The sequence below is a fragment of the Nicotiana tomentosiformis genome, chromosome 6 (assembly GCF_000390325.3).
Source record: "Nicotiana tomentosiformis chromosome 6, ASM39032v3, whole genome shotgun sequence".
Lineage (NCBI taxonomy): Eukaryota > Viridiplantae > Streptophyta > Magnoliopsida > Solanales > Solanaceae > Nicotiana > Nicotiana tomentosiformis.
The window spans coordinates 98,577,790-98,721,968 of NC_090817.1; the positions used below are offsets into that span (position 1 = coordinate 98,577,790).

The following is a 144,179-nucleotide window of genomic DNA, read 5'->3' on the forward strand; positions in this document are numbered from 1 at the left end:
ATACATCAAGGTCAACTCTCAGTCGACATTTTTCTTAAAATCTTTCATTTTCCAACTTTCGCCAAAATGCGTTGAATTCTCCTACGGACTTCCAAATCCAAATCCGGACATACGCCTAAGTCTGAAATCTCCATACGAAGCTATTGACACTATAAAAATCCCATTCCGGAGTCGTTCTGCTCAAAAGTCAAACTCCGGTCAACTCTTTTCAACTTAAGGCTTCTAACATGGAATTTATTCTTTCGAACTAATCCCGAAACACTTGAAAATCAAAACCGACCATTCACACACGTCATAATACATCATATGAAGCTATTCAAGACTTCAAATAGTTGGAAGGAGCGTAAATGTTCAAAATAACAAGTCGGGTCATTACATTCTCCACCTCTTAAACAAACGTTCGTCCTCGAACATGCTAAGACTTATTCGAAGGTTACTAATTATATGATTTTACTTTTACACATATATTCGCGGTTGATCCCACGTTACCGCATTCAAGATAAGCCCGACAACACCATCTCAATTGAGATTATTCATTTTGTCCATATTTGTAAACTGAAAGATCAATTTCTTACACTCCAACATTACAAAAGGTCTGATTTTTCACAACAACGCACGGTATTAGTCTCAACTGGCTATAGCAACTCGTGCCTACGCACACTTCAATTTTCTTGATAGTGTTGAAGTACTTCAAAAATTTCCTAGGATGTTACATTCTCCCCCGCTTAGGATCATTCGCCCTCAAACACATAACACAACTTATCTCTTCCTTTGCGAATCTCAATCCTCCAAATTTTTACTAACTCCCAAATTTTTCAGAAATTTCGGTAGAGTCTCCCATGTAATTGGGCATATCCACCTGCCAGAGTAACACCAAAACAACTCCTAACAACACATCTACAACCCAACAAAATACCATAAGGTATATATCAATAACACCAATCTCAGCATCACAAGCACTGCATTATCATAATGATATCAGGACATGAAGCACATCATATGTTTGCTCACCACCACATCTCTGGTCTTAAAAGTTGTTCATAATTAATTCCAGCATCATCAATTAATCTCATATTAACCACCACCTCATTTCGAATTTTCACAACACTGACAACAGAATGTGAGGCATGAAGACCTAATGATTAGTTACTCGGATTAATGAGTCACATTTAACGCCACATGGGCACTGATCTCATAGGTTAAAACTCAACGTTTACAGCACAAAAATGGCTGAATATGCACATAAAATATACAAGAACTATCAGATAAGCCTAACAGGTATGACTCCCTATTAATATTATGGTACAAATTAAATTTCCCATGTGTACTGCCTTGCCCCAAAGTCTGGGACAAAATCTCTTCATGTGGCCAAGATCCCCCCACTCGTAATAACCCCTCGGAACATTGGACTGCTGACCTAAAGCCTGACATTGATGGCCTGAATACTCACTAGAGGAACCCTAAATAACTGGTAGGCGGTAGGCGGTAGGAGCTCTTTGGCATTAAACTGATATAGGGTCGCACTGGAGCACCCCGAGAAGGCGACGGTGCTAGATATGTGGGCCTGATAGACTGACCCCTCCGAAACTGACCTCTACCCTCAGACGGAGAACCAATGAACCCTCCAAAATAACGGAATCGCTTGTCCCTCGGCACCTGCTCTCGGCTCCACTGACGAACACCATCGATCCTCCGAGCTATCTCTCCAACTAGCTCATAAGAAGTCCCCATCTCAACCTCTCGGGCCATAGTGGCCTGGATACCAGAGTGCAAACCTGCAGCAAACCTCCACACTCTCTCTGCATTAGTAGGGACTATCATAAGTGTGTGGCGAGACAACTATGAAAATCTCGCCTCATAGTCGGTCACCGACTGCTAGAGCTGCTCGAACTGAAATCGTAACTCTTCCCTCTAAGAGGGAGGAATATACCTATATATACAGATACGTGTAAACTGGTCCCAAGTCAAGGGAGGAGAACCTGCTAGTATGTCGAGAAGATAGGACTGCCACCATCTACGGGCCTTGTCCTCCAGCTGGAAGGTGGTAAAGTCCACTCTGTGGGACTCCAATATCCTCATATTGTCAGTCTGTCCCTGGAATGATCAAAATATTCATGGGGGTCCTCATGTCGCTCACCTCCAAAGACAGGAGGATGTAGCATGGTCCATATATCCAATAGCTTCTGCGGCTCGCCGACCGCAACTGGTCTGGGCTCAGGTATAGCTACTGCAACCGGCTGGGCTCCTCCCACGGGTAGTGCACCCAGGGTCTGATATATGGCAGTTGCATGTCTAGGAGCCTAAGAGTTAGGGGTTTGTGCTCCCTCTCCCACCTGGGATGTGGCTGGGTCTACTAGAAATAAACATGTCTGAGTCATAGAATCCATGAACTGCAGCATACGGCCCATGACCTCCTGGAATCCTGGTGCGGACATAAAATCCGTTAGGGCTGGCTCCGCTACAGGCACCTCGCCCTGCTTCTCAGTAGCAGGATCCTCCACAGGATCCACTAGTGGCACAACTGGAGAAACTTTGGGACGTCCACGTCCTCTACCATGAGATGGAGCCCTCCCTCGGCCTCTAGCAACATGGGGAGCAACTCCTCAATGGTAGGGTACATCCACCGCGCACGTTCTCACCATCTGTGAGAGAATAAGAGAAAGATACTTAGCACAACATCAATTGCACGATAGGAGATGAAAAAAGAGTAGTTTCCTAACACCCTATAGCCTCTCAAAGATAAGTACGTACGTCTCCGCAAGACTCTATTAGGCCTGCTCATAACTTGTGAGACCTACGTGAACCTAGTTCTCTGATACCATGTTTTCACGACCCAATTTTTCCTATAGGCAGTGATGGCGCCCAACGTCACCGCTAGGCAAGCCAATGGTGAACTAGCTATGTGTTTATTCATTTTAACAATTTTGAAATAGTTGACTTTTATTTATCAAATAAATAAGAGGTGAAAAATTTAATAAAGTAAAGCGTAAACAAATGTAAGAGCAAGTGTGGTGTAATAAATACTCAAAAGCCATCAAATGTCTACTAGCATGTTTCCAAGACCTAGTGTCACATGTGTATGAGCTACTAGTAGAATATATAAAACACTAAACTACTATCTGATATAGAGTAGACAAAAAGTAATGCTAAAAAGAGACTCTGGGTGCTGCAGAACGGACTCGGAAAGCAGCTCACCACTAGGACTCGGGGTTTCAGGAGTGTGCGCCGGGATGACTGCGAGATGCACCTGCCTCAAATCCTGCACGATTAGTACATAAGTGTAGCGTGAGTACATAAGCAATATGTACCCAGTAAGTATTCAGTCTAACCTTGAAGAAGCAGTGACGAGGGGTCGACATCGACACTTACTATGGGCCAATAATAAAATGCAGGAATTCTAAACAGGTATGGAATATGTAAATAATAATAATAATAACACAATAACAAGCAATGAATAAATGATTCCTTAACTGATAATAAATTCCAAAATCTCCATCTAACACATACTAGTTCCAAATCATTTTCAGTCATTAAATAAATTATACCTCTCAAGCCATAACATAATATCAACTATAATCGGGTTCCAAGTATTATCACGCACGATTTATGTCGAGGTCGTACGGCCCGATCCAAAATATTGTGTGCACTGCCGAGGGTCGAATGGCTCGAATCATAGATGCATCTATTATACTGCGGAGGCGAACGGCTCGCTCCCATGAGAATAGAGAAGTTTACCTCGCTCGCAGAAGTACTTGCGGTGCGAGAGGACATGAATTTCTCAAAGTTATTAAGTATTCTTCAATTCTTTTACCCAAAATAAGAAATCTAACTTGGAAGTTTTCAACTCTAAAGTCTTTAGTCTCAACTCTATTTAAGATAATTAATATGCATAGCAAACATGATAGTAAAATTAAGGCATGATGTAAATCTAATACTACCCGGACATCTTATGGAATATATCTACGCACGGACTCTCGTCACGTAGCTCCCCACACAAGTAATGTACAACAAAAATACACCTAAGGGGATTAGTTCCCTCTTACAAGGTTAGACAAGAGACTTACCTCGTTCTCAAGCTCACTTCCGGTCTACAAATCCACTCTAAATCCTCAACATGGTGTCAAAACACTTGAAACTAGACAAATATTATATAAATAAATCAATATATACTCAAAAATGCATAATTTAACTATTGGGGTGATTACCCAACCCAAATTGGAAGATTCCTAAAATTCTCCTTCAGGCCCACGTGCCCGGATTCCGAAAATTTTCGAAGATAATTGTTACCCATAACCTCACGAACTCAAATATATACTTTTCACCCAATTCCATAATCATTTTCGTGGTTAAATCTCATTTTTATTAAAAAAAAAAAAAAAAAACTAGGTTTTTCAACTAAACCCTTAATTTTCATAATTTTACTTGTTAAAATCTACCCATAATCTATGTATTTAACTAACATTGGATAGAAATTACTTACCTCCAATAACTAGGTGAAAACCCCTCTTCAAAGAGCTCAAAAATCACCCAAGAGATGAAAGAACATGAGCCAAAATAGCCTAAGTCCTCGACTTAAATGAACCGCACTGCCCAGCGGTTTTCGCACCTGCGATGCCACTGTCGCACCTGCGGTTCCGCTTCTGCGGACAAAATACCACAAGTGCGGACCATGCCCGGACCTTCCGCCATCGCTTCTGCGGCTTACACGTCGCTCATGTGACCCTCCATGCTCTTGCGATCGACTGCTTCGCACATGCGCCTTCGTAGGTGCGGTCGCTGACTCGCTTCTGCGACCACTGGTCAGCCCTCACCAGGCCACTTCTGTGGTCAAATGCTCGCACCTGCGCCAAAAACCTTGCAGGTGCGGACGCACCAGAACTGGTGCACCGACAGTTCTTTAAAGTCCAAACTTGATTCGCGCATCGTCTGAATAGCACCCAAGGCCCACGGGTCCTCGCCCAAACATACCAATAAGTTCGTAAACATAAAATAAACTCGCTCGAACCCTCGGAACGCGTAAAACAACATCAAAATGAAGGATCGCACCCCAAAACTAATCGAATCAACTTATAAATTTCAAGTTCTTTCAACTCACTCCGAACGCGCCGAATCATACTTAAACTACTCGGAATGACACCAAATTTGCGTGCAAGTCACAAATCGCCATATGGAACTATTACCATGCTCGGAATTCTAATCGGACCTCGATAACACCAAATCATACTTCAAACCAAATCTAAAGAACTTTAAAACCTTCAATGCGTCAACTTTATGCGCCGAAACACTCCCGGGTCATCCAAAACCCGATCCGAATATACGTCCAAGTCCAAAATTATCATACGAACCTATTGAGATCATCAGATCTCGGTTCTGAGGTCGTTTACTATAAATGTTGACCCAAGTCAAACGTAACCCTTTTAAGCCAATATTAAGGAACTAAGTGTTCCGATTTCAACCTGAACCCTTCCATACCTGAACTAACCATCCCCGCAAGTCATAAAATAGTAAAAGCACATATGGGAAGCCTTATTTAGTGGAATGGGGATCTAGAAAGCAAAACGATTGGTCGGGTCGTTACAATAAGTTTAACAAAAAAAAAAAATACATCATAGTTTATTATTACTATAATATAGGTATAATTATTTTGAAAATTGTATTCCTGTATTTTGTAAACTTATTTATAGATATTTTTTTACTCGTCATGTTAGGTTTATAGGTTTGATTTACGATGTATAGAAAATTTCAATAGTCTTTTAGTTAAAATTAAGTCGATTCTTTTATTGGTAAATTTTAATGCGCATGTACCCTTTAATTATTTTAAGTTAGTTGTTGTAAAGTTGTGGATAGTGAATAACCTTTGGAATATTTACACTAAAAGAGTAACATTTTGTATTTAAGAAAAAAGGAATAAGGAACTCTAACGACAGGAGATTTTATTTGCTTTCTACTTATTCCCTTTCAATTAATTTACTTTATTTTTACTAAAATAGTAAAATTCTAAAAAATTAACAAAGAGAATAATTCTATAACAATGACAACACCCCTAAGCCTTAAAGGAGTCCCACTTTTAAGTGCACGCTAGTTTCCTACTTTGACTTTGCTAGTATTTCTTTTACATATATGGTATATTATATAATTTAAATAAGGAAAAGATAATATAAAAAATTTAGGTGATTTTGAAGTCCTAAATATTAGAAAAATAGTTAAATGACTATTTTGTATAGTGTGTACTCTATTTTTAAAGGATAAAAAAGACGAATAATATTTTGCTAAGGGCATTCGTGCTTTTACTATAGTACTAGTTTTTAGGTACGTGTTTTGCACGTATATCTCTTACTAATTGTTAAAAGATAAGGTGAAAAGAAATTTCTTCATATAACTTCATATAAAAAAAATTGTTATGTCAAGACGATATCACCTTACCCATCTAATTATTAAGTCGCTTTCTTATGTCCAAAAAATAAATTGTGATATGTTTTTGTCTTTTTGGAAGAAATAGGTATATGTTTGTAAATATTCTCGACCTAAAAAACTTTAATCTCATAAAGAAACACCGTACCTCTTTTTAGCCAATTCATAATAGATTTTCAATATTAATGTTGATTACATATTACCCCACATAGAAATATATCTGCTAATCCAATCCTACAATTCTTTACTAATTTAGCTTGTTTATTCTAAATATATCTTCCTTTTCAACATCTTACCTTTTTCTAAATTTGGTCCACATCGAACACTACACCGTTCCAACACAACTCGTATATATATATAGGAAGATAGAAAGTTCAATTTTATACGATTTTGTAGCGATTGGAATTGCACTAACAAAACTCAGATAACCAACAACTTATACACTGATGAAAATTAAGCTTAGAAGTATTACAATTTGGTAGTCTAAAAATCATGAAAATGCAGACAAGTGCCTCAACAGAAAAGATCATTCAAGGAACTAAAGAAAAAACATCCAACACAACAAAAAAAAAAAAAAAATTCACGTACAATACCGCCTAGCACCACCATAATCATAGTTCAAATTCCTCCTTATTTTTAACTTCTTATAAGTCGTATGAAGTAGGTCGAAATTGAGAAATCCGCTTCTCTAGAGAATAAATATATGGATGGGTTGTAATGTGTCACCTTTAATAACAAAAACCTTAGATTAATCGATTCCTAAGTAAATTGAGACTCTTTTAGCAAGAAATTTTCAAACCAAAATACTCAATCATATACTATTACACGTTTGTGGCAAGACCAGAAAATTGAAATTGAGATTAATTCAAAATCATTCAAGTAACCAGTGTTGTCTTGACCAAGTTAAATTGCTATGGCATTTGAACTTCCATTAACTTACGACTTAAAAAAATTCTATTATAACTTGACTTCAAACTCCTGTAAAGTAGACAGTAAACATTACAATTTTATCCAACATGCTAGTACTTTCTTGAAGAAATAATTTTAAGTTATGAAGGGTATAAACGTCGGTTAATAATTTAGGGATATTTTTGTCGTTCAACATTTAGCGTGGAGCATTCGTACTTTTATAATAATATACTAGTATCTATGAACGTGCGTTGCACGTTAATAATAACACATGATAATTTAAATATTTATTTATATGAAGGAACAATAAAATTTAATTAATGAGAGAAATTTTATGTATAATAATACAACAATCGTCTAAATGCCGAAAATTATTATTACATTAGCATAATACATGAATTTAAAATAAAAGGACATCATCAAAATTTACACAAATGATCAAATTTGTCATGTTAGTTGGATAATTATGTATTATAGTTTAAAAGTATTTAATGTGATGGTATCGTAACGAATACTTCTTTGTAGATAATTTTTTTTTGTGTATGTTTCCTCCTAATGCTTTGGTTGCTCTGCCTTAACCAAAACTCTCGTTGTCGATCTTGATATCTCTCTTGAAAGTGCAACATGCAGTTGTTCGTGCAAGAAAATATATTGCGATAAATATAGTCCAATATTTAAGATGTTTGTCCTTGTGCTTTATTTATTATATTTGCAAAACATAAACATACTAAAAATTATTTTCACACAAATTTAAAAGGATATTTCTTAGTTTCGGATGACGAAAGTTGAATTCAGGGATAAGAATATACTTAGAATCACATTGATTAGTATCTTAATTTTTGCATGTATGACATTATTGTCAAAACTTCTATATACCATATGTGTGCTATTATATAAGTTATTCGGCATATCTAAGTTTTTTAATAGCATGACGAGCATATTTTTCTTCAAAATCAACTTATATACAATGGAAGATCAATTTTAGTTTAGTCTATTATATAAACGGTGACACTAACATTCGTATGAAATAATAAAGTTGACAACAAACATTTAGCACTATTGCTCTGCTTTGATATATTTGTGATGGTTATTTAAGTTGTTTGAAAAGGTATATCAAATCTAAAGTGGGTGGTCTCACAATAAAATTGTTGTTAGCACACCACTTGCTATTATTACTAACCGTGTCATGCCTCTTGATATGATATTTACAAGTGATGCATGACATAGAAATATTATTTCGATTCCGCCGGAGGCATCTACAAAGAATAACCCCGTTATAGCAGAGTCGACTATTTATAATATAGTCTTGAAAGCTTGTTCTTGTTTAGGATTTAGCTTTGATTGTGCTTCCCAGACACTTGTATGGCATTTTGATTCTTAATAATATACTAACCCTTTCACTTTGTGTTCTAACCCTCTTTTTATGGAATAAATTTATGTACCCTAAGATTATTTTTTAAATTGAATAAGAATTTTACTCATATAATAAATTTAAAAAATAATTGAATTGGATTCTCTTGCTAAATAATTAATTCAAAGATTTATTATTTAGTTTTAACATAAAAAATAATTTATTTTATGTTGATTCAGATCTTAATATTAGTTCATCTCTTGTTTTGAATATTTAATATTAATTATAATTTTATCCACCATAAATTTTATTTTCAAAGAGTAAAAGATTGATATGACATTTCACTTTTAGATCTTTATATTTGTAGAATCATTAGTGGTATAGACTCTTACTAACAATTTTTTTCTCTTTCTCACACATTTATATTCTTAAATATTTTCTTAGTTGTTATTTAATAATTGAGTATTTTTTAATATTACAGGAAAAATTAATTAAAAAATATTTTTTGAGTAGGAAAATAGTTCAAATATAATATAAAAAAATATTATCGTGGGGGTATTTTTTATTTTTAATTTTAACTTTTTATGCGGTCCATTTAATATTACTTTTATTTTTTCTTGGTATTGGACATTATGGAGTGATAATGTATTGCCAATACGGAGGATTCTTATGAAATTAATTTTATTAAACCTTCCTACATATTTTTAATAAGAATTTAATAGACAAAATTTTATTAATTTTAAAATCGTAAATATTAAAAATTAGCATAGAAGGTATTGTAATCCAAAAAATAGGTTATTGCAGTTATGTCCTCTTTCTATGAGTTCTTCGTTTAATAATTTAGGGCTATTTTGGTATATTAATATTGTATTTATACTTTTATAATAATACAAGCTCTTCTTTCTCTAAATGAATTTGGACAATATAATACATTCTCAAATTAAATTAGTAATAGGACATTATAGTACGTTTTCAAATTAAATTAGTAATAGGAATTTTAAGAAGTATATCCTGAAAGTAATAGGATTACATGACTAAAGATATTTACTTGTTCAATTTTATATGAATTAGTCAGCCCGAAAGTAATTATACTAATAGGATTTCTAAAGGTAATCATGTAGGATTCCTAAATTCTAACGTGTAATGTTATGTCCTAAAACTAATAAGATTATAAGGCTAATATTTAGAATTTTGGTTATGTCCTTTTATTATGAGTTATTATACTTAATATTATAAGGTTATTTTTGTAAACCGACATTGTATTCATATTTTTATAATAATATAGATAGATAAATAAGTGCTAATAAGAGGGTAATTCTGTGTCGCGATATATAATTGGAAGCTTTTATCCATTAACAGTTTTTTTGTGTTAAATGACTTGATGTATGCAAATCAAAAGATTTCCATTTTAAAAATCATAAAATTGCAAAAAAAATATATGATATATCAAAGCAATTCTAATTTGATTTTGTATAATCCTGGGATAACGTCTCTTGTAGAACAAGTAATGAGGATAAATGAATTAACGGTCAATTTAGCACACTCATTCTACTTTTATTATATAGCTAGTGCCTCTTTTTGTTTAACAAACAGTTACAACTTTCTCTAAATAGAGTAACCTATACTCCTTTAGTCTTTACTTTTCTAAAGCTAGATTTTATAATAATGTTTGCTAGTGGATATTTTTATTGGTCCATATAGTTTGATTAAAAACTTATCAAAGCTAAGCCCCCTCACCTATATATGTTATTACCATCACTCGATTTCATATGTTTGGTTGAAGAAAATGACTGGAAAGCCAAGAGGAAACATGATAATGATAACACATATAGCAAAAATCAGAAAAGGAAAACAAAAAATGAAAGATCATAAGAACTAGTCCAAGATTTGGTGGTCCAGTCCTTAACTTGACTTGGCCAAAAAACTAAAAGATAACCTGAAATCCTGCATACATGTGGGATCTTACATTAATTGGTAGTTTTCACTTTTTCCGTCACATTTTTTTCTCTTTTTGGAATCGAACTTTATGTTAATATTGAAAAGAGAATATAAATTAAATACTACGTTGATATCTTTGAAATATAGGACCCATGTTCCCATTTCACACTTGTTATATAGTAATTTTAGTAAACTCTAATAACATAATTGGTAACTGGTAAAGTTATTGTCATGTGACCAAAAGGTCACATGTTTGAACCGTGTAAATAACCTCTTGCAAAAATGCAGGATAAGACTACGTATGATAAACCCTTATGTTCCGTCTTTTTTCTGGACCCCACGCATAGCATGACCTTAGTGCTCTGGGCTGCCTCTTTTTTAATAACATATTGTATGCAACTAAACGGCGAATGCCATGGTCCAATATGGAACTGTACCGTGTAACATTATTTTCTCAAGCGAAAATGAAAAGGAAGAAGAGAAAAAAAAGGACAAGAAGGATATCATTTCCTTTAATTTTTTATGGCCTGTGATTTGCAAACATATAGAATTTCTCTGTGAAATTCTTATTCTGCAATTAATCATGATATAAAAGGGGAAATTCCTTTTTATCTTAGATAATTTCCCTTCTGGTCTCCAAACAAACCAACCAACAAACAAAGAAATTATAATTGCACTATGGAAGCTTTCTTGTTGTTAGAAGTTAGAGCCTCCTTAATTACGAAGTCTGCAATTAATCTCATTGTTAGTGCTTAAGTACGGTTTCAAAAAGTAAAAATAGAAAAGAAAGTACTTATGTCTAACTTCTTCTTCTTTTTGTGTTTTGGTAGAAAAGGGTTTCAATTCTTCCTTGTTTTAAATAGCTATGAGCCTATGACACTATAAGAAGATTTGCCATTTCTTTTTACATTTTTATTCTCTTTATGATTTGTTTAAAATTTTCTGATAAGTGATCTTACTTAGACTTTTTTAATGGTACTTTAGACCTAATGGCAATACCTAATAAAAGTACGTGTAATCATGTTGTCTTTTGACATCTGCAGCAGCTTTTGGGTTCATTGATTTAACACCACCAACGAAAAGGAATCATAATGTCATCCATTTGGCATACTTAATTTATGCATAATGTACAAATTCATGCCTCTTTCTACTCTTGACACCTCCCCCCCCCCCCCCAAAAAAAAAAAAAAACCCTCCCAAGACCCCAAAAGAGATTGAAGAAATACTTACATAATATATTCGGTGTTTAGGGACGTCCATTAAAAAAAATTCTTTTTTTACAAAAAAAAAAAGAATTAAAAATGTGTTTGTCCGTCAAATTTTACAAGTTTTTGAAAAATTTTCGAAAGTGAGTTTTTCAAAAATCAAAAAGTGATTCAAAAATTTTCAGAAAACTTTTTTTCCTCACTCACAATATTTTTTTAAGTGAAATGCATGTCCAATAATTTCAAATTCCAAATATCATTTTTCAACTTAACTCCAAATACTACTTTTTTCAAACGCCTACTAAATCTAATCAAACAATTCAAATTTCGCATTAATAACAAATTAAAATGAAAATATATCAATTAATCATGATTGAATGGTAAAAATGTTTATATACAAGATATATGTCTTGCGTTTATTTGTTTGATGCAAATGTTAAGTGCTCGTAATTTATTTCTTATACTACGCGTTTGGGGCTAAGATTGGCATATTTAGCTAGCGTTTGGCCATAGATTCTTAAATTTGTTCTGAAAAATCTGATTTGAGTGGAATTTGGTTTTAAGATGAAAATGTGTTTGGACATCAGTTTTCAAAACATATTTCTCAAATTTATTTTGGAAAAACGTGAAACATGACTTATACCCACAAGTTCTAAAAACTATCACAAATACTCAATAGTACCATTATCAATAACATTCATTATATTATCGCAAACCATAGTCTTGAACATAAATAAATTTGATACAAGATTATCATTTTCATAATGAACACAATGATACACTATCAGGTGACCGAGAAGACGAAGTAATATTGTTACAAAATAATAAATAGTGGGCTCTTTTATAAAATATAAAAGTTTAGGGTAATTTTAAAAAATATAATAGTGATATTTTGGCTCAAAACCAGCTCTTACCAAAATGTAGGCAAAATCTATGACCAAACATGTGTTTGCCAAATAAAACCCACATTTAATTTGGCAAAATCTATGCACAAACGGTGCTTAGAATTCCAAACAATTAGGAAGCAAAGCGTGAAATCCAACTGATTTGATCTAACCTCTCAAACATATATTACCCAGCAGGAAAAGTAAAAGGGGCAAAGCTTGAGATAGTACTCAATGATTGTTCTAAAGTAATAAGAAGAAGCACAGACACATAAGGCTTTAAGTACATGCTCCCAATCATAGCATATAATAGGAAATTACATGATTATAAACAGCGTTTTGGTGCAGTCGAAACAGATAAATTACTAGTACTAAGGATCATAATATGAACTCAACTTTTTGAATATTCTGGTAATGGGAATAAGGACGAACTAATACATATGAAGCTATAGCCTGAGAGTGAAGGGCGAGGTTCAAATGAACCAATGAAATCATGTCTAAGATAATGGATTTAGAGTTAAAATTTACTCATATCCGGTGTTTACACTAAACTAAATAGCTTAACCAAGAGGGTTAAAAATTAAAGTACGAATGCATATTACTCAACCAAGCACCATTCTTTTACTTGGTTGTAAATATTTTGTGCAGATAAATTTTTGTCATAGATTTGATACTTCTATTCCATAATGGGAAGATGCTAAATTACTGATTAATTATCAGGGGACTGGAAATGAAGTTGTAGGGCTCAATTTTTCATTACATATTTACAGAATACCTACGATTTTTTTTTTGTATCTAACACATACCTCTCTTATTATTTAGTTAGATATTGCACAGGCTCTTTGTGATATTTCATGTAACAAAACTATACTATATAAGGACAAGTTTACCCTTTATGTGATAATTTTACATTTTTCACTAATAGTTTATTTTCTCTACACTCTCTCACTGCCTTACCTTGGACAGTTCACAAACCAAAATGGTTAGACTCGATGCTTGCCCCTGAACATTGCTTTACTAATTACTGATTCTCAAGCTAAATCGGTCTTATCTCCTCGAGCTCCTACCTGTTTTTTTTACCATCTTTTTTTTTTTCGAACCCTCCACTCTGTTCGAGATGGATTTTAACTTTACCAACAAGTGAATTACATAATAATTATACCTAAACGATAATATGGGTTGCTCTGATAGTTCCAACAAAGGGAAGGGGAATAATTATACCTAAACAAGTTGGGATTTTTATATGATTTTCCCTCAAATCAATATTATACAAAATAATTCTTTTTAAAAAATAGAATTTCTCTACATTTCCTACTAGTATAATTAAGAATCTCTACTAGAACTAAAAGACTTATATAACATATATAAGGCCTCACGTTAAGGTATTAATATGACTAAAAAACATATTCCTAATTAAGTGTATCGCTAATATAATAAATTCTTTCAACGTCCCTCTTTTTTGGGTTATTTTTTCATTGATTTTAAGAGATTGTAGGTCTATTATCTTAAACATGAAAGACAATAACTCTAAGCACTAAATTTGTCATATCATTTGAGGTACCCGTTTGAGAACTTCATTTCTTTCTTATGCAATTTGCTCTCTCTCGTTCCCCCATGTAAGAATTTTGAAAAAAGTTGTGCTTTAAATTATATTTTTCACTTAAGTGGTCCCTTTTAAGTGGTTGATCTGATAATGGGGTCCTAAAAATAACCAATGGTCTAAATGATAATTTTCAAGGGTTAAAAAAAAACAAAAAACAAATAATAATCTCACTCTCACTTTGCACTTTTGAAATTTGAATGTCAGCAAGAATCATTTGCCTGCTAAAGCAAAAAAGGAAGAGCCTTATAAAAAAGAAAAGAATTATTAGAAAAAGAAAAAGAGAGCTCTAATTAAATTAAGTTGCCAACCCATATTTCAGAAACTGTGTGTGTGTAGTTGATTATCATTAGTCTTTTCTTTGTTTCTTTTATAGTAAGTGTACTAGCTAGTATAATCCCAGATGAGAAGAACTTTCTTCCTCATCCTCTTCTTCTTTTCTCTGAAAGATCTCCATATCATCTTTGATCTTCTTTGTTAATGCAAGATCCAAAGAACTCTTCACAAGCAAGGTAATTTCTCTCCTTCATCTTCTTCCTTTCTTTTTCATTCAATTTTTCTTTCTTTAAAGTTACATGCTGTCAAATTTGGATGAAGAATCGTGAATTATAAACAAATGGTTTATCTTATACAAACTCACAACGTAAAGATTTTTACACTGTCAATATAATTTAGTGTCAATTAATAAATATGTTGTAACAGAAGAAGAATTGTGATATGTGTCTTCATTGGTTATTCGATATCACAAAATGCTTTGATATCATTATAAAAAGAAAATATGTTTCTATGAATATTGCTTGATTTTTAAATCAACTCGATTTTCATGACAAAACCAAGAAAACCTCCGGTCGTCAATAAGAAGAACCTGATTAAGTGATCCTCTTGTGTTCCTCTTGTAAGTAACGAGGATCTTTCCCTTGAATTGAGAAATGTTAATATGCCTCAAGATGAGTTGTATTATAGTTCCCCAAATCAAACTAGTCCAATTTAATCCGACACCTCCATACAATTTCAAGTTATTATTTTATCATATAGTAGGGAGGTATTTTGGATTTGAATACGTAAAGTGATACAAGACGAAGTTGTAATTGTAGAATGCAATTCCAATCCCAAGTTGAATTTTTTTCCCCCAAAATTTAATTAAAAATTGTTGTTTATAACTTAAAATAGAATTCACTGCCTGTTAGTTGGGCTTTTTTACCTCAGTAAATGGCCCAATTTTCAATATAGGCTGGTCTAAGTGCATAATTAGCCACTAATTAGAGATGTCTTTACTCTTTAGCCACTGTTTAAAATATATTTACTGTTTAGCCAGACATGGGTGCTGTGTAAATATTAAGGACATGGTATCCTTAATTTCATGAATGCTATATAAATATTAAGGATAAAGTGTCATGTATTTGCACCTTCCGTTGTTAAACTTTAGGACATCATGTCCTTAACTTCATATGTGCAGTGTAAATATTAAGGACACGACGTTAAATAATATTTATACAGCACTCATGAAGAAAGGGTAACAACGTCTTTTCATATTAATTATAATAGAATAGTGAATATTTTTGCTCAGCATTTAAAATATTGGATTAAAATTAAATATCATGTTAAAAAATGGCTATCCTACGCCATTTCTACTCCATGTGTCAAAGTACATTTAGGCCCATATTAAAAGCCTTAACATGTAATGGGTTTCATGTCCACCAGGTAGCCACTCTAAAGGGGTGCTCTTTAGAAATTAGTCAGTGCGTCCTGAATTTCAGCTTTTCAGTTTAATTTTGCAGGACAAAATATCCTGAATTGTCAAGAGTTAAGATTTTTAGTTTAGAATTTCAAGACAAAATAAGTAATGGCTAATCTTTAAATAGTATCCCTGAGAATGGCTATATCTGCACTTGCCCCTCTAAGATCAATGATTTCAACTCTTTGCTAAAGACTGAATCAAACTTTGACCTATCCTAAAGGACTTGTTCAACAGAACTGTCTATTCGTCCATCAATTAGAAGTCTAGCCCTTTTCGAGAGTTTGACTCGGTCTAGAGAATTTCAATTGACCTGATTTAACAAAGTTCATGGCGTTTTTTTTGGTCTTTTTCATGACTTTCAAATGTTATATCCACCTTTTATAAAATCAATCTTGGTATTTCAACTGTTTAGTCAGTGAACAAGCTGAAAATTTGAAGTCCCCCCTATTTGATACTTTTTATGTGTCTCTGTGTGTACTTCTTTTAATTTAATTTTTATACTCGAAGAGGACAACCACATTAAAATACTCATATGAATTAAACTTGTACAGACGAACAATGTAAAAGATTAATCCGTTTTAGCATGTTATTTGCATACTTCTTTTAGTTACGCTAGTTCATACTTACTATTGACAGTTACAGTACATAATTAAATTTCGGAATTGTGTAAATAATTTTTATTATCATATATAAAAGCTAAACTCAATAGATATGCATGTGGTTTTGTAGGAAGGCTTGGTACCAAAAAGCAATGGAAATGGCCTCTTTATGGAAAACCTTTGCCAAGCCAAGTGAAATTCCCACAAGAAATCCTACATTATGGAGAAGCATTTCAAAATCAACAGAGATTTCAACAACTACAAATAATTCCAATAGACAAAAACTAAGAAGATGCACCTCCTTAAGGGTAGCAACTTCTTTTACTAGAGTTTGTCTATGTGCACCAATTTCTTCCTATACAGAAGTATTTCAAGTAGATCATGTTCCACCTAGAAAAAGTAATAGTTATCCTCCAATTAGATCAAAGCAAATGATTCACTCTACCATTTCACAAGAAAGAATTCCAAGTGGAAGAATGAGTTTGGAAGGAAGGAAAATATTTAGAGGAAAATCTTTGACTGATGATGTATTAATGAGAAGATTTGTGGTTGAAGAAGAAGCAATGATGCAAGTTAGGAGAAGGAATCAAATGGAAGTTATTAGGAGAAGAAATTCTCTTAGAAGAAGAAAAAAGCTTGGCCCAAGTCCTTTAAGTAGAATGGTTTTGGCTGAGGAAAATTGAAGTTTTAGTTTCCAAATCACTACTTAATTTGCCATTGCCATTTGAGTTTGTCTAAGTTTTTTCTTAAATGGTGTTTGCCTCATGGTTTGTCTCTCTTGATGACACTTTTTTTGCCATTTTCTACCACAAAAATAGTGATAACGAAAAATCTAAGATTGTTCTTAAAGCATCAATAAAAATTACTTAGGTCTATGACAATTTAAATTTTTTTCGAGTTACATAAATTAATTTCTTGAGCCGAAGGTCTATCTGTAATAGTTTCTCTATCTTCATAAGGTAGGGCTAAGGTACTCCTCAAACTCCACTTGTTGGACCGCACTAGATATGTTGTTATTGTTGTTGATTAATTAATATATCTCGCGAAAACTCTATTATCATATAAGCAATTTGATGATTTCCAATGAAGAGAAAAAAAGTAGGAAGTCAATCTTAGATAATAATTCCTTATTTTATTTAATTATATTCTCTTAATTAAATTTTAGTCCTTTTCACATAGCTCATCAATCTAACATCAGAACTCACCATATTTTATGAATTTATTGTACCTTCTTAAAAGGGTCATAACTCAAACCAAATGACAACAAAATTCTTGGATTCTTTTGTATAAGATGAGGATGAAGTTGACCTGTATCTTAGTTAGGTATTGCAACTACTATAACTTTGATTTAACATGACATGCATTGAGCAAATTAATAAAAGAATATTGGTGATGCAAATGGAAGAGTATATATCAAGTAATGAACGGCAGCAACCAACGATCTCTAGCCCATGTTGTGACTTGTGAGCATGAATTGCACGTCGCTTTCTAATAAAATGAAAAGAGAAGTGTCATTTTCATTTTATTAAAGTTCTAACCTGGAAATGTTATAAATGAAGGTCAACCAGCTCTAATTTTGAGTTGAATTCATTTGTATTAATAGTTTGGCTTATAATTTGTAAATGGTTATTTCATTTATTATCGTTAACATTGTAAGAGTAAATTTCATGAGTGGTCGGTCAACTTTGTGTTCATTACTCAAAAGTCATTTTTCTTTCTTTTGTTACATAAAAGTCATTCAATTTTGTGTTCATTACCCAAAAGTCATTTTTCTTTTTTTTTTTTACACAAAAATCATTTTGCTATGCTCTAATTATCACAATAGTCATGTTGACCAGATTTTACAAACCTTTCATCTGAAAAGTCTATTATACCCTTGACACTATAAATCCTCTCATTAATGCAAAACCTTCTATATTATATGTTATATAATATACTTTTACCCAGGTATTTACTTATAATTAAAATGACTTAATATTATTTTATTTATTATTTTTATAACATTTCCGTACATTTAATTTTTTCTTAACATTAATTTTCAAGATATATAAGTAGTATTATTAAATTTGTCGGTAACATTACCGTGAACAAATTTCAAGTCTACGTTCTTAACCATGCTTAATGAAATACTTTTAATGAAAATTATAAAATCAAACTTCATTCATTTATCAGCCAAGTCATACTCATTAATCCAATAAATAAAATACTTACATTTAGCCAATGACACATCAGATTAATACTTTCAAATAAATAATGTTAACACACAAAGTTTTAAAAAACTTAATATTAAACACAGATATCTTTGAAAATATTTTTATTGTTTTTATATATAAAATATGTTCATGTTTGAGTATGATTAAACAAATTGAGGGCCATGGAAAAATTAAATGTATGTATATACTATAAAAATAATAATTAAAATAATATAAAGTTATTTTAATTATAAGTAAAATACCTAGGTAAAATTATATTATATAGTATATAATATAGAAGGTGTTACATAAATGAGAGAATTTTTAATATTTTTCAAGTAAAAGTATTAGAAAATCTGGCCAATGTGACTTTTGTGATAAATAGAGCAAAGTAAAATAATTTTTGTGTAACAAAAGAAAAAAAAATGACTTTTGAGTAATGAACACAAAGCTGAATGATTTTTACGTAACAAAAAAAAGAAAAATGACTTTTGTATAACGAACACAAAATTGAATGATCATCCATAAAAATTATTTACATTGTAATTAATTACGTAATATGGTGATTTTACTTAAACTCAACACCTCCTATTTCGACCGCCTAAATACATTGTAATATCAAGATATCAAATTTGTTCTGGTAACATTTTTGCATTAAAATGAGTCATGTGAATATATAGGTCATTTGGAGGCGATTTAGAACCACTAAGAACAGTGCTAATTTGATTCTGTCTTACATTTAGGGGAAAAATGTCACGATCCGAAATTCTCAACTTCGGACCGTGATGGCGCCTAACATTTTACTTGCTAGGCAAGCCAACGTTAGAATAATATTATCTATTTTAAAACAATTTTTAAATTTATTAACAACAAAGAAACAAATGCGGAAGTAAAGTCTGAAATATAGTAAATAATCCATAAAAATAACGGTGTCTAAATATCATCCCAGAATTGGTGTCACAAGTGCACGAGCTTCTAGAATGATACAAATAAAGGTTTGAATAAAATAAAGTTATCTGAAAACAAACACAAAGCTAAAGTAAAGTAGACGGGGACTTCAGAACTGCGGACGCCGTGCAGTTATACCTCAAGTCTCCTCTGGCAGCTGAAATCCGAGCAAGTCTATGGTACGCCGCTGGGACCAACTCCGAAATCTGCACAAGAAGTGCAGAGTGCAGTATCAGTACAACCGATCTCATGTACTGGTAAGTGCCGACCCTAACCTCGACGAATTAGTGACGAGGCTAAGGCAGGTCACTTACATTAACCTGTACGCAATAATAGTAATAACCACAATAATAGAATTAAATCAGGTAACTCATTTTTAATAGTTGAAGCCAACTCGGCAGTCATAACCAATTATTATTTCAATCAATTTCCGTTGCAGCATGCAACCCGCTTCCACAACATATTCATTTTCAATCCTCCCATATATTTATTTTAATCAAGTATATATAGACTTTTAAATAAGTCTGTTGCGGCGAGTAACCCGATCCCCCAATATGAACTTTTAAACAAGTCTGTTGCGGTGTGCAAACCGATCCCCCAATATGGACTTTTAATAAGTCTGTTGCGGCGTACAACCCGATCCCCCAATATGGACTTTTAATAAGTTTGTTGTGGCGTGCAACCCAATCCTCCAACATGGACTTTTAAACAAGTCAGTTGCGGCGTGCAACCCGATCCTCCAATATATCCATTTACCAATTCTTATAGAAGAAATTGCCCCAATAAATGCAACAATTAATATAAATTTTTAAGACAACAAGCATACAATAATTATGATTTAATTATGAAACAAACAATGACAAATAGCAATTTATTATGGAAATCATGGAGAAAATAGGCAGTTTACTATTTAGTATGCTAAATGTCAAGTAGCAATTAAGCACATAAATCAAATCAGCATGTAGCAATTATTGTAGGAATTCAAGAATTAATATTTGACAAAGAATAGGAGAGAAACAATTATCATAACAATTAATTTGTATAATAAAACAAATTTAGGATTTTCAAATAATTATGCAAACAATTAATTTGACGACGTATAGACACTCGTCACCTCGCCTATACGTCGTTCATATGCATTTCACATAATAAATAATTTAAGCGTTCTATTCCCTCAAGTCAAGGTTAACCATGACACTTACCTCGCTTTGCAATTTCAATCAATTACTCGACTACAGCTTTTCCTTTTAAATTTGTCTCCAAAAGTTTCAAATCTATTCACAAACAATTCGATATACTCAATACGAATCATAGGAATTAATTCCATATGAATTTACTAATTTTTCGGATAAAATTTAAAATTCACTTTAAAATTTGACAGTGGGGCCCATGTGACGAATCTCGAAAAAACTTACTAAATCCGAACACCCATTCCGAGACGAATCCAACCATATAAAAATTATCAAATTATGATGTCAAATGGACCTTCAAATCTTGAATTTTCATTTATGGAAGATTTTATAAAAATCTGATTTTTCTCCCAAAATTTTACGGATTCATGATATGACAGAGTATGGAATCATAAAATATAATCAATATAGGATAAGGAACACTTACTCCAATATTTTTTCGTGAAAATCACCCAAGAATCGCCTTACCCGAGCTCAAAAATAAAAAATGGTTGAAAATGGAACGAATCCCATTTTCCAAAACTTATGTTCTTTTTTTCCGATTTTACCCTTCGCGAACGCGGTTAGTGCCTCGCATTCGCGAAGCATAAATTTGTGTTGTCCAATTTTTACTCTTCGCGAATGCGAGGGCTACCTCGCGAACGCGAAGCTTGCCTAGCTTGGCCTTCGCGAACGCGAAGGCAAATTTCTCTCCGGTCATTTCCCATTCGCGAACGCGAAGCTTTGCATCTCGACCCTTCGCGAACGCGTTCCCTCTGTCATGAATGCGAAGCATAAAAATGTGCCAGTCCAGTTTGCTCTTCGCGTTCGCGAGAGTTCCTTCGCGAACGCGAAGAAGAACACACCAGAAGCCTGAAGTTTGCAGAAACAAGATTTTTCAAAGTTCGAAATCATCCTGTGGCTTGTCCGAAACTCACCCGAGCCCTCGGGGCTCCAAACCAAATATGGGCCTAAGTCCTAAAATATCATACAAACTTGCTCGCGCGATCTATTCGCCAAAATAACACTTAGAACGACGAATCGGACACCAAATCAAAGGAAATTTTTAAGAAAATTTTAAAACTTATATTTTCACAACCGGACGTCTGAATCACGTCAAATCAACTCCGTTTCTCACCAAATTCGGCAAACAAATCATAAATATTAAAGTGGACCTATACCGGACTCCAAAACCAAAATACGAACCCGGTGTCAATAAACCAACATCAGTAAATTCTTAAAAATTATTAAACTTTCAAACTTTTAATTTTTCATCAAAATTCCATATCTTGGGTTAGGGACCTCGGAATTCGATTCTGGCCATACGCCTAAGTCCCAAATCATGATACGGACCTACCGGAACTGTCAAAATACTGATCCGAGTCCATTTACTCAAAACGTTGACCAAATTCAACTCAGTTGAGTTTTAAATCTCTATTTCACATTTTAATCCATTTTTCACATAAAAACTTTTCGGAGAATTGTACAGATTGTGCACGCAAGTCGAAGAATGATAAATAGTACTTTTCGAGATCTTAGGACACAGAATTAATTATTAAATTTAAATATGATACTTTGGGTCATCACATTCTCCACCTCTAAAACAAACGTTAGTCCTCGAACGGAGTTAGAAAAAGTACCTGAGCTGGTAAAAAGGTGTGAATATTTACTCTGCATGTACGACTCGGACTCTCAGGTAGATGCCTCTACTGGCTGACCTCTCCATTGCACCCGAACTGAAGGATAACTCTTAGACCTCAACTGCCGGACCTACCGGGCTAGAATAGCCACCGGCTCCTCCTCGTAAGTCAAATCTTTGTCCAATTGGACTGAGTTGAAATTTAACACATGGGACGGATCACCATGATATTTTCGGAGCATATACACATAGAACACCGGATGAACCATTGATAAACTAGGTGGTAATGCAAGCCTGTAGGCTACTTCACCCACCCTTTCAAGAAAACTCTGAATGCTCATATGGAGTCAACTGGCGAACGACACTGCCTTCCATATAATGCCTCATATGGAGTCATCTGAATGCTCGACTGGTAGCTATTATTATTATAAGCAAACTCTGCAAGTGGCAAGAACTGATCCCAAGAACCTCCAAAGTCTATAACACAAGCGCGAAGCATATCTTCCAATATATGAATGGTGCGCTCTGACTGTCCATCTGTCTATGGATGAAATATTGTACTCAACTCAACCCGCGTGCCTAACTCACGCTGTACAGCCCTCCAGAAGTGTGAGGTAAATTGCATACCTCGATCTGAAATAATAGGCACGGGCACACCGTGAAGGCGGACAATCTCACGAATGTAAATTTCAGCTAACCTTTCTGAAGAATAGGTAACTGCCACTAGAATGAAATGTGTTGACTTGGTCAACCTGTCCACAATGACCCAAACTGCGTCAAATTTTCTCTGAGTCCGTGGGAGTCCAATAACAAAATTCATAGTGATACGCTCCCATTTCCACTCAGGAATTTCTAACTTCTGAAGCAAGCCACCAGGTCTCTAATGCTCGTACTTAACTTGTTGACAATTCAGACACCGAGCTACATATGCAACTATATCTTTCTTCATTCTCCTCCACCAGTAATGTTATTGTAAATCTTGATACATTTTGGTGCTACCTGGATGAATAGAATACCTGGAACTGTGTGCCTCTTCAAGAATTAATTCACGAAGCCCGTCAACATTAGGCACACAAATACGACCCTGCATTCGCAGAACTCCATCTTTCCCTACAGCAACCTGTTTGGCATCACCGTGTCGCACCGTGTCCTTAAGGACAAGTAAATGAGGATCATCATACTACCGCTCACTAATGCCCTCATATAAAAAAGACCGAGCGACTGTGTAAGCTAGAACCCGACTGGGTTCTGAAACATCTAACCTCGCGAACTAATTAGCCAAGGTCTGAACATCTGCAGCTAACAGCCTCTCACTAACCGGAATATACGCAAGACTGCCCATACTCACAGCCTTTCTACTCAAAGCATCGGCCACCATATTGGCCTTTCCGGGGTGATACAAAATGGTGATATCATAGTCTTTCAACAATCCCAACCATCGTCTCTGCCTCAAATTAAGATCTTTTTGTTTGAACAGATACTGAAGGCTACGATGATCAGTAAATACCTCACACGAGACACCGTAGATATAATGCCTCCAAATCTTCAGCGCATGAACAATGGCTTCCAATTCTAAGTCATGAACAGGATAATTCTTCTCGTGAACTCTCAACTATCGTGACGCATATGCAATCACCCTGCCATCTTGCATTAATACTGTACCAAGCCCAACGTGAGATGCGTCACAATATACCGTATACGATCTTGAACTTGTAGGTAATACCAACACTGGCGCCGTAGTCAAAGCAGTCTTGATCTTCTGAAAGCTCAACTCACACTCATCTGGCCATCTGAATGGGACACCTTTTTGGGTCAGTCTGGTCAATGGGCTTGCTATAGATGAAAACCCTTCCACGAACCGACGATAGTAACCTACTAAACCCAATAAACTCCGGATCTCTGTAATTGAGGTAGGTCTAGGCCAATTCTGAACAGCCTCAATCTTCTTAGGATCCATCTTTATGCTTTCTGCCGATACAACATGCCCCCAAAAGGCAACTGAGCTTAACCAAAACTCGCATTTTGAAAGTTTAGCATATAACTGATTATTTTTCAAAGTCTGAAGCACACTCCGAAGATGCTGCTCATGCTCATCTCGATTGTTAGAGTAAATCAAGATATCATCAATGAATACAACCACAAAAGAATCCAAATAGGGCTTGAACACCCGATTCATCAAATCCATAAATGTTGTTGGGGCATTTGTCAACCCAAATGACATCACTAGGAATTCGTAATGCCCATACCGAGTCCGAAAAGCTGTCTTAGGGACATAAGATGCCCTAATCTTTAACTGATGGTAACCAGACCTCAAATCGATCTTCGAAAATACCTTAGCACTCTGAAGCTGATCAAATAAGTCATCAATTCTTGACAGCGGATATTTGTTTTTGATAGTGGCCTTGTTCAACTGTCGATAATCTATACACATATGTATAGAGCCATCTTTATTCTTTATAAATAGTACTGTGCACCCTAGGACGAGACACTGGGTCTAATGAATCCTTGATCAAGAAAGTATTGTAACTGCTCATTCAATTCTTTCAACTCCGTCGGGGCCATACAATATGGTGGGATAGAAATGGGATGAGTGTCCGGAGCCAAATCAATACAGAAGTCAATATCTCTATCGGGTGGCATTCCTGGCAAATCTGTAGGAAATATTTCTGAAAATTCATGAACTGCTGATACTGAGTCCATAGAAGGAACATCCGCATTGGGATCGTGAATATAAGCCAAATATGCTAGACACCCTTTCTCGACCATACGCCGAGCTTTCATATAAGAAATAACCTTACTGGCAGAATGGCCAGAAGTTCCTTTCCACTCTAACCGAGGTAACCCCGACATAGCTAGGGTCACTATCTTGGCATGACAATTTAATATATCATGATAAGGTGCCAACCAATCCATACCCAAGATGACACCAAAATCTATCATATCAAGAAGTAGAAGATCCACACTAGTCTCAAGACTATCAATAGTAACCACACACGAAAGATAGACATGATCTACTACAACAGAGTCTCACACCGGTGTAGATACACACACAGAAACACTCAGAGAATCACAAGCACAACCAAATATGAAGCAAAATAGGAGGACACATAGGAATAAGTAGATCCCGGATCAAATAGAACCGAAGCATCTCTATGGCAAACTGGAATAATACCTGTGATCACAGCATCAGATGACTCGGCCTCAGGCCTAGCTGGAAAAGCATAAAATCGGGGCTGAGCCCCACCACTCTGAACTGCGTCCCTAGGACGACCTCTAGCTGGCCTCCACCTCTAATGGCCTGACCTCCACCTCTAGCTGCCTGACCCCTACCTCTAGCTGGCTGAGCAGTCAGTGAAGCAACCGGTGCCGGTATGATGGCACGAGAATCCTGCTGAGATCTGTTACTCGCCAACCTAGGTCAATACCTCCTGATGTGACCAATGTTCCTACACTAATAACACCCATCCTGATATCGTGGCTGCTGAAGCTGAAGATGACCCGAATGGGCCGGATAACTACTGTAGTGACTCTGGAGTGGTGGTGCACTGATAGGAGCTGAATGTGCACTAAATACTAGCTGTCCAGAGTAAGGCATAATAGGACCGTGGCTCCCTGAAGCACCGTGAGATTCCCGCAATGCTGAATGAAACGGGATGGGAGGATGACCCCTACCAAAATTACCCCTGCCTCCAGACGATGCACCACTGAAATCACCGAACTGACGAGGCCTCTTACCAGACCTCTGCCTCCTCTCCTGTGCAAGAACCATCTCGATCCTCCTCGCGACATTAGCAGTCGCATGAAAAGAAATCTCACTTTTGGTCTCCTTTGCCATCTGAATCCTGATAGGGTGAGTGGGTACCTCAATAAACCTCCTCACTCTCTCTCCCTTAGTGGGTAGTAAAAGGAGAGCATGACGGGATAAATCCACAAAACGGGACTCATACTGAGTAACAGTCATACTGCCCTGCTGTAACCGCTCAAATTACTTGCGGTAATCCTCTCTCAGTGTGATAGGAAGGAACTTCTCCAGAAATAGCCGAGAGAACTGCTCCCAGGTAAGTGCAACCCGTCATCTGAAATACAGCAAAACCAACCCCATTGGTCTCAACTATACCCATGTTCCACAGCACCTCATGGCAGCGATCAAGATAATCCTGTGGGTCCTCAAAAGGGGTACAACTGAAGTGAACTAGAAAGAGCTTAGTGAACTTATCTAGTCTCAATAAGGCCTCAAAAGACATGACAGATCTATCACCGATCTGTGCCGCAATAACTGGCTGAACTACCCCAACTGGCGGGGCTGCTGGAGCCTGATTCTGGGGAGCCATCTGCTCCGGAGCGGGAATAGTAGGAGTTTGTGCTCCTCCCCCAGCCTGTGAGACGGCTGGTACCACTGAAAATGTACCATTCTGGGTCACGCTCTCCATAAGACTCACCAAACGGACTAGAGCGTCCTGAAGCACTGGAGTAGATATGAATCCTTCCGGGACCTGAACTGGTCCAACTGGTACATTCTGAATTAGAACCTCCTCCTGAAGGTCCACCCGAGGTTCTATAACATGAGTTGCTACTCAAGCTCTTGACTGAGCTCTACCTCTGCCTCTGCCTCTGCCTCTGCCTCTACCTCGGCCTCTAGCACGACCTCGGCCTCGACCTCTACCCCTGGCCATAGTTGCCACCGGGGGATCTGGTCCTTGTCCATCGGTAGATGCATTACGTGTTCTCACCATCTGCGAGAGAATAAGAGTAGAATGGCTCAATCATCGTTAATAGAATAAAATCGCACGACAGAACAAGAAAGAAGTGATATTTTTCCTAAACTTCATAGCCGCTGAGAGATAAGTACAAACGTCTCCGTACCAATCCTTCAGACTCTACTAAGCTTGCTCGTGACTCGTGAGACCTATGTAACCTAGTGCTCTGATACCAACCGTCGCGACCCGAAATTCACACCTTCGGACCGTGATGGCGCCTAATATTTCACTTTCTAGGCAAGCCAACGTTAGAATAATATTATCCATTTAAAATAATTTTTAAATTTATTAACAACAAAGAAATAAATGCGGAAGTAAAGTCTGAAATGTATTGAATAATCCATAAAAATAACGGTGTCTAAATACCATCCCAGAATTGGTGCCACAAGTGCACGAGCTTCTAGAATGATACAAATAAAGGTCTGAATAAAATAAAGCTGTCTGAAAGCAAACATACAGCTAAAGTAAAGTAGACGGGGACTTTAGAACTGCGGACGTCGTGCAGTTATATCTCAAGTCTCCTTTGGTAGCTGAAATCCGAGCAAGTCTATGGTACGCCGCTGGGACCAAATCCAAAATCTGCACAAGAAGTGCAGAGTGTAGTATCAGTACAACCGACCCCATGTACTGGTAAGTGCCGAGCCTAACCTCGACGAAGTAGTGACGAGGCTAAGGCAGGTCACTTACATTAACCTGTACGCAATAATAGTAATAACCACAATAATAGAATTAAATCAGGTAACTCATTTCTAATAGTTGAAGCCAACTCAGCAGTCATAACCAATTATTATTTCAATCAATTTCCGTTGCAGCATGCAACCCGCTCCCACAACATATTCATTTTCAATACTCCCATATATTTATTTTAATCAAGTATATATAGACTTTTAAATAAGTCTTTTGCGGCAAGCAACCCGATCCCCCAATATGGACTTTTAAACAAGTCTCTTGCGGCGTGCAACCCGATCCCCCAATATGAATTTTTAATAAGTCTGTTGCGGCGTACAACCCGATCCCTCAATATGGACTTTTAATAAGTCTGTTGCGGCGTACAACCCGATCCCCCAATATGGACTTTTAAACAAGTCTGTTGCGGCGTGCAACTCGATCCTCCAATATATCCATTTATCAATTCTTATAGAAGAAATTGCCCTAATAAATGCAACAATTAATATAAAAAATTTAAAACAACAAGCATACAATAATTATAATTTAATTATGAAATAAATAATGACAAATAACAATTTATTATGAAAATTAGATAGGCAGTTTACTATTTAATATGCTAAATGTCAAGTAAAAATTAATGCACATAAATCAAATTAGTATGTAGCAATTATTGCAGAAATTCAAAAATTAATATTTGACAAAGAATATGAGAGAAACAATTATCATAATAATTAATTTGTATATTAAAATAAATTTAGGATTTCAAATAATTATGCAAACAATTAATTTGACGACGTATAGACACTCGTCACCTCACCTATACGTCGTTCACATGTATTTCACATAATAAATAATTTAAGGGTTCTATTCCCTCAAGTCAAGGTTAACCATGACACTTATCTCGCTTTGTAATTTCAATCAATTACTCGACCACAGCTTTTTCTTTTAAATTTATCTCCAAAAGCTTCAAATCTATTCACAAACAATTTGATATACTCAATACGAATCATAGGAATTAATTCCATATGAATTTACTATTTTTCCGGATAAAATCCAAAATTCACTTTAAAAATTGACAGTGGGGCCCATGTCTCGAATCTCGAAAAAACTTATGAAATTCAAACACTCATTCCGAGACGATTCCAACCATATAAAAATTATCAAATTCCGATATCAAATGGACCTTCAAATCTTAAATTTTCGTTTTTGGAAGATTTTATAGAAAACTGATTTTTCTCCCAAAATTTCACGGATTTATGATATAACTGAGTATGAAATCATTAAATATAATCAATATAGGATAAGAAATACTTATCCCAATATTTTTCCGTAAAAATCGCCCAAGAATCGCCTTACCCGAGCTCAAAAATGGAAAATAGTTGAAAATGGGACCCTCGCGTTGGCGAAGCACAAATTTGTGCTGTCCAAATTTTACTCTTCGCGAATGCGAGGGCTTCCTCGCAAACGCGAAGCTTGCCTGGCTTGGCCTTCGCGAAGGCAAATTTCTCTCCGGTCATTTTTCCTTCGCGAACGCGAAGCTTTGCATCTTGACCCTTCGCGAACGCGTTCCCTCTGTCGCGAACTCGAAGCACAAAAATATGCCGGTCCAATTTGCTCTTCGCGTTCGCGAGAGTTCCTTCGCGAACGCGAAGAAGAACACACCAGAAGCCTGAAGTTTGCAGAAACCAGATTTTTCAAAGTTCGAAATTATCCCGTGGCCTATCCGAAACTCACCCGAGCCCCCGGGGCTCCAAACCAAATATGAGCCTAAGTCCTAAAACATCATACGAACTTTCTCACGCGATCAAATCACCAAAATAACACCTAGAACGACGAATCGGACACCAAATCAAAGAAAATTTTCAAGAAAACTTTAAAACTTATATTTTCACAACCGGACGTCCGAATCACGTCAATTCAACTCCGTTTCTCACCAAATTCGGCAGACAAGTCATAAATATTATAGTGGACCTATAGCGGCCTCCGAAACCAAAATACGGATCCGGTGTCAATAAATCCAACATTAGTAAATTCTTAAAAATCATTAAACTTTCAAACTTTTAATTTTTCACTAAAATTTCATATCTCGGACTAGGGATCTCGAAATTCGATTTCGGGCATACGCCTAAGTCCCAAATTATGATACGGACTTATCGGAACTGTCAAAATACTGATTCGAGTCCGTTTGCTCAAAATATTGACCAAAGTCAACTCAGTTGAGTTTTAAAGCTCTATTTCATATTTTAATCTATTTTTCACATAAAAACTTTTCGGGGAACTATACGGACTGCGCACGTAAGTCGAGGAATGATAAATAGTACTTTTTGAGGTCTTAGGACACAGAATTAATTATTAAATTTAAAGATGACACTTTGGGCCATCATAAAAAAAACAAAAACAAAAAGTGAATGATAAAAAGTTTATTTATATCTATATTATATTAAAAGCATGAAGACACTTAGCGAACTATAGTTTATCTTTTTTACCCTTTTAAAAATAGCTTTCATACTGGACAAAATCGTCAGTTAATTATTTTCCTTGTAATTAGGAATAGTCATTTAATTATTTTTCTAATATTTAGGATTTCAAAATCAACTAAATTTATGTATTGAATCCTTCCTTATTTAAATTATATAATATAAACATATTTGCAAAGGAAAAATAATAATAATCAAAAAATTTCTTATTAAATCATTCCGTGTAGGAAGGCTTAATATTTAAAACATCAACTAAGACTTTTCCTAAAATTGTCCGCTATCTTTTTGCTTAACTTGGGCAACAATCTGCACGTGCATTTCTCATAATTTATATGCAGTTATTATTTACTTTACATAGAAAGAATAAAATAAGAGTTTTTTTTTCAACAAGGAAACTTTAGAACTTTGAAATTAATAAAAGATTTGTCATTTAATTATTTTTTTAATGTTAAGACTTTGAAATCTAAAATTTTTTAATAAATATTTTTATTTAAACTATGTAAGAACTTCTAATATTTAAAATTTTAAAATTGAGTAAAAATATATTTGTAAAATTTATTTCGTTATTTACAATGCACAAAGTAATTATAGTTTGCCAATCTATAAAGTAGGATTAAAATAGAATCATCTCATTAATCTTGTTGGGAGTGGAATAACTTGTCCAACACTTTACATTTCAGAATTGAGATAAAGTAGGAAATTTTTACTTCGGGTCTTTTTGAAAAGCCATCGGATAATTAAAATTGGTGTAATTTTTATGGTAGTAATTACACAGTATTGTAATTACGAGACTAATTTATTTGTCATAATATAAATACAGTATAATTATAAGTGTATTGTTTGGTTGCACAAGCGTAATTACACAGTTAGATTAAATTTTAAATATAAAGTTAATTATCAAAAATTAAAAGCTATAATTTAACAAATATATCCCTTTAAAAATAATATTAAATTTGATATTTAAAATAAATATTATTTCTTGAAAATATATTAATTACTAATCATATTTTGTAACTAATATTGTAAAAATAATTGATATATATATTTAGATTAATAATATTTTATTTTAATCAATTATAAAAACTAAAATTACATATTTTGTTAGAACGTCATGGATTACATGCTTGATAAAATGATTAATATTTATAAATATAATGTCGTAACATTACTCATTATTTTATGAAAAAATAATTTATCAATTCTAACTGAAAATTGAATGGCATGCAATCTGAATTAATAAAAGGAATACTATTAAAGCAAATAAAATGTAAGCGAAAACATAACATAAATTCAAAATCCAAAGAAAAAAAAATTGACATAATACTCTTATGTAAAATTACAACATAACATAAAATAAGTTTCAATATAATTTAAGTAAATATAATTCAAAATAAAAGAAAAACATAAGTCTATAACCTCATTCAACGATGAATCTACTTTAATGACATCACTCATTATATGCTAAGTTTATTAATGATTCATTATTTTTAATAGTAGGAGGAGTAGTTGCAAAACTAGAATAATAGGACAATTATGTTAAACGAAGAAAATAAAATAAAAAATAAAAAATATGAGTGACTACATGGAATCACAGAAAATAAAGATTAGAAAATGAGAATATTATTTAAATATTTAAAAAGTAATCTATCATTTTAACATAGTTAAGTTTGTATATAACCTGGTCCAATAATAAAGTTCAACTTTAATGACATCACTCATTATAAGTTAAGTTTGTGGATGACTTATTTTTTACAAGATTACGATGTATAATTTTTTAGAAAAATAGAATAATAACATAGCTAAGTGTAATAAACAAATAAAGAAAAATATTTAAGAAAGAAATAAAATATGAGAAATTATGTAGACAAAATTTTGTAAGATTATATACTCATTGGTACAGGGTACACGCGCAAAGCGCTTACCCTAAGACTAGTTTGTTAAAAGGAGCAACACAATTAAAATTAGTATTTAAAAAAGAAGAAGCAAGAGGACAAGAATGTCCATTATTGCTTGAGATAAGGAGATCGAAGTTCTCTAAACTGCTTAAGAATACAATGCCATCCATAAATTGTGATTAGTAGAATTTAGATGCTCTAAGATTTTACAAATATGGGCTATCATGATGGCCAATTTTAGAAAGTATCATATGCAGGAAATTCAGTTGGTTAATTAAGCTTCAAGAGAAAAATAAAAATAAAAATCAATAACAATAAAATCGTTGGAGGAAGAAGATAAGGAGATGCCTTGCTTACGTTAAAAGGGCAACCCGATGTACGAAGTATTCTGCGTTCACGTAAAGCTCGGGACGGGCCGCATTTCAAGAGGTATAATGTAGTTAGCATACCCTGATATAACCATCGGTGGCTGATTCCACTGCATGAACCAGTGACTTATAGATATCACGGAAACAACTTTACCGTTGTTCCAAGACCCTATGATGCGTTGCTTATGTTATGCAGCAAAATTTATTTAGATTTTTCCAAACATAAAATTATTGAACTCGAAAGACTGAATATTAGTAGCTGCAAATTTAAACATAGTGATTAATTTGTCGACAGTTTAAAAAATATCTCATGCTAGTGTTTCTTTTTACCACAAAAGAGCTTGAAGTATTGTGGTAGTGGTGGTAGTGAAAACTAAACTTTGTATCACGTTTGTACTATATTTGTTTCCTTTTAATTTTCAAAATAACCCAAGATATCACTGTCATTGTCACCCCAATGTTGTCAAGATAAAACATAATCCAAACGGAAATACAGATAAAGAACCAAACCTAATAGCAGAGGCTGTCCAATTATTGAGTGACAAAGTGGCCAAACTCCCCTACCTCCAACCCCTGCCAAAGATACTTTTATTATTAAGTTTTAATTAAGCTGTTCGGGTCAGCTTCCATTTCGACTAATTAATTTGTTATTTGTTATGTATCCGTTACTTTTATTAATTAAATTTTTAGATAGAATAAGTTGGAGTATTCACCAGGTAGGAGGGGAAAAAAGAAGTCAAAAAACGACAAAAAGAAAGGGGAAATCCAGCAAGCAACAAAGAACCAGATTCTGAGGTAGTTGGCTAATTCAGAATCGAAAAGTCTAAAAGGAGCACCATCTTATTGTATATAGAGCAAAGTGGAGCTGCGCTAGAGAGATTCTAGAGAGAGAGAGAGAGGAGAGAGAGAGAGAGAGCTAAAGGTGGAGGTAGCTCATCTTTTCTTCTTTGCAGTTGCCTTTTGAGCTTTCATTTCAGCTTTCTGAAAGGTTTTTATGGAACTAAACTATCACTTGAGGTATACATACATGAGTTCTTTCTTTTTGAATTAATTTACTTTTCTGGGTCGATTTCTTAGGATTAATCCTGCATACTCTTCATGCTAATTTTAGGGATAAAAATGTCACCTTTTTAATCTTTTTTCAAAGGTTCTTTATGGGAATTTCAAATCTTTCTTCTCCCTTTCTGGTTAAGGATATTTCTTCTTGAAAAATCCCTTCCCCTTGTTTTTTCAACTCACTGTGTGTATGCGTGTTTCTGTATGCTTTGAGACTTGGGAGTGAAAGTTGTGGGTCTGTAGATCTTTTTTTTTTTTTTTTTTTTTTGTGTGTGAATGGTTGTTTATTTTTTAATTTTTTTGGGGTTCTTCTATAATTTCTGAGATATTCTTTGTCCGTTACATTCTTCGTAACTGTCAAGGATATAAGGACAAATTAACATACTTCATCCTAAAACCCTGTAATTTTAGCGTTACTGTGTCGTCTTCCTTGTTAAAACTAGAAATCAAGCAGAAAAATGGACATCAAGGGTGAATAATTCTAATTATCTTGGTAGCTTGCAAAGCAGCTAAAGGAATTAAAAAAGAAAAAAGAAAAAGAAAGAGTATTATGAAATCATTTGGATGATAGATAACCTGAACTTCTGGCTGTTATGTTTCATTGCTAGTGAAAAATTTACCCTTTAGTTTGGTTCCTTCTAGTTCTTGAAGGTTGAATTTGAAAATCAACTCAGATAATGGAATATCAACAAAAGTAATTAAAGGGACCATAACAAATCATTTCCGTGTTTGTCTTTCCCTTTTTATATAGCAGCTGACTGTGCAAAGTGCAAATTTAAACTTACTGCTTGTTTGGATGGTTGTTACCTGTTCTCTAACTGATATCATTTTACTTAAAATGCTTATGGATAAACAAACAACTAAGTAGATTAGACTTGCAAATTTCTTGTGTATTTTGTGTTAGGTGTCACTGCCTTCTCATTGACATGCATCAAAATGCCTCCATCTGGATTTTGTTCTAGAATATTTCTGTTCTGTATAATAAGAAATCATGCAAAGTTCATATGCGCTGATGTGCACTTCTAGTACTATCAGATGTTGCTTTGACACTGGATGTACTCAATTAAGTTTATTTTCCTTTTCTTCAGGTTGACAGAGTAATGCTAGAAACATGGGTAAAAAAGGTAGTTGGTTTTACGCCCTCAAAAGGATATTTGCATGCAACTCCAGGAAGAAGCTTACCCATGTAAGTTTATAAAAATCTGAGTCCTTTGAACTTGATATTGTTATATCATTGATGTTAGCTCATAAAGAAATAAACTACTTCAACAATTGATTCAGTTGTCCTTTTTTTTTTACCTAACTTCTAAAACTAGTTGAGATCCTGTTTTATAAAATGGACCATGATTGCCTTAAATATTACTGAATAGATCATATCAGGACTGGGGGAAGAACTTGCAGGATATCTATGGTTCAAACATTGTAATACAACCCTTACCTTAATTGGATGATTGTTACAGGGATCAGCGAAGAAAAATGCTAAGGAAAAGAAGAAGGCTCGTAGAATACTGAGGCATGGAGAGTTCAAATCATTCCTCTTCAGAGAACCAAGCAGTATTGAGAAAATACTGGGGGAAGTTGATGATCAGAAACTACTTGTTAGGCCTCCTGCTTCTGAACAATCTGGCATTCCATCTGCATTCCCTGTGAAGCCAACTTCTCCGAGAATCAGTTCACCCGGAGCTGCATCTCCTAGGAGTTCTTATACGGCTGCATCTCCTAGTGCTACTTCTCCAAGGATCCCATCTCTGAGGGTTGCTTCTTCAAGCGTCATCTCTCCTAGGGCAGCTTCTCCAAAGGCTACCTCTCATAGGGCAGCTTCTCCAAAGGCTACCTCTCCTAGGGCAGCTTCTCCAAAGGCTACCTCTCCTAGGGCAGCTTCTCCAAAGGCTACCTCTCATAGGGCAGCTTCTCCAAACGCTACCTCTCTTAGGGCAGCTTCTCCAAAGGCTATCTCTCCTAGGGCAGCTTCTCCAAAGTCTCTTTCTCCTAGGGCAGCTTCTCTAAAGGCTATCTCTCCTAGAGCTACTTATCCCGAGGTGAGTGAGAAACACAAAGAGATTAGCTATGCTAACAAACCAGAACCAACTTTGACGCTCCATCTTGCAGCAACCAAGATACAGGCAGCCTACAGACGGCACGTGGTAAGGTTCAAGATAACTCCCTCATGCAATGTTTGGCTGAAAATAGCCTTTAACAATATAGCTCGATTTTTGCGAGCTAGCTAGATCTTGAGTGATAAGTTTAAGTCATGTTATTGCAAACTCATAATTAGCCTGCCAAGTAATCATTTCTATGTCTACTGCAACTATTTATTTCTGACAAAGACAAGCATCAAACAGAAATAATAAATAATTATGTGATAAGCTTTGTGCTCTGTTAAATATTTGTGGCTCTCTTATTAGTCTAAGATTTGGGTGCTTTTTCTGTGGAGAAATTCCCTACTGTATGTTACAGAACCTGGGAACAGGTAAACAAATTTTTATCCCTCTGATCAAAGCATGTTTGAGTTTCATCCAGTGGTTTCAGGGCGCATTTCTACATAAGAAGTTAGTTTCTACCACGGTCGGTCTTATTACTGCAGTTCCACTTGATCTGTATAAATCCTTTGATCTTCTATAATTTTTTCTTTATGATAGTTTGACTTGACCATTGAAGCTTCACGATTCATTCTTACATTCTCAGCTTCTGGAGATCTTATACCTTTGACTATTTCTTTTAGTAGATTGACTGTGAAACAGATAAAATTTAACTGATCGTGAAAAGGCCACTTTCCTCGGCCGAGAACTCCTTTCTTTTTGAAATTTTGACAAAGACAAAGTAACTTGCAGATTATCTGAAATAGGGTATAAAACAAGAGAGATTAAAATTCTTGTAAAAGTAATCAAGACCCCTAATCTTTTTAAATCGTTTTCAAGAAACTAGTGAGTTATCCCCCATTTCCGGTTCTAATAACTTTACTGCTAAAAAATAGTTTTCCTCAATGTCTGAATCATGCTCGTGAAGCATGGAAAATTCAGAGTCTGCAATCATCTGTCACAAGCTTCTTGAAAATTCGAGTAATTTAGTTCTTATCAACTTGTGAGAAAACTTTATATGTCAAATTAAACAATATAGAGTTGTGTGTCCTAATTGTTACTCGTCTTGATCTAAGTAGGGGGTGAATAGAAATTCATTGTTCATAAAAAGATTAAAAAGAAAAACATTAGAGTCCTTTCCCATTTTCTCCCTTTCCCGGAGCAGTTCATATTGGTGGGACAAGAATGTATTTGCTTCCAAAGAGAGTATATCAATTGCTAATAATAAAGTGTGGAAACACTATAGATCCTCCTAATTTGGGAGGGAATTAAAAAAAAATAAAAAAAATTGCTATTAATAATTGTTGTATGTCCTTTGTGAATGTGCTCTGCATCACAGGGAAGGAGGAGTTTCAAGTCTTTGAGGGGTTTAGCAAGACTTCAAGGAGTGGTCAGAAACAGAAATGCAAAGCGGCAGACAGTAAATGCCATGAAACAAATGCAGCTTCTAGTTAGGGTTCAAATGCAAATTCAGTCAAGGAGAACTCAGATGTTCCAGGCACTCCAAAGTCAAGCTTACACGAATGATAAAGAAGCTGAGAGCACCCTAAGCAAATGGACTAAGTTGGTAAGTTCAAACTGCTAAATATCTTGAGGTGCTCACCTATTTAGTGGTGGTGATTTAGGCTGATGCCATATCTTGGAGTCACTGTTTGCCTACATTCTTGAGTTGATTTAATTTTATTCAATTAAATTGTGTGTTTTTCCTCATTGTTGGTGCTTTTACTCCTTGATTATCTTGTGAAAGAATTGATATGTTCTTCCGATGGTCAAAGATGGTATGCAACTTCTTCAACAATGCCAATTTAGATTCTAGGATTCGCTTTGTACATATACTGTGGTGTAAAGGATTGTACTCAGTTGAACATATGTACCTAATTCTCGTTGTACTGCCCTCTAAAACTGTGATGTAAACTGCGTGCTAAGAGTTGTTCCTAAACCTTCGAATCACTTTTCAAACTTACTACGCACATACCCGGAGGTGATCCCACGTTATCATATTCTATATAGGACTGACAACACAACATAATAGAAAATAATTAATTTAACCTTAGCCCAAAAACCTTGGAGCCTCATTTCTAACATCCAGAATTCTTTTCAAGACCCGAATCTCACATCCACACACTGTATAAGTCCGAACAAAGAGTATCAAGCCATATCCATAACTCACGATGAGAGTTATCGAATTGAAGTTCTTTTCTTTTTCAAACATATTTTGAATTACCTCTGATGTTGAAAAGGAAATTTTGGTTTAGACCGAGGCAGGTAACCATGATGATTGGGATAATAGTGTGCTAACTAAAGAAGAGGTAGAAGCAAGGCGTCGGGAAAAAGTGGAGGCTGTAATCAAGAGGGAGAGAGCAATGACCTATGCATATTCTCACCAGGTACGAGCTTATGTCCTTTAGCAAGTTAAGAATCTGTGGTGGGAAAGAGGTAACCATTGGTGTAAATTTGCTTTTATCATGCCAGAAATTCATCGTTCTATTTCGTGCAACCTGTGGAAATGCCAAGTTACTGAGATATTTTTTCTTAGTGTTTCTCTTGCTTACCACTTCTTTTCTATACAAATCACAGTACTAAGTTCACCATTACAATTTCTCGCCATCTGTTTCGCCAAGTTATTTAGATATTTTCTCTTAACAGTTCTCTTCTTACCAAGTCTTTTATATAATATAAATCCTGGTACTAAGTGCATTACAATAATTCTCGCTGTTTGTTGCTCTTGTTGTTTTTGGCTAATTTTAAGTCAGCGCCTTTGCACTTGAAAGACTTCCAAAACAAAATTCACTTGTGCAAATTACCACAAACGTCAGAACTTTCAATTATGTTGTTTCAGCTTCCTATTAGTGATTCTGGCAATAAGAGCAAGGTAGAACACCTAATATCACATTTTGTTCAAAGTACTTGATCATTGTGTGTTATTCTTGGTTTAGACTTGTTGACAAAATACACTCTGTTACTCTATGATGGTTTACCGTGTCTGCAATACCTCTTTTTTCAGTTATGGAAAAGCAACCCCAAATCAATTGTGGACATCCGAGCTAGTGGAATTCCTTGGTGGTGGAACTGGTTGGATAACCAGCTACCTCCAGGAAATGATTCCGAGAGCCAATCTGCTGTGAAAGACGTCCATCTAACGCCACCAAGGACAATTTCAGAGCACAAACCAAGTCCGTGGCGTCTAAGTCATAACTTCAGACACCTCCATTTGGATAATGACAGTCATGAATCGGTTACACCGAGGTCAACTAAGTCCGCAGTTCCACTAAGGGGCAAACTAATGCATACTCCCAGAAGAACATCATCACCAATGAGCAGTACGAGCATATCAAATTACTCAAGACGCCGAGCTAGTGCTGCTAATTCCCCTTTCAGTCACTCCTTCAAGGATGATGACAGCCTCACGAGCTGTCCTCCTTTTTCAGGTCCCAGTTACATGTCACCAACCCTCTCAGCCAGAGCTAAATTCAGAGGAAAAAGCATTCCTGAGGAGAGAAACGCAGGTACTACCCCATCAAACAGTTCAAGGAGGAGGTTATCATTCCCTTTGACTCCAAGATCTGGCAAAGATGCTACTTCTCTAAGGGATCACGACCCTACGGGAGATCATATGAGCGTGGGTTCTACTGCCTCGACGTCCTCTGTAGTTGGAAGGAAACCATTTAACAGATTTGTGTGATTATATATCTTGTATGACTTCTTTTGACATCTGTATTTAGCTCTGAACGTGGTGATTTTTCTTTTTTTCTTTTGATGTGTATTTATTGGTGTATGATGTTCACAGAATACTGATGTAAAATAATGAAGTATGTCAATCTAGACGGTTTTGCAAAGATTCAGTGTATTCTCTTTATTAAGGGAAAGAAATTAGGTGTTTCAATGTTCATATGTTTGAACACAGATGTTTATATTTTTTGGCTGTAAGATGTTAGAATGTTATGACACAATTTGCTAGTACTACTAATCTCGGGTGGGAGAGAGGGGGGGGGGGGGGGTGTGGTGGTGGTGGTATTTTTCCTAAAATGAATAGGGGTGTCATTTGTGTTGAAGACTATTTAAAGTTGAAGTCGAAAATTTAAATTATTTAGGATTTGATATGTGCTAGTTTTTTAGATTAATGTTTAAATGGGTTTTATGGAAATAGGTCTTCTAATTTTTACTCGAAATAAGTTTTGTACTATTGTAAAAATGGTTGCTACTTCTTCAATTTGGGGTTACTTGTGGTTCCAATTTTATTTTGTTCATAACCTGAAATTCTCTTTCGATAATACAAAACATAATTTGAGAGGTTTTTTCTCCTTACTTTCCATAATCTGCTATTATTCTGAACATCACTAATATTTTTCTAATTGTTTGAGTTTCATTTTCTTCTAAGTTAATCGACATTAGTTTCATTTTCGGAAATAATTAAGTGTGCGAAACCTCTTTGGATAAGAAACTTTTTGAATGTTTTTAATAAAAAAGTAAAAAATTTTGTTTAACCAATCAACATTTGTTTTAAAAAATATAAATGAAAATATTCCAAAAATATAAATATCTTAAAGGTAAATTTTGATATAAAAAAAACTAAGCAAATGATCTCTAAAAATATTGAGGGAACTACACAAAATACCTACTTGGGCCTATTATATTACCCCGTTTCTACCCATCTTTAAAATAATTACATAAAATACCTATACGACCAAAATAAATTACCCGCCCACCCAAACCCCACTTAAGCCGCGAGATCCATTTGTTGAGATTCTTTCTGTTTTGGTAATCATTACATGTAAGCACGAGATATGAATTTAGCAAACTTCTTCTTCTTTATGGCAGATTATATCCACCTATAGGTCGTACGACAATTGACCTCTATTTTAGCATTGATGAGTTTTTCTTTCAAATAAATAATATTCAATTAACATACAAATCTCTCAAATATGATTTTCTCTTTTATTGTCTTCTCAAATATAAATAAACGTTTTTCTTCTATCTTTCTCATTTCATAATAGGATCTATGTGTCCATTGAATATTTTTTATTAATTTATTCTCCATTTCAAAATAGTATATAGTATATTATTATAACATATCTAAGTTTTAGTATAATCGATGACGCACAAAATTGAGTTAATTAGATTATGTGACAACTGATATTAATTCAGTTTAATAATTAAATTAAAAAAATATTTTTTAAACTCTTTGCGTACAACTGTATGCCCTGTTGGTATATCTATATACTATACTGGTATCATATGTTAGTTGGAACCTTTTTTGGTTGTATTAGCTACATTTAATTGGTACACTATTTGATTTTTCTTTAGTAATAGTAAAATAGTACAATATCTTGATTTTTTTAATTTTCATTTATACATATGTATTATGTAATTATTTTGATTTTTTCTTTATGCGTTTGTTTTATATAATAGTATTATAGTATAATATCTTGAAATATATTATTATATTAATATGTGGTACACTATTTTTTGATTTCTCATTATGCATGTGTATTATGTAATTGTAGTATAGTCATATATAGTTGCCTGGAATTAATTGGTAGAACCGTATACCCTATTGGTATAATTCTATGTCATAGTGGTATTATATGGTAGTTAGAATATTTTTTGATTGTTTTGGCTGTATTTTTAAGTGAATTCTATTCTGAAATGGTTTATATGATCATGTTTTGTTGTGTTGAATTTTCTTGTACATATGGATATAGATTTTGTGTATTATGTAATAGTTTTTATAGTTATATGCAGTTGTTGGAACGACCCCTTAAAACTATATACCCTATTAGTATAGCTATATACTATATTGGTATCATATGCTAGTTGAATTCTTTTTTTGGTTGTATTAGCTGCATTTAATTGGTACACTATTTGATTTTCTTTTAATAATAGTAATATAGTACAATAGCTTGAAATACTTTATTATATTAATATGTGGTACACTATTTTTTATTTTTCTCTATATGCATATGTGTTATGTAATAATAGTATAGTCATATAGTTGCCGAGAATTAACAGGTAAAATTGTATACCATGTTGATATAGTTATATGCCATATTGGTATCATATGGTAGTTTGAACATTTTTTTGGTTATTTTAACTGCATTTTTAAGTGGATTCTATTCTGAAAAATTATTTATATGAACATGATTTGCAGTGCTGGAATTTTTTTGTACCGATGGACATAGATTATGTGTATTATATAATAATTTTTATAGCTATAGGCAATTGTTGGAACGATCATATACTACTATATACCCTATTAGTATACGGAATGAGCAAGTTGCTTTGCGAATATTTAGCTTGCAATGTGAGCGTCTAATTTTCTCATACTTTTATTGCATCCTTTAATATTTTGGTACAGTAGTATAGTCGCAGATAGTTGTAGCAATATTCAAGAGCAATCATATACTCTGTTGGTATACATGTATACCATATTGGTATCATATAGTACTAGAAGTCTTTTTTGCTACTTATATTTTTATTGCATTTTCTAATATTTTATTATCATTTCTATTCTAACTAGTATATATGGAGACTTAGCGGCCGTAGATTATGTTTTCTTGATCCATAATTGACTGTGTTAATGCTAATGATAAAGTGTGTAATGATCTTTATAGGGAAGGAGATCAAGGTTTGCATGGCAATCACGTGTAATTAGAAAAGGAACAAGAAATAAAGAAAAAAAATAAAGGAGTCAAATTTGAGTGTGAAATAAGTTATGGTAAAAATAACAATAATACGCTCTGGGCAAAAATAAATGAATAAAAGAGAAAAATGTAAAAAATAAGAAGAAAACGAGAAAAAAGAAAAGGAGAAAAGAAAGAAAAAAAAGAAAAAAGAAAAAAGAAAAGAAGCATAGAAATAAAAAAAAATTGGAGAAAAAAGAGAAAATTCTCCACAAAAATTACTATGGGTAGAAAATATAATTAGTTTGATAGGTATAAAAATAAATGGATAGGTAATGGTAAATAGTTTTGTTTTTGTAGGTAACTGTATTTTCCGCCAAAAAATATTTTCCTCTTGTAAATGGGCTGTCCGGACTATATGTAAAAGCGGCCCACTCCTTACAGCAAAGTTTTTCTCAAAACCCAAAATTAACCTTCCTTCCACGCGCCCCAAAAGCTTGTGAACACCAAACAGCTCCTTTGTAGATTCCTCTATTTTCTTCGACAATTCGAAGTACGCCCTATTTTTTTTCTCCTTCTTTTTACCTTGTTCTAATTTTCCCACTGTTCTCAGTTTGTAAATCAGGAAATTAGCATTATTTCGGGTAAGTCATCTTTTACTTGTTTTTTATCTTTGAAATTGCTATGTGATTATGTGTTTATAGTCATGTAAAAACATCCGATGATTTATTTGTCTTTTTTTTTCCCCTAGTATCTAACTGTTGTGTTTTATAAAGTTTCAAACTTGGTGAGTGTTGCAAAATTTCTTTATTTTGCTTCCCCTGGTTGATTTTTTCTGGATTTATTACTGGCTTTTGGGTTAGGTTATATATATATACACACACATACACACACTAGATTATTTGCTTTTGAATTTCTCTGATACTTGATTTGATGGGCATTAATATTTATTGATTTAAGGACGAGTACTTTGGATTTGGCGATAATAATAAAAATTCATTGTAATTTGTTGGTACTGAAATGTCACTTGTTTTGGGGTTATATGGAAGTTAAATTACTAAGTTACTCGCACCTATTAATGCATTGAGCATTGAAACTTTATCCTCACTGGATGAAGTTAGGGGAAAACAATTCCTGTTTGATAATGCTATAGCAGCATAATCTTGAAAAAGAGAGACTTTTACGGGAGAAAATGAGGTAGAGCTGGTAAGACAAATCCGAACATATTGTAACTTCACCTCTTTTTTTTTCTGGATATATGATTACGATATTCCAGTTAAAAAGCATAACAACGTAGATTGGCTCCCTAGCAAAAGATCCTTGGTTTTGGTTGGTTAGCTGTCTGCGTTAGCTTTTGATAACTACAGGGTGCATGAAACTTCAGATGTAAACTCATCTTAAGCTGTTTTCAGGGGCAGATCTAGGACCTTTGGCCAGTTGGACAATTAATGTGTAACTCTTTATGTTTTTATTTTGCAACTTTGTATCAAGATATTACTGATTAAGCATGTCTAAAGAGAAATTACTGAATATGAAATCTTAAAATTGCTTTGATTCTTACCAAATAAGCTTTTTCAAGTAGTTCCGTATAGCTCACTTTATGTCTTTCTTTCCTTCATTTTCTCAAGTGTTGACCGCTAGTCTTCAATTTTGAGGGGTAAACGTTTCAAATTGACATGGGAACAAATAGTTCTTTCCAAAACTTGTTAAGGTGTAATTGCCCACCCTCAATCATACGTAGAGTCCATCTCTTGCTGAGTTTTCTATACTCGGCCTCAGCTATGCCTAAATGGCATTAGATGACTTTATTTGGGGTTCCTATTGGAATTCAAGGCCTGTACTGGATATATCCCGCTGCAATGAGAAAGTGACAGTGATGAGATTGTTTGTCTTAACTAAACTTTGTTCCTGTTGTCGGGATAGAAGGTTGAGATTCTTATAGCGGGTTGTGAGTATGATCATGAATTTGCGTAATCATTCTGGTCTTAAAATCTTTGTCCTAGTTTTTAATAACTCAAATTTGCAATCTCTAGTTTGTGCATCCTTGGGCTCAAGAAAAGGCATTATCCTTGACAGGGTAAACCAAACTCGAACAATATATTATCATATAAGCCATTTTATGCAACATTGGTGTTTAGTCACTTGATGATATAGCCGCCTTTATTTGGGAGATACACTTAAATCTTATGCAAGGATGGTAAGAGTGCTCCGGAGAAAAAAAATTGTTCTCCCCCTGAGTACCTTTTCTTCTTTGCTTCCTTGCAATTCTAAGCCCGGAGAAGTCGTAACTTCAGTTTCCTATCCAGGCCAATATTTTCATATATGTTTGTACAAGTGTTTGGTTTGATTCTTGAATCAATAACATGGACTCTGCTGCCCCTTTGGTTTCTCTTTTGCACTAGTCACTTGAGAGAAATTACCTCTGCCTTGATACAGCAGCGATATTTGATTATTTCAAGTGCTCTTACATCACCACGGTTTCTGACTTTGATCAATATAAAGTGGTTGAAGCAGCTGAGTCTGGATATGATGTTTGACATAGTGTCTTTTTTTTTTTTTTTTTTGTGTCAGTGCTATGGCTGCCAGAGCTGAAGAACCAATCAATGAGCAAGCAGTTGCTAACATATATGGTTCCATGAGGGCTGAGATCAACCAGATTTACTCTAAAATTACGGAACTAGAGATGGAAGTTAGTGAACACTCACTTGTGATCAATGCTATAGAACCACTTGACCCTTCAAGGCGGTGTTATAGGATGATTGGAGGTGTTCTTGTAGAGAGAACTATCAAGGAAGTCCTGCCTGCTGTTCAGCGCAACAAGGAGGGAATTGAGGAAGTAATAGCTCGACTGAATGAAGCTCTTGAGAAAAAGAAAAAGGAAATATCTGACTTTGAAACCAAGTATAAAATTAGAATGAGAAAGCCTGATGCAGAAGTAAAGGAGGAGAGTAGTCGAAAGGAAGGCTCCGCGCAAGGAGTCCTTGTTGGTCCTGCAGGTTCAAATGAGTAGACCAGTCTGTTTGCAAAATCCATTTTGAGATACTTTGTTAAATATGGTCAAGGAACTATAACATTTTAGCATAGCTATTCTGGATATTAGCGTGTGATTTATCGTGTTCATTTAGCTTACTCAGCGTGAATGCGAGGTTTTTGGTTTCTTATGATGAGAAAGTTTATATGATCAGATCAGAGGTCTGGAACCATGCTTCATGCCCTGTATGGCTTTTCACCAGATGATGGTGACCTCTGGCAATCTTGATTTCACCTCCTTGAACATTAGCCAAGTGCTTCTACATGTTGAGACTTGTGGCATTTTTTTGCTCTGCTATGGATTGTAGTTTAGATTTTGAATACTGTTGTAGATGGTTGAATTCAGTTGCTTTTCCAGCCTGCTTTTCGTATAAATTCCAAAATGATTAGCAGCGTTAAGTATTTGATCTGGCAAAACTTAGTCTGGCCTCACCTGACCTTTTCGCTGTCAATGATGGGACGTTCGGTTTAAATGGATTGCAAAAGAAACCGAACAATTTATGGCTTAGCATTCACATTGCAGAGGATTTACATTTCGCTTAGCCTTGCTCGAAGATAGAATACGAGCGAACAAAGTTTAAGACTGGCACTGCCTAATTGGTTGAGAAGTAATGAACTTAGAGAGAACTAGAGCTACAAAATGGTTGTCACATTTCTTACGGTCTAACTTAGCTATGGCTAATAAGTCTAATAACTACCCTTTGAGGCCCATTCATCGGAAAAGAAACTGCAAGTGTGTGAAAATTGTAAAGCAATTGGTCTATTAATTCTGAGAGTTATCAATTTCAGTTTTGCAAGGGCCAGATCAAATACGGTATGACGGTACAATTGAAACTCCTGATATTACCCCATCATTGTGAAAGAGAAACATCAATGCTTAGCTATCATAGTAAAAGAAAACGTTTCTTGTTTCACTAGTCAATTTTGTCTTCTATTTCAAAAACCTCAAAAGTAGCTGATTGTTCTGGTTATACTGGGAATAACTAAGTGACCTACTGATGCGCCGAGAAAATTAGTCAGAACCTATTAAATTACCAGAACGTTATCAATTAATGTAACGATTTTGTAAATATAAAAAGACAAAATTAGTTGCAGCTATAGAGTTGTTCATCACTTTCCATATCAGAGTATTCAAGAATAGGAACACAAGCATAGCAAGAATGTTTCAGACGCCACAATCAAGTTACTATGCAATCACTCTTCATCAGTGATGGTAAAAGATTCAAGTGGTTTGAGAAGTATCCTTTGGTGTAGTGATTTCCTGTATACTGCGCATGCCATGCACCTCTTAAGAGTATATCTAACTGGGATTTTCAGCTACATTGTACTCAATGCACAGATAATCCATTACGAAGATGATCCTCGAGGTCTTGGCTTTGGGTAGCCTAGACTGATAAGCTTTTGCATCAACTTTTTCTCAGCAGCAGCCTGAATCCGCAATAAAGGGAGAGTGAGAATCATACAAACAGTTAGGGGTCGTTTGGTAGGGTGTATAAGAATAGTGCGGAATAAGGTGTATTAGTAATGCATGGGTTAGTAATGCACATATTATTTCTTATCTACTGTTTGGTGTGGTGTATTAAAATTATAATGCATTGCATAATTTTTAAGAAAAATAGTTGTTTACAAAAATGCCCTCCATATTCTCAAGCTTTTAGGGACTTTAAGGATAATTTTGTCTTTAACCAACCTAATGCATGCATTAGTAGCCTTGTTATTACTAATGCCATGGTTTTCTATGTATTACTTATACATAGGATAATACCAAGTATGATGTATAACTAATACAAGTAATAGTTTTACACAGGTTGAAAAAATGTACCAAACAAGATATTAGTAATGCATAGAGCTAATGCTTGCATTATTTTTTCTAATACCTCCTACCAAACCACCCCTTAGGGAGATATGCACAAGATCCAAAAAGATAGATATCTACAATTCCATGTACTTATCAGCTATATAAAAACTAAAATGACATCCAAATAGAATTTTGGAAGAGGGAACACAATTACGCAAACATGCAGAGGGGGAACCTAGAAAAGGGAAGATAAACAGAGTGGAAGTAGAAAGAGATCAAACCTCAAGCATGGGGCTGTTCTTGGGGATATTACAAGCTAGTACAACATTGAGTCCAGTCTTAAGAACTGTAACAAGAGTTACGTCAGACAATGTATCAAGAGAAAAAAGTGTGAGAACTGACTTATTTTGGGTGGTGATGTACCTAATCGGCGGGCAATACCAGATCCTGTATTATCAGATGTTCCTCCGGTCAAGGAACTCACCGCAACGGTATTGCTCTGCACATGACATAAAGAGTGTAACAACTGAAATAGACAAGCCAAATCACAACCATCATCACCCTCTGAAAGATAACATACATCCCCCACTAAAAAATCTGTTTGTTTAAAGGGATATGAAGAAAAGGTTATGCACGAGTATATTTCTGTAGAGGTTTTTGAACTCTCATTTTGAGTTTTCCTTGTTCTTTCTTGTTCTCACTCCAAGTTATTTTCAGTGTTCATTTCAATTTTGTTTCGGATACTTACATAATCAATATATCTTTTTCTTTAGGAGTATAATCCAATATTACTATCGCTGTTCTCATTAACTCTATTCAAAAGCAATTACAGAGATGGACAAGAAAGGTAGCAGTTGAAGGAAAAAGTTGAAGAGCAATATAAGTCAAGTTCCAAACTTACAGGTCTTGCTGGAGCAGCTGCATATAGATTCCCAAATTTGGCTGAACTGCAACCAATCCAAGCATATATCTACAAAGGATGAAAAGAGATTATTGCAAATGAAGAGTAACCTGTTTTCAATTTTGAAGACATTCCACACTTGTAATTAACCATAGCAACTAATCAAGAAATTCGTTCTTTCTATACAGTACATTTAAGTGTGTCTTGATTAAAGATGTAAACAAGTCACAAATGTATCAACAGGATCATAAATGCTCCTTCAAAATGCTAACATTTGTATTAAATTAAAAATTCTCAATTTTCTGTCATATTTGCTGTTAAAGGCAAACTTCTAACAGTATACACAAATATACAGAATTATCAAAGAAACCCCTCAAATTGCAATAGTATGATCCACACGGACACCTCTATAGTCTCAGAGATACAATAACTACGCCTCAGTCCAAACAAGTTGAGTCGGCCATATGCACTCTCACTAACCATATTTATCCAATTAAATTCATCTCAAGCCAACATATGCAAAACAAAAATAAAAATAACAATAAAAAAATACTAGAAGTTCTCTATAATTTTTTAATGGCATAAAATCTATATTAGGGCTAAAAGACTCCCGGGAAGCATCGGACATAAACTACCGTACTAACATAACTAAAACATAATCTGTACTAACTTACAACGCCTATATAGATCTCTTTCTTCTATTGTGTCATATCTTTCGTTAAGTCTACACAGATTCCAAGAGATTGTAGGTCTTTCGAGACAACTTCCTTCCACGTGATGTTAGATCCATCTCGTTCCTTTTTAACACCTTCACTCACCATGGTTTCACACCAACAGACCGGTAAATATGGAGGTCGACGCAAGATAAGACCAAGCTATCTCAAGCGACTTTCTGTCATTTTGTCCTCAAGGTATGCTATTTGTACCTTCTAAATGTAATTATTTTTAATCTTGTCTAACCTTGTATAACCACACATCCATCGAAGGCATATGCATTTCTGCGATACTCATCTTGTGAATACATTGGACTTTAGCGACCCAACATTCACTCCCATATAATATAGTTGATCATATAATTGTTCTATAGGATTTTCCTTTCACTTTGGTAGGTATCCTTTTATTATATAACAACACTTCTCCATTTCAACTATCTGATTTTGATCCTATGAGTAACATCTTCATCTATAATCTCAAAGATAAAAAGAAACATTCCAGAGAAGCTATTTCAGGTTTGCACATTAACATGGCAAAAAGCACTATCTACGCCAAAGCTGTGACACCTTCTTTTTCCGAAGAATAGGGGAGTTTTTCCAATTAAAGTGACATTAATCGAAATAGGATTATTTATTTAATTAGAGTCGCCACTTGGGATAATTATTATGGTGTCCCAAGTCACCGGTTTATTTTAAAATCCCAAATCGAGGAAATTTAACTCTGTTTTAAAGTCCGCGAAACACAGAAAACCGGGTAAGGAATTCTGTTAACCCGAGAGAAGGTATTAGGCATTCCCGGATTCCGTGGTTTTAGCACGGTCGCTTTGATCACACCTGGCTTAATTAATTGTTTAATTACGTATTTTTAGAACCTACGTGTATTTTTCTTTTTACCGCTTTTAATTATGGTGTTATGGATTATCTTTGAAACGGATCACGTGTGTGTGAATCCGTTAATTTGGTGTGCTAAAAATCATGTCACACGTACGCGTACACAATTAGTTACACTTTATTATTTATTAAGATTGTTTTGCCAAAGTCGCGCGAACGCGTACCTTGATTTATTTTGGGAATCATAATCGCATCACGCGAACGTGTACACAATCACGATAATAGATTAAAGCGTGTGCCTAAAGCATACTAACATATTATGATTATTCATTTCCTAAATTTAAGATTGTTGTGAGGCCATGATTATGGAAATAGAATTGTAGGAAGAGGCTGTATCCATGGAAGCAAATCTCTAAATAAATCCTTAGCTAAACAGATTGGAAGGAAGGAAATGTTCGTTCTAAATTCATTTGTTTGACACATGCGAGTACAAAAAAACAGCATGATACATAAGAATCAATTTTGCTTATCGAAGTTCGTATTGTTCACCCAATAATACCCAACAACTCAATCACATTCTCCTTATTTAATTGCTTAACCAAGAACTGTTAGTCAACAAAAATGAGCTCGATTTAGGACATTCATATTGAATCATTCCAGAACATAATTAACAGCCCTATTAAAATCCCACATTCTACGTATTGAGCAAAGGAAAATAGTTACAAAAGTGATCCCTTTTCAAACAAATCAGCAGTCCTGTTAAACCTCATGATCTGTATATCAAGTGAAGGAAGAATAGTTACAACTAACATTACAATGTACCATTACTTGCACTCAACCTCCAAATTTGAGCCGAGTAAACAGGCATGTGTAACTATGACTCTCTCAACTAGCATTTCATAATACAATTAAATAAAAATTAGTTCCTAACTACAACCTAGTAAATACAGGTCCTCCACGAAACAATTAGCTTTCAGAGTGCGTTTGAATCTCCAATGATGCTTCTGGACGCTATTTTGGCCTCAATGTTTACAGATTTGGCCAATTATGGTCAAATCTACAAATTATGGCACTGTGGACAGCAAACAACAATTACAGGAAACATCTTAACATATTCAAAGTATGGTAATGGCACTTTAATTGAATTCTGTGTATAGATAATCCATGCCATCACACAAATCAACAACAAACAACCATTCAAACTCTGAAGGAGAAGACAAATTCAGACTTTAAAGTAGAGTTTGCAGCTATAAAAATACAATTTATCAAACAACAAGTGAAGAACTATTGCAATTTTCATAGTAATATAGTATCACAATGACAGTTACATCACCAGAGATTAGAAGTAGTACCTTGACAGCAGTAGAAAGATCCTAAAATAGCCAAGTAAAGGCTGGTAGAAAGAAGAGGAAGCTCAACTAATAGATCCAGCAATCAATAGCCAAACAACAGTACTTCTATCACTGAAATTCCCAAATTTCTAGCTACTAATGTGTGAAAGCAAGAGGAGTATCTATTCTCTGAAAAGGCAAAATGAAAATAATCTGTGCAGTGAGGGAGTGTGTTTTTCTGAAGAATGCAGAGATGAAAAAATCCTAATATGAAAGTGTATGTGAGCTTTTTATGCAGAAAAAATCAAGGGTTGTGTGAGAGAATATGTCGGTCCCTAAAAAATAGGACAAGAGCATCTTTTAAAACTGAATTGGATAGCTATCCTTTTCAGATATTTTTCCTATATTTTCCAGCTCCTTTAACTTCTGAAATTACCCTTTTTCACCCCAATTTTGACCTAATTCATTTGTTCTATTGCATTTTAATCCCCTTCTAGAAGCTTCTTGCATAACTACCTAAGATTCACTATTGTGCTTTCCCAATTACCCCCTTAAATTTTAGTAATTGCAAACATCTACACCAAAGGAATTCACACAGATTAGAACAAAAACAAACAGTAATGCAAAGACCAAACCGTTTAAACAAAACCTAATTAATTCAAAATTGATTAAACTAATTCAACTTATGCAATTAAACTTAATTATCGCGTGATTAAGCTGCTAATCATGCAATCAACTATTTAATCTAGACATTCAAACAAATAATTACTAAACTTGATGCGAAACTAACAGTAAATCAAACTAATTCATGAGCTAAACTAAATCTGGCTAATACGAAATTAAACAGACAAAACATTTTTGACTAAATGCCGATTTATCAACAAGACATCAGTAATGATAGAAAGAGATGCTGGTATACCTATTAGAACACACGGTGGAGGAGGAAATAGCCAAACAACAAGATTCGAACGGATTCTGGTGGCTTCGAAATGAATCGAAGCTAACGTATATCGATTGCTCTTGTCAAGAGCAATCGATTCACGTAACTTTCAAGCCAAAACGATTGAGCAAATCGTTGAGAGTCAGAGAGTGAACAAAATTCAACTTTTCTGGAAATTAAGATCTGATATTGGGCGAGTTTGGTGGGGCTTTTGGGAAAGTTGATGGTATATTAATGACGAAGATGAGATGAGGAGTGGGGGTGTGAATTTGAGGGAATTTGGAGTGGTGCCACCGCCGTAGGGCGATTTCCGCCATGGGTTCGAGAATCATTGGTGTACTAAGTTGTCCAGAAGTCCATATGGGGTCGGTCCATAGAAGAACATTAGGAAGCTCTGGAGTGAATTATCCCGGAACTCCTATTTTCAAGTGGGCAATGGCAATCACATAAAGTTCTGGAAAGATAAATGGTTTGAAGGATCCATCCTGATGTTTGACTTTCCTGGGATAGCTCAGAATCAAGATCCCACTATTTCTCAAAATTGGCAAGACAATTGTTGGCACATTCTTTTCGGGAGGGATATGCAGGACTGGGAGCTTCCATAACTTCTAAATCTGCTGGCAAAATTGGAAGGCTTCTCAGTCAAGGAAAATACTTTTGACAGTATAAGTTGGGGATGTTCCAAGGGCGGCCTTTACACTATGAATGCAGGCTACACTCACTTTTGCTCCACCAATGAAATCATTGATGGATGGCCTTGGAAATACATCTGGAAGACCAAGCTACCTTCAAAAATTTCCTGTTTCGATTGGATAGCCCTAAATGAAGCATGCATAACCCAGGACAATCTCAGTAGAAGAAGTTTTCAATTGGCCAACAGATGTTATATGTATTTGCAGCAGCCAGAATCCAACAGGCATCTCTTTCTTCACTGCCCAGTTGCAGCAGATATCTGGTGTATGTTCTTTGCCATCTTTGGTTTAAGCTGGGTCGTGCCTCAAAACATTAAGGATGCCTATGAAAGTTGGTCTTCATGAAAAGTTGATAACTCCATCAGTAAAGTCCGGCAGATGATCCCTTCTTGTATTTTGTGGTGTGTTTGGACAGAAAAGATTCGCAAATGTTTTGATGGGATATCAACTCCTACATACGCACTTAAGGCTAGATGTCTTTTATGGTTATATAGTTGGCAGAACTTAACTCTTGTCAATTGCCCTATTAATCTCTTGGACTTCGTCAGCTCCTTAGCTCTCTTGGACTTCGTCAGCTCCTTAGCTTTAGCCTAGTTTTTGTCTGTAGAGCTGACTATGTCTTATGTATCTCTCTCTTTTGTACTTCTTGCATCTTCTTGATGCCTTTAATGCAATTCTCTTACCTCATCAAAAAAAAAACATTCCAGATCATAGTAAACCAGTGACACTCAGCTAAATTCAGCACCTGTTCACACATAGTATTAAGTACATGACAAATCAAATACCATAAGTATTTGTTTAGAAGTATCTGACTTGTACTTTTCGTACCACGGTAGTTAACCTTCTTGTGACTTCAACTGCTACTTTCGTTCATAACCAATATGGAGTTATGAACATTAATCAATCACTAAGATCTCACTCACAAGTAAAGTTGGGTTTGGCTAAATGAATTCTATAAAATCTTTTTGCTCAATTTCGACCTATATCATTCCAATACTACTTTGCTCATATATGATTTGTCTTTTAAGGCAAATTCGAGGTGTTTAAAAACTAGAGGATCTCTGAATCTCACATTTATTCTTACACTAGTATATAAGCCTTTAACCATACTAAAAGATTCTTGCCCAACACTATAGCTAATGTAAGAGTACTAACAGTAACCAAACCTTAACCCCAACGAGTTGGTAGTCTATATAATTCCTTAGCTTCCATTGCGTTTCATCCTTAACTAAGTCCACAATGATTATGTGAAACCGCAGTGTTTTCCGAGACAAATTCCCTCCATGTGATTTTAGATCAACCTCATTTTTTGAACACCTCAGACCTCATTTATCTAAGTGTCAGTATTTATGGACCAGCGGCTGAACTATCTCGGCCGATATTTGCAGGGGCGGATCCACGTTGATCATTATGGGTGCTCGAGCACCCATTACTTCCTACGCGAAATTCATATAATTATACTGATAACTTGTTAAAAGAGACATATAAAATGTGAAGCACCCAGGAACCAACAATTGCAACTGGGTGCTTTGGTTATTGGGGCTGGGTAAATACCGGCTAAGGCCTCTACAACGCAAGATTGAGTCCTACTTAAAGCATTTTGTCAGCGTGCTTTCTTTCTTCCTTTTCCCTTTTAGTTTCTCTTTTCCATTTTACTTTCTTCTCCCCAAATTCACTTCCCAAAACATATTATATTTACTCCTGGTCCACAAAATGAAACTCATTTTTCTTCTCTTTTAGTATTAAATAAAAATATCTATAATAAATTTAGTGTAAGTTGAGATTCTCAAAATATGAAAACGTAGAGAATAACTATGAATAGAATGGTATTTTCTTTTTAAATTGATATAATTGTTTACATGTTAGATATGTTCACCATCAGTTTCAAATAGTTGTGAACTTATATTTGATATTTGTATCGATTGTGCGTTAGTGGAGCCTTAGAGGGGATCTAGGAGTAAAATTTGATGTTTATTTTGAGATTCTTAGCACTGAACCTATTACACTTTTGAAATTATGGATTCAAAAATTTATATATATATGATAAGACTTTGGATTATCATTGACGTCTACATTCATGCTTTGTGCCAAAAACTTGAGTTTAGTTGAACCCGTTGGTTATATGCTCAATATGCCTACTTGCGCTAATATAGTGGAGCACCCACTACTTCAAAATTCTGGATCCGCCACTGAATATTTGCACCATTTGTCGAATGTAGCTACTTCTAATCTTTTCAAATAGTGACTACTTTGGCTTTTCACTAAGTTCTGATAATTAGATAGCAACATAGTTACTTACTAGATAAAAAATGGAGTAAGGGAGCGAAGGAAACCTGTTTCTGAAGACGAATTATCTGAAAGTGAAGAGTAGCATCGTCAGAGACTTCAGAAAAGCACGTGACCTGCACGCCACTTCCGTCATCACCTTCTTCTACAATTTTAAACTGATTCATTGTGTCAGTAACAACGTCAACTCTTCCATTGGAGAATGAAGAGGATGATAGTGATTCCTCTAACCCTTCTGGCAAATCCATTCACAGAAAAACTAGCGCAGAAAACCGAATTGAACTGTGAAGATTAACTAAATGGGTACAAAACGAATTGGCAAAATCAAAATTTCAGGGTTTAGCAGGGGGTTTTGGAGTGTTACACAAGAGATGAGTCTCGGGTCACTCGTGAAATGTGACGGGTGGGGAAGATCCGAACCATGTTAAGGTGCTATATACCGTTTAAACCCAAATCACCAGACGTGTCGTATCAAATGGACTTTAATTTACAAGAAGGCCTTGGAAATGAATTTTGTTTTACAAGAATAGCCTTGAAAGTAGGTGATCTTGAATTTTTTACACGTTTACTTTATGGGCAAACTCGAGGGTTTACTTTACTGTCTTCTTGAGCCGAGGGTCTCTCGGAAACAGTTTCTTTACTCATTCGGGTAGAGATAAGGTCTGCGTACACACTACACTCCCCAAATCTCACTAGTGGATTTTACTTGATCGTTGTTGTTATTGTTGTTATACTTTATGGGCAAACTTTCAAGTTTAAAAAGTTTTCTTTATACGATAAATTTTTTGAATTTTGATGATTTGCCCATGAGGCAAATAAGAACAAAAGAATTGTCCATGGAGCAAGGAGGGGAATAAATATTCAAGATTAACTCTTATGATATCATATTTCTGTAATTTTTCTTCTTGAAGTTGGATTAGATTTTTTTTTGTGTGTGTGGTTGCTAAAATGGACTAATAAGTTACTAATAAACAAGTCATAACTCGATTTTGTTCAAATATTGTTCACAACAAATCTATATATATAATGGAGGAACTATAGAAGGTCACTTGGCACCTCGCATATGTCAAGAAAGCTATTAATCTTTTTTCTTCATTTTCTACATTATTACCCACTTATTCTTTTCATTTCAATTATTTATGAAATCCAAAAGTCATGTCCCTTCATGAACATCCAATGAAAATAACTACAAAAGTTATTACTATTAAATAAAAACAACCGTTTATTCCCAAGACAATCCAATTGCCACATTTTAACGGACTTCTTGCAGTTACATATGAGATCTAATGTCTCATCACAATACAATGGAGAGAAAATTATGCTTCTTCAATGTTCAGATGGCAACTGAAAGAGATTTTTTGTCTTAAATTTTCATTTGTCATCTTTCAAGATTTAGTTAATCAATCTCTTTAGTGGATGGCCGATTGATATCATACAAATCTTTTTGCATGATGTTTAATGAATATATCTCCAATATGTTGTCCCTTACCAAGTTTGATACGGGGAAAATCTCCAATTTAAAATAAGTTCGGTATATCTTGGGGGATTGGTCCCTATTTTTTTATTTTTTTTGGTAATTAAGAAATTTTTATTTACCAGTAATATTTACAAGCTGTGATCAAGCTTAATCTTGACATAAGTCCCAGATTTTAGTCATTCAATTCATTGTCCTCAGTCCTAACTACTAAACTACTAGAAATGACATCTAACTATACATTAGGATAGTAGTTAAGTTCCATCAATTTTCGTTGTAGTCGATGTTTACTAGCTCCTCGACCATGCACATCTTGTGTTATTACTTTGCTTAGCACTGCTTCTGATCGTTGTTCACCTTTGAAAATTCTGCCATTCCTCTCTTGCCATATATAGTACAGACTACCTGCCAGAATGAGTTTATACAGTTCAGTTGTTGTGCTCCTACCCTTATAGGATCTTTCTGCCCACTCAATTTCATTAGTCCATGTCATTGCTTGCCTATGAATCCCTTGTCATCGCAGCATTGCTATCCATACTCTTGAAGAATAAGGACAGCTAAAGAACAAGTGATCAATGGTTTCCTCCTCATTGTTACATAATGAACAGGTTGCATCATCCACATAACCCCATCCCCTCAATTTGTCTTTAGTCGGCAGCCTTCGATGTGCAACTAGGAATACTGTAAAGATCCATTATGGCAATCCAGCATTGTTGTACACCAGTTTCCTCCATGGCACTCTAGCAAATTCACCTCGAATCTTCACATACATAGTATTAATGGAGAAGCTTCTTATTTCCTCTACATCCTCCTCTGTATAACCAACTTCCTCAAAATATTGTTTGGCTTTCAGAATCTTCTGTACCATCCAAGAAGCTTGCTTTGGCTCAATGCTCCACAGTGAATTTTGTTTCTTGTAGTATACATGTATCCATTGCACCCACATTTTATCCTTTTTCTTGCATAAATTTCATAGAAGTTTGCATATAGCTGCCTTATTCCATTCCTCTATATCAAGCAAACTTAAGCCACCTACTGCTTTAGGCTTACACAAGCTATCCCATGACAACAAAGCTTTCTTTGATACTTTCACACCCCCAGTCCATAGATATGTTCGACACACTCTTTCAATGAGTTGAATCATTTTCTTTGGCAGCAAAAACACCTGAGACCAGAACACTTGGATAGAGAATAACTCACTCTTAATTAGCTGAATTCTTCCTGCATAGGACAGGAACTTTGATGTCCAAGATTGAATTCTCTCTAACATCTTTTCAAGTAGAGGATGGCACTGCACCAATGATAATCTCTTAGAGCTGAGAGGCACTCCCAAGTATCTAACTGGTAATGTTCCTTTCACAAAGCCTAGAACTTGTAAAATCTCTTGTTGCTTGTCATCATGCACTCCACCAAAAAATCTATATATATAATGGAGGGACTATAGAAGGTCACTTGGCACCTCGCATATGTCAAGAAAGCTATTAATCTTTTTTCTTCATTTTCTACATTATTACCCACTTATTCTTTTCATTTCAATTATTTATGAAATCCAAAAGTCATGTCCCTTCATGAACATCCAATGAAGATAACTAAAAAAGTTATTACTATTAAATAAAAACAACTGTTTATTCCCAAGACAATCCAATTGCCACATTTTAACGAACTTCTTGCAGTTACATATGAGATCTAATGTCTCATCACAATACAATGGAGAGAAAATTATGCTTCTTCAATGTTCAGATGGCAACTGAAAGAGATTTTTTGTCTTAAATTTTCATTTGTCATCTTTCAAGATTTAGTTAATCAATCTCTTTAGTGGATGGCCGATTGATATCATACAAATCTTTTTGCATGATGTTTAATGAATATATCTCCAATATGTTGTCCCTTACCAAGTTTGATACGGGGAAAATCTCCAATTTAAAATAAGTTCGGTATATCTTGGGGGATTGGTCCCTATTTTTTTTTTGGTAATTAAGAAATTTTCATTTACCAGTAATATTTACAAGCTGTGATCAAGCTTAATCTTGACATAAGCCCCAGATTTTAGCCATTCAATTCACTGTCCTCAGTTCTAACTACTAAACTACTAGAAATGACATCTAACTGTACATTAGGATAGTAGTTAAGTTCCATCAATTTTCGTTGTAGTCGATGTTTACTAGCTCCTCGACCATGCACATCTTGTGTTATTACTTTGCTTAGCACTGCTTCTGATCGTTGGTCACCTTTGAAAATTCTGTCATTCCTCTCTTGCCATATATAGTACAGACTACCTGCCAGAATGAGTTTATACAGTTCAGTTGTTGTGCTCCTACCCTTATAGTATCTTTCTGCCCACTCAATTTCATTAGTCCATGTCATTGCTTGCCTATGAATCCCTTGTCATCGCAGCATTGCTATCCATACTCTTGAAGAATAAGGACAGCTAAAGACCAAGTGATCAATGGTTTCCTCCTCATTGTTACATAATGAACAGGTTGCATCTTCCACATAACCCCATCCCCTCAATTTGTCTTTAGTCAGCGGCCTTCGATGTGCAGCTAGGAATACTGTAAAGATCTATTTTGGCAATCCAGCATTGTTGTACACCAGTTTCCTCCATGGCACTCTAGCAAATTCACCTCGAATCTTCACATACATAGTCTTAGTGGAGAAGCTTCTTATTTCCTCTACATCCTCCTCTGTATAACCAACTTCCTCAAAATATTGTTTGGCTTTCAGAATCTTCTGTACCATCCAAGAAGCTTGCTTTGGCTCAATGCTCCACAGTGAATACTGTTTCTTGTAGTACACATGTATCCATTGCACCCACATCTTATCTTTTTTCTTGCATAAATTTCATAGAAGTTTGCATATAGCTGCCTTGTTCCATGCCTCTATATCAAGCAAATTTAAGCCACCTATTGCTTTAGGCTTACACAAACTATCCCATGACAATAAAGCTTTCTTTGATACTTCCACACCCCTAGTCCATGGAAATGTTCGACACACTCTTTCAATGAGTTGAATCAGTTTCTTTGGCAGCAAAAATACTTGAGACCAGAACACTTGGATAGAGAATAGCACACTCTTAATTAGCTGAATTCTTCCTGCATAGGACAGAAACTTTGATGTCCAAGATTGAATTCTCCCTAACATCTTTTCAAGTAGAGGCTGGCACTGCACCAATAATAATCTCTTGGAGCTGAGAGGCACTCCCAAGTATCTAACTGGTAATGTTCCTTTCACAAAGCCTAGAACTTGTAAAATCTCCTGTTGCTTGTCATCATGCACTCCGCCAAAAAATATGGAGCTTTTATCAGCATTTTCCACTAACCTTTATGCCTTTGAAAACTTCTGAAAACACTGAAACAGTAGCTGAACAGATATAGCATCACCTCGACAGAACAACAATAAGTCATCAGCAAAGCTCAGTTGCACTATGTTCATTTTTCCACATTTAGGATGGTAATTGAAGTTAGGGTCCCTCTTGAATGTCTTTAATAATCTTGTCAGATACTCCATAACCAATACAAATAGATAAGGAGATAGTGGATCTCCCTGTCTCAATCCTTTCTTAGCTTGAAATGGCCTAGTAGGCTGCCCATTAATGATGATGGAATATGAGACTGTTTTTATACATCTCATAATCCATTGCACAAATCTCCTTGGCAACTGCAGATATGTCAACACTTGCTCTAAATAACCCCACGCAACTGAGTCATAAGCCTTCTTCATATCTATTTTTATCATGCATCTAGGAGAAACACCTTTTCTGCCATACCCTTTAACTAACTCATGACTAAGTATTATGTTGTCATTTATCAGTCTACCAGGAACAAAAACTGACTAACTTTTATCCACCAGCCCATCCATCACTCCTTGTAATCTATTAGTTAGGACCTTAGATATAAGCTTGTAAAGTAGTGTGCAACATGATATTGGCCTGTACTCAATAATTTTAGAAGGATTTTTCACCTTAGGTACAAGTGTTATTGTTGTACAATTTATAGGCTGGTACATAGTTGAACTTGAGAAGAACTCCATTATTGCATCTGTAATTGTATCTCCTACTACAGGCCAAGCTTTCTTGAAGAATAAAACATTGAAACCATCACACCCAGGGACTTTGTTGTCACTTATGCCTTTTAGAGCATGATATATATCCTCCTTTGATACCTCTGCTATCAGTTGCAGTTGTTGCACCCTATTCACCATAGGACCATCTCTCATGACAGCTGGATTAATAGCAGGCAACTCATTTGCTGAGGAACCTAATAGTTGTTAGTAGAACCATGTCACTTCCTCCTCAACTCCCTGCCTTGTTTGCACTGTATCCCCATTACACTTTATTAATCTTCTGATCTTGTTCTAACTGCATCTGTTTTTCATACTTGCAAAGAAATATGTTGTATTTGCATCACCTAGCTTTAACCATTTTACTCTTGACTTTTGCCTCATAATACTTTCCTCCACCCCTAACCATTTCTCCAACTGTACTTTCATTTCTTTTTCATCAGCTACTGTGGCCTCAGATTGACCATGATTCTTCATTTGTTCTTGCAAAGTAATTAGTCTTTGCCTACATACCTTGATCCTATCACCAACATCATTATACTCATTATTATTTAACACCTTCATAGCCTGCTTCACTCTTTTTAGTTTCTGTCAGACATTCCTCATATTGTTTTGTTCCTGTGGCCTCTCCCATGCTTCACTTACTATCTTTATAAACTCATCGTGTTCAGCTAGATAATTTAGAAATTTGAATGGTTTAGGACTACAATCTTCATCCTCCTCCAATGCTATACTCAGTGGGGAATGGTCAGAATAATGTGGATCCATAATCCATACCTCTAAGTGTGGCATGTCCAGCATCCATTCAGCATTAATCAAAGCTCTATCAATCTTGCTATAAGTGTGTCAATTTGTCCATGTAAAGCTCATTCCACTAGTTTTCATTTCTGTTAATCCAGTGCTTTCAATAAACTCACTGAAGTCTCTAACCTCCAGTTCCTGCACATGATTACCAATTGGTCTATCTTTCCCTGATCTAATGGCATTATAATCCCCAATTATCAACCATGGCCCATGTTGTATAGAGTGTAATCTTGTCAGTTCACCCCCCACAGACTTCTTCTATCTTCCAAACTATGTAATCCATATACAACTGTAAAAGTGAACGTCATATCCAATATCCTAACACAAACTGAAGTGTGTATAATTTGAGAAGTTCTACACAACTCTATGCAGTTTATTTCACTTGAATCCCATAGCAACCATACTCTTCCTCTACTACTATATTCATAGTTGTCTAAGCATGCCCATCCAGGTGTAATTTTCCTTATAATTTGCATAGCCTTCTGTTCTTTTATTTTATGTTCTAACAATGCAATCATATGTACTTTGTTACTTCGAATGAACCACTTCACCTCTTTTTGTCTAGGAGCTTTATTTAAGCCCCTTATATTCCAAGCTACTAACTTTATACACATATGAAAATGGGTTGCATAGTCCCTTCCTGCCTATTATTACCTTGATGTTTACTTGTTCCTTCCTCCATTTGTCTTGGCATTGCTAGCTGCAGTTTAGACTCTGTGAGAAGATTAAAACCATTAAGCACATTGACTACATCAACTGGTTGCCTCTCTCTACTTCTACCTACTGACTTTCTTATAACAGTCCGCCACACTTGTTCTTTATTTCCTTTCAGTGCTCCTATACCAGCACTAGCAACCAATGTAATAGTGCTAGCATTTCCTTCAATATTAGGCTCTATCAACTTCGATTGCTCCTTAGCAACAGTTTCCTGCACTTTGGGTACACGTTTAGGTTGCCATTCCTGTTTCTGCTTTGCATTCTTAGCCTTTAGTTTTGGTCTTAGCTGCTCATCTACTCTACATTTGTGGCCAACTTGCATACATTTAGTACAGAACTCAGGGACCCAATCATATGCTATTTCTTGAATAAACTCCCTCCCATTTGGATCAGTCACCTTGATGGACCTAGGCAAATTTTTAGTAACATCTATTTCCACCAATACTCTTGCATAGGAGATCCTATCAACTTGAGTAGTACAAGCATCAATATTGTGATGACCCAAAAAGTTATCTTATATTTTAGAACTCGAATATGCACTCTTAAGCCTTAAAATATCTTATTTTTACCCTCCTCTATTTGCGTGCGCAGTCCCGGCAGGTTTTCGGAAAGCTTTTATGTTAAAAACTAATGAAAATAAGAATTTTTACCTTAAAAGTTGATTTTAGTTAACTTCAATCAATATTTTTGGTAACAGGGCCCAGATCCGTACTTTGACAGTCCAGGTAGGTCTGTATCGAATTATGAGATCTGGGCGTATGCCCGGAATCGAATTCGGAAGTCCCTAGCTCAAGTTATGAATTTTTGATGAAAATTAATTATTTTTAAGAATTGATTGATGTTTGGCATTGGTAGTTCCGGGTCCATATTCTGGTTTCGGAGCCCGGTACAAGTTCATTATGATATTTAAGACTTGTCTGTGAAATTTAGTGAGAAATAAAGTTGATTTGACGTGATTCGGACGTCCAGTTGAGAAAATATAAATTTTAAAGTGTTCTTGAGAATTTCATTTGATTTGGTGCCAAATTCGTAGTTCTAGGTGTTATTTTGGCGATTTGATCACGCGAGCAAGTTCATATGATATTTTTAGACTTGTGTGCATATTTGGTTTGGAGTCCCGAGGGATCGAGTGAGTTTCGAATAGGCCACGGAATGTTGTGGACTTTGGAAATCTGGTATTTTGCTGCAACAGATGTTCTGGCATGTCCTTCTTCGCGTTCGCGAAGGTACTCTCGCGGACACGAAGAGTAAACTGGGCAGCTGAAGATTTTTTCTTAGCGAACGTGAAGGCTTGGTCGTGAACGCGAAGCGATGGGGGTGTTACCCTTCGCCAACGCGACAAACCCATCGCGAACGCGTAGTGTTAGGCATTGGGGAGGGGGAGTCAGCCGTTTCTTCATCGCGAACGCGAGCAATGACTCGCGAACGCGAAGGCCAGGGGGAGTAACCATCGCGAACGCGAGCTGGGCCTCGCGAACACGAAGGCTTGGCAGCAGTACCCTTCGCTAACGCGACAGTGCTCTTGCGAACGCGATGAACACTGTCGCCCAGCACTTAACAGAATCCAAAAACGGGATTTTAGCCAAAAATTTATTTTCTCAAAAACCAAATGGTGAGAGGCGATTTTTCAAGAGCCATTTCTTCCCTAAATTGTTGGTAAGTGATTCTAAACCATTTTATTTCAATTACCCGTTATATTTCTTGAATTTTCAACCTAAAATCTAGAGTTTTCATGGTAGAATTAGGGGTTAGGGTAGAAACTAGGGATTTCGAAAATTTGGGGATTTAAACCTCAATTTGAGATCAGATTCCAAAACTAATTACATATTCGGGCTTGGGGGTGAATGGGTAAAAGGATTTTGGTCCGAACCTCAGTTTTTGACCAAGCGGGCCCGGGGTCGATTTTTTGACTTTTTGGAGGAAAATTTGGGAAATTTAATTTATGAAAAATAATTGATTCCTTTAGCAATATTTGATATTATTGAGTCATTTTTGAATAGATACGAGTGATTTGGAGGTGAATTCCAAAGGAAAAGCTGTGATTGAGAATTAAGTGGCCTTCAGAGCGAGGTAAGTGTCGTGTCTAACTTTGTCTCGAGGGAATAAGTATTATGTGTTTATTTGCTACGTGTTTGGTTGTTAAATACGATGTATAGGTGAGGTGACGAGCATCTATGCGTCATTATCGAGTCATAGCATGCGAGTGAAATTCTATTCTTGTCTATTTTGTAGCCTTAAATTCTACTATCCATGCTTATCGGGTTATTTAAAATGATGGGTGACTCATATCTGATTTCACTGAGATTTGGTAACTTTCGAATATTGATTCAAGGTTGAGATTACATTGTGTTATTGATTATGGGTAAAATACTGGTTTCTTTATGATACTCTTATCTATCCATTGTTATTGATTTGGTGATTGGTAAGGAGGAGTGTAAAGCACGAAGGGTGATGTCGTACATGCATTATTTATATTGTGAGGAAGAGTGTAAAGCATGAAGGGTGATGCCGTGCATGCATTATTTATATTGTGAGGAAGAGTGAAAAGCATGAAGGGTGATACCGTGCATGCATTATCTATATTGTGAGGAAGAGTGAAAAGCACGAAGGGTGATGCCGTGCTGTTCTATTTATTTATTTGGTAAGGTTGAGAGTAAAAGTACGAAGGGTGATACCGTACCGTTCTATTTATTTATTTGGTGAGGTTGAGAGTAAAAGCACGAAGGGTGATGTCGTGCAATTTTCCTTTGATGTTTTAATTGCTCAATTCATTTAAGGATTTTCTGTTTAATTCTGTCTTTTTATTATTCTCACTCTTTATATTGTATTCCCCCATTGTATGTCCCCTTCCCATTATTTTTGCGTTATTGCTTTATTTACTGTTGTTGCCACTAGCATAATTATACTATTCAGGTTATATGTAGGTGTCTTGTCCTAGCCTCGTCACTACCAGTACAAGGGGTCGGTTGTACTGATGCTGCACTAAGCACTTTCTGTGCAGATTTTGATATCGGCTCAAGTTGATCGAGGTTTGCTACTGGTCCGTTGTCCGGAGACTCAAGGTAGATCTGTCGGCGTTCACAGACCTTGAAGTCCCGGTCTATCTTTTATGGCCTACTATTTTCTTTCATTCAGACAATTGTATTTCTTTCAGACTATTACTTGTAGTAAATTCTAGAATGCTCGTGAATTATGACTCCAGATCCGGGTGGTAGTAATTAATACAATTTTATGATATTCCGCACTTATTATATTTCATCTTAGTTAATTATTATTATTTACTGAATGGAAATAAGGAATTGGTTTAACGATTTTTCTAACGTTGGCTTGCCTAGCAAGTGAAATGTTAGGCGCCATCACGGTCCCGTCGGTGAAAAATTTCGGGTCGTGACAAGCATATAGAGGGATTCCCAAACCACTACTTATCCTACTTAGTGACCTATATCCCCAGCAATTCAAAGGCAAATTAGGATACTTGACCCACACTGGTATAGTTTGAAGCACCTTTTTATTGAAATCAAAATCAACAGACCACATTTTGACAATGATAGGCTTGTTATTCAACATGTGAGGTCGTGAATACAATACTTCATCCCTATCTTCAATAGAATTGAAACGAACCACAAAATATCCATTATTGTGAAAATACACCTTAGGCTTTGCTACAAAGTTCCATACTAGCAATGTACCTTTCCATGACACCTATTGTTGGACTTCCTCCAACAACATACAGAATTAACACTTGCTTCCACTTCTGAGTCTCCTTCTCAATTTCTTCCTTGCAGAGTTCCACAATCACCTCACCATTTTTGATAGTTGGTGCAATAAAACTCAGATCCATACCTTTTGCTGTAAAATTCGATCCCACGAATAGATTTGCCCACTGTTTCTGCCCTTTATCAGCCTCTACAGGAGGTAAATTCATTTGAGGTTGAGTTATCTCTGATGTAGTCCCTTTTTCCCCTAGTTCACCAATAATTGGTGCAGAACTCTTACCAATTGTCACATTTTTGCTTACATTAGGGCTTGCATGTATCATCGGACCATCAACAACTACTTTACCACTATGATTGCCTTTATCCAGTGGAGTTTTCATACCTTCCTTCGTGGTTGACAATGGCGGCCACTGTTCCATTGGAGCTTCCCCTTGATCTCTAACCATATTGCTCTCATTCCTCAGAATTGGAGTGCTCGTTCCTGTGTAATGAGTTACTTGGCTCGTGGTTGCAATTTTCTTCGGCCGTCCCCTCCCCATGGCAGTTGGCGTACGTTAGCACATGCACTCTAACGTGCGCTGGATGAGACTGAGAGCGGTTTTTTCTTACACACACGTTTTTTTTATGATAGAGAGAATTTATTAGTCTTTAACTATTTTCTTTTCTTTTTTCCCGGTTATCTTTTTGTCTTATAATTTTTGTAGGTGTCAATTTAAGTACATGGATAATATTGCAGAAAGAAAAAAACTTGCCAAAGTAGCATCCGATGATAGTTTTTGCTTTTCGCAGGTTTTATGCCATTTAAACAGTGGTGATGATAGATAATTTTTTTCCCCTTCGGGATCTCCCGGTAATTAATATTTTCGTTTTATACTTTTCTTCAGTTTTCCTTTTTCGTCTTTTTTTCCCGGTGAAAATGTTAAGGCGACACATTTTTTGAACCAACAAACTTATTTTTCCAATATGTGGTTTTACAAATACTATCGCAATAACTAATATTATATCGGAAACAATAATATGATGCTATATTTCACAATTCATTGTAACTATGTGTCTATAAATGTCTCCGGACAATTTTTTTTGTTATATTAATTACTGGACTTCCGAGATATAATAAACACATTATTTGGTCTTTGTCTTTATTTTGACGTGATAGATAATTCCTTTGCTTTTATTTTCGATCTCCGTGTGGCACATTATTGAATCATAATAAGTGTCATCTATGAATAGTAATCATACATGAGTGGAAGGGAGAGAACTTAGAGTCTCCAATAGTGAAAAATGTTGGAAAAATGACATTGTATAACCGCTTTTAAAATAATAGCCGAAAATTGTATGTATGTATATATACACACACATACATTATGCATGTTACATACAAAAAAGATACAAATTTTATATAATTTTTTAGCTACTGAATGTAAATAGTTTCTAGCGCATGCTAAAAGTGAAAAAAGCCCAAAATGTTAACTCTAAATAAAATCACTAATACTATTGTCTTTGTTTATGAACTTAACAACCTTTAAATCGAAAAGGATGCTAGACAATTTATATTACACTTTTCTCTATAAGAGGGCCGTTAATTATAAATCTCTAAGAGAAAGTAGGTGATGCTTTCATTTGTATTTATGTTTTCTATTTTATGTGTTCATATGTATTTTTGTTGTACACTTGTTTTTATTTTTTGTAATAATTCATGTCTTACAATTATATCTTTATTTTAAATTTATTTTTTGTTATTTTATTTTTTATATCTTATGTCTCCATTATATATACAAAAGGTATATTTTATCGCGCGTAGCGCGGGCAAATTAACTAGCATGAATTATAACTTAGTATGTTTAACTCAATATTATATTCCATTCTTTGTTTGTTTCTTATAAATTGTCTAATCATTCGAGCGAAAACTTCTTTTTTGGATATAGAGGCAAAGCATGTAAAAATCCGGAGCGAAATATACCTAAAATGCAATAAAAGAAATCTAACTTTTTTCACACGATTTAGGTAGTCTAAAGTTCATTCACACATTTGAACAAATCAACTAAAAATTAATATATTTATTATCAACCCGCTTAAGCTTAGACGTATTGAATAGATTGAAGTTTTTATGTGTTAATTTTGACACCTTATAATCAAAATGTTTGAAATGATTTGTGAAGGCAATAGCCAATAAGGGACTATTGTCCAACCCACTTATACAAATAAATAAATAAATATTCAAATGACATGTTTCACAATTAATAATATCTAATTTTAATAGTTTAAATTTTTAAATGTAGCAACTTATATTATGTGGTATCAAAGTAGGCAAAGGTTGAGAGTTTAAAATCTCCAGTCAGCCATAAAACCAAATACCCTTGAATGCTTAACTTAACTTGAAAAAAGATTAAATGTCAGCGTGAAAGAGCGTAGAGAGGATATACGATATAAATAAATGAGATTGTTCTCCGAATTCAATAACAAATTTAACATTTTAAATGAAACGGTTCTCACAGCTCAAGAAATAATACATTTTTTCGTGTATATTCTTACTTTCTGAAGCTTATTGCGCTGATATATCCATCTCTTCCAAGAGAAAAAATGATGACTCTAAAATTTAGAAATTTGTGAATCAATTGTCATAACCAGAATAATGGGACGAGTAAAATGTGAAAATTGGGTGAGGTTCAACCAAATGTCCAAATTTATTTAGCTAATAGCAATTAGCAAGTTATGCTTATCAATGCCATAAGTTGTATTCTTCAACCGAATTGTTAGACTAGTATTGCAATCATATTTCTAGTTTTCCTACTGAATTTATTTCAAACGTAAAATTTACAACTTGTTATGGTTTTGTCTCCACGTAAAACAAGTGAGCTGGAAAAGCTTCTATTCCTATATCTTTGTACGTAAGAAACCCCATTAATTATGGTGTGTGTTCTTATAGATCCTAAATTTTTTTAAAATAACCCTTAACTCCTCAAATACACTCTTCATTGGCCACAGCACTCAAATACACTTTTAGATGGAACCTTTCATCTAAAAGCAACTAATCAATATTTATGTCTCAACTTGTACTTGATCCCGCTTTCTGTCAATATCTGCGTGAATTGTTTATATATATATATATATATATATATATATATATATGTTAAAAGCACGAAGTCCCTATCAAAATGTCGTTCACCTTTTTTACTTAATTTCACACTAGACAAAATAGTCATTTTATTTTCCTAATATTTAGGACTTCAAAATCCACTAAAATTTTACTTAAGAAGATCATAATATTTATGACTTCAAATTCAATTAAAATTTACCTTATTAACTTTTTTCCTTATTTGACCAGTTTTTATAAATATACTTTTGGAGTTTAGCACGTGGCCATTAAAGTTTTTTTTAGTTCTTAGCCTCTAAGGTATATAGTATTTTTTTTCCCTCCAAATTACCAATAATTGATTACCTAAAAATCTTGAACATTCATCACCAATGCATGTTCTCCTTTTTCTGTTAATTTAATCTTAACTTTAAATTTCTAGAAGTCTGAGTTAATATGGTATTATTTTAGAAATAAATTAAGTTATAACCATACTATGTGAATTTGCAATCCCCTGTCATTTCCCCCCTATAATTTTGAAAAATTGACCTCAACATTGTGAACTCTTGAAATTTCAAAATTGTTATTAGCAGAGTGCATTCGGGGTGAGTTTAGGATATATAGTATTAACTTTTATTTGGTATTGGATGAACGTGCAAATAAGGGAATAGACTTAAATCAATAAGAATCCAGACAATTGTTTTACACAAGAAGAAGTTTATTTGGCTTGTCTATAATTTTGATCAACTTTAAATGAAGAACTATTTTTTTGTTTGTTTGTATAATGACATTATGAATGTAGAGTTTACAAAGAGATGCTAGATGAGATACAACAACATAACATATTTGTATCATAAATAACAAAATATTTATAACTATAAATACTAGTATAAAAGTAATTACACTAAATTCATTAAGCAAATTTTGAATTCAACTATATATTGTATCAATGTACTAATATTTATTTTCATCAATTACACATATATATAAACTAGTTTAATAGTTAAGTGTCAACAAGTGAAAACTGCTATGATAACCATGTTGGTTTGACATGGTAACTTTTAAGTTAACGACCACTCCAAAATTCCTCTACATAAATGCTTTCGAAAGACTTTTGAGTAATTAAAACCGGCGACGACGGCCAAGAGGCTTGTTTTCGGTCCATACTAGTGATGTTTTACTTGGTTAGGACTTAGGAGAGTGACTCTCATAAAAGTTATTTAACTTTTCACATGTTTGTATATCTCGATCATTTTATGAGATATTTATTATCTTTTATATTTGGAATAATTCTGTCTACCAAAGCTTATACAAATAAAAAATTGCTATGATAACCATTGTTGGTTTGGCACGGTAACTTTTAAGTTAACGACCACTCCAAATTTCCTCTACATAAATGCTTTCGAAAGACTTTTGAGTAATTAAAACCAACGGCGACGACGACCAAGAGGCTTGTTTTCGGTCCATAATAGTGATATTTTACTTGGTTAGGACTTAGGAGAGTGACTCTCATAAAAGTTATTTAACTTTTAACATGTTTGTATATCTCGATCATTTTATGAGATATTTATTAGCTTTATATTTTGAATAATTATGTCCATCAAAGCTTACACAAATAAGAAATTGCTATGATAACAATTGTTGGTTTGACACGGTAACTTTTAAGTTAACGACCACTCCAAATTTTCTCTACATAAATGCTTTCGAAAGACTTTTGAGTAGTTAAAATCAATGACGACGACGGCCAAGAGGCTTATTTTTGGTCCATACTAGTGATGCTTTACTTGGTTAGGACTTAGGAGAGTGACTCTCATAAAAGTTATTTAACTTCTCACATGTTTGTACTAAAATAAAGTACTTGACTTTGGGAGCTTCAATCTATGTCGACAAATAAAGTAAGGTACATACTTTAGAAAAATAGAGTAAGAGAGGCCGCCTTCTTATTTTCTTTAAAAATATTATTAATTGGGTCAGCTCACGCGCATCTTAATTATATTATCATAGTAGGTAAAAATTGCTATGATAACAATTGTTGGTTGGACATAGTAACTTTTAAGTTAACGACCACTCCAAATTTTCTCTACATAAATGCTTTCGAAAGACTTTTGAGTAATTAAAACCAACGACGACGACGGCCAAGAGGCTTGTTTTTGGTCCATACTAGTGATGCTTTACTTGGTTAGGACTTAGGAGAGTGACTCTCATAAAAGTTATTTAACTTCTCACATGTTTGTACTAAAACAAAGTACTTGACTTTGGGAGCTTCAATCTATGTCGACATATAAAGTAAGGTACATACTTTAGAAAAATAGAGTAAGAGAGGCCGCCTTCTTATTTTCTTTAAAAATATTGTTAATTGGGTCAGCTCACGCGCATCTTAATTATATTATCATAGTAGGTAAAAATTGCTATGATAACAATTGTTGGTTGGACATAGTAACTTTTAAGTTAACGACCACTCCATATTTCCTCTACATAAATGCTTTCGAAAGACTTTTGAGTAATTAAAACCAACGGCGACAACGGCCAAAAGGCTTGTTTTTGGTCCATACTAGTGATGTTTTACTTGGTTAGGAATTAGGAGAGTGACTCTCAGAAAAGTTATTTAACTTTTCACATGTTTGTGTATCTCGATCATTTTATGAGATATTTATTATCTTTTATATTTGGAATAATTATGTCCACCAAAGCTTACACAAATAAGAAATTGCTATGATAATAATTGTTGGTTTGACACGGTAACTTTTAAGTTAACGACCACTCCAAATTTTCTCTACATAAATGCTTTTGAGTAGTTAAAACCAACGACGATGACGGCCAAGAGGCTTGTTTTTGGTCCATACTAGTGATGTTTTACTTGGTTAGGACTTAGGAGAGTGACTCTCATAAAAGTTATTTAACTTCTCACATGTTTGTTCTAAAACAAAGTACTTGACTTTGGGAGCTTCAATCTAGGTCGACATATAAAGTAAGGTACATGCTTTAAAAAAATAGAGTAAGAGAGGTCGCCTTCTTATTTTCTTTAAAAATATTATAAATTAGGTCAGCTCACGCGCATCTTAATTATATTATCTTAGTAGGTAAAAATTGCTATGATAACAATTGTTGGTTTGACATGGTAACTTTTAAGTTAACGACCACTCCAAATTTCCTCTACATAAATGCTTTCGAAAGACTTTTGAGTAATTAAAACGAACGGCGACGATGGCCAAGAGGCTTGTTTTTGGTCCATACTAGTGATGGTTTACTTGGTTAGGACTTAGGAGAGTGACTCTCATAAAAGTTATTTAACTTTTCACATGTTTGTATATCTCGATGAGATATTTATTATCTTTTAGATTTGAAATAATTTTGTCTACCAAAGCTTATACAAATAAAAAATTGCTATGATAACAATTGTTGGTTTGGCACGGTAACTTTTAAGTTAACGACCACTCCAAATTTCCTCTACATAAATGCTTTCGAAAGACTTTTGAGTAGTTAAAACCAACGACGACGACGACGACGGCCAAGAGACTTGTTTTTGGTCCATACTAGTGATGTTTTACTTGGTTAGGACTTAGGAGAGTGACTCTCATAAAAGTTATTTAACTTCTCACATGTTTGTACTAAAATAAAGTACTTGACTTTGGGAGCTTCAATCTAAGTCGACATATAAAGTAAGACACATGCTTTAGAAAAATAGAGTAAGAGAGGTTGCCTTCTTATTTTCTTTAAAAATATTATTAATTGGGTCAGCTCACGCGCATCTTAATTATATTATCATATTAGGTAAAAATTGCTATGATAACAATTGTTGGTTTGACATGGTAAATTTTAAGTTAACGACCACTCCAAATTTTCTCTACATAAATACTTTCGAAAGACTTTTGAGTAATTAAAACCAACGGCGACGACGGCCAAGAGACTTATTTTCGGTCCATACTAGTGATGGTTTACTTGGTTAGGACTTAGGAGAGTGACTCTCATAAAAGTTATTTAACTTTTCACATGTTTGTATATCTCGATGAGATATTTATTATCTATTAGATTTGGAATAATTCTGTCTACCAAAACTTATACAAATAAGAAATTGCTATGATAACCATTGTTGGTTTGGCACGGTAACTTTTAAGTTAACGACCACTCCAAATTTCCTCTACATAAATTCTTTCGAAAGACTTTTGAGTAGTTAAAACCAACGACGAAGACGGCCAAGAGGCTTGTTTTTGGTCCATACTAGTGATGTTTTACTTGGTTAGGACTTAGAAAAGTGACTCTCATAAAAGTTATTTAACTTCTCACATGTTTGTACTAAAACAAAGTACTTGACTTTGGGAGCTTCAATCTATGTCGACATATGAAGTAAGGTACATGCTTTAGAAAAATAGAGTAAGAGAGGCCGCCTTCTTATTTTCTTTAAAAATATTGTTAATTGGGTCAGCTCACGTGCATCTTAATTATATTATCATAGTAGGTAAAAATTGCTATGATAACAATTGTTGGTTTGACATGGTAACTTTTAAGTTAACGACCACTCCAAATTTCCTCTACATAAATGCTTTCGAAAGACTTTTGAGTAATTAAAACCAATGGCGACGACGGCCAAAAGGCTTATTTTCGGTCCATACTAGTGATGTTTTACTTGGTTAGGACTTAGGAGAGTGACTCTCATAAAAGTTATTTAACTTTTCACATGTTTGTATATCTCGATCATTTTATGACATATTTATTATCTTTTATATTTGGAATAATTATGTCCACCAAAACTTACACAAATAAGAAATTACTATGATAACAATTGTTGGTTTGACACGGTAACTTTTAAGTTAACGACCACTCCAAATTTTCTATACATAAATACTTTCGAAAGACTTTTGAGTAGTTAAAACCAACGACGAAGACGGCCAAGAGGCTTGTTTTTGGTCCATACTAGTGATGTTTTACTTGGTTAGGACTTAGGAGAGTGACTCTCATAAAAGTTATTTAACTTCTCACATGTTTGTACTAAAACAAAGTACTTGACTTTGGGAGCTTCAATCTAAGTCGACATATAAAGTAAGGCACATGCTTTAGAAAAATAGAGTAAGAGAGGTCGCCTTCTTATTTTCTTTAAAACTATTGTTAATTGGGTCAGTTCACGCACATCTTAATTATATTATCATATTAGGTAAAAATTGCTATGATAACAATTGTTGGTTTGACATGGTAACTTTTAAGTTAACGACCACTCCAAATTTCCTCTACATAAATGCTTTCGAAAGACTTTTGAGTAATTAAAACCAACGGCGACGACAGCCAAGAGGCTTATTTTCGGTCCATACTAGTGATGTTTTACTTGGTTAGGACTTAGGAGAGTGACTCTCATAAAAATTATTTAACTTTTCACATGTTTGTATATCTCGATGAGATATTTATTATCTTTTAGATTTGGAATAATTTTGTCTACCAAAGCTTATACAAATAAGAAATTGCTATGATAACAATTGTTGGTTTGGCACGGTAACTTTTAAGTTAATGACCACTCCAAATTTCCTCTACATAAATGCTTTCGAAAGACTTTTGAGTAATTAAAACCGACGGCGACGACGTCAAGAGGCTTGTTTTCGGTCCATACTAGTGATGTTTTACTTGGTTAGGACTTAGGAGAGTGACTCTCATAAAAGTTATTTAACTTCTCACATGTTTATACTAAAAAAAAGTACTTGACTTTGGGAGCTTCAATCTAAGTCGACATATAATGTAAGGTACATGCTTTAGAAAAATAGAGTAAGAGAGGTCGCCTTCTTATTTTCTTTAAATATATTGTTCATTGGGTTAGCTCACGCGTATCTTAATTATATTATCCGATATATATTTTTTATATCTCGATCATTTTATGAGATACTTATTATCTTTTAGATTTAGAATAATTCTGTACACCAACAATTATACAAATAAAAAAATATTATCTAACCTTTTCTGCGTGTGCTAAAACTTGATCATTAATTTCCGTAAGTTTTATCCCATTTATTGTCAGCTGAACAACACCATCCGGGGCTAGGAAGAGGTTCATAAGAGGACTATTGCATTTGAGCGAAGTTTGAGACTCGACAAGATATTTCTACTTGCTAATGAAATTTTTTAACCATCACATTTATAATTGTGATATTTCAGTGAAAACTACTGATAAACTAAACGCGACATATAGATAATTTTCCATCCCTTAAAGAGTAGAGTTATCCTTTCAACTTTAATATCTTTCTCACTATTTAATCCGTCCGGAATTTAATTAAAATGTGTGGTTGTATATACATAATAATCAATGAATAATGTCTACAGAAAAAGTGAGACACTGAGTAAACTTTGAACAACAAAAATAAAAATTTAGAAAATGAAGAGAAAGTAGATTTCGCGAATATATTGTCTATTCCCATGATTTGATAATCGCTAAAAAAATTCTATGAATAATGCTTTTGTTAAAAAAAATCACATGAGCCCTTCCTTGTTTTTACTTGATAGTCTCATTTCTGCTGCATTGCTCCTATTATGTGATATTTAAGTTGTCCAAAAACAAGCAGAAAGAGAAACTTATTTTATTGCCGTCTTCAGAGGAAGGAGAAACCGAGGAAGAGGACAAAAGGAGTCAGTGAGATAAGTTAGAATCATTTATTCTTATTTAGAGGTTTCGAAATTAAATTAAAAAAATAAAAATAATATTTCAATAGGTAGCGTTTTAGCCCACTCTACTCTCTTTTTTTCTTCTTTTGCACGGGGGTGTGCATGTTTGAAAACTTGGCAATAAATAAAGAAATGAAGTGTACAAATGGATTCCATGCAATCGAAAAAGAAGAAATAATGCCAAGTGGAATATACTTGGCAAAGGTTTTTTCGTGCCTTAAAATTCACCGCACTCTCTCCTCGACCACATCAACACCCTTTAATTTTTCCTTTTTTTTTCACACTAAATTCAAAGATGCTGTTGACAATTGTGGACTTTTCCCTTACCCACTCATATTGACTCTTTTGCCCCTTCTTTGAGTTCAATTTTACCCCAATTGAAGTTGAAGTTACTCTTTAGTACACCAAGAATGTCTTATCAAAACGTTACTAATATCACTATATATCGTGATTTTATATATACATAATCAAATATAGTCATATTAGCAACGGGAATGTATAAGACAAATAATTGTGATTTAAATCTTTTATATAAATAACATTAGATTAAAATTAGTTAACAACAAGAGAAGTAAAGTAATGAACTCACACATTTGGTTTTTTTAATAAAAGGTCAATAAGGTAAATAAGAAGAAATTTAGGGGTAAAATTTGCTGAAATTTCAAGTACAGTACTTATTTTTTCCAGTGAAATATTGTTAAGTCCAACTGGGTTAGGCCTGTCCCACTTGTCCGCTCATTTCTCATATAAGTTTGCTATTCGCTTTCAGTTCTGTGGAGGAAACAAATCCTGAATAAAAGAAACCAAAATCACAAGAAAAAAGAAGAAGAAGAAGAAAGGATTGAGGAAAAGTAGAGAAAATGGCGTTGAAGTTGAATGCCTTCAACTTTCAATCTCACAAATACTCTTCTTTTGTTCTTCCACCAATGGTGAGCCTTAGATCTCCTAAGTTTTTCATGGCTGCTAGCCTTCGTTCTGGTACAAAGTAAGTATCATCTTTTCATTTTCTTTTTATGTTTTTTCCTTCAGTTTGCATTTTTAATTTATTCTTGTTCTTATATATAAAAGTTGGTAAGAAAGATTTCAGGTGTAACGTGAGTTTCACTCTCTTTATCTTTTCTTTTAATGCTCTTTCAGTTGCCTTTTAGTTTATTGTTGAAACCCATTACTTCCTTTTCATTTTATATATTAACACTTGGATCTTTGTTAAAAAAAGATTGTTTCTTGACTACTTTTTTATTGGATTTTTTATTTAACTTTAGTTCTATTTTGTCTTTTGAATTGATTTATCTGTATGTGAGCTGCTTCTTTTTTGTTTCTTAGGCTAAACATTGATGGTATTAATCTTGAAGAGATTTGGGCAACTATAACTTTTACTGTTCTTTCCTCAAGTTTGTTGTTTGGGGTTTCTTCTAAAAAGTTGATTATTGGGTGCTGTTTCTGAAGGTTTATGCAAATGACATTGTGAATATTTCTGTGCAGTTCACTTTTCCTGAGTGTCTTTGAGCATGCTGATTTATTTTCTCTAGTTTACTTGTGCTATATGCCTTACATATGTGGAGTTTTCAGGATTTATTACTAGTAGTTCTGTTCTCTGACATGGGGGGGGGGGGGGAAGGAAGAGAATTTAATGGTATACAGAGTCTGAAATTTTCTTGTTTTTTTTTTTTTTTTATGTGGAAGGAAACTCAGATTCTAAAATTGTTTTTCAATTGTCTAATTTAATTTGTTGGGAATTAGGTCTCAAAGGCTAGATATGTTGGTTTCAGCTACATCCTAGAGTTGACTGATTTTATGGCTAGTTGGTCCCCAACTGGTTTACCTTCTTGATTCCATAATGAGGTTCTTTAGTTGACTGTGAAATATAACTATTTTTTCCATTTAAAAAAGAATGAGGTCGTTTAATTTTCTCTAAATGATTCATTTAAGATCTCTCTCTCTCTCTCTCCTGGTATGATAATTCAATAATATTTGTATTTTCTTTGACTCATGACCGTTCTTTTTCATTTAAAATTTATATTCCATGCTTCCTTTCCTTCTTTTTTTTTTTAATTTTGTTGGTGGAGAAGGTGCATAACCTTTAAATTTGATTGAGGCTGTATACAATTCTATGCTTTTTTTCCCTGTGAATTTTTCAGTGACTTCAGTAGTTTCATTACCAGTGCTTTCTAGAAGCGTATTTTCTGTGTCAAACAAAAGTGAGTTGGCCCTGTCAGTAGTAAAGCCGGAAATTTCAGGATTTCTGGCCAGGTATTCATTTACTTAGTTATTTTTTGGACTTTTCCAATGTGTCAGGCTTCTAGGAGCGTTCATTTGTTTTTTTCTTCTTTTGATAGCGGTGGCGTTCGGGCTAGCTATCATGTACCTCAACTTCTCTACCGACTACCGACTACATCCTCCCAGCACACTCCCACGCTTAGTAAATAGGAAGAAATCACCTAGCGTCTTTTTTGTCTCTGCTAATCTCCCATGATTTTCACCCACTTCAAGGACTGCTAGGTCACCCGTCTTGTGTGCAAGAATTTGTTTGTTTAGACCTTTGTTGTTTTTTGATTTTCTGTTTCTTGGCATTTGATGTTAGCTCATTTGGACTGTAATGTGATTGGATCCCTCGTCTATTAATAGTTCTAAATTACTTGTCCAATATAGATTTGGTTGAAGTGATGATGCATGAATGAAAACATATTAGTGCCTTCTTTACATGCATAATTCTGCCTCAATTGGTGCACTCATTAGTCATTAGTTATCAATTCACTTAGGAACATGCTTGTTTTCTAGCTTATTTTCTTATTCTTTTAGCATAAGTTTTTCTTGATTTTTCCCTTGGTTTTTCTTTTCATTTGGAGTCTCAACCTACTTCCCCTTAACTACCTGGTTGTATGGATTTTATTTTTTCTGATTAGTTTTATCCGTCCTTTAAAATGAGCCCTAAGATGCTTAAAATGTATAAAGTAGATTTAATATATGCATGGACTTCATCATCAGGGACTCCTGCAATTGAAATATGGAAAAAATCTTTGTACCTTTAGTTGATGATAGGGGCCAATTCCGTCTGAAAAAACATATTGGTGGAGTTGCTCTATCATATCTGATTGTTAAGCCTTTTCTCCACTGATTAGACAACTATGCTTACTAGGAAACCTTTGCACTTCCTTCTTAACTTTCCTTATAAAACAAAAATCACTAGGGAACCTTTAGAACAAAATGCCCGAACCTTTCAAAACATGTGATTCCTTTGTTCAGAACACTAATATATTTTCAAGCTGAAATCATATTTCACCATGCTAATGCCTCTGGTTGTGGAGATTGTAAAATGAACCTAAAGACAATATTTCATATATAGGATCTTGGTTTCCATCTTATTGGTACTGCATGCCAACGATTACAATTCGTGATTGCCTTGTTGAATGCAAACTTAGTATTTGTTCCCATATACAATTTCGATATGTATGTCGCAGATTAAGATTTTTGCTTGACTCTCTCTTATAATTTGGTTTTCTTTTTCATTCTGTCTAGGGAAGTTGAGACAAAGAAGCCTTTTTCTCCTCCTCGTGAGGTTCATGTTCAAGTAACACACTCTATGCCGCCTCAAAAAATTGAGATTTTTAAATCTATGGAGGACTGGGCGGATCAAAATTTATTGGTTCACCTGAAACCAGTGGAAAAATGCTGGCAACCACAGGATTTCCTGCCCGATCCTGCTTCAGACGGATTTCATGAACAAGTCAAGGAATTGAGGGAGAGGGCTAAGGAGATTCCAGATGATTATTTTGTTGTTCTAGTTGGGGATATGATCACAGAAGAAGCCCTTCCAACATATCAGACTATGCTTAATACACTGGATGGTGTCCGTGATGAAACCGGAGCAAGCCCTACTTCTTGGGCCATTTGGACACGGGCCTGGACTGCCGAAGAGAACCGGCACGGTGACCTCCTCAACAAGTATCTTTATCTTTCAGGTAGAGTGGACATGAGAGCTATTGAGAAGACAATCCAATACTTAATTGGATCTGGAATGGTGAGTTCTGCCTATTTAAGCTTTAGTTTCAAAATTCCCTCTACAATCATACTATCTATTAAAGCTGGAAAACGTCATCTTATACGTGCTGAGACTATCAGATAAATATACAATCAGTGGGCTGTTTTAAACTTATGAATACATGTAAGCACCTTCAATATCTAGAAAACAATATTTACCCATATGCTGAGAGATTAATTCATAGTGTCGTCATACGTTGTTCCCTCATCTGGTTTACAAATTCTGTTTCCCTCCTCTCGAAACAAAGAACAGAACTCGTCTCTCAAGAGAATCCAAACAGGTGATATTTTCTTTTGTTTTTTTAACCTACTTTGTTCAGTAAATGGCAGAATAGAGACTTAGTGTTTTGTTACAGTGCCATACAATTTGATGTGTCAATCTGCTGTTTGCATATGTTTCATTTGTCCAAAATGTTTCAGGATCCTAGGACAGAAAACAATCCATACCTAGGATTTATTTACACATCATTCCAAGAGAGGGCAACTTTTGTCTCCCATGGGAACACAGCTAGACTTGCTAAGGAGCATGGGGACATCAAGCTAGCTCAAATATGCGGGATAATTGCTGCAGACGAGAAGCGCCACGAGACAGCCTACACCAAGATTGTTGAAAAGCTTTTCGAGATCGACCCTGATGGCACTGTGCTAGCATTTGCTGATATGATGAGGAAAAAGATATCTATGCCAGCACACTTGATGTACGATGGGCGCGACGACAACCTCTTTGATCACTTCTCAGCAGTTGCTCAGCGTCTCGGCGTCTACACTGCTAAAGACTATGCAGATATACTGGAGTTTCTTGTAGGTAGGTGGAAAGTGGCTGATCTTACTGGATTATCTGGAGAAGGAAGAAAAGCTCAGGAATACGTATGCGGGTTGCCACCAAGAATCCGAAGATTGGAAGAAAGAGCTCAGGGTAGGGCAAAACAAGGACCAATCATGCCATTTAGCTGGATATATGATAGAGAGGTGAAGCTCTAAGTTGCACAACAAATGAAAGAAACAAGGTTGTGTTTGTGTTGGTCTCTCCAGCAAGTCTCTGATCATATAGGATCTCTTTTATAGATAGTGTGTTTAAATCTCCAATGTCTTTGCAATTCACATTTATTGGTTTCTTTATGGGAAGAGATTTTTACTGGGGATGATTGTGCTGAGATGTAGATACAGTTGTTTCTGTTTGTGTTGTTAGGTCTCTGCTATATAGGAACAGCTGTAGTTTCTTTGGTTTTTTCCCTCTTTGAAATGTTCTGAACTGTATGAGTTTGTCTCCCTTGCTAGTGCTTTTGTGACTAAACATGATATCAAATCTTAATGCAATTTTTATACTTGTCATGATCTTGCAAGGAGTTAGTATTATTCGGTGAATTAGTTGAGTGCCCTCAAATTTATAAGTTACTTCTAAAAAGGCAGCCTGGTGTACCAGGGATCCCATACGTTTATGCGGTACGGGCAAAGGTCGTACCCTATAAGAGGGATTCCACATGTTTATACAGAGTACGACGTCGTACCCTATAAGAGGTTTGATTTAAACGGTTTATTAAGTGGTTGCTTCTTCGGTTCGAATATGTGACCTATAGGTCATATCATATCCTAATGCAAATATTAGTGGTTGTTTTCTCGGTTCGAACTTGTGACCTATAAGGTCATATCATATCCTAAAGCAAACATTAATGGCTGCCTTCACAGTTCGAATTTGTGACCTATAGGTCATATCATATCTTAATGCAAATATATGCAAACATTAATGGTTGCTTACACGGTTCGAACCTCTGACTTATATGTGATACGGAGACAAAAGACAATCTCCATAGCTCCCCTTCTTATACTTCTAATTATAAGTTACTTCTAATATACTCCAAATCTAATTTAATCTAATAATATCTTGGTCATGAAAGTGGTCAATTTTGTTTTCCAACTTTTGCAAACTTATGTTTTCTTGCAAAGTACGTGGTTTAGTATTTTCTTAAAGTGGGCAATAATGATTCAGCAGTCCTATAAAGGCTTTTAATGCACATAGAGAAACGTCCCCAATCTTATAACTGGCTTTGGTATAAGTGATGAGAAAAGTAAATCTAGCTTTTTATGACTAAACTGTATATGAAGTAGGGGTGTACATAGGGATGGTTCGATTTTTTTAATTATCAAATCAAATCTTTGGTGTCGAATTTTTAAATTTATAAACTAAATTAAACCAATAAAGTCGGGTTTTTTCGGGTTTATTTTCCAGTAAAGTCTTCATAGCATAAAATATGTAACTTGTGCTCCAAATATTTCTTAAGTCCTGGTAAAATACGACTATATAATGTGTTTTCCAAGAAACTAACACAATAATAAGAGATAAGTCATAGTATTATACTAAAATATTCAATAACAAAGATAAAATAATAAAATTACATAAAATAAATATTGATAATTAATAAGCCATAATAAAAATTAACATAATCTAAAAATACTATATAAGTCATGCTAAAATAAGTATAGCTAATAAGTACTAATATTAATTACATAACTAAACACTAAAGAAAAAGATAAATTAAGTTATGTATTTTTATTATAAATAAATATAAAACTAAAATAATTATCCAACATTATCGTCATTCCAAGTATTGAATTAAATTTCTTTTGTTAGCATTAGTATTGATTTGAACTTTGTTTGAGTTACTACATTTATGGGTTATAAAATTTATTTATCATTCAAGAATGTTAAGTCTAAACTTGAAATAATACGTTAAAAGATAAAACTGTGAAAAAGTTTAAGAAATATTTATAAATTACATTACAATAAATATTTATATGTATAAAATATTTTTTAAAAATATATAAATGTACTATCGGAGTGGTTTGGTTTCGGTTTGACTTTTTTTAGTTAAAATCAAACCAAACCAATTATGGTCGGTTTTATTTTCCAATACCAAACCACGTCGGTTTTTTTTCGGTTTGACTCGGATTATCGATTTGGTATGATTTATTAGTTTTTTTGTACACCCCTAATCTGAGGTACATACGTTTTCACCTATTTTAGTGGTGTATTTATGAAGTATGAAAATAGAGAATTAAATAGCTACAAGTTTAGGTAGTTTTCTTGATTGAAATACGAAATCAATGTGAACTGTGAAGTGCTGTAAAGTGTAAATTAGTTCTAGTTGGAAAAGTTCTCTTTTTTTTCCTTTGCTTTTGTTACTCTAAGAGTGACCGTACTGTCTACTTCTCAAATTATATGATGTGTTTTTCTTTTACACGACACAATATTTTACTATTTTACTCTTATTTATTGAATATTTATTCTATTTATGTGCCATCCCTATTTTCAAGAACAAATATTACTAATGGTAAAATATGAAATAAGTTACTAATTTTGTCTTAAACTTTTAAAATGATAAATAATTTATCACAATTATTTTTAGAAATCATGATAGATAATCGGAGACGGTAAATTTGTAAGTAATATTTACAGTCTGGTTGAAATTAAATGACAAAGGGGAATAAAAATAACTTTTAAGTGTAGTGGTGGTCCACATGTTTTCCTTTTCCAATTATTGGTGGTTCGCCAATTTTATTTCCAAATATGGAAGTATTTCTCGTTCACTTGTTTTAGATTTGGGAACAAGTACCCAAATACCAGAAGGTACAATAGTACAGTACATGGTGTGACCTTGCATTCCTTATTGGTCCTGAGTATTTCATAAACACATTTTTGTTATGTTTGGTAGGACGAAAAACATAAACACAATTTTGTTATGTTTGGTAGGACGAAAAATATTTTTTATTTTTTCGCTGTTTGTTTGCACAAAATAGTTTACAAAATATTTTTTTAGATATCACATTATATTTTTCTGAAATTGAAGGAAAATAACTTCCATAGAAAAAGTTAGGAAAATATTTTCCAAAAAATTCACATACCATCACATCTAATCCCAACCCCCTCCAATTTCAATTTTCTATTCTTTTTTCATTTTTTTGCAACAATCCCCACCCCAACCCCGTCAACCCACCCACCCCCACCCCCCACAATTTTTCTTTTTTGTTTTGTTTTTACCTTTTTCTATATTTTTAATTTTCTGTTTTTTGTTTTTTTATTTTTCTGCACCACCCACTCAATCCTCCCTGCAATTTTTTTTGTATTTTTTATTTTTTATTTTTTTATTTTTCTGCACCACTCACTCACCCCAACCCCGATGCGCGCGCAATTGTTTTTTATTTATTTTTATTTTTTATATTTTCAATTCTGGATTTTTCATTTTTCAATTTACATGTTCAAAATTTTACGAGTTCCAAAATTATGAATTCAAAGTTTATGTGTTTGGAAGTTTGCAGGTTTAGAAATTATAAAGTTTACGGGTTCAAAAGTTTGCGGGTTCGAAAGTTTAACAGTTCAAAAGTTTATGAAATTTGTAAATTCGGAAGATTGTTGGTTCGAAAATTTATAGCTTCATGTTTATTGTATCTAAATTATTTATGAATACTCTAGAAATTATTTTCCTTAATTTGCATATCAAACACGAAAATGAATAAGATTACTACTTGTTTTCCAAGAAAATATTTTCTTGAAAAATATTTTTCACGGAAAATATTTTTCGTTATACCAAAACACACCCTTTATCACTTAACCATTTCTATACATTATCACTTCAATTTTAACAATTATTGTTAAGTTTTTTAGCTTATACTATCACTTCAATTTTAATAATTATGGTTCAATTGTTTAGCTTGGTAATGCGGATAAATATTAACATTATAACCGCACAAATGTTCTTCTCTCCAAATGCCCTTGTACTCTTACCACAATTTTAGTATATCCTTAATACTTATTCTAACCAGATTTTTATCATACTAATATTATTTTATCATTATGCTCTTAAGTCTATGTATTAACATGTGCTTCATTTTGGACGATGAATGAAAGATACTCTTTTCTCCCTGTTTCAATACAGTCAAAATATTCAGATGCCTTTTAATTACGTATACAGAGATATTTTTTAGTTTCAATGGGACACTCATATTGCAATCACGAATTCAAATTCGTGCCAAATTAAGTTAGATAAATGCCTGTCCATTGTCCAAGCCAAAGAATGTCCATCTTACCATTAAAGAAAACAGTTAGCCAAATTTACATAGATTTCCTTTAATTATAGTTTGAAATTTCATCAATATTGACATTATACATACTCTCTTTTTTTCACGAATCTAACTGCAGCCTCACATATTAGAATCTCTATCTTTCTGTCTTTTTTGGAAAATACCCATATATATCAATTTTGAAATAAATCGTCACACAAAAAACTGTACATATATATAGTAACATATACGTGTCAAAGAAAAGTAGAGAATAGATTTGTGAAAATGTAGCGATTTGTTCGAGGCCATAATCAAAACGAGAATAAAATCTGAAAGGCACGGAGAATCGCTTTTTCTAAATATGGCCAACCTTCAATGCAAGTGTTCGTCATTTTTGAAAGACGCCCTTGCTCTGCTAATTGGCTTTCTCAAAACACAAAATAATAGAAAAAAAAAAATTGAAAGAGGAAATGAGGCAGCTAAACGGGAATGGATGAGGAGAAATCTGATTTCTCAGAAATTACGGAAAGGAGTTGAAATTTATAGGCAGAAGAAATTGAGGGATAAACCCTAACCCTAACCCTGAGGTGACTGAAATGTGCAAAATGGACCATATAGTTTTGGATCTGGATTTGAGTTAGGATTTCTAGCCTAGTCCGTGTGGTAATAGGCCCAACTAAAATATGATCAAATTTATTCCGACCCATATAAAATGTGAAAGAAATTTTACATTCCTATACACTATTTCAATCTTTATTACCCTCCCTACTCAAATTTTAATATAATTACATATTATATACCCAATTACCAATTATGTACATTTTTAGACATTTAATGTTAATAATTAGTGTCCTAAAATCACTCTAACGTATCTTCCACTTCCCCCACGTTTCTCCCTCAACGTATCTTGCACTCACCCACGTTTCTCTCTCCACAAACTTTAATATCCCTCCATTAACGCCCATTTTCACTCTTCTTCAAAAATCAGTCTACATTTTTTCACTCTTCTTCAAAAATCCCTCTCCATTTCTATAGATTCAAGCACGATGTGGATGCTGGTGAATCCTCGATACCTGTTAAATCTGCAAAACGGAAAGACAAAGAAATTGCTTCCGATAATGATTTTTTCGAATACGAAGTTGTCATGAAAGTTGCAAAAAAAAAAATAGAGTGTCTCCTAGTGTTAAACCTTCAAAAAAGAAGAAGGTTCAAAAATCTTCTAAAACTATTCCCCAACAGTTTTTGGATAAGGTAAAAATTTAGTAGTTTTAATTTTTTTTTTAAAGCTGAAAAACTTGTTCTCATTCTTATGAATATGCATAATTTTTGTTTTTGTAGTTGTAGATTTTTTGTCTATATTGTGTAGATTTATATTTTTCTGATTTTAGATAAATTATAATATAAACATAATTATTTTGTTTTTTAGTTTTGCCTCTATTTTCTGATTGTAGATAAATTGTAATATAACTATACTTATTTTATTTTTTGGTTTTGACTCTGTTTTTCTGATTGTAGATAAATTGTAGTATAAATGTAGTTATTTTATTTTCTGGTTTTGAAACAAGTTTTAATAACTTTCTTTTTCTTTTGCTGCAAAATGGACCATTTTTTGCACCTCCTGATGTTGATTATGTGATCATTAGGTTCCAGACATTATCCGACCCCACTATTCCTCGCCAAATCAAGGATTTATTGTTTGAAAATGGTTTAAAGTTGTTTAAGAAGATATGTTTTGGGTATTTTCTTTCCCCTGCCCAAAATATGTATGCAAAATCAAGCAATTCATCTTTCTCATGAAGTATGAATTGAACGCATCTGGTTCCGACTTTTTTCAGCAGAGATAAAGGGTGAGAGGCTGAATTTTGGTTTGAGAGAGTTTGCCCTGATTAGTGGCCTTAGATGTTTTACGGAAGTGACATACTTTGGTTACACACCTAAGTATGACAGTAAAATAATGAGAAGCTATTTTTCAAACAAGAAAAAAGTTGAGAAGTCATACTTAAAACAAATTGTAACCAACCGTAGTTGGGTGAACGATGAGGATGCAGTCAAGCTGTGTATTCTCTATCTCATAGAATTTTTCCTATGTACTTCAGACAAGATAATGTATGTTTGATAGACCATTTTAGGTTCTATTTGGTGGACTCATGGCAGTATGCGAACTACGCATGGGGTAGTGAATCTTATACACAATTGCTTCAGTCCGTTAGGCACAAGCTCAACCCTTATGTTCATTTTTATTCATTCGAGGCTTTGCACTAGCTATGCAAATATGGTTGTATGAGTGTTGCTCTACCGTCAACACTGATATAGCTACAAGGGTTGCTAATTCGATCCCTCGCATACTTAGTTGGTCAGCTAGTAAGGACAATATATGGTTATCTCCAATTGAAGATATAATGATCAAACCATCATGGATCAAAGTAAATAATTTTCACTCCTGTGCAGACAAGCTAATACAAATTATCTACATATTTTATACATATTATGTCTAAGTCACTCACATTTCTTTTTTTCACTCAGTTCACCAAAATAATTGAAGCACCAGAAGAGCTTTCAAGAATGAATTTGCTAGATAAAGTTGAATACATCCTTGAAGAAGTTGAAACAAAGTCTGAGTATCCGATAGATGCTCCATCTCCATCCGGACATAAGCAGGCAATTGGAATAGATGACAAGAAAGGTATTGTGAAACAAATAAAAAAATTAAGAAAATATGTTGACAAGGTAACATATATACATAATCCTAGATGGTTTCTTTAATTTATGTTATGCAAATTATTTCGTTAACTCTTTCTATTTTAATATGTAGATTGGTTCAAATCTTGGAACTTTCAAGAAAAAGGTTTTTGAAGAACTATGTAGCATTTGACTGCTACTCAATGATTCAATCAAGGCTGTTTTACAGGCGATAAACAGTCAAAAGGATAACATTGATGCTAAGGTTTCATTTGAAATATATTCATTGTAGGCAACATTTTTTACCATGTCTAAGTTTATATTATCATTCATAAAGTATATAGCCTAATAAATTAAATGTCTGCAGTTTACTGGCAGTTCTACAAAAAATGATGAGCACTCTAAAGAAAATAACAATCAACACTTTTCGGGCAATAGTACTAAACCAGTGCATGCCAGCAGCAGTAAAACAACCATCTATATTATATCTACAATATATCTACATATATCTACATATCTATATTATGTCTACAATATATATACATATATCTACATATCTACATCATGTCTACAATATATCTACATATTGCCTAAATTACCAGCAACTAATCTGCATTATATTTCCAATGATTTTCTTAGATACAAGGCACGTGAATGACATAGAAATTGAGGAGAATGTTCTTGTAGATGTTGACTTATCTTCCCAACTTGAAGGGCATTTGATGAAGATAATGCATGTATGATTTAGTACATGTTATCATCACATTTCACAATACATTTTGCATATCAGCTGCAGGACAACATTTCAATAAATTTACTACAATTAAACTACAATTCATATGCAGTGATATTAATGTTTACTACAAATTATCTATAATTTTATTAAGTTATACATATTTATTGTAACAGAGAAGAAAACTATGCATGTAGAATCTCCAAAACAGGAAGCTACAGTAAGCATTCCAGGAGAACAAAAAATGAGGAGAAGGAGACAAAAATGCAATCTCCCATTCTAGAAGAAAACGTTATACAACAAGGAGATGATTGTTGTGAAGATTTTAGTGGTATTATACATTACATTGTAATTGTAGGAAAAAAAACAGGTTTAATATAAGTTTCAATTTTCAATAAAGAGCTGATGCAACATGTCTTCTTATTCTTTTGTTTTAAATTTTGAAGGTGAACCAGCCGACTACATTAATGTAGGTGATTCGGACAATGACTCCAGATCTAAAAAAAAGGAAAGTAACACTTAATGATTTTGAGCTGCCAGAGAACTTCTCCCAGATTGTTAAGTTCAGCGAGCATAATGAAGATGAAACAACCTATGTGCATCGAGGAAGAACAAGGCAGTATGGAAAGCATGTTAAAACTCCCTTTCTCCCTTTTTATAGTTTTGGGGGGAGCATTTCTGTTGGACCTCCAATTTTCTTCATCAAACATACATTTACTGGGGTTATTGGCGAAGATGTTAATCCTGACTTGTTGGAAGAATTCAATAAGTGGTTATACTTTGGTACCGTTACAGTTTCAAAGAGGTTAGTTTACACAATTTGTTCATATTTTCGAGTGCATTCATCTTTTGGATTTCCACTTGAATCTACATATTTATTGTAATTGCTATGTGTTTAAATAGGAGGAAGGCGTTATTCTGTAAAAGATAACCAGCTTAAGTCGTGGTATGATCTTGGAGTGGAGAAAGTTGATAAAGATGAGTGGTTTTATACTTTGACACATCCCGAGCAAGTCCTCAATGACACGGTAAACACATACCTTGTTAGAATTTAATGACTAGTTGTAGTATTCTGCCATCTAAAGATTTTGTAGTTTTTTTGTTTAAAAATTGTAGTTAAATTATATGAAGCATTGAGAAATAATGAAATTTATTTTTATGCAGCACATTGATGTTATTCTATACTATTTGAGAAAGAGAGGAAAGTATGGTCCTCAAAATAAAATACGGTTTACAACCACTGATTGTATGTTCAATACTATAATTGAATAAATTTATCAGAGGTACATCAATGCTCCTGCCGATAATAAGCTTGATGTTGTCAAACCCCAGGACGTCGTATCAGAATACATATTGGGGTACAGGTTACTTGTAAATATTGCATGAGATCAAGTTGATTTTGTGATTATGCCCATAAATATTGTGGAGAAATTTCATTGGTTGTTGGTTGTGTTTCACATTACCGATAAGGTTCTATATGTTTATGATTATATGGTCTCTTCATGAAATCACAACCTTGTTGAATATGTTGTCAACAAGTTTGCTGTTATGACCCCCCCTCTACTTGTCATGCATCGGCTTCTATGGCAAGCATCCAGACATCAACTACAAGAGCACAAAGGCATACATTGAAAAAGGTGTTACTGACCATCTTGACATTCAGTGGTTGGTCGGTGAGATACCCCAGCAAAAAGAGGGATCACTGTATGAAAAAATCATTTTTCTTTTATCTATTTAACAGATTTTATTTTACAATGAATGTTAAATCTTTTCCTCTATTTTTTTTTTGTAGTGATTGTGGTGTATACGTGGCTGTATTTGCAGAATATGTCATCATTGGAGAGCTAGTAGTTTCAAATGAAGACCTTTCTGATATTGATCAACATCGTAGACGTTGTGGAGCGCTACTTTGGGATGATACTAGGAAGAAGCAAGATACTGGTGCAATTGGTGAGAGCGAGGTGACTGGCATATTAGAATAGGAAACATCTATTATTTATTTTTTTGGTTGAAAGTTGTTAGTACTTGATATCGTTATTGTTAGCATATAATTTCTTTACAACTTAACAACAATTATGTATTATACATAAAAAAAATACATAATCCAATCAAGTTATGAAAGGCTGAAATGAATACACTTAGTAATTAAACAAAATAAATACAAACCAATTGTATTAAGAACTGAAAACATTTCATTATAGGAGACAGTCTTTATTCAATTTATCAACACAATTACACCTCAATTATAATTCTCCAGTTAACCTCAACATAATTTATCAAAAAATCTTGTGACTTTATCAAATTTTATTTTCTCTTAGAAGCATTCTTACAAGATCTTTTGTTATGCTCTTCTAGTCCGCAGTTTTCACATGAAACCTTGTACTTCTTTGCATTTACTTCATCATATGGTTTGTATATTTGTTTTTGAGGTCTTCCTGACTGTCTTTTCCCAGTAGGTGGCATTACAATTTCTTCGGCTATACGTTGTGGCACATTCTATTTGCTTTCGTCAGGCAACGGGTCTACAGGTATTTCATAAGTATGAAAAAGGCTCCCCCTTGTGTAATAAGGAGAATAATAGTTTTCATAAGACTCATTCCTGTGCCTCAAAGTCGCCAAAACATGTGCACAAGGAAGTTCATCAAGCTGGAATTGTCCACAACTACATCTCTTATTTTAAAGACAAACAATAAAGCGCTTCACACCATCTATCACTGTATGGATATGATATGTTGAAGCCCTCACCTACAATTTTATTACAAACACACAACAAGTTGTCAGAAACATATACAAAATAACTATAATTATACAACATTTTATCTACAATTAATAGTATATATTTAGTTTGATGGAATCATTGATTTGATGTTATTGGATATAGCTTACTCTTATCTCCTGCGATAATGTCATGTTGTCATACAACTCTTTGTTGAATTTGTTCCCAAGGTATGTGAATGTACCCTTTGCTTTCAATAACTTTTCATTAGTCCCAACGGCCAAGAAGAGTCCTCATGTACTCTAATAGTTCTACTATGGGCAGCTCTCTTACATCTTTTGTTACCACATCCAATGACTCTGCAATGTTTGATATCATCGTCCACGTTATGTTCACCGTAGCATGTACCCGAGACCATTTGTGATAGCAAATATCGTATAGGTATGCTTTAACACGCGTGTCGATCTATTCAATCTTTGGCATTCTTTCATTAAATTCATCAAGCGTATATGATCGTGTCGTGGCAAAGTACAATTCGCTTAACTTTAGATGACCTTTCTTGAACTTTGACCTTATATTTGTCCAAATATGCCACATGCAAGCATAATGTGGCATGCCGATATAAACAATAGATGTTGCCTTCAAGATACTCTCATTCCGATCCGAAACAACACACATATTTGGGTTTTCACCATATGCGTGTTTGAATTGCTCAAAAAATCACTTCCATGATGCGTCATTTTTTGGATTAACAACAGCGTTTGGCAGTGGTAATATGCTACCTATCACAGGTGGTAAAAATAAATTCAATTTCCATAATAAAACTGGAGATAAAAAAAAAAAATACATACTAAAAAATAAATTTATAACAATATTTCTACAATTAATCTACAATACTTGTTGCATCCATTGTGCTAGTTGTTAACATTATTCCTATATATGTCGACTTCAAGAAGGTCCCATCAACTACTACAACTGGCCTACAATACTCCCAACCATTGATGGACGTACTAAGCATAACAAATGCGTACAAGAAACAGTCATCGTCAGTCTTCTGCAATTTAACTACCGACCCCAGATAAGTCTTCTCCAGAATATACAAATAACTTGGCAAGCGACTGTAGCAATCAGCAGGATGACCTCTCAAAAATTCCAAAGCCTTTTCCTTTGCTCTCCAAGCTTGCATGTATGTTAAATTCACACCGTGCTCCGACAACATAGAAGTTTGTATGTCTTTTGGTGTGTAAATTGTCTTAGGATTCACATATTTTGGTATAACCATGCTACCAACTACCGTGGCAGTAGGTTTGCATTGTATGTATGTATGTATTGTCCATCAAAGAGCATGTGTGCAAGCTGTTGAATTTTCGAATCTTGAACAATGCTGAATCATTTATGCTGGTGGACTTGAAGTGCCATGTACAATTGTCCCTAGCACATACCAGGCAGTAGCTACAGAATAAAAATAATTTAAAGAATGTTATGAAAAATGTAATTACAAAATAATAGGCTGTTTAAGCATAAAAATCTTAAATTTAACAATTTATATACAAAAAAACTACAAAATATATACAATTTGTATACAATGATATTACAAACTATACAAAAAAATACAAAAAAACTACAAATTAAGCAAAAAATATGATGTTGACAATTGAACTATTCCTACCTTCTTGCGCTAGACTTTTTCACCCTAAATTGGAACTTGTTCATGACAGAATAGTGCTTCATTGCACTGGTAATTGTTTGTTTGTTTTTGTAGACTTGGCCTACTTCAATAACATTTGGCGTATGTTCTGTTATGATGATACTTTCATATTCCATTATCGCCGGAGATGTTGGCATATCAATCAACTTCAGTGTTCCAGATGAACCTGCACTCAATTAAAGCTAACTACAGTTCAGACATACATTGTAGATAATTTGTAGTAAAATTGTAGAACACGTAAAATTCAATACTTCAATATTCATAACAGCTGAACTACACTTGTTATGTAGTATTTTTGTAGCTATATTGTAAAAATATTGTAGAACACATGAAATATAAAAAAATATCACCACTGAAATAACAGAGCAAACCTACAATTGTGTTCGAATTAGAGATATTGCATTCCAAATCGAAATCACGTATTGTTATACATAGTGGATACATTCCTAAGCTTTTGTTTTCCTTTTTTGTCTCTATGTATACTCGAACTCCCATATCGTTTCGAATTTCCATTTGAGGACAATATTCGTTGACAATGTATTTGATTTCGATGATTTTTTCTGATGTATCGATCATTAGATGCTCTGCGATTGCATAATTCAATTGACTATAATTTGAATCATCGCTCACTACAATTCCGTCAACATTAAAATTTTTGTATCTCCCAAAGCTATCCCAATTACCATTTAGCTGAAGCATAATAGATATTTTTGACATTATATTGCGAAATTCAATACAATTGTAGATAATTATTTGCAATTTTTTTTCTTCAAAACCTTCGCTTATGGTTGTGAAACCAGAGGAGACAGAGAAAACTAGAGTATCGACGATGATAAACTGAGAAAATCGGCGTAATAGCAAGCTTATTTCAATTGCGATGATTGTGTCGCAAAATTCTCGGAAGAATCCTACGCGATCCCAAAATCCCGCGTCTAAAAAAGGAAGGCTATTGCAAAAAGGATTCTAGTTTAAATAAACGTATATAATTTGTAGACAAAACGTGTTTAGGCCGGGTAATTAAGTAAACATGGACATTTTTGGTAATAAAGTTTCATATAGTGTATAGGAATGAAAAAATCCCAATGTGAAAATAGCACGGGCTAGTCAGTTTTTGGACTGGTAATCGATAAATAGCCAACAATTACAAAGTTATTAGAAATAGCCACTATAGCGGAGATAAAATCTGGACAAAAATACCCTAGCTAAAACACGGGAAAGTTATAACATAATATGTTGGATTATGAAGCTCGTGCCTATAAACTTTCAATATATTATGTTGGAACTTAAACACATTGTCCTGGAATCTCATATCTAAGAAATTCGAACTACAACATATTATGCTGGATTCTTTTCGGATTTAAAGGCATTTTTGTTTTAATTTTATCTGTACATGAAAAAGTGATTATATTTCGATAACTCTTGAAACTGTGGCTATTTTCAATTACCAATTGTATATCAGACTATTTCTGATTTTTTTTCAAATAAAATTGATTGCTCGGTCGAAGTGTGTATATATATATATATATATATATATATATATATATATATATATTACACATATATACAAAAAAGATATATTTGTCTGCCATTATTTTTGGAACAACTAATAATATACATCGACTTAAAATGTCATATTCATAGCCTGTTTGGCCAAGCTTTTTTTTGGGCAAAAAATTGAGATGTTTGGCCAAGCTTTTAGATGGAAAAAGTGCTTTTGAGGAGAAGTAGAAGTAGTTTTTGAAAAGTAGAAAAAATAGCTTATCTCCAAAAGCACTTTTCTGAGAAGTACTTTTGAGAAAAATACACTTAGAAGCATCTTTCAAAAGTTTGGCCAAACATTAATTATTGCTCTAAAGTATTTTTTAAATTAATTAGCCAAACACAAAATGTTTTTTACCAAAAATACTTTTTTGAAAAGTAATTTTGAGAAAAATACTTTTTAAAATAAGCTGATTTTAGATGATTGGGCAAACAGGCTATCAGTCCAACTTGTCAATTTGTTGTTCTCGTATTTTACACACACATGCACACACACAAAAAAAAAAAAAAAAAGAAGAAGGAAAGAGAGGAATGGATGATAATTTCGTAAAAAACTGAGATCTCCTTAATCGAGAGGGCTTAGCTGGAAATCCTAAAACCCGTCTAAAACCCTAACTTCCAAACCTCCAAATACAATTATTTCCTCTAACTATAGCAAATTGGGGTACCAAAAACAACAAATTGAAGAATGGACGCAATAGCAGCAGCTGAAGAGAGGATAGTTTCAGAAAGATTAAGGCAAAAACTCAACGACGTCAACACAGCTGCCCAAACCCAACTCGCTGGCATTCAAGACCATGTTAATTTCACCCTTCAGGTTCTGCAATATAATTTGTACCAGGGGGGCCCAACGGTGTTTGGGGGCCTAAAAGCCAAACTTAAATGATGGACCCTAATTTTTTCGGTATTAAAAAATTCATTTGTTACCATCGGGCCGCCCCTGATTTGTACATATACACACACAATTGAGTTGACTCATTTGTTAAATATTGTATGTTAATCTGTTCTCTTTTTTTTTTTTCTCCAATGGGAATGTGCAGCAAGCTTACTACAAATGTGCTTACGAATGCTTTGATAGGAGAAAGAGGCAAGAGGAAATAGGGCACTGTGTGGAGCATTGTAGTGTTCATGTGCACAATGCTCAGAATCTTGTTCAGAATGAAATGGCCAAGTTTCAGGTAAAGTTTATTTCTTTATTCTTGCTGTCTTAATTTCAGCTCATACCTAAACAATGAAAAGTGCTGCTTGTTACTATGTTGTTTTTGGGCTTTAGTAGGTCATACTTGTCGTTCCGTTATCAAAAATACCAAGGTGGAAAAGGGATATAATTGTGTAGTAGCGCTTTGTGTGAAAATTATTCTTCTTGGTGTAAATTTTTATGGAGGAAATAGTTTTCAGTAGAAAAGATTTTATCTTGGGAAATCATTTTTGAATTTTTCGTTAGGTATAACATCGGTGATTTGTGATGTTAAGGATAGGCAGTGAGAATAGTATGTCGGTGATATTGTTTAGTATTAAAGATTGAGAAAATGTCCATATGACGGTTTAAGAAAGTGAGATGAAGTAAAAGTTGTAATATTTGAGGGGCTCCTGCTTCTAAGAGAAGAAAGTTGTTTCCCCCCTTTTTCAGGACCTTCCCTTTCCTTTGACTAACGGGTCCTCAAATCTTTATGATTTCGTGCCGAACCTGGTCTCCATCTTCGAACTTCTCGTTCGATGAGACCCCAGGTCTCGCTTTTTTCCGTTTTCTAGGTCACGCCTTATGAAGGCTGCATTAATGATAAAGATCTCTAGGGAAACCGCTAAAAAAAGATTGAACATGTGGGAGGATCCGAACGAATTCTGCTTTCATTTCCCCCGTATGGAGCACTGAGTTACTTACGTTACGGTCTTCAGCAGGCAGGTTGGTAAACATATTTTCCTAATAAATTATTTCCTAGTAAGAGTCTTGAAAATGATGTCATCATGGGGTATATTTTCCATCCTACCAAACTCAACCCTATGAAGAAGATAGATTTATTTTATGTTCATTCATGCCTAGCCATTATTTTTCCATCATACAAACTCAACATGTTGTTGCCCCTCTGGAGTAGACTATTAGTTTATGTTCATTCATGCCTAGACATTTTTTGGGGTTTATTTACTGCAACTTAGAGATGAAATATCCTCAAGCTAGTTGTGACCACATTCTTTGTTTTTGTGCGTTGCTTAAAGTAATTTTGTCATCATAGTGGAAATGCTTTAGAAGTGTACGAATGCCACGTTGGGGGATGCACAGATTGTTAGAGGAAAAAGCTTAAAAGTTGGCTAAGGAGGGGAATTATTTTTGCTTGGTATTCTGTTCAGTGTTTAGATGACGGCCAGGGCCTAGAATTGTGCTTTCTTTATATTTGGAATGATTTATTTAGGTTGTCATTGCGGTTGATTTAATTTTGGCTAAAAGCTTTTTAGAACAGAGAAGAAGCCGGGAGCTGAAAAAATGATTATAGAAGGAAAGAAAAGAATGGGAAGGAATGAAGTAGATGGATGGTCATTAGAGACAAAGGAGGGACAGTCTAGTGACTAAGCTCCTCCACCTCTAGCCATAAGATTGAGGATTCGAGTCACCAGGGCGTAAAGTGGGAAGGGCCACATTTAGGCTCCTATATAGGGGGTGAAGTTTACCATATAAAACAAAAGGTAGATGGATGGTCATGGCGTTGGAATCTTGCCTTACAGTTTACATATAGGGTTGGTCTTATAGGATAGAGCGATATTCAGTTCTCTTCTTCCCCTTTTCTTTTTTAGGTGGACTTGTCTGTTTGTTTTGACGTGTGCTTGGACTCGTATGAAGAATTGAAGCTGGTGTTATGTCCCTACTGCATTTGTAAAAGAGTGCTTAGATTCATCTTAGATTCAGCTGTGCGTGTAGTAAATAATGTTCTTCTTCTACTTATCTAAAGTTAAAATAAACAAAAGATGGAAGAAAGAAGAAATCAAGCAGCTAGCTTCTGGTTTCTTTTTCCTAAGGGGGGAGGGTGAGTTTCCCGCCTCCCATGATGGACTTCAGTGTTATGTTAAATCTGAACTCTGCATTTCTGTGTGAAGGTGTAGTTGGTCTTTTTTCATCAATTACTCAGTGAATTATTTGAAGAATTTACTCATAAACTGAAGCTTTGGCTTGTGCTTCTTTGAATTTTCCATTCAGAAGCTCATGCTATCATTTACTCCCTATTGGTGGAGTGGGATGCTCCTTCCCTAGTGCTCATGCACATGTTTTGGTATGTAGAAGTAATAATACGACGAGTGCAAGATGGTGGTCTCGCGGGCTCGTAATGATGTAACCTTTAATGTTTACAAGGTTATTGATGCTATTCTCTACCTTCTCTATACCAAGGAAATACCAAGTTGGTCATATTAAATGATTGGTTGAATAGGTACGTCGCATACGGCGTATCCAATATAACTAGAAAATCTTCTAAAAGCGGGGGTTAGAGTGGGTGGGGAACCTGAATTAGTTAAAAAGTTCACTGATTTAATTGAAAGGTTTATATTCTTCTTCTCTTGTCAACTGTTAAATTGCCCGAAGAGAGTTTCTGCTATGAAGTTTGAAGATAAAGATTCCAGAGTAAAATTAGCTCTGAGGATTAAAATCAATTCATTCTCATCCGATGATTTTGATGTTCTTGTAAGATTAAGGGGCTGCTGAAGCTTGTGAATGCCACTATCGTACTTGCATGACTAGTTTGAGTTGAATGGCTAACTTGTCTACATTTCGTTTCTGAGTTGGATGACTGAATAGATGGTCCAGTCCTAGTTTTGGATTCTCTCATCATTTATTTTTCAGATTAACTTTCCTGCCTTGGGCTAGACATCTTTTCTCCCCTCCCCCTGTTTCCTTCCATCCTACACTAAAGCTGAGACCTGGGGTGGGAGGTGGGTGGGGGGTTTGTTACTTGCTGTATAATCTGAATTTGTTGTTTTCTTTAGTTCACTGAAGAAGTTGTGATATTTGGAGACAGATTTGGAGCCATTACAAAAACTAGCATCCCATAATAAAGTAATAGGTGATACCAATTAGTTCAGAATATGCTTTAGTCATGTTAGTATGTTTACTTTAAGGTTCATGCTTTGTAGGAGTCTTTTAGTCCTACAAAATATTTATGTGCTCTACTGCTCTCTGGTATTTTTATATTTATTTTTACTTTGTATTATTTTGGCATGAGATAAGCTTAAAGGAGCACCATTGTTAGTGAGGATTCATATTGTCGAACCCAACTATTTGGTCGAGCATTTATTAAGTGTTCCTGAATGAAATTTTTTGTGTAACAGGAAAGAATGAACAGGTCTCTAATGGTCTGCCAAGACAAGTATGAGACAGCCAAACTTCAGAAGAACAGAAGTGATGCAACAAAGGATTTGGAATCATGTGTTGACCAGTCGGTTCATGATAGCATCAACACATTGCCACATCTGGTTGCAAGATTAAAAGGTTCTCTTGGCATCAACAATTAAAATATTGTGGCATCACCATGCAGTTGAAGATATTGTTGGGGTGGGGGGTTGAATTCTGAATTATTAGTTTTCAGAAATGGTATTCTGAGATGAAAAACTATCAATATTATTCAATTTTGCAGACTATAACATGGAGTGTTTCTCCATTTGATTCTATGACTTGAAAAATGACTTGCCAAAATGTGATACTCATTTCTGAGACAAATCCTTTGGGCCGTTTAGTAGGTGGAATTAGCCCTCCTAATCAGAGCGTTAAAATTTAACGTGCATTTTCTAGGCTTGTTATATCCAGATTAAACTATAGATCATGTTTCTCTTCAAAACTGAGGCAATCTTATTTAATCTTTGTTATTCTTGTGTGTCAATTGCGTCAAGTGTTTTCATTTATTTGTATTAATTACACTCTAAGCCCAGTCAAATTAGCTCGCATAAAATGAGAAAATTAAAAAGATAATATTTGATCTTATTTTGATGCAGTTTTTTAATAATTTGATCCCCAAATATACGAGCAATGACTTAACACGACTTGCTTTTGAAAGATGAATTTCAGAATTTGTTTATACCTACTCACTAGTCACATCTGAGCGTATTATGAAATGCAGAGAACTGAACACTAAAATGAATAAAAATTATGTAACACCATTAATCTATTTTTTTTAGGATGACAAAATCCTGAGAACTAGTGGTTGTTTAAAACTCGTTGGATAGTGGACTTCTCTCTATCATTGACTTGTCTCTCTATCATTTTTCACTTAAATATCAGGATGCAAAAGAGTTCGAACTCATAGCATGCCTTAAACAACATGTGCACATCACATGTTCACTCTTAGTACTAGGATACCAAAGCCCTGGGGCATTCATTAGTCCATTTGTTGTTAACTGTTCTGAAAGAAAACAACATATTAAAGGACAAAAGAGCTGTACGACAGAGCTAGGTTCAGTTACAAAAACACAATATTGCTACTTCAGACTGCCTACTTCTCTTGCATTTAACATATTGCTATGTCGAATGTAATTAACCAGGGCCATTGCTACACAAAAATTGGGTTCAAATCCCCCTCGGTTCCCATTCCAAAGAAAAGAAAATTGGTATCCTTATGATAGGGAAATAAAATAAACATGCTGAATGTAGTCTGAAGATGACGAAATTTGAGACAGAAAATTTATCTCAACGTGAAAGCTTAAAAAGAAATACAGTGTCTTGATATCTTTACAGCAAAGTATATATATTCGGAAAGCATGAGAAACAGGAGAAGTTATTCAACAAGCATGACGTCCTGTTTTACTGTTTTACAATCATCCAACACTTCTTCCTAATTGCTTAATTACCTTCATATGGGACACAATCAGGGCTTGGGTGCCAAATTTGCTTCAGACTCACTGTTGTGTTTTGCCTCTTCAAACTTATCAATGGCTACCTGAAGTTCATCTGAGCCTCCAACAGCTCTCATAGTATAGTAATACACACCAAAAACAAATGCTGACAAACCTCCGGCCATAACCAGGTTCTTAGTCTTGGGGGCAAGGGTGCCGTATCCTGGAAATCCAGCCATCTTCTCAGAAGGAATTAACCTACACTTGTTTTTTTGCTTTCCCCCCTGCAATAAGATGCAGAAAAGCGCTGACATGGGAATGTTTGAAAATTCAAGATATCTGGTGAGATAAAAATAGAAATCACGTCCATGACAAATGTGAGGAAGGCTTCCTTCATTCTCCTTTCTTGGTTTATGAACCACGTTATAAGTAAATTGCATAATTAAAGAATCAAGCTGACCTCAGAAGTCATAGACTATTGTATTCAAGTAAGCAAGCCCTTTTTGTTTAAAAATATAAAAATGAAAATTTCATGACATACCCTTCCCTCCGCTTCAACACCTATGTAGCTATCACAAATGAAAACAATTTGGCACTCTTAAAATTTTAATAACTAAGCCAAGGTCTAAAAAAACTAAACTTGAACTCAAGCTGGAGGTAACTCCAATGGGACATAGTAATTTACTGTGTTTTCTCTATAACATTTGTCCACTCGATGTTTTCCTCCATACTTGGAGCACAAATTCATACGTAAGATGCCCAGCTGGATCACTAATTCGTCGATGGACAACTTCTAGAAAGGATCTCCCTCGAAAGGAATAATGCTTATATCAACATATGCAAAGATGTTCCAATAATACATGACAACTGCCATCAAATAATTAAAAATCAAGGGAGAGAACAGATTGTGTAGTCTCTCTTTTATCCATCAGCAGGTATCGACCTTCAATTCCTCCTCATCAGATACCCAAAGGAAATCATGAGCCACAAAGAAACACACAAATAAATAGCTCGGGCAAGTACTTGCCTTAATTAACATTTTTTATCTATAAAATACACAAGCACTTCCGATCTCTAGTTAGGTATTGCAACCGAACCTTAGTCTAGCTTATAGGCAACAATATCGATTCACAATCAAAGTATCGCATTAATACTAAGATAATTCAATGTTAAGTAAACAAAAACCAATCATAGATTACCCCATATCTAATTTTTCTTTTCTCCATAATTTCGATTAAGATTTTACATAGCACAAGCAGCTTGTAACTAAAAAGGAAAAAATATACAAGAAAAAAGATAAGTGAATAGTATCTCGTTATTAAGGGAACAGACGATTTCAATGAAAGAAGCAAAATTAAATTAAATAAAAAAAGAAAATAAATGAGAAATTGGAGATGAACCTGGAAATCTTGATGAAGAATTTACCTCAAGATTGTCTAAAACCCTAAAAATGTTCCAACTATTTTGGCAGTAGACATAAACCTCTTCCCTTGTGGGCCGGGTCAACTGGGCCGGTCTTGCCATGTATCAATCCGATCCACGTGTTATTGACAGAGCGTGGCCAATTTTGTGGCCTTGTATTCACAAGTTGGCCATTTCTTTTTTCCAAATTAGATTCCAAGTGGCCACATTCAAAAGTAGACCAGAGGTTATCTATGTTGTTGGATCTAGCTAAAAAGATGACCTCAATAGTTGATCCATTTTATGCATTCTTATATTTAATAACAAAGTAACTTTAAAATGCCTACTAGATGATTTATAACCACACAAATATATATAATTTGTTGAAAAATTAACCCAAATAACCGCCCATCTAATCTCTTAAACTATAAATAGCCGGCGGATGTATAGTATATATACAGTTCATGTATAATATATGCATAACTATGTATAATCAATGTATATCGGCTAGAAAAATAAACATTGAATCTGAAGCTATTTGTATAACAGTCCCTGTCAAAAGTTTTTATTTATTTCTTAAACCCTGTCTCCAATCAAACATTATCACATAAATTAGGACGAAGGGAGTATAAATTTTCCACAAGATGAGACTTTTTATTTGGTTTAGCTAGAGTTTCATGTATTCGCCTTTTAGTGATTTAGCAGACTGAAGACACTACAATAAATTTGACCTAAAATCATACTATTAATTTTAGATAACGCTTGGAAAATATTGGCAAAAGTACTTGTGACAACGTTTTTAAAGGGTGGACTTTGTTGAGAGCTTCCGACTATTGAGTTTTTTTTTTCTCCTGGCTAGAGTTAATAATTACAATCCATTTGAAATTATTTGTTGATTATTGATAATCTCGGGTATTTATCATGCTTACCGGTCATCTTATCATTTGATATTATTTGTTAATTATTCAACATAGCAATTAAAGTTTGTCATTGCTTGTTGCTCAGGCGCGGAGGTCCAGCTTTTCCTGCATCCACCACAACAGATGAGGCACCTTCTCTCGCGGTCAGTGCAGCATTGGCACGCAACGCACCACCTCAACCATGCCCCTATTCAATCCTCCTCTCTGATTCTTTCGGAAAAATGACACTGAATAGTCGCTGTAAAAATAATAGTCGAAAAAATGTATAAAACTTGTATATTTTTTTGTGTATATATACATTTTGTATGCTATATACAAAAATTATACAAATTTTATACACTTTTTCGACTAGCAGATGTAAATAGTTTCTGGCGCGGGCTAAAAGTTATAATACCCATTCTTTTGTTGTCCTCTTTTACGTCCACTAGTCTTCTCATCACCACGAGGGCTTTTTCTCCACCACTTTGGATAACCTATAAGTTGAAAATAATTTTTGGGTACATGCCATATGTGATATGCGCTTGCAATAAGAGCACACCGTGTTTTTATTACGACTTATGTAGGGAGATATGCCTTGTACAACAAAGGTCATTGCTTTACCCCACTCGTCTATGCCTCAAGCCATCGTAGCTCGTCTTGCACTAGCTTCGAGTAAATTCTGTTTAGTGTCGGCACAAGGGTCTTGAGTGAGCAAGTTTGATCTCACTGTCCCATATATGATCTCGTCCAATCCCACGAGGAAAAGATGCACCTTCTTATCTTCCTTCTTCTCCAAAATAACACCAAGATTGCAAGTGCACTTGCCCCACGTACAAGTCGGAATCTGATCGAAGTTCGTAAGTTCTTCCGACAATTTTGTTAGTTTTTCATAATAATTAACTATGACCATGCCCTTCTGTTTACAATCCACAAGTTCAGCCTTCAATTGTTGTATCCTTGAACCATTAGAGACCGCAAAATGCTCTCTAATACTCGCCCATAGGTCTTCGGCCACCTCAATATGAGGTATGGTCAAACGCAAAGTGGGTTCAATTGTGTTTGGAATTCTAAACACAAACAACGAGTTGATGATCCCGCCAATCTTCAAGATCTGGATACTGTTCATTAGGTCTCTTGATCGCCCCGTCTATAAAATCAAACTTCTTCCTTGCCCTCCAGACTGTCCTCGTGAACCTAGCTCATTCATCAGAATTTATTAAACATGTGTTATCAGTATCTCAGGATTATCATTATATGTTATATCATATGGAGAGATCTTCTTCCTTTGTCATTGCCGCTATCTTTTTCATAATCTCCGACCATCTTTATATTAATCGCGCTCTGATATCATGCCAAAATTTAGACCAAGTGTCGGACAGAGAAAAAGGGATTGATGTCAAGGATATATACAAGTTGTCCAACCCTAAGGAGTCTTAAAAATATGATAAAAGTAAATATGATAAGACTTAACGCAAGAGATCCTAATATAATACAAACGTTAAATTTACCATATTTACAAATATTACACGCCTAATAATATCCTAGACCTCAAATTACGAATGTTCTACTAGACCAGAGGTTATCTATGTTGTTGGATCTAGTCAAATAAGATTGACCTCATAGTTGATCCATTTTCATTTGCAAGTCCAATTGCTAAGAAGAAATTTGGGCCAATGCCTAGTGTTGACTGTTGCGTACCTAGTCTTTACTAAGTACGAGTATAATTTTTCTACAAGATCAAACTTTTGATTTGGTTTAGCTAGAGTTTCATGTATGCGGCTTTCAGTGATTTAGCACAGATTGAAGACACCACAACAAATTTGGCCTAAAGCCACATTAATATTTTAGAAGACGCTTGAAAAATATTGCCAAAAGTACTTGTGACAACGTTTTTTCAAAGGATGGACTTTGTTGAGAGCTTCTATCTAGTTAGTTTTTTTTTTTCTCTGGGCTCGATTTGATAATTTCAATCCATGTATAGGTTCTTGCACTTTATTATCTCTTCGAGATTATCAATTCTCATTTTAGTTACTTGAAAAAAATATACTTACTCTATTTTAATTTATATGAATCTATTTCTTTTTTAGTGTATACTAATAATATTTGCACCGGAGCTATTGGTTTTGTTATTTGCTCAACTGAGGGGACTCCAATTGATTTCAAGCATCCTGTCAACAAATCTGATGTGGACATCATCTCTACAAAATCTGAATCACCTTTGAAGTAGTATAACCCAGAGGTATCTTCTTCTTTTTTTTCAGTAAGATTTTAAATCTTCTTTTTGTTGAGGTTTTATTTTAAGATGTAATATTCTTAAAATGAGGGTGAATGGGAAATGGAGGGAAAATAAAATTTTGAGTAAAATTTTAAGTTTCCCCCTCTTAACAATGAAACATTGTCCCATATTGGAAGTGGAAGACATTTTTGGTGGGTATATATATAATTGCTCTTCTTGTAGCTCTTAAAGAGTTAAGAAGAAAGCAAGCCTCGCGCCGTCGTCGTCGCTCGCACGGCTACGGCTACGGCTACGGCTTCGGCTTCGGCTTCGGATTTGGATTTGGTCAAATGATCGATTGATTGATTAATTTTTTGGACCAAATTTATTTGTTAATAGTAAATATTAACGTAAGATTATCCGTATTTGTAAACGGATATTTTCCAATCCGTGTATTGATAATTTGGCAGCCGGATAATGGTCTTCCCACCATGAAGTGCTTGCTCCACAAATATGAAGTGCTTGCTCCACAAATATGTAATGCTTGATCCACCATGAAGGGTGGACGTTTGGTCTTGCACTCCTTCTTGGCTGCTATATATATGAGCAGCAAATGTTGAAGAAAGATACCAAAAACTCAACATACAATTCGCTCAACAAATTGGCTATACATTGCATTCCTTCCTCTCAGAACTTCCATACGTTTTTCTGAGTATATACTCCTTCGTTCTGCATTGTTTTTAACTTCAAACAAAGCAACTGTAAGTGTGATTTGCTACCGAACTTTGTGTTCGCCGAAACACTGGGGTTTGAAGTACCGCTACACCAGTGTGTTATTCGTTCTATCCTGGGAGGAAATAATCCATTACCTTGGGTACTAGGAGGGGATTAAATTCCTTAAGGAAACACTGTGAATTCAGTGGGCTCGAATTTATTATTATTGTTTCATTACGTTAACTTATATTTTGCAGAATTAATATTTACAAATACAGCAATATTGACCGGGAATAACAATCTTAAGGAATTTAATATTTATTTCTGTACTTGTGTTATTCTTATTATTCTGCAAACTAAAACCTTTGTGGTTTGTGTACTCCCGTTTTGGAGAGTTAAGCCTTCGTGGCGTTTTGTTGGATATTAAAATCTACGTGATTTTTACTCCAGTTTGAAAACGTGTATTAAACGTTTGTACCTTTTAAGTTACTGGGTTCTAAATTATTAATTTATAACTAATTAATGAGTTTTTCAAGACAAACACAGGAATTGAAAACTACTGGATTCACCGAACCCGGAGCCACAATGCTGGCTCCGCTCCTGTAGGTAGGGATGTCAATGGATATTTAAAAACCGACTAAACCGATCGAACCGTACCGCACCGAACCGATTTTTAAGTTTCTTTTAATTAAACCATAGGTTTTTATATAAATCTACAACTGTACCGATAATTAGGGTACCGAACCGCACCGAATAAATTTACATATGAAAAATATATTTATATATTAAGTTTAATAAAGCACTAAATTTTTTTCTTGGGTCTTGGAATTATGAAATATAGTTACAAGCCAACAAGTAATTAAGATCAAAATCTAAATTCCCAAACCTATTATGCTACTCCTACTTAAACTAAATTATTTTGAGCATATTCACTAGCAAGGCATAAAGTATTCTAGCGATTATGAGTAGCAAACTATAATGTATTGAATATGTTTTCTTTCGTATGATTTAGATTTATCTTTTTGAATATTTAATCTTCTATAAATTTATTTTTGAGTCCCAACTTGGTTAACATCTTTCTACTTATGCGATTTATCTTCTTCTTTTTTTTTGCATTATTTTTTTTACGCAAATGTAGAGTAGTTGATAGATCTATATTCTAGTCATCTTTCATGTTTTCATAATTTATCACTATTTAAGCAGTAAAACTGTCTAGAGTGTTTTGCTAAGTCCTATAAAAATAAGTATGTTATTACATTCTACTTTTGCTAGTGACTTTTACATGATATTTAAAAAAATATCAAAAATTAACTGAACCGTACCGATACCGAAGAGAAATCGATATGACTGGGACAATTTCAAAAAGTTTAATTTTGGTGAATAACCGAAATATTGATATGGTATAAATTTTATAAAATAACCGGCCGAACCGAACCATTAATACTCCTACCTCTAAGTCACATGGAGACAATTTTACGGTTGCTAAACTCTCTTCACAAAAGTACCTCTTCTATAATGAGAAAATGACAAATAGGGGGATTTGGCATTACATAACAACTTAGTCCAATAATTAGCAAAAAAAGCCTATCTTTTAGCATTTGGCAGACGTAGCCTAAACTCTCTTCTAATGGTCCAACTATCATAGGCTTTCATTTCGTTTTTGTTAGGATTCGAAAAATCTCTACAATCTTTTTTCTAGGTTTTTAAATTATTTCTCACAAGCATTAAAAATATAAAAAATTATAAATATAATTTGTATATCATAGGGTATATCCAAGTGTATAACACAAAAATAATTATATTTTTTGTATATCCTACTGTATAACATGTTAAATAACGTGTATACATCACAACTTTATTTTTCTTCTTTGTGTATATAAAAAAATTATTTTCCTTTCAGTGTATATCTTAGGGTATAACTAAGGCTGGCAAGTGGGCCGGTCCAGGCCCGGGACCGCGGGCCAAAACGGGCCAAACGGCTAAACGGGCCAGGACCGTTTGGTCCGGTTTTAGCGGGCCTGGTCCGGTCTCGTGGGCCGGTCCTATGATTTGGGTCCGTCAGGCCCGGGACCGGCCCGGTCCCTTAGCGGGCCCATCGGCTATTTTTTTTTTAAAAAAACGTTGGGCTGTCAAAAATAGCCGTTGGCTATTTATGAAATAGCCATTTAATCACTCAACTTTATTTTAATCCCAAACTTTTTATAATTATATTTTTTCCCTATTTTCAACTATAAATACCCCATCATTTTTTCTTACAAAATCATCAATCTATCACAATCTCTCTCTAATTTACTTCTATAATTGCTACTATTGCTTACTTTATTGTTACAATTTGTGAAACAATTGTGAAGTTGGTGAATTGAAGTCTTCAACGATAATCAATTTTCAACAAGTTGTTCGTCAATTCGGTAAACTCGTTCCAACTCTTAAGTTTTAATATTATAATTTTGTTTGTTTTATTTACTTTGCTTGATTAATTAAGATGGCTTATTCCTTAAAAAATATGTTTAGTAAAAATAAGGGAAAATCAAAGAGTGGTGAATCTAGTGGCCAATATATTCCTCCTCCACTTCCCCCGGCTCCCCGACCCAAACATGTTACCCGTCATACACCTCCTATTCTTGATAGCGATAATAGTTTATTACAATTTACCGAGAGTCAATTTTTCTATAATATTGCACCCGGTGAACAATTAAACCATGAATATATGAATGCTCTTTATGGTAATCCAACTATTGATGAAAATGATGATGAAGAAATAGATTTTGATAAAACGCAACCGGATGATGATACACCTACTAGTCCTGCTCCTGAAGTTAACCCAACTAATAATAATCTAGATGATCCCCCGTCTGACCCTCCTATTAGTGCCCCTACTTTTTCTAGACAACCTCCTAAACGGGCAGAAACATCTCTTGTTTGGCAATTTTTTACTCAACTAAGAGAAAAAAATAGGGCTAAGTGTAAAACTTGTGGCAAAGAGTTAGTTTTTCAATATGTTGGAAGTCGGGGGGGACGGGAAGTAGGGGGGACGAGAAGTTTGACTAGACACATATTGCTACACCCTCAAGATAAAGCTAGATATTTTCGTATGAAAGCTTTGGCTGAGGGGACAAGTGCACCTAGTCAGGCTGACCTTAGTACCGGTTCAAATCAATTTCAATCGGGAATTAATACTGTTACCGGTGGTATTTTATATTATGATCCAAAAAAAGATCGGGAAGAATTGGCAAAAATGGTCACTGTTATGTGCTTACCCTATAGTTTTTCTTCTAACCCCCACTTTGTGCATTATATTAGAAAAATTTATAATCCTACTTATAAAGGTTTCCTCGCACAACCGTAAAGAGTGATATTTATAAATATAAACATGAATATGAACAATATTTGCGCTATTTATTTACTTATATAAATTATCGTCTTGCTATTACAACTGATATTAGTAGAAGTGGTAATGACTGTGATTACCTTATTGTTACCGGTCATTGGATTGATGAGCATTGGATAATGCAAAAGCGCATTATTGCTTATAGAATAATTAATTCACGTCACACATGGCAGTTTATTTCTAGCACGATTGCGGATATTTGTAGATATTTTTGCATTAGTGATAAAATAATATCAGTTTCAATGGATAATGCTACTAGTAACACAAATGCTGTAGCCTTGCTTACCACTATACTAAGTCCTGTATTTAGTAGCATTTTTCATGTTAGATGTATTTGTCATATTTACCATTTAATTGTGGGTGATGGTATGCGAATTTTAAATGTTGAAATTGAAAAGGTTAAAATGGCTCTTAATTGGCTTTTTATTCAAACCGTAGAAGTAGACTTAGAGAATATTTTAAAAGATGCGATTAATTTGGCCTAAGAGAAAGAAAGGTTCTTAAACCTTGTCCAACTAGATGGAATTACATGTATGAAAGTTTAGTTATTGCATATGAATATAGAAACCCCATAAACTCAACGTTTAATGCTCATGTAAGTGATGATGATGAGCACCTTACAAATGCAGATTGGGCTAATGTTAAAATGCCCATGTAAGTGATGATGATGAGCACCTTACAATGTATACTATCGAATATGACTTTTATATATATATATATATATATATATATATATATATATATATATATAGTATACATTGTATATAATTTGAATATAGCTTATATATCTTAAGATGTGTGTATATATATATATATATATATATATATATATATATATATATATATGTATATATTGTATATAATTTGAATATAGCTTATATATCTTAAGATGTATATATATTATAGTATAGTATAGTATACATATAAGCTTATATATATATATCGAATATAGCTTATATATCGTAAGTTGTATATATAGTATATACTATACTATACTATAATATATATACATCTTACTATATATATTATATATATCTTAAGATGTATACTATCGAATATGACTTATATACTATGTATATATAGTATAGTGTGTGTGTATATATATATATATATATCTATATATCTTAAGATGTATATATAGTATATAATTCGAATATAGCTTATATATCTTAAGATGTATATATATTATAGTATAGTATAGTATACATATAAGCTTATATATATATATATATATATATGTATATCGAATATAGCTTATATATCTTAAGTTGTATATATAGTATATACTATACTATACTATAATATATATACATCTTACTATATATATTATATATATCTTAAGATGTATACTATCGAATATGACTTATATACTATGTATATATAGTATAGTGTGTGTATATATAAGATGTATATATAGTATAGTGTGTGTGTGTGTGATATATATATATATATATATATATATATATATATATATATATATATATATATATATATATATATATATATATATATATATATATATATATATATATATATATATATATATATATATATATATATATATATATATATATATATATATATATATATGTATATATAGTATAGTATATCGAATATACTATGTATATATAGTATAGTGTGTATATAACTATATATATATATATATATATATATACTATAATATATATACATAGTTTATAAGTCATATTCGATAGTATACATCTTAAGATATACTATATATACATCTTACTATATATATATATATATATATAGCTTATATATCTTAAGATGTATATATATCTTAAGATCTACTATACTATACTATATATATATAGTATATCTTAAGATGTATATATAGTATATTTTAAGATGTATATTATGTATATATAATATAGTATATATATATTTTAAGATGTATATATAGGATATAAATCGATATATATTAAGATGTATATATAGTATATAAATCGAATATAGCTTATATATCTTTATTACTATTTTTTCTCTCTAACTTCTATAAAAAATAATAATTAAAAATACAAAGTTTCTGTTGGGCCCGTTTGGGCCCGGGACCGGCCCACTTAATCCGGGACCGTTAGTTCGTGGTACCGGTCCCGAGCCGGTTCAAGCAATAAGCCCGCGAAGCCCGGAACCGTTTAGGACCGGACCGCATAGGACCGACCCACTTAGGACCGGCCCACTTGCCACCCCTAGGTATAACACATAATTTCTTGGAGATATACACAAATATATATGCTAAAAATACATTGATATACAAAATGAGAATTTCCTAAAACAAAATTAATTCTCAAAACATGCTAGTGATAGACATTAGTAAAGGTATGTGTGTTGGAAAAGTTCTGTTGTTAGAATTCCCTTCGTGCTGTGTAAAGAACAATGGAGGGAAGCATTGATGGTAGAATAAGAGTATTGTGTGGGTTTGGGGTGAGAGGAAGTTAAGTACTATAGAGAAGCAAATAAAGAGGGAGAGGGAGAGGGAAGAGGGGGAAGGGACAAGCAACGCACAAGGGGTGAGGAGGGGTGTGGGGTAGCAAAGAAGAGAAGTAGCGAACAAGAAGGGGAGCAAACGGTGGAGAGAAAATAAATAAAACATAATTTTTTTAAGAATGGGCTATATAATGACAATTGTTTGGGGATGCCTTTGCCAAACCTAATATAAGACTCAAAAATTAACAGTTCCACTTGTGTGTTGTCAGGTGGTACCATTTTATCTTGTATTGTATTATCAAGATGCAAAATTTAAAATGGTCTTTGGATTGATGCCTAAGAATTGCTTGATTTTGATCTGGTTGTTCCCTAAGACCCTTTTAGCATCCGTAGTCTCAGTTTTGGATAAAATCTATTACCTCTATTTCTTTGTCTGAAAGAAACTATCTGAATTACTTTTGGTTCTACTGAATTTTACCAGGAAAATTAACGATTTCCAAAGAGAAATAGCATTACATATTCCATGAATATTTCTAATAGCTAGTCAATTTCCCAAATCAATTCCATACGCATATTATTGTATGAAAATCTAAACGCCTATGGATAATTGCAAAAGCTCTCTACGCACATCACTAAAATCCACCTTAATATCATGCATACTCCTAAATACACCAAAAAGCAGCTGTTCCCTAAACTGTTACTACAACATTAACACAACAATTCTATTATATTTCTGTTTCCCATTTGCGCCCCTATTTGTATTATCAAGATGCAAAATTTTTACACGTTGGATGGTTCAGCTACATGTGGAGAGATCAATCATTGGAATCATCTGAAGGGTTCAACTGGTGCAGATTCTTGGAGAAGTGCAGCAGCCTCAAAGCATTCAGCGGCTTCGAGTGCAGATGCACCATTTTCACTTTTGTATAACAAGCCAAGATTGTACCAAGCTGAAGAATTTGTTCTGTCAAGCCGTAATGCATCGGTCAGAAAGCTTTTCACGACAGGCAATGTTTGGCCGCTGAGTTGTCGAAGAACAATGGCAGTGGAAACCAAACTAGGAACATGGTTTGGTTCTATGTCTAAAGCCTTCTGAAAAGATTGTAATGCCTCTTTGTGGAGTCCTCTAGCTTGATAGAGTAACCCTGCAAAATGACCACCATTTATGATGTCTTCAGAAGTTGGCTTTGTAAGACCTCATCTCAAAGATGATTAAACAGAAAACATGAAAGAAAACCTTGTGCCCTACTTAACGTCTAGATTAGTCAACATTTACAGACTTGTCTATGTAACATCATGCAACAACTTTAGATTAATCGACATTTACAGACTTGTCTATGTAACATCATGCAACAACTTTTTTCCAAAATAGCAGTACTTACTATGCAGACTCACAAATAGGGCTATGAGACGCCCATTATTCCATATTATGGTTTCTATCCTATCCAATTTACACACTTAATCTCCCCAGCATGGGACAAGCAATAATTTATTTGAAAGACCAAAATCTAAAGCCATTAGTCCATCTGAAAAAGACAGACAACAAAATAATCAAGTGGATTCTTATTTAATTTTTCCTTCACTTACAGATATAGTTTCAAGTAAGGAGTTTAGTGTAGGAAAGACAAAAAAGTTGTACCAAATTTGTATCGCTACCAAAATTCAAGTCTCACATTGCATCAGATAATTTTAGATTGAAAAGAAAACACTTGCTCGCTAGTGTTTGATGCAGGTCTATGAGCATTTAATATTTTACAATCTACAATGTACATCACAATCTCCAGCTTTAATGATAAGCTAGGCATTAAAATCACATACTAAAAAAGAAGTGAAATATTTCTAACGTGGAGCAATAAGAATGCTGATACATGGGGGGTCAGGCAATTCAAATGCAAATCTTTCAAGATCATGATTTGTTCTCTGATCTTCTTTACTGGGTTTGCAAAGGGGCATAAAACAGCAGTGATCAAACCCACTTTGGCTCTAAGATCACAATCTAAAACTTAGTATATAGCAATTTAACCCCCTCCCGCCTTTTGGGGAAGGTGTTATTAAATTGCCCAGGCAACATATATTCACAACGAGACTGCCTAGGCTTGAGTCATATTGACCTGTGCCAGAGAGATAAATATCTCTTTGCAGAAAGAAAAAACTAACTCCAATCCTATATCTTGTACACTCCAAGAAACATCTTATAAGAAAAGTTCAGAACATATGCCAAGATAAGTGGAAAGAAAAAACTAATACCTGCAGAGTGGCATCTTGAAGCAGAATGAGGATTGATAGCCTCAGATTTGATTAGGCAAACCTCCGCATCACGCCACTGAGACAAGCTTGTGTACACATTTGCTAGGTCATGCCATGTTTCCATTTCTAAACTTCTAGTGTTGTTTCTCATGTTCTGTGGGGTTAAAGGGCAAAAAGGACAACGCAACTGATGAGAGACGGAGAATTAAAAGGACAAATCAAAGTACAAAAGCCAGACAAACTACTAAGGAATACAAGATTGAACTTGAACATACAACAATTTCCTACAGTCCTGCCTGAAGAAGAGAAATAGGATTGAAAGAGAACTGAAACAGAAGATTACACTTGGAAAAATTCCTTCCCCATTTTCCCTCTTCAATTGCAAATGTGAAGGTTCTTATCTCGGAAAGAAAACGAATAAAGGTTGAAAGCAAGCGCTTTGCAAGGTCATGTATTGTTTCAGTAAGTGACAAGAATTTGAAAAGTGTCACTAAATTAAACTAGAAGGTCTATTAGACTTAGATTAGCAAGATTTGTTATCCAAGTTGATATTTCATGTCATGAGGAACCATACCTTTAACAACTTTTTCTGAACTCCAAAACTTTTTCTCGGAACTTGGAGTACAGCAAGAAGATGAGTATATGTCTCCACTACTCATCTTTTTCATGTATTGTTTCAGTAAGTGACAAGAATTTGAAAAGTGTCACTAAATTAAACTAGAAGGTCTATTAGACTTAGATTAGCAAGATTTGTTATCCAAGTTGATATTTCATGTCATGAGGAACCATACCTTTAACAACTTTTTCTGAACTCCAAAACTTTTTCTCGGAACTTGGAGTACAGCAAGAAGATGAGTATATGTCTCCACTACTCATCTTTTTCATGTATTGTTTCAGTAAGTGACAAGAATTTGAAAAGTGTCACTAAATTAAACTAGAAGGTCTATTAGACTTAGATTAGCAAGATTTGTTATCCAAGTTGATATTTCATGTCATGAGGAACCATACCTTTAACAACTTTTTCTGAACTCCAAAACTTTTTCTCTGAACTTGGAGTACAGCAAGAAGATGAGTATATGTCTCCACCGCATCCCGCAGATGTTCCTGGGCAATCTGTAGTTTCGCCTTAGTGCGTAGTAGTTCTCCTTGATTCCATTTTCCTGTTTCGTCTAGTGCAGCATTAATTATGTTTTCTGCATCTATATACCTCTTTTGAGCAGATAGTATACGAGCAAGAAGAAGCCATCCTCTGACAGTAGATCCTCCCTCCAACTTCAACAGCTGCTTTGCATAGTAGAGAGCAATATCCAACTTTCTCTGCTCTGCATTCTCCAAACTAAGGTAGAAAAGAACAGTAGGATTTCTTCCTTCAGTTATCTTTTGTGCCGATTCAAGTGATTCAAGAGCTTCACTCAGTCTTGACGTTCTCTCAGAATCAGACACGAGGGCACGAGATCGACCTGAGAGCAGAAGACCAAGTAAGCATTTTGCAACACTAGCCATCTGGTTACATTTCCCATCAATTTTTGGGAGCACTTTCCGGGCATACCCCATCCCTTCTTCCGATAAATTGGGATACTCTGCACAAATTTTGGCAGCAAGTAGTAACTCAAATATGCCGTTCTCGTTGTCCCTGTTATTCATCAGGTTCCTTAACAGATTCAAAGAGACCATGTCATCACCTTCTGCATAATAACACAGGGCAAGGGTAGTGTACTTTTGTCTTCTAACAACAATTCCAGGGAGCAACTCCTCAACCTGATGGGCGAGTGCCCTAAACTCACCTGCAATGGATAATGCAAAGCAGAGGTGATCCAAGATCGATGGATCCCATACAATTTTATTGACGATGTATCTTCTTAGAAGGACCAGAAGCAGCAAAATAGCTTCTTCTATATTGTTTCTAGGTATGAAGGAACCTTCTGCCTGTGCGCGAAGATTTGGAGGAGTTGCATCAGTGCCACTGTATAAGAGAAATATAGCATACTGCTTTTCTATTTTGCTTCTCGTTTCCACATCAAGATTCCACCGATAAAGCAGGGCCCTTCTATATGACAAGATTGCTTCTTGAGGAGCACAAGCTAGCTTCCACAGCTCAGGAAGTAACTCCACCGCCTTGTTCAAGGTTTCCAACAATTTGCAATCAGCAGAAAAGTTCTCATGTAAGCCATCTGGCAAAGCAGACTCAACTGTATCCAGTATCACTGTACACGACTGAGCAGCTTCTGCAAAAGTCATAAAGGAAATCTTTAATGCCCAATAACAATCGACACGCTGGAACAGCCTTAAAAAGAATAAACATGCACAGATAGAGGTATCGTGACAGTAAATGGAAAATACCCCAAAGCAGGCGTCTTCTTGACTCAGTATTCCACAATAAAGTCAGCAGAATTATAATTCCCGAAGAATAAAATATGCAGTAGAATAAACACATATCATGAACTTAGTTAATAAGGTGAGGAAGCACCTGTAAACCTCCCAAGTGCCTGCAGGGATGTTGCTTTGAGTAAAATGGCCTCAAAGAGCAGACTTACTGCATGCATTGACATAGGTGGGATAGCGTCGCTAAGTGAATTCCGTCTTGGTATCTCACATCTTCTTGCAATCGAAAGTTTTATCTTCGGAACCACCGCAGCAATATCTATTCCCTCAAATACATGAAGAGCAGCCTCAATGTTACCTTTTTGATACTCAAGCCGACCTAATAATGCTCTTGCTTCCTAAAATAAAAGTGTCTCTTAGCCTCCAAGTAGAATATGAAGGGAATAGAAGTTGTAAGTCAAGAGCTTTTATTCATGAGAATTCAAGTTAGTTATGTCGTCCACCAAGGACATTGCAGCTGACATGTTGAAAAGATTTTTGTATTTCAATATGCAGTCACGCCATGTTAATTTTCGTTAATATGACAGAATCTCCAGTTTTAAAAAGATATTAGTGATCCATTACAAAGTAAAATATAAACACACCATTACGGGAGAATTGCAAGTAAAAACAAGGGTCATCGTCATTCATACAAAGAAAGTGGCGAAAGCTTTATGTACAACTTCATACAGAGATATATATATAAATCAGAGAAAGTCTCATACATTTAAACCTTTTGCATGTTAAGTAGCTTATTTTCCTTGTGCTTCCATTATGAATTCAATTTTACTTTCGCATGCTACTGAGTCATCCCCTCAATTCTTTGAGGATGCAAGAATGCACTTTACTCAAAAAGAAATTTAAATGTAAAAATTATTGTGTCTACCAAATCATTGGTCTGATTATATAAATTTTAGACCACGTACACAGTGGAAAAAGAAATACGTGGACTTCTGTTCCCTGTGCCTCAGTAAGAAAACAAATCTCGGTTTGCCCAACACCAGATTAACAATGGAATTTATCTAATAACAAAACTAGATTCTGCCATTCTCAACTGAAAAGTTCCCTAGTATCCGGAATGAATAAATAAGAAAACTTCCTTACTGCATCAAAATCAAATTGAGGGGCGAAAATTGTGATAATAACATCTGATTATGAAAAATATAGGAACAGTTAACTATGTATCGAAAGGGAAGCTGATTTCATCATAAGTATCCTTTGCAGCACCAACCTCATAATTCAAAATGCCACTCTCACGAAGTGATGATTCTGCTTCTTCTATGTTACTGGTGTCTGCCTTGGCGTCATCTCCGGCACGCGAAGAATACCCACTAGCTGAATAGTCTCGAGTTGCAAGAGACTCGGATGATGGAATAATATCTTCAATCCTCAGTTGTTCCCCTGAGCAAATGCACTTCATCATCTTCCGCAATCTAAGTCTTAAACTAATTTTCTGCTTGTAAATCCAATACTTAACACTCATCCTGTCTCATTACGCTGAAATGTTTAATCACAGAAGTTCACAAAACATATCAGTACCCACAGTGGAACATGAATCATAAGTCAGTAAACCAAGATAAGATATTTTATCCAGTGCACATAACAGTATAAGAGAAGAAAGCAAGAAAAACATTAAAGGAAAGATTAGGCCAAATTCAATCTCTTTCTCCTTGTAGGATTGTGTTGATTTCACATATACCCTTTTAGCTGGAATTCAAGATGAGACCTTTTTCTTCCAAAGAAGGTCCAACTAAAAAAAATTATACTGCTCCAGAAATGCTGCACCTAAATTATGTGGATCATAGACTTTAAAGACCCTAAAACAAATAGAACAAAATTTCTAAGGTTTGTAAAGCCTAAGATATTGAATTGAGTAAAAGTAAGCAAAATTCAGATACAGGAAAAACCCAACATTACCCAAACAGAGCCTCCTCAGTTGAGCTAAACACAAAGGGTTTAACCAATTACAGAACTGAAACAAAAACTCAATAATCCAGAAAAGTTCACCAACAACCAAAAACATGTTGCATCATTCAGGGGAAAAGATTTCAACTTTCTTAAAGCCTGGACAGCTAAAAATTTTTAAGGGGAAAAAAACTCAATGTATCATAAAAATGGGTGAAAGATAGGGTTAAATCAAAAGTACCTTTTGATTGGTAAAAAGCATTGACTGAGCTGAGCCCACAAGATATTAAAGCCTCCACTACCCCTCATTTCTTCCAAAGATTAAAGCTTTTTAGCTTGATTTTCTTGACTGAGTTAAACCCAAAAATGAAGAATCCAAAGCTTTTAAAATTTTGTTTTTCTTGCACAAGTTTTCAACTGTGGATTTTACTCTTGGAATTGTGGAAGAGAAGATTCAAAAAGTCAGACAGACAGAAGTAGTGAGTGCATTAAATGTGAGAGACCCAACAAACCCTGAAATCTTCTCTTATTATCAGTAAAAAAATAGAATTTAGAATGCAGCAATTATTTTCTTAATGTGGGTAAAATTTTAATTAATTGTGACAAAGATTTTTCTTACAATAGTTTTTACAATAAATTACTAGTAAACTCTGACAGAGTCTTGAATTCCTTTACAGTAGGAGTACTAAATTTAATTATGTTAATTATTTTAACGGCTGCTTTAGAGAAAGGTTATGGGGAAGGAATAGAGTGGGTCCCATTGTTGAATTTTGGTACAAAGGCCTTTCAAATGTCTGTCAGTTGCCAACTGTAAAAAAAAATGATTCTTTCATTTACTAATTTATTTCACTTTTCTTTATTTTAAGAATAATTATCAATTGTTTTATCCCTTTGCACGTGCTTTATTTCATTTTTGTTTTCGAACGGGGTTAATGGGCGATCAAGCCATTGCACTTTGGAGTAAAAATAACACGGGCTAGTCAGTTCGGGTAGTTAGTTTTCAGACTAATAATTGAAAAATAGCCAGTGTTTGCAAAATTATTGAAAAATAATTATTATTTTGCTGTAATACGAAAAACTCCAGCATAATATACTGAAGATTGGTGCACCTCTGTATGAACTTCCAGCTCCAGCACATAGAAAATTCCAACATAATATACTGAAGATTGTAGCACTTGCGTATGAAATTCCATCATATTATACTAGACCAGTATATTATGCTGGAACTCCAGTATATTATGTTGGAAGTTCACATGTAAAAAATTCGAACTCTAGTATATTATGCTGGAATATTTTTCGAATTTTGAACATTATTTTCGTTCAAATTTATCTTTATATGAAAATTGCCTAAATTTCGATTACTTTTAAAATTGTGCTATTTTTTAATTATCACTAATAAATCTGGCTATTTTTAAATTTTACCCACTTTGAGAAGGGTGTCGGCCTAAAGTCGGCCCAAGATGAGAAAAAGAAGAAGAAAACTACAATTGATAAAGCGGATTACTTAAAATTGATAAATCAATAGGGCAAAATGCTAATTTTGGCAATGAGCTTCAAATTCTAGAATTACCATTCAATGAGATACAAGATTTTCGTTTTCTGGTCCTATCCATTTTTCCACTATGAGCTAGGACTGGGCTGATTATGCCTGTCCATGGTTAATTTGCAACTATTATCAAAATAATTATATTTCGTTTAAGTTAGTAATATAGCTAGGCGTGAAGAACCTGGAACCTGAAATCCCCAAACACACATACAAAAAGGAAAAAAAAAGTTTTTCATATTATAAATATATTATATTATGAATGTCCATTTAGTACTCCGTTGTAAATAAGCTTCTTGAAAAATCTTATCCATATTGGACTCCGCCGTAATTATGATTTTCTATTTAGTACTCTATTGGAAATAAGCCTCATGAATAAGCTTATCACTTCGGCATTCCGTCATGGTTAAATATTACTCATGTAGAAGATTATCTATAGCTGGTACAATTACAGCTTACATAGCAGCTTGCATTAGGGGCTTACAAGCAGCTTATACAGCAACTTGCAGTAGCAGCTTGCAAGCAACTTACACAGCAGCTTGCACATCAACTTCCTTTCTTCTATAAATAGAAGAGATTTCAATTCATTATGGACATAAGTTTGAAGTTGAATAATATATCAGTTTTTCTCTATACTTGTCTTTACTTTACAGTCTTTATTTTATAACACGTTATCACCACGAGACTCTACCATATCGAGCACTTACTTTGAATTTAGTTTTTCTATTTCAGGATAAGAAGTAATTCAAAGTCACAATACTGAGGGAACTAATAGATGGTGCCCAACATAGAAAATCTGGAAGAAAAGCAAGTCTCTACATCGTTGGAGAAATCAAAGGTTTAGCTTGTGTATTTCCAGTTATTATGATTATTTGGTGCTGAAGCACCGATTGCTCGGAGGTATCAAGTATTATTTGTTTCATTAATTACTCATCTTAGCTATTAAAAGTGTTATAAAGAGCAATCATGTATATCATGTAAGAGAGAAAATTTGTATCGGTGCATGCGTATGGCTAATGATCGAAAGAGATTTGTCATCTCCAAAAAGTGATTTTTAAAAAAAAATCCATCCAATCTTCCAATTATCACTGGGAGTGATAAATATTTTGAGAGGCAGCAAATTTACTCATGTAGAGCATCGCTTGAACTCCAATAGAGTTCATGAGAAATGTAAGATCACTAGAAGTGATTATATATTTTATATCGTCTTATTGTAACTAAATTTTGTTAACCACCAGAAGTGGTATATGCCTATGATCACTAGAAGTAGTAATTTAGGCTTTTTATCGTTACAATTGAAGATAAGCTAGAGAAATATTCTTTATATTACATGCATGCCTTGATTTGCTCCTGAAGTAGCATTATCTTAAAAGAGGTTCTAAGACATTATACAATTTGGTGTGATTAATGCACGTTTATATAATCATGTTCCGTTTCCTGAAGGATGAGAACTTTTGATAAATATTAATCCATTTTCGGAAGTAATGTGACAATATTAATAAAGCTCATAAATATGAACGCGCTCTTGATGTAAATATATTACAATTCACCTCCAGAAGAGGTAATATGATTGAAAAAATATATACTCAATATTTTGTATTTTAAATTTGCTCCTGAAGAAGTAACACAATTGAAATTTCCTCATGAAGTAGGAAAATATTATGAAGAGGTGTTTTCTTGTGCTTAAATAATTGTTTATTTGATTATGATTTTCTCTCATAATACCAGAAGTGTCTGAGCAATTGTTGATAGTACAAAATGTATCAACAACTCCTGAAGAGCTAATTGTTTGTCTAGAAGACATATGACACCAGTAGTGTCCGATAAATATCAGATTGTGTATAATAAATGAAGGCTCTCGAAGAGCTTATATACAAATATGTCATTCATATTATATGATTATGGTCAAAACATATGTTGTATTAAACCTGAAGTTTACTAATATTGTCACGACCCAATTTTTTCTCTGTTGGGTATCGTGATGGCACCTAGTCTTAGGGACTAGGTAAGCCTAACATTTACTGAATAACAACAATAAATAAATAACATCTAACAATTTTTGAAATAGAAATCTCTATAAAATTTACAATTCCCAAAACCAGTAGTACAAGTCATAAGCTCTACTGAGTTACTAGAAAACCTATAAATACAACTGTTTTGAAATAGAGGTAAAACAGTGCAAGTACAATATCAGAAGGTGACTCCGAAGCCTGCGAACACAGCAACAAGTTTACCTTGAGTCTCCACAGCAAGATCTGTGCTGCTAGCGATTGGTCAACTGACTCCACATTTACATGACTCTGCACAAAAATATGCAGAAGTATAGTATGAGTACACCATAGTCGGTACCCAGTAAGTATCAAGACTAACCTAGTGGAGTAGTGACGAGGTACAGTCAAGAAACTCACTAGTCAAATAACTTGTGCCATACTAAAATTATCAAAAATAAATAGCAGTGATAGCAACAATAATCCAATAGTGCTATAAACAGTAAGGCAACAAGAATATCATAATTATTACTCAGACGAATAAGAAACACAAGAACAGCCAATTAAATAAGTCTTTCACATATAATCTCTTCAAATAAATACCCTTCAAATATATTTCTTCAAATAAGTATCATTCGAATATAAAACTCTTCCAAATAAATATCTCATATCATAATCATAAAATACGGTTCTCGACCCCCTTTCATATTCTCACGGCACCTCGTGCCCATATCTCTAATCACAACCGCACGAACAACTCTCGTGCCAAATATTTCAATACATAAGATCCGCACGATTAATTTATTTTCAATAAAGTAAGGTTACAATAATTTTTTTGTTAAACCAAGTGAGAATTCAATAAAGAAATGAGCTTATTTTAGAATTAGTTTGAGTAAAGAAAAATGACATTTCAATTTAAATAAAATATCAGATAATCTATTTGTCACGACCCAATTTCCCCTCCGTTTGGGTAACGTGATGGCACCTAGTCTTAGGGACTAGGTAAGCCTAACATTAATTGAAAACACATGATTTAAATAACATCTAACAATTTGAAATAGAAATATCTTAAACTTTACAATTTCCAAAACCCGGTAGTACAAGTCATAATCTCTACAGAGTGTTTGCTAGAAAGCTTCTAAATACAACTGTCCAAAAATAAGAATAAACAGTGCAAATTGAAAACTTGAAGGTGACTCCGAAGCCTGCGAACGCAGCAGCAGGTTTACCTTGAGTCTCCACAGCAACGACCCGCACAGCTACTAACGAACAATACCTGGATCTGCATAAAAATGTGCAGAAGTGTCGAATGAGCACACCACAACGGTGCCCAGTAAGTATCAAGACTAACCTCAGTGGAGTAGTGACGAGGTACAGTCAAGACACTCACTAGTCAAATAACCTGTGTCATACTAAAATAATTGAGAACAAATAGCAGTGATATAAATAGTAAGGCAGCAAGAACACCACAATTATTGCTCCGACAAATAAAAAAGAACACAAGTACAACTAATTAAACAAGTCTTTCATATAAGAACCCTTCAAATAAAATACCCTCCAAATATATATTTCTTCAAATAAGTATCATTCGAATATAAAACTCTTTCAAATAAATATCTTTAAAAATATAATTCTTCAATTTAAAAGTCACCATGTGACACTGTATTTTATAATCATCAAATACGGGTCTCAACCCACCTTTATATTTCTACAGTACCTCGTGCCCACATTTCTATCACAATTGCATGGACAACTCACGTGCCAATAATATCAATGTATATAAGATCCACATGATCAATTTATTCCCTATTAGGTAAGTTTAATTTTTTTTAAATCAAGTAGGAAATCAACAAAAGAATGAATTTATTTTAGAAATTATTTGGGCGGAGAAAATAACATTTCAATAAAAACAAAACACCTGATAGTTGCTGATTTGGATGTGAAACTTATAAGAATTAAAGCATACTACAATTTCTTTTATTCAAAACAACTTAACCTTAAAAATTAGTAAAAACTAGAAACACAAATCCTCATAGTCTCGTACAAGAGCCAAAGCCAACACATTACAACAAGGAATACAAACACACAATAAAATCAAATAATACATCACGGAAGAACACAAGGATTTACATATCATGGAAAAACAAAATAACCAAAGGCAAGTGCAACCATAGAAAATATCAACAAAAAGAGCACTCCCGAGGTACCGCCTCGTAGTCCCAAAAGTAAATATGCAACATCAACAATGCCCCCAGGCCATCACAAATCAATCCCCGACATAGCCCACCTCGTCTTGTAACGTGTGCAATAATAAAGTAAGTACCCGCTTTATCTCGCCACACGTGTAAAATAATGTTCCCACCTTGTCTCGCCACATGCGCAATCCCTCCCCCCCATATATATATATATATCCCGCCTTGTCACGCCGCATGTGCATAACAATAGTAATAATAGCACGGCAGAAACCTCGTGCAAACACCAGAATATAATTCCCACAATATAATGTGCCAATATCACATCTCATAAACTGCACCTCAAGTGCTCAAATATTACAACATAGCACATATTGCACATCAAATGCTCAATTATTATAACTTATCACAGATTGCACATCAAGTGCTCAAATATTATAACTTATCACAAATTGTACATCAAGTGATCAAACATTACAAATTATCATAGATTGCACATAAAGTGCTCAAATATCACAACTTACCATAAAAATCAACAATACCTTATTTTCCACAATAAGGAGCCCATGGCTGGACCATAATGTGCACAAAAATCTTAATAAAATATCCGGAAGTGAACAACTCAAAAAAATAATATTTCACATAAAAATCAAGGTGGCAATCACACCAAATCATCATGTAAAAATAATTTCACCAAACAAGGATCTAGGCATGACAAATAGAGAATTTAATAAGTGTCGATAATTTCCAATTTGATACATAAGGGCGTCTAAGGGTTTTTAATCAATGAAATTTGCACATATAAACCAAGTACGTACTCGTCACCTCGCGTACATGGTTTTCAATTACTCAAATTGCACATAAGACTCAATGCCTAAGGGGAAATTCTCCCACTCGAGGTTAGGCAAGACACTTACCTTTTTGAAGTTAGGCTGATATTCCAAAATAGCCTTCTTGCTTGAATTGACGTCCGGACAGCTCAAATCTATCCAAATTAATTGTATAACTTCATTAAAATTCATTGAAAATAATTCCGGATAATAATACGTCGACTTAAAAATCTATTCAAAAAAAAAGTCAATAAAAGTCAACGCGGGGCCCGCCTCTCGGAACCCGCCATAATTTTTATAAAATCCAAACACCCATTCCGATACAAGTTCAACCATACTAATTTTATTGAATTCCAATAACAACTCGACTTCCAAATCTTAAATTTTCATTTTTTGGAAGATTTTACAAAAATCTTGATTTTTCTCCATTAAATCCAAATTAAATGATGGATTCAAAGACATAATCATGGAAATTAATCAAAACTGGATAAGAATCACTTACCCCAAACACCCACGCAAGAATCTCTCCAAAAATCGCCTTCTACCGAGCTCCCAATTAGATTTTGAGTTATGAACTCAAACCCCCGTTTTTGAGATTTTTAATTCTGCCCAAATAGGCCTTCTTCGCGTTCGCGACCTCTGTCTCGCGTTCGCGAAGGCCAAAAACTCGCTGCCTCAAATTCTTCTTCGTGTTCGCGACCTCTGTCTCGCGTTCGCGAAGGCCAAAAACTCGCTGCCTCAAATTCTTCTTCGCGTTCGCGTTACCAGCGTCGCGTTAGCGAAGGCCAAAAACTCGCTGCCTCAAATTCTTCTTCGCGTTCGCGTTACCAGCGTCACGTTCGCGATGGCCTGCCATGTATATTTTTGCGTTTGTGTTCAATCTCTCGCGTTCGCGATGAAATCAAGTCCTACTGCTTCGCATTCGCGATTAAAGCTTCCCGTTCGCGAAGGCTGATGACTCCACGCCCAGTCCCCTCCTTCCTTCTACGCGTTCGCGGCTGGCCCCTCGCGTTCGCGTAGGTTCTTCAGGCATACCTTCATGTTCGCGAGCCCTCCTTCGTGTTCGCGAAGGCCAAATCCCAGTAGCCTAAAAACTCCTCTTCGCGTTCGCGTGACTCTCTTCGCATTCGCGAAGAAGGAAGTCAGATACCAGATACAACAGTTCCGAAATAGCCCGAAATGATCCGAAACCACCCCGAAACACACCCGAGGCCCCAGGACCTCAACCAAATACACCAACAAGTCCTAAAATATCATACAAACTTAGTGGAATTCTCAAATCACATCAAACAATATCAAAACGACGAATCACACCCAAATCAAAATCTATGAACTTTGAACTTTCAAATTCTATAACTTGTGCCGAAACACATCAAATCAATCCGGAATGACCTCAAATTTTGTCCACAAGTCATAATTTACATTATGGACCTACTCCAACTTCCAGAATCAGATTCCGACCCCGATATCAAAAGTCTACTTTCGGTCCAATTATAACGACCCGACCGGTCGTTTCGAGAGTTATAACCCTGTTTTCCCCATTCCTACTTATTTTGTGTTATTCAACTATATTATGTTATATCGGATTAGTTGGTTCGAGTCCGGAAGGAACTCAGAGTGAAATGAGACACTTAGTCTCTTAATTGAATATTTTAAGTTAGAAAAGTGGACCGGATATGGACCTATATGTAAACGATCTCAGATTTGAATTTTGATGATTCCAATAGCTCTGTATGGTGATTTTGGGCTTAGGAGCGTGTCCGGAATATTATTTGGGAGTCCGTAGAGGAATTAGGCTTGAAATGCCGAAAGTTTTATTTTTGAGAAGTTTGACTGGGAGGTTGACTTTTTGATATCGGGGTCGGAATCCGATTCTAAAAATTGGAACACCTCTATTATGTCACTTAGGACTTGTGTGCAAAATTTGAGGTGAATCGGACGTGATTTGATAGGTTCCAGAGTTGTTTGTAGAAATTAGAAATTTTAAAGTTCATTAGGCTTGAATTGGGGTGTAATTCATGGTTTTAGCGTTGTTTGAGGTGATTTGAGGATTCGACTAAGTTCGTATGATGTTTTAGTACTTGTTGGTTTATTTGGTTGAGGTCCCGAGGGCCTCGGGTGAGTTTCGGATGGTTAACGGATCAAAAAATTGAACTAGAACAGCTACTGCAATTTCCTTATGTTGGAAATTACTTCTGCCCAGATCGAGCTCAGGGTCGAGGGCCACGATCGAAGCCCAGATCAAGCTCAAGGTCGAGGGCCACGATCGAAGCCATGATCGAGCACAGAGTCGAGGGCCACGATCGACCTCAGGGTTGAGGGCCGCGATCTAAGCCCAGATCGAGCACAGAGTCGAGGGCCACGATCGAAGGCACGATCGAGCTCCGGATCGAGAACCAGGATCGAGGAGCAGGACCGAGGACCAGGATCGAGGACCTCAATCGAATTCCAAGATCGAGGGCCAAGATCGAGGCAGAACCGAGGATGTCTGGGCAGAATTATAAAAAGAAAGACTTTGTCCCATTTGCCATTTTTGACAAATTGGAGCTTGGGGAGAAGCGATTTTTGATATATTTTCAAGGAAAACTTGAGGTAAGTCCCTTGTGATCATTTCTACTCTATAATAGTGAATTATCATCGAGTAATCCGACTAGATTACATGATTTTGAGGTGTAAATCAGAGATTGAAACTTAGAAAATTTAGAAATTAGATTTGTATATTTGAGGGTCGAGTTGAGGTCAGATTTTGGTAAAATTAGTATGGGTAGACTCATGGTTGAATGGGCTTTCGGATTTTATAACTTTTGTCGGGTTCCGAGACATGGGCCCCATAGGCAATATTTGAGCCAATTTCGGGTTTTGGTCTAATTTTGAAGCTTTTCTTGTGGAATTCATTCCATTAGCATACATTGATGGTATTATACTAATTGTGAATAGATTTGGAGCATTTGGAGGCCGAGTCCAGAGGCAAGAGCATTGCGGGGTAGAGATTTGACCGGTTTGAGGTAAGTAACGATTGTAAATCTAGTCCTGAGGGTATGAAACCCCGGATTTCATATCATTCTATTATATTGAAGTGACGCACATGCTAGGTGACGGGCGTGTGGGCGTGCACTGTTGGGAATTTGTAACTTGGTCCGCCCCGTAGCAACTATAAAGTTGCATGCTTTGTTGAAACCATTGATACTTATATGATTTAGAAAGATTTTCTGTAAATTGGGCTGAATGCTATGTTTGGGCCTTGCGCCAATGCTGTTTGGACCCTTAGGGGCTGTTTCGTATCATTCTCTCACTGTTTTCGATTAAAAATCTATACTCAGTCATGTTTATACTTGTTTACTGCATAACTCAGTTTTATGACTCTATTTTGATGCATATAAATGTTTTGGGCCGAATGCCCTGTTTTACTGAAATGCCCGAGTGGATTGATTTGTGAGGATGAGTGTGGATCGGGGCTGCTCGCCTGCAGCATACTTGTGACTGAGTGAGGCCGAGGGCCTGATTGGTGAGGATGAGTATAGATCGGGGCTGCCCGCATGCAGTATACTTTATTATTATCGCACGTGAGTTGTCCGTGCAGATTATAGTGCTTGGGCTGAAGGAGCCCCTCCGGAGTCTGTACACACCCCCAGTGAGCGCAGGTACCTACTGAGTGCAAGTGCCGAGTGTTGAGTGACTGGGAGGCAAGAGTGATTGTGAGGTATGCCCGAGTGGCAAGAGTGATTGTGAGGTATGTCCGAGGGGCTGTATATGAGTGATGTTTTACCCGAGGGGCTGTTTATGATTTCATCATTTTTGCTCACCTTTGCATTGAGCCTTTGTTTGAAAAACTATTGGAAAGATGTCTCTAAATTATTTTCTTTTTATTGGAACTGGGTTTAAACGAGATGTTTGATTCAAATCCTGAATTTTTTTGAGCATGTGGTATTTTTCTGAGATTTCCTGATATGAACGTTATATGCTTTATTGCTCGTCACTACTGCTCAGCCTTTATTTATTGTTGTTACTTACTGAGTTGGCGTACTCACGTTACTCCCTGCACCTTGTGTGCAGATTCAGGTGTAGCTGGACACGGTAGCGATTATTGAGTGTTCTGGTTGCAGATTTTTTTGGAGATAACAAGGTAGCTGTTTGGCGATCGTAGCCCCTACTCTTTCCCTCTTATCTTCCTCTAGTAGTATTTAGCTATTTTCCAGGCTGAGTTAGCCTTGATATTGTTAGACAGATTATAGTAGATGCTCATGACTAGTGACACCCCGATGTTGGGCTTTTCTTTTTTGCACTTCTGTTTTTCTTTGATTTGAACTCTTTAAATGGAGGTTTTATGTTAAATAACCTTGAAATTATCTTTGAAATAAAAATATTGTTTTGTTTTGGAAATGAGTCGGCTTGCCTAGTTCCACGATAGGCGCCATCACGACTGGGGTGAGTTTTTGGGTCGTGACACCAATTTTCCAAAAATTCGACTTTTGCCATTTCAAGCCTAAATTGGCTACAGACCTCAGATTCACAGTCCGGATACGCTTCTAAGTCCAAAATCACCCAACGGAGCTAATAGAACCGACGGAACTCCATTCCGGAGTCGTCTTCACACAGTTCCGACTACGGTCAAAATCCTAAGACTTAAGCTTCAGTCTTAGGGATTAAGTGTCCCCAATCACTCCGAATCATCTGTAAATCAAACTCTACCACACACGCGGATCATAATACATATTGCGAGGCTGCCTGAGACCTTAAGTCACTGAACGAGGCGTAAATTCTTAAAACGACAAGTCGGGTCATTACACTATTGCTTCGGATGTAAAACTTATTAGTTTAAAACATAATAGTAATTTCTTTTATTTAAAACAACTCAGTCATCAAAAACCGGTAAAAACCCAGGAATATAAATCTTCAAAGTCTCGTACTAAAAATCCCAAGCCAACACAATACAACAAAGAATACAAACACATAGTAAAATCAAATAATACATCACAGCAGATAACAAGGATTGACCTGTCACGGAAATACAAAATAACTAAAGACAAGTGCAACCATATAGAGATGTCAACAAAAGGGCACTCCCGAGATACCGTCTCGTTGTCCCAAAAGTAAATTGTCAATAGGGGATCTCCCTAGGTACCGCCTCGTAGTCCCAAAAGTAAATATGCAAGACAGGAGGATCTCCCGAGGTACCGTCTCGTAGTCTCAAAGTAAATATGCAACAACAACAATGCTCCCAGGCTATCACAAGTCATCACAATTCAATCCCAGATATAACCTATCTTGTCTCGCCACACTGTGCAATAATAGAGTAAATGCCCGCCTTGTCTCGCCACATGCGCATAATAATATTCCCACCTTGTCTAAAATTCATCGAAAATAATTTCGGATAATAAAATGTCAACTTAAAATTTTATTCTAAAAAGTTAACGCGGGGCCCGTCTCTCAGAACCCGACAGAATTTCTATGAAATCCGAACACCCATTCCGATACGAGTTCAACCATACCAATTTTATCAAATTCCGATAACTAATCGACCTCCAAATCCTCAATTTAAGGTATAGAAAATTTCTATCATTTTCAACCCAATTCACTAATTTCATGATAAAAACAATAATAGATTCATGTATTTTAACCAAAATCGAGTTAGGAATTCTTACCCCAATGTTTTCCTTGAAAAACTCTCGAATAATCGCCTCACTCGAGCTTCCTTGGTCCAAAAATGGAAGAATGAGATGAATTTGGACTTTATTTTGCTCCCCAGGGGTTTGTTCTTCGCGTTCGTGGCCCTTCCCTCGCGTTCGCGATGAACAAATTCTTCAATAGCCATTTTAAAACTCTTCTTAGATAGCCTCTAGTATAATGGTCATAACTTTTTGTACAAAACTCCAAATGATGAATGATTTGATTTTCTAAAAACTAAACTCCAAGAGCTATAACTTTCATTTGTTACTCATCTCCCAATTCCTTATAGATTACAAGATATAAGCTTTCAAAGTCAGCCATGTGCAACAGAGATTTCCAAACTCTTCCTAGATAGCCTGTAGTATATCCACCATAACCTTTTTACACAACTCCAAATAACAGATGATTTACGTTTATAAAAATTAGACACAAAGGGATACAACTTTCATTTTTGAATCACCTCCAAATTCCTTATAGATGTTGAGATATGAGCCTCTAAATTCAGACGACAAACATCAAAATTTCCTTCTTCGCGAATGCGCGAACCTCTTCGCGAACGCAAAGAACAAAGTCCTAACAGCAAAATCCTTCTTCGCGAATGCGAGAGGCTCCTCGTGAAGGCGAAGAACAACACCAGACCTAGTAACCAGCAGCATCAAAACACCCAAACTTGGTCCGGAACCACCCCGAATCAAACCCGAGGCCCCCGGGACTCCGTCCAATCGTACCAACCGGTCCCAATACATAACACGAACCTGCTCGAGGCCTTAAATCACATCAAACAACATCAAAGCCATGAATCATACCCCAATTCAAGTCTAATGAACTTTGAAATTTCAAATTCTATATCTTGTGCTGAAACACATCAAATCAATCTGGAATGACTTCAAATTTTGCACACAAGTCATAATTGACATAACGAAGATATTCCAATTTTTAGAATCGGATTTCGACCCCGATATCAAAAAGTCAACCCCCAGGTCAAACTTTCCAAAAATTCATCTTTCGTCATTTCAAGCCAAATTCCTCTACGGACCTCCAAATAATTTTTCGGACACGCTCTTAAGTCGATAATCACCATACAAAGCTATTGACATCATCAAAATTCCATTCCAGAGTCGTCTTCACACAGTTCTGTCTTCACATAGTTCTGACATCATCTAGTATATGTAAAATTCTTGCTCGTACTCTGTCAAATAATAGTATAGAAAGATGTAGAACCCACAGAGATTGGTTTATCTATTCTACAGATGTTTCTTGTTTTAATTACTATTTGAGAAAATCAGAAAGAGTTGAGTTGTGAATTAACTAACTTAAAATGCATGAATGGCGCAATAAAAATATTTTATTTTTCACAAATATAATAAAAAGGTATTGGGATTATGACTTCACTTTTATATTTTTATTATATAGTAGATATATTTATCTTCAATTTCTATTTCTCATAAATGTATAAATGCCTCTCACGATTATATTTATATATTATTACTATAGTTGAACAATTAATTGCACTCTTCTCGATTATACAAATTTATAGTTAAAAATGGTAATATTAAAGATCCAAAAATATATACTTGACCTAAAACATGCTCTTTTTTTAAGTAAGTCCCTTTTGGTTAACCCACTTGTTATAACTGATTACTACAATATTCGCCTCTTTCGGTTACAAATAAGTGTAGAATCAATTTTAACATATAAGAGCTAGATGTCACTAAAAGTTAATATCTATCAATAACAAAATTTACTATATTACTTCTTCCTCCTCTTTTGATTATAGAATTAGTAAGAAGTTAATATGTAGTAAGAAATAGATAGATGTTAACAAATTAAATAACACCTAACTATAAAGCAAATAAAATTTAAATGAAAAGCTTCAGCTCAAGCATGTGAGATTGAGGAATAATATCTACTATTATATAAAAATATTAAGATCCGTCATTCTCCCAACACAAGAAAAGTTACTCCATAATGAAGTTAGTAATGACACCGAAAATATTCTTGCCCATTAAATAAGAAAATAGAAAGAAATATTCAAGAGAATAATTCCCTCTATTTAATTAAAAACAGGAACTAGAGTAATTTCCAACATTATAATTTATTCGGAACTAGAAATGAAGCCAGAGTAATGGCTAAAAGAAGAAAGGAAAAGAAGAAGCTCTCAAAGTATGTTTTATGCCAAGCTCCCACAGAGATTATTTTGTTCTGGAGGTGATGCTAAATTTGGCGCTATTTATAGATGTTTCTATCACGACCCAAAATCCAACTAGTCGTGATGGCACCTAACCCAACCCGCTAGGTAAGCCAACTCCCAACTAACTGTAATGACCCAACCGGTCATTTTAACTTTTAGAACCACGTTCTCTAAAATAAAACTTCCTGTAGGTGCTTGTAATGATTTATGACTTGCGGGGATGGTTGGTTCGGAATTTGGAAGTGTTTGGAGTAAAACCGGAACATTTGGTTCCTTAAGTTGGTCTTAATGTATTAAGTTTGACTTCGGTCAACATTTTTGAGAAAACGACCCCGGAATAGAATTTTGATGATTCCAACAGCTCCGTATGGTGATTTTGGACTTAGGAGCATGATCGGAATTTTATTTGGAAGTCCGTGGTGAAATTAGGCTTGAAATGGCTAAAATAGGAATTTAAAGTTTGAAAGTTTGACCGGGGAGTTGACTTTTTGATACCGGAGTCGGAATCCAGTTCCGAAAATTTTCATAGCTCCGTTATGTAATTTATGACTTGTGTGTAAAATTTAAGGTCAATCGGAGTTGATTTGATAGGTTCCGACATTGAATGTAGAAGTTGAAAACTCTTAGTTTCATTAAGCTTGAATTGGGGTATGATTCATGGTTTTAGCGTTGTTTGATGTGATTTAGAGGTTCGACTAAGTTCGTATGATGTTTTAGGACTTGTTGGTATATTTGGTTGAGGTCCCGAGGGTCTCGGGTGAGTTTCGGATGGTTAACGGATCAAAAGTTGGACTTAAAAAGCTGCTGCAATTTTCTCTTCTGCTGCATTTTCTGGGATGTGACCGAGCCTCAGATCGAGCCCCAGATATCGAGCCTCAGATCGAGCCCCAGATATTGAGCCTCAGGTCGAGCCCCAGATATCGAGCCTCAGATCGAGCCCCAGATATCGAGCCCACGATCGAGGCCTGAGTCGAAGTCAGGGACGATGCTCAGTATCGAAGCCTCGATCGAAGGCAAGGCTCGAGGGCATGATCGAGGGTAAGGCTCAAAGGCTCAAGCTCGATGCAATGATTGAGGCTATGATCGAAGGCCCAACCTCGATACCCTGATCGAGGCCATGACCGAGGTCCAGGCTCGAGCATGTGATCGAAGTCACGATCGAAGGTATGGCTCGAGGGCTAGGATCGAGGCCCAACCCTCGATGCCCTAATCGAAGGCACATGTTCGATGCCGCGATCGAGGCCCTGTTCGAGGCCCAGTTCCAAACTGCTGGGCAGTTATAAAAACAGAAGACATTCGTCCCATTTGCCATTTTTGGCGAACTTGAGCTTGAGCAGAGGCGACTTTTGGCAGATTTTCAAGGGAAAACATTGGGGTAAGTGATTCTAACTCAGATTTGATCAATATACAAGAATATATCATTGTTTTCACGATTTAATTAGTGTTTTGAGATTGAAATTTGGAAAAGTTTAGAAATCTCATAGAAACGAAATTTTGAGATTTCGGTATCGATTCGGAGTCGGATTTGAGTGAAACTGGTATGGTTGGACTCGTAATTGAATGGGTTATCGGATTTCATAATCTTTCGCCGGATTCTGAGATGTGGTCCCCGCGGGCAAAATTTTAATTAATTTCGGATCTTTTCTTTAAAATATAGTATTTTCTTATAAAATTGATTCCTATAATATTTAGTGATTGTATCAAATTATTTTGGCTAGATTCGAGCCAGACGGAGTTGGATAATCGTGGAAAAGGCAAAATTGTGGATTAAATTGGAGCAAGACGAGGTAAGTCTCTTGTCTAATCTTGTGAGGGGGAAATTACCTCATAGGTGATTAAGATTAAATAATTGTTGCTAATTGTGGGGGCTACGTACGCACGAGGTGACGAGAGTCCATGCGTAGCTACTATTAATGCTAAAGTCCGGGTAGTTTAGGATTCAAAGCATGTATTACTTGTGTAAATTGTATTCTTTGATTAATTAATATTAATTGATATATATGAATATATTGTGAATTGTTTGATAAAGATATTAAAGGATGGAAATCTCATAGGCTTGATTTCTATTTAAATCAATTAATTGTCAAAAGAAATTGTTCTCCTCCCAAATTTATCATATAATAAACATACTGTCCTTCCGGAGGCACATAAGAAAATGTCCTCCTTTCTTGTGGAGCGGGCCGAACGCCTCGGCAAGATAGATGCATCTATGGAGCGCGCCGCACGTCCCTCAGCAGTGTACACGACACTCTGGATCGGGTCGTACGTCATCGGCAGAAATCATGCTTAATAATAATAATAATTACACGATGCTTTAATAATTTATTTCAGCTTGTAAAGCTAATTAGTAAGTCGGAAAATCTTTGGAATTTAATGAATTATTATTCTTGCTTGTTAAGGAATTAATTGTTACTCCTGTAAATGAGATTTAATTGATAAATTGGAATTTATTTAAATTAAAGAAATTTAATTAATATATTGAAAATTGATACATTTGAAGGAGTTTGATTATTTTCGCTGATTAAATAAATTCTGTAAATCACATTGATTTAAATATCCTAGTTTTTATTTCAATTGTTATTGACCTATAGTGAGTGTTAAAGTCGGCCATCTCATCTCTACCACTTTGAGATTATGCTTGATACTTACTGGGTACACGTTGTTTACGTACTCATACTACACTTGCTGCACTTTTTGTGCAGGATCTGAGACAGGTACTAGTGGAGGACCTATCATCACATACCCACGTCATCCAGAGGCATAGTGGTGAGCTGCCTTTCTGAGCCGTTCTGCAGCTAGCAGTGTCTCTTCTTCTGATATTTATATTCTGTCTATTTTATTTCAGACAGTATTTGGAGTTTTTGTATAATCTACTAGATACTCATTCACTTGTGACACCAGGTCTTGGCACACACATTGGTAGAGTTTGGGTTTATATTTTCTTGGTTTTAAATTTTATCAATGTATGCTTAATTTATTAGTTGACTTACCTAGCCGTAGTGTTGGGCGCCATCACGACCTACAGGTGAAATTGGGTCGTGACAACATGGTATCAGAGTACTAGGTTCACGTAGGTCTCACAAGTTATGAGCAGACTTAATAGAATCTTGCAGATCGGTACGGAGACGTCTGTACTTATCTTCGAGAGGCTATATGTTGTTAAGAAAATACCTTTCTTCATATTCCATCGTGCAATTGATGTAGTACTAAATATCCTTCTCTAGCAGATTCTCCTCCCATGACTTGGGACAGGTTCACCCGCATCTTCTTGGACAGGTATATTCCACCCTCCCAGAGGGAAGAGTTGCGTTTCAGTTTGAGCAGCTCCAGCAGGGTCAGATGTCAGTGACCGATTATGAGGAGAGGTTTTTCTGAATTATCTCGCCATGCACTAATGATACTCCCTACTGAGGCAGAGAGAGTGCGAAGGTTTGTAGCCGGTTTACATACTGGTATTCAGGCTACTATGGCTCGAGAGGTTGAGTTGGGTACTTCTTATGAGCGAGTTGTGGAGATAGCCCGGAGGATTGAGGGTGTACGTCAACGGAGCTGAGAGCAGATTATGAGAGATAAGCGGTTCAGGTACTCTGGAGAGTTCAGAGGTGCTCCGTCCGGGGGCAGAGGTCAGTTCGTGAGGGGACAGTCCAGCAGACCCCCATATCCAGCACCACCACCTCCTCGAGGTGCTCTAGTGCGACCTTATCTCAGTGCTATCCCAGAGAGTTCTTACCGCCCACCAGCTATTCAGGGTCCTCCCAGTGGGTATTCAGGTCCCCAGGGCCAGACACTTAGTCAGCAGCCCATCGCACCGAAGAGTTGTTACGAGTGCGGGGATCCCAGTCACATGCGGAGGTTTTGCCCCAGGCTTCGGGGTAGACCAGTACAGCACGGTCAGCAGGCTATGCTTACCGGACCAGTTGCTCCACCAGTAGTCCGACCACCCAGAGGTGGAGGACAGGTGGGTAGGGGCCGTCCTAGAGGTGGAGGTCAGCCAGGCAGAGGCCAGCCAGTTGGCGCTCCAGCTCGATTTTATGCTTTTCCGGCTAGACCAGATGCGGAGGCCTCAGATGCCGTGATTACAGGTATTATTTCTGTTTGTGGCAAAGATGCCTCAGTATTATTTGATCCAGGATCTACGTATTCATATGTGTCATCTCTATTTGCTCCATTCCTGTGTGTTTCTCGTGAGTCCTTGAGTACTCCTGTTTATGTGTCCACTCCTGTGGGCGATTCTGTTGTGGTGAACCGGATCTACCGGTCCTGTATTATTATATTCTGTGGTTATGAAACTAGAGCAGATCTCCTATTGCTTGAGATGACCGATTTTGAAATTATTCTGGGCATGGACTGGTTATCTCCATATCATGCTATTCTAGATTGTCATGCCAAGACTGTTACCTTGGCTATTCCAGCATTGCCTAAGCTGGAGTGGAAGGGTTCACCTGTTAGTTCATTTAATCGAGTTATTTCTTTTATAAAGGCTCAACACATGGTTGAGAAGGGTTGTTTGGATTATCTAGCCTATGTTCGGGATACTACTGCAGAGACTCATGCTATTGATTCAGTGCCTGTAGTTCGGGAGTTCCCCGATGTATTTCCGTCAGATCTTCCAGGTATGCCACCCGATCGTGATATTGATTTCTGTATTAACTTGGCTTCAGATACCCAGCCTATATCTATCCCATCGCATCGTATGGCTCCAAAAAAATTGAAAGAACAGCTTGAAGAGTTACTAGCCAAAGGGTTTGTCAGACCGAGTGTATCGCCTTGGGGTGCACCAGTATTGTTTGTGAAAAAGAAGGATGGAACAATGCGGATGTGTATTGATTATCGCCAATTGAACATAGTCACTATTAAGAACAAGTACCCGTTGCCGCGTATTGATGATCTATTTGACCAGTTGCAGGGTGCTAGGGTATTCTCTAAGATCGACTTGAGGTCGGGGTACCATCGGTTGAAGATTCGGGATTCGGATGTTCCGAAGACTGCTTTCCGTACTAGATATGGTCATTATGAGTTTCTGGTAATGTCTTTTGGTTTAACTAATGCACCGACAACATTTATGGATCTGATGAACAGGGTATTCAGGCCATATATTGACTCATTTGTCATTGTCTTCATTGATGACATTTTGATCTACTCTCGTAGTAAGGAGGAGCATGAGGAGCATATGAGAGTAGTGCTTCAGACATTGCGGGAACAAAAGCTATATGCTAAGTTCTCTAAATGTGAGTTTTGGCTAGAGTCTGTAGCATTTTTGGGACATATCGTATCAGGCGAAGGTATTAAAGTTGATCCCAAAAAGATTGAGGCAGTTCAGAATTGGCATCGTCCCACTTCGGTGACGGAGATCATGAGTTTTCTGGGTTTGGCAGGTTATTATCGTCGGTTCGTGGAAGGTTTTTCATCTATTGCAGCACCTTTGACCAAATTAACCCAGAAGGGTGCTCCATTCCGATGGTCCGATGATTGTGAGGTGAGCTTTCAGAAGCTCAAGACATCATTGACTACAACACCAGTGTTAGTGTTGCCTTCTGGTTCGGGGATGTATACAGTGTATTGTGACGCTTCGCGCGTTGGCTTGGGTTGTGTATTGATGCAGGAAGGGCAAGTTATTGCATATGCTTCACGTCAGCTGAAGCCCCATGAAAAGAATTATCCGGTACATGATTTGGAGTTAGCTGCGATTGTTCACGCTCTTAAGATTTGGAGGCATTATATTTATGGGGTGTCTTGCGAAGTTTACACTGATCATCGCAGTTTGCAGCATTTGTTCAAGTAGAGGGATCTAAATTTGAGGCAGTGCAGATGGCTGGAGTTACTAAAAGATTATGATATTACTATCTTGTATCATCCGGGCAAAGAAAATGTGGTTGCAGATGCCTTGAGCCAAAAGGCGGAGAGTATGGGTAGTTTGGCTTTCATTTCAGCAGAGGAAAGACCATTAGCCTTAGATATTCAGTCTTTGGCTAACAGACTTGTGAGGCTGGATATTTCAGAGCCCATCCGAGTTCTTGCATGTGTTGTGGCCCGGTCTTCACTATTTGAACAGATCAAGGCTCGCCAGTATGATGACCCACACCTGGTAGTTCTTCGTGAAACGGTACTACGAGGTGATACCAAGGAAGTTACTATTAGAGCAGATGGTGTTCTGCGACTCCAGGATCGTCTGTGTGTTCCTAATGTGGATGAACTGAGGAAAAAGATCCTAGAAGAGGCACACAGTTCTCGATATTCTATTCATCCAGGTGCTACTAAGATGTATCGTGATTTGAGGCAACATTATTGGTGGCGACGAATGAAAAAGGACATAGTTGAGTATGTAGCTCGGTGTTTAAATTGCCAGCAAGTTAAATATGAGCACCAGAGGCCAGGTGGCCTACTCCAACAGATGACCATACCAGAGTGGAAATGGGAACGAATTACTATGGATTTTGTAGTTGGGTTGCCGCGGACCTTGAGGAAGTTTGATGCAGTTTGGGTGATTATTGACAGGTTGACCAAGTCGGCACATTTTATTCCTGTTGTGACTACGTATACTTCAGAGAGGTTGGCCCAGATTTATATTCAGGAGATAGTTCGGTTGCACGGTGTGCCAATTTCCATCATATCAGATAGAGGCCCTCAGTTTACTTCACATTTCTGGAGAGCAGTACAGAGTGAGTTAGGGATCCGTGTAGAGCTCAGCACAACTTTTCATCCGCAAACCGATGGATAGTCAGAGAGGACAATTCAAATTTTGGAGGATATGCTCAGAGCATGTGTGATTGACTTTGGAGGTCACTGGGATCGTTTCCTGCCTTTTCCGAGTTTGCTTATAATAACAGTTACCAATCGAGCATCGAGATGGCTCTGGTTGAGGCTTTATATGGTCGGCGATGTCGTTCACCTATCGGATGGTTTGAGCCAGGTGAGGCTAAGTTATATGGTACTGATTTGGTAAGGGATGCCTTGGAAAAGGTAAAGTTGATTCAGGAGCGACTTCGTACAGCACAGTCCAGACAAAAGAGTTACGCGGATCAGAAAGCACGTGATATATCATTTATGGTAGGTGAAAAAGTTCTCTTGAAGGTTTCGTCGATGAAGGGAATTATGAGATTCGGGAAGAAGGGCAAGTTGAGCCCAAGGTTTATAGGCCCATTTGAGGTGTTGAAACGAGTTGGGGAGGTTCCTTATGAGCTTGCCTTGCCTCCCAGCCTATCGGGAGTTCATCCGGTTTTTCACGTATCTATGCTCTGGAAGTATCATGTCGACCTATCACATGTGTTAGACTTCAGCACAGTTCAGCTAGATAATAGCTTGGGTTATGAAGAGGAGCCAATTGCCATTATTGATAAACAGGTTCGCCAGTTGAGGTCCAAGAGAATTTCTGCAGTAAAAGTCCATTGGAGGGGCCAACCAGTCGAGGAAGCGACTTGGGATACCGAGGAAAACATGCGGAGCAGATATCCAGACTTATTCAGCACTTCAGGTATAATTCTAAACCCGTTTGAGGACGAACGTTTGTTTAAGAGGTGGAGAATGTAATGACCCAACCGGTCATTTTAACTTTTAGAACCCCGTTCCCTAAAATTAAACTTCCCGTAGGTGCTTGTAATGATTTATGACTTGCGGGAATGGTTGGTTCGGGATTTGGAAGTGTTTGGAGTGAAACCGGAACATTTGGTTCCTTAAGTTGGCCTTAATGTATTAAATTTGACTTAGGTCAACATTTTTGAGAAAACGACCCCGGAATAGAATTTTGATGATTCAACAGCTCCGTATGGTGATTTAGGAGCGTAATCGGAATTTTATTTGGAAGTCCGTGGTGAAATTAGGCTTGAAATGGCTAAAATAGGAATTTAAAGTTTGAAAGTTTGACAGGGGGTTGACTTTTTGATACCGGAGTCGGAATCCAGTTCCGAAAATTTTCATAGCTCCGTTATGTAATTTATGACTTGTGTGTAAAATTTGAGGTCAATCGGAGTTGATTTGATAGGTTCCGACATTGAATGTAGAAGTTGAAAACTCTTAGTTTCATTAAGCTTGAATTGGGGTATGATTCATGGTTTTAGCGTTGTTTGATGTGATTTAGAGGTTTGACTAAGTTCGTATGATGTTTTAGGACTTGTTGGTATATTTGGTTGAGGTCCCGAGGGTCTCGGGTGAGTTTCGGATGGTTAACGGATCAAAAGTTGGACTTAAAAAGCTGCTGCAATTTTCTCTTCTGCTGCATTTTCTAGGATGTGACCGAGCCTCAGATCGAGCCCCAGATATCGAGCCTCAGATCGAGCCCCAGATATCGAGCCTCAGGTCGAGCCCCAGATATCGAGCCCACGATCGAGGCCTGAGTCGAAGTCAGGGACGAGGCTCAGTATCGAAGCCTCGATCGAAGGCAAGGCTCGAGGGCATGATCGATGGTAAGGCTCGAAGGCTCAAGCTCAATGCAATGATTGAGGCTATGATCGAAGGCCCAACCTCGATACCCTGATCGAGGCCATGACCGAGGTCCAGGCTCGAGTCTGTGATCGAAGTCACGATCGAAGGTATGACTCGAGGGCTAGGATCGAGGCCCAACCCTCGATGCCCTGATTGGAGGCACATGTTCGATGCCGCGATCGAGGCCCTGTTCGAGGCCCAGTTCCGAACTGCTGGGCAGTTATAAAAATAGAGGACATTCATCCCATTTGCCATTTTTGGCGAACTTGAGCTTGAGCAGAGGCGACTTTTGGCAGATTTTCAAGGGAAAAACATTGAGGGTAAGTGATTCTAACTCGAATTTGATCAATATACAAGAATATATCATTGTTTTCACAATTTAATTAGTGTTTTGAGATTGAAATTTGGAAAAGTTTAGAAATCTCATAGAAACGAAATTTTGAGATTTCGGTATCGATTCGGAGTCGGATTTGAGTGAAACTGGTATGGTTGGACTCGTAATTGAATGAATTATCGGATTTCATAATCTTTCGCCAGATTCCGAGATGTGGGCCCCGCGGGCAAAATTTTAATTAATTTCGGATCTTTTCTTTAAAATATAGTATTTTCTTATAGAATTGATTCCTATAATATTTAGTGATTGTATCGAATTATTTTGGCTAGATTCGAGCCAGACGGAGTTGGATAATCGTGGAAAAGGCAAAATTGTGGATTAAATTGGAGCAAGACGAGGTAAGTCTCTTGTCTAATCTTGTGAGGGGGAAATTACCTCATAGGTGATTAAGATTAAATAATTGTTGCTAATTGTGGGGGCTACGTACACACGAGGTGACAAGAGTCCGTGCGTAGCTACTATTAATGCTAAAGTCCGGGTAGTTTAGGATTCAAAGCATGTATTACTTGTGTAAATTGTATTCTTTGATTAATTAATATTAATTGATATATATGAATATATTGTTAATTGTTTGATAAAGATATTAAAGGATGGAAATCTCATAGGCTTGATTTCTATTTAAATCAATTAATTGTCAAAAGAAATTGTTCTCCTCCCAAATTTATCATATAATAAACATACTGTCCTTCCGGAGGCACATAAGAAAATGTCCTCCTTTCTTGTGGAGCGGGCCGAACGCCTCGGTAGGATAGATGCATCTATGGAACGCGCCGCACGTCCCTCGGCAGTGTACACGACACTCTGGATCGGGCCGTACGTCCTCGGCAGAAATCGTGCTTAATAATAATAATAATTACACGATGCTTTAATAATTTATTTCAGCTTGTAAAGCTAATTAGTAAGTCGGAAAATCTTTGGAATTTAATGAATTATTATTCTTGCTTGTTAAGGAATTAATTGTTACTCCTGTAAATGAGATTTAATTGATAAATTGGAATTTATTTAAATTAAAGGAATTTAAATAATATATTGAAAATTGATACATTTGAAGGAGTTTGATTATTTTCGCTGATTAAATAAATTATGTAAATCACATTGATTTAAATATCCTAGTTTTTATTTCAATTGTTATTGACCTATAGTGAGTGTCAAAGTCGGCTATCTCGTCTCTACCACTTTGAGATTAGGCTTGATACTTACTGGGTACACGTTGTTTACGTACTCATACTACACTTGCTGCACTTTTTGTGCAGGATTTGAGACAGGTACTAGTGGAGGACCTATCATCACATACCCACATCATCCAGAGGCATAGTGGTGAGCTGCCTTTCTGAGCCGTTCTGCAGCTACCCGTGTCTCTTCTTCTGATATTTATATTCTGTCTATTTTATTTCAGATAGTATTTGGAGTTTTTGTATAATCTACTAGATGCTCATTCACTTGTGACACCAGGTCTTGGCACACACATTGGTAGAGTTTGGGTTTATATTTTCTTGGTTTTAAATTTTATCAATGTATGCTTAATTTATTAGTTGGCTTGCCTAGCCGTAGTGTTGAGCGCCATCACGACCTACAGGTGAAATTGGGTCGTGACACTAACTAATTTCAATAATAATTATAAATTTTTTTTAAGTGAATAAAGATCATGATCTTATACAATCCTCAAGAACTGGTAGTACAAATCATGAGCTTCTAAGAATAGAGTATACAAAGCGAAAATGAAATAAATACGTAGTCTGTTTGAATAATACATAAACAGAGCTTTTATAAAATCTAAGGCTACCCTGAACAAGAGGCAGCTACAACAGGAACGCAGGTACAACTTCAAGTCCCGCAACCATCGAGCACACCAAAAACAGCACCCAACATCTGCACGAAATATGCAGAAGTGTAGTATCAGTACAACCTCCCCCATGTACTGAGTAAGTAACAAACCTAGCCGTAGGTTGTAAGTAGTGACGGGCTTCCACCAAGGTCGGATCCAAAACTAATAGTCCACAACAGTCCATAACAACAATAAGAAAATAATATCAGAAGTAACTCAGAGATAAAATGCTCAGCCAAATCATGATTTAAAAAATAATAGTTCTTCCTTTCAAATCCATCAGTGAAAACTCAAATCTTTTGCCGAAGTTGCCAATAATATGAATAGTTTGAAAACAATAAATTTCTCCAAAATATCTTTTCAATAATAAACAATATGTTTCATTTTCCTTCCGGATAACCCATGTAAAATAAATGCATCACTATGCCCATCTGTCAAAATGTGTGAGAAATCATGAATAATGTGATACCATACAACATGAGGAAAACACATCTCTATTCATATATGTTATGTGTGCATGTCAATGCAATGTATCTCAGAGATTGTACTCATGTACTCACACTCTGAGAGTACTCAATCTCACTGTGTCGCATTCTCTCTCACTGTGCTCAGCACACTCAATCACTCAGCGCTATACAATACCTGCTGCGGCATGTAGCCCGATCCCTGTTTATAGTCGACTGTGCTCACTGGGGGTGAACAGACTCATGAGGGGCTCCTACAGCCCAAGCGCTATAAGCACGGACAACTCACGTGCTGCCCGGATAACTCACGTGCCATAATATAAATATCTGGATCCGCACGGTCATCAATCTCTCCAGTCTCTCTCTCATGGGCTCACAATGTCATGAGAATAGTCCAAAAATGATGATATGATGTATCAATAAATAACAACAGAGATTGAGATATGATATGCAATGAAATGAATATGACTGAATATGAATTTTTAATTTAAAATAAATATTTCACAACAATATGATCTCTGTGGGTCCCAATAATACTGGCACACAGTCTCAACATGATTTTTAATATATTTTTCAACTCAATTTCTTTAACTCATAAAATCGCATGAAAAATGCCAAGATCATTTAACTACAAAATTCCACATAAACAATTATGTCACAATTTCTTTAGTGCACGCCCACACGCCCGTCACCTAGCATGTGCGTCACCTCCCAATAATTTACAGAATACATATATTCAGGATTTATACCCTCAACCCCAAGATTAGAAGAGTTACTTACCTCGAACAAGCCAAATCCAATGTCGAGCAAGATAAGCAATGCTCCAGAAATTTCATTATGCGCATATCAACTTCCAAATGGCTCGAATCTAGTCACAATTAATTTGATTCAACTCAAAAAAATTATAGGAATTAATTCCATATCAAAATACTAATATTTTCCAAAAGTCCGAAATTACGCCCCAAAAATCACCTGTGGGGCCCAAATCTTGAAATCTGATGAAACTCACAAAATACGATAATCCATCCAATTGCAAGTTCAACCATGCTAATTTCACTCAAATCCGACTCCAAATCGGTATTCAAACTTGAAAAATTCGCTTTGTGACATTATAGAAATTTCCTTCTATTTCTCTTGAAGATTCAATAATTTTACACCACAAATGAAGATTAATTCATAGAATATAATCACAAGGGAGTTAAGAACACATACCCCAAGTTGTGTGGAAAATTTCCTCTCCAAAATCACCCAAACCGAGCTCCAAAATGTCCAAAATGAGAAAAAATCGCGGAACCCTCGTTTTAAA

The 144,179-nt window shown here is 35.2% G+C and overlaps 9 protein-coding genes, 1 long non-coding RNA gene and 1 other non-coding gene across 14 annotated transcripts; 6 read left to right on the forward strand and 5 right to left on the reverse strand.

Moving 5' to 3' along the window:
- Positions 1-14,602: 14,602 nt before the first annotated feature.
- Positions 14,603-17,400, forward strand: LOC104113951 (uncharacterized). Its single transcript, XM_009624273.4, has 2 exons — positions 14,603-14,810; positions 16,766-17,400. The coding sequence occupies exons 1-2, from the start codon at positions 14,779-14,781 to the stop codon at positions 17,316-17,318; spliced, it is 585 nt and encodes a 194-aa protein (XP_009622568.1). The 5' UTR covers positions 14,603-14,778; the 3' UTR covers positions 17,319-17,400.
- Positions 17,401-33,456: 16,056 nt separating this feature from the next.
- On the forward strand, positions 33,457-39,719 carry LOC104113952 (protein IQ-DOMAIN 14-like). 2 transcript variants are annotated; one of them, XM_009624274.4, is made up of 6 exons: positions 33,457-33,766; positions 34,894-34,991; positions 35,266-35,949; positions 37,223-37,450; positions 38,139-38,270; positions 38,888-39,719. In XM_009624274.4, the coding sequence occupies exons 2-6, from the start codon at positions 34,917-34,919 to the stop codon at positions 39,563-39,565; spliced, it is 1,797 nt and encodes a 598-aa protein (XP_009622569.1). In that variant the 5' UTR covers positions 33,457-33,766; positions 34,894-34,916; the 3' UTR covers positions 39,566-39,719. The 2 variants fall into 2 exon arrangements, with proteins under 2 accessions (XP_009622569.1, XP_070033730.1); XM_070177629.1 differs by having other exon boundaries at positions 33,549-33,677.
- A 3,268-nt stretch (positions 39,720-42,987) lies between these two features.
- Positions 42,988-45,854, forward strand: LOC104113953 (prefoldin subunit 2). The gene is made up of 2 exons (XM_009624276.4): positions 42,988-43,147; positions 45,075-45,854. Exon 2 carries the CDS (start codon positions 45,079-45,081, stop codon positions 45,511-45,513), a length of 435 nt encoding a protein of 144 aa, XP_009622571.1. The 5' UTR covers positions 42,988-43,147; positions 45,075-45,078; the 3' UTR covers positions 45,514-45,854.
- A 691-nt stretch (positions 45,855-46,545) lies between these two features.
- LOC104113954 (uncharacterized) lies at positions 46,546-55,418 on the reverse strand. Its single transcript, XM_009624278.4, has 5 exons — positions 55,073-55,418; positions 48,233-48,301; positions 47,755-47,830; positions 47,613-47,677; positions 46,546-46,961 (listed from the first exon to the last, which is right to left on the reverse strand). Exons 1-5 carry the CDS (start codon positions 55,271-55,273, stop codon positions 46,881-46,883), a joined length of 492 nt encoding a protein of 163 aa, XP_009622573.1. The 5' UTR covers positions 55,274-55,418; the 3' UTR covers positions 46,546-46,880.
- Positions 55,419-59,820: 4,402 nt separating this feature from the next.
- Positions 59,821-60,219, reverse strand: LOC138894475 (secreted RxLR effector protein 78-like). The gene has a single exon (XM_070179173.1). The coding sequence runs from the start codon at positions 60,217-60,219 to the stop codon at positions 59,821-59,823; it is 399 nt and encodes a 132-aa protein (XP_070035274.1).
- A 16,013-nt stretch (positions 60,220-76,232) lies between these two features.
- LOC104113955 (stearoyl-[acyl-carrier-protein] 9-desaturase, chloroplastic) lies at positions 76,233-80,880 on the forward strand. Its single transcript, XM_009624279.4, has 3 exons — positions 76,233-76,492; positions 79,024-79,525; positions 79,966-80,880. Exons 1-3 carry the CDS (start codon positions 76,368-76,370, stop codon positions 80,524-80,526), a joined length of 1,188 nt encoding a protein of 395 aa, XP_009622574.1. The 5' UTR covers positions 76,233-76,367; the 3' UTR covers positions 80,527-80,880.
- Positions 76,500-77,705, forward strand: LOC138893378 (uncharacterized). Its single transcript, XR_011408758.1, has 2 exons — positions 76,500-77,096; positions 77,200-77,705. It is a non-coding gene; the product is annotated as an uncharacterized lncRNA (long non-coding RNA).
- Positions 80,881-84,884: 4,004 nt separating the features above from the next.
- On the reverse strand, positions 84,885-85,013 carry LOC117280957 (small nucleolar RNA snoR86). The gene has a single exon (XR_004511545.1). It is a non-coding gene; the product is annotated as a small nucleolar RNA snoR86 (small nucleolar RNA).
- Positions 85,014-94,493: 9,480 nt separating this feature from the next.
- On the forward strand, positions 94,494-98,650 carry LOC104113956 (uncharacterized). Its single transcript, XM_009624280.4, has 3 exons — positions 94,494-94,792; positions 95,016-95,153; positions 98,287-98,650. Exons 1-3 carry the CDS (start codon positions 94,664-94,666, stop codon positions 98,467-98,469), a joined length of 450 nt encoding a protein of 149 aa, XP_009622575.1. The 5' UTR covers positions 94,494-94,663; the 3' UTR covers positions 98,470-98,650.
- Positions 98,651-99,609: 959 nt separating this feature from the next.
- LOC104113957 (uncharacterized) lies at positions 99,610-101,312 on the reverse strand. 2 transcript variants are annotated; one of them, XM_009624281.4, is made up of 2 exons: positions 101,184-101,312; positions 99,610-100,067 (listed from the first exon to the last, which is right to left on the reverse strand). In XM_009624281.4, the coding sequence occupies exon 2, from the start codon at positions 100,020-100,022 to the stop codon at positions 99,816-99,818; it is 207 nt and encodes a 68-aa protein (XP_009622576.1). In that variant the 5' UTR covers positions 100,023-100,067; positions 101,184-101,312; the 3' UTR covers positions 99,610-99,815. The 2 variants fall into 2 exon arrangements, with proteins under 2 accessions (XP_009622576.1, XP_070033731.1); XM_070177630.1 differs by having other exon boundaries at positions 101,209-101,231.
- A 10,029-nt stretch (positions 101,313-111,341) lies between these two features.
- On the reverse strand, positions 111,342-117,825 carry LOC104093466 (protein NPGR2-like). Of its 2 annotated transcripts, none has more exons than XM_009599217.4 (6): positions 117,603-117,825; positions 116,688-116,953; positions 115,563-115,815; positions 114,104-115,320; positions 113,096-113,249; positions 111,342-111,993 (listed from the first exon to the last, which is right to left on the reverse strand). In XM_009599217.4, exons 2-6 carry the CDS (start codon positions 116,937-116,939, stop codon positions 111,677-111,679), a joined length of 2,193 nt encoding a protein of 730 aa, XP_009597512.1. In that variant the 5' UTR covers positions 116,940-116,953; positions 117,603-117,825; the 3' UTR covers positions 111,342-111,676. The 2 variants fall into 2 exon arrangements, with proteins under 2 accessions (XP_009597512.1, XP_009597514.1); XM_009599219.4 differs by lacking the exon at positions 117,603-117,825 and adding an exon at positions 117,374-117,531.
- Between the last annotated feature and the right edge of the window lie 26,354 nt (positions 117,826-144,179).

Excerpts from the sequence above, each read along its gene's own strand:
- LOC104113953 (XM_009624276.4), top strand. The coding sequence starts at position 45,079 with ATGGCTGCCAGAGCTGAAGAACCAATCAATGAGCAAGCAGTTGCTAAC.
- LOC104113954 (XM_009624278.4), bottom strand. The coding sequence starts at position 55,273 with ATGGATTTGCCAGAAGGGTTAGAGGAATCACTATCATCCTCTTCATTC. Across the intron at positions 48,302-55,072 it reads TAATTCGTCTTCAGAAACAG|ATATATGCTTGGATTGGTTG; the intron begins GTTTCCTTCGCT and ends CATCCTTTGTAG. Across the intron at positions 46,962-47,612 it reads AGAACAGCCCCATGCTTGAG|GCTGCTGCTGAGAAAAAGTT; the intron begins GTTTGATCTCTT and ends TTGCGGATTCAG.
- LOC104113952 (XM_009624274.4), top strand. The coding sequence starts at position 34,917 with ATGGGTAAAAAAGGTAGTTGGTTTTACGCCCTCAAAAGGATATTTGCA. Across the intron at positions 35,950-37,222 it reads CAGCCTACAGACGGCACGTG|GGAAGGAGGAGTTTCAAGTC; the intron begins GTAAGGTTCAAG and ends TCTGCATCACAG. Across the intron at positions 37,451-38,138 it reads TAAGCAAATGGACTAAGTTG|ACCGAGGCAGGTAACCATGA; the intron begins GTAAGTTCAAAC and ends ATTTTGGTTTAG.
- LOC104113955 (XM_009624279.4), top strand. The coding sequence starts at position 76,368 with ATGGCGTTGAAGTTGAATGCCTTCAACTTTCAATCTCACAAATACTCT. Across the intron at positions 76,493-79,023 it reads AGCCTTCGTTCTGGTACAAA|GGAAGTTGAGACAAAGAAGC; the intron begins GTAAGTATCATC and ends CATTCTGTCTAG. Across the intron at positions 79,526-79,965 it reads ACTTAATTGGATCTGGAATG|GATCCTAGGACAGAAAACAA; the intron begins GTGAGTTCTGCC and ends AAAATGTTTCAG.
- LOC104113957 (XM_009624281.4), bottom strand. The coding sequence starts at position 100,022 with ATGGCTGGATTTCCAGGATACGGCACCCTTGCCCCCAAGACTAAGAAC.
- LOC104113951 (XM_009624273.4), top strand. The coding sequence starts at position 14,779 with ATGCAAGATCCAAAGAACTCTTCACAAGCAAG. Across the intron at positions 14,811-16,765 it reads AAGAACTCTTCACAAGCAAG|GAAGGCTTGGTACCAAAAAG; the intron begins GTAATTTCTCTC and ends GTGGTTTTGTAG.
- LOC138894475 (XM_070179173.1), bottom strand. The coding sequence starts at position 60,219 with ATGAAGAAGGCTTATGACTCAGTTGCGTGGGGTTATTTAGAGCAAGTG.
- LOC104113956 (XM_009624280.4), top strand. The coding sequence starts at position 94,664 with ATGGACGCAATAGCAGCAGCTGAAGAGAGGATAGTTTCAGAAAGATTA. Across the intron at positions 94,793-95,015 it reads ATGTTAATTTCACCCTTCAG|CAAGCTTACTACAAATGTGC; the intron begins GTTCTGCAATAT and ends GGGAATGTGCAG. Across the intron at positions 95,154-98,286 it reads ATGAAATGGCCAAGTTTCAG|GAAAGAATGAACAGGTCTCT; the intron begins GTAAAGTTTATT and ends TTTGTGTAACAG.
- LOC104093466 (XM_009599217.4), bottom strand. The coding sequence starts at position 116,939 with ATGAGTGTTAAGTATTGGATTTACAAGCAGAAAATTAGTTTAAGACTT. Across the intron at positions 115,816-116,687 it reads GTGGCATTTTGAATTATGAG|GAAGCAAGAGCATTATTAGG; the intron begins GTTGGTGCTGCA and ends CTTTTATTTTAG. Across the intron at positions 111,994-113,095 it reads TTCAAGATGCCACTCTGCAG|GGTTACTCTATCAAGCTAGA; the intron begins GTATTAGTTTTT and ends GTCATTTTGCAG.